At 44.0% G+C, this 144,179-nt stretch overlaps 1 protein-coding gene across 1 annotated transcript; it reads left to right on the top strand.

Moving 5' to 3' along the window:
* The first annotated feature begins 35,376 nt into the window (after nt 1–35,376).
* On the top strand, nt 35,377–138,274 carry LOC132384962 (alpha-2,8-sialyltransferase 8F-like). The gene is made up of 8 exons (XM_059956654.1): nt 35,377–35,474; nt 68,283–68,414; nt 74,230–74,319; nt 101,939–102,025; nt 114,901–115,045; nt 120,251–120,363; nt 121,310–121,402; nt 128,024–138,274. The coding sequence occupies exons 1-8, from the start codon at nt 35,377–35,379 to the stop codon at nt 128,493–128,495; spliced, it is 1,230 nt and encodes a 409-aa protein (XP_059812637.1). The 3' UTR covers nt 128,496–138,274.
* Nucleotides 138,275–144,179: the final 5,905 nt, after the last annotated feature.

Genomic DNA, 144,179 nt, shown 5'->3' with positions numbered 1-144,179 from the left:
CGCTCACACCGTGAGAGTCCGAAAGTCCTTATGAGCAAGGCTTTGAATTCTGTGTATTTGCCGTCCTCTGGGGGCGACTGTATGAACTCCTCAACCTTGGCGGCCGTCTCCTGGTCGAGGGAGCTCACCGCGTAGTAGTAACGTGTGGCTTCCGAGGTTATCTGCTGAATGTGGAATTGGGCTTCTGCTTGCTGGAACCTTAGGTGAGGTCGCAGCGTCCAGAAACTTGGCAGTTTTAACAAAACCGCATGAACAGATACGGAGTCGTTCATCTTCGGTCCAAATATCGTTTGGGCCATCGGGGTCACTAATTGTAGCGGTGTGCTACATACAGCGCTGGAATAATGACACGCAGTCAGTGAGTTGTAGTTGCGTAAAAGATTTATTCAAACCGCGGCCTCGCTTTTAAGCCTTCCCATTTCCACCCTCCCCGGGCGGGAATGCTATAGGGGCCGCATATTCACAGTCCCTTCCCGCGCGCGGGCTTTTCCCCTTGCTGGTGAAGAAGGCCTGGCGCCCTTTTTGGGACCAGCCTCCCTGCTGGCGCGCGCCATTTTGTGAGCCGGTTCAAGTCCGCTGAAAAGTGGGTCACCACATAACTACCTTTCTTTATGTCCTATCTATCACCCCTTCAGCCTCCTGAATAATCCATTTCCAGTTCCAACTCCTTAACGTGGCTTGTTAGAACCTGCAGCTGGATGCACTTCTCACAGTTGTAGTCATCAGGGATGTTGGAGGTCTCCCTGCCTTCCCACATCCTGCAAGATGAGGATTGCATTATCCTGCCATCTCTATCATCTCTAGCTAGCTGAGCAGATATAAAGAAGTGAATGAAAAAAATGAGCTTTTCTTTGGTTTGCTTTCTCTGAGTGAAGCCTCTCTTTACTGAAGCCTCGAAGATGTTAATGATGTCAGTGACACAAGGGATTCTGCAGATGCTGAAGATCTTGAATAATACACACAAAATGCTGGAAGAACTCAGCAAATCAGGCAGCATCTAAGGAGGGAAATAAGCAGTTGACTATTTGGGCCAAGACCTTCAACAGGACTGGAAAGGAAGGGGGCAGAAGCCAGAAAAAGAAGGGAGGACTGCAAGTTGGCAGGTGATAGGTAAGACCAGCAGAGGGGAAGGTGTGTGGGTGGGGGAGGGTGGATGAAGTAAGAAGCTGGGTGGTGATAGGTGGAAGACATAAAAGACTGAAGAAGAGGAATCTGATAGGATAAGACAGTGGAATAAAGGAAAATGAGCAGGTCATGAGGGTGGGGAAGGAGAAGAAGAGGAGTGAGAGGGCCACCAGAATGGAGGAGAAACAAAAAAAGGGGAAACAGAGGGGAGTAGTTTCTGGCAGTTAGCGAAATTGATGTTCCTGCCATCAGATTGGAGGCTATCCAAACAGAATATGAGGTGTTACTTCTCCAACCTGTATTTGGCTTCATTGTGGCAGTAGAGGAGGCCATGGACAGACATAGTGGTGTGGGAATGGGAAGTTGAATTGAAATGGTAGGCCACAGGGAGATCCTGCCTTTTTTGGAAGAGGGAAGGTGTTCAATGAAGTGGTCCCCAATCTGTGTTGGCTCTCACTGATTATAAAGGAGGCCACACTGGGAGCATTGGATGCAACAAATAACCTGATAGACTCCCAGGTGAACCTCCTCACCTAATCTCACCTATCACCTCCCAGTTTTTTATTCCTCAACCTTTCCCCCACCTTTTTATTCTGGCTTCTGCCCCCTTCCTGTCCCCTGTACTGTCCTGAGTCAAGCAAACAAAACTTGAAAATGTTTGAAAATGTTGAAAACTTGAAAATGATGTACAGATGCTGGAAATCTGAAGCCAGTTCAGGAACTGCTGGAAACACTCAGCAGAACAGGTGCCATCTGAAGAAAGAGAAGAATCAACATTTCAGGACAAAGACCTTCATCAGAACACAGAAGGTACTAGGTACTCGTATACTGTACATAAAAAATTGAAAGTTAACATCAATTAGGAAGGCAAGTAGTGTATTGGCTTTTATTGCAAGAGGATTTAAATGCGATAGTCTTGCTTCAATTTTTCTAAAACATGATCTGATCTTTTATCCAATTGTTGTTTGTGGGACTTTTCTCTGAATAACTTAGTCTTTGCATTTCCTACATTATAGTTGTAAGATCCTGTGAAGTTATGAAAATGCAATTACAAATACAGGATGACAAATTGAAAGGGAAGAACAGCTAAAGGAGGAAGAGTATTCTCAGGGGGAGTCTAGCACAGTTGGCACAACACTATTACAACACCAACTGTAAGATCAAGGTTCAATTCCCATGACTGTCTCTAAGGAGATTGTACATTCTTCTCATGATCATATGGGTTTCCTCTGGGTGCTCCAATTTCCTCCCACATTCTAAAGATGTACATATTAGGGTTAGTGGGTTGTGGGCATGCTATGTTGGCGTCAGAAGTGTGACAACTCTTGCCGGATGCCCCCAGCACAATCCTTGTTGATTTGATTTGATGCAAATGATGCGTTTCACTGCATGATTTGATGTACATGTTTTGTCTAATCTTTAATCTTTTAGATTAAGAACTTGTTCAAGTTGTCCCTGAGATTTTCAGGGGATATGGACAGGCTAATTGGTAGAAGAAATAGAAAGGCAGAGTACTTTTTAACTGGTAAGTGATTGAAAGCAGTTAATGCTCAGAGGGACCAGGATATGCATGTACATGAATCATTGAAAGTTCTTGCAGGGTTAACAAGCAATTAAGAAGGCAGATGGTGGTTTAGTCTTCACTTGCAAGAAGATATGCGCACAAGAGCCTTGCTCCAATTATAAAGTCCCCAGTGACTCTGCATCTGGAGTATAACATACGGTCTCATCTCCAAGCCCGTGCAGGATTACTTGCAATAGAAGGTCAACCAGATTGATTCCTGGGATGACAGATTTGCAACATGAGGAGATCGCTGGGAGGCCAGAATCAAAGTCCAGACAATCTAAGTAAAGAGTTCAGTCATTCAGGACTGAATTTGTCGATCGCCACAATAGGTCAATGGCAGATGCAATCTCAATGGCTCTTCACATGGCTTCAGATCACTCGGACAACACAAGCACCTATGTCAGGATGCTGTTCATCGACTATAGCTCAGCATTTAATATCATCATTCCCACAATCCTAATTGAAGTTACAGAACCTGGGCCTCTGTACCTCCCTCTGAAGGTGTATCCTCAACTTCCTAACCGGAAGACACAATCTATGCAGATTGATGATAATATATCCTCGCTGACAATCAACACTGGTGCACCTCAGGGGTGTGTGCTTAGCCCACTGCTCTACTCTCTATATACCCATGACTGTGTGGCTAGGCATAACTCAAATGCCATCTATAAATTTGCTGATACAACCATTGTTGGTAGAATCTCAGGTGGTGATGAGAGGGCATACAGAAGTAAGATATGCCAACTAGTGGAGTGGTGTCGCAGCAACAACCTGGCACTCAACGTCAGTAAGCAAAAGAGCTGATTGTGGACTTCAGGAAGGGTAGGACGAAGGAACACGTATCAATCCTCATAGACTGATCAGAAGTGGAGAGAGTGAGCAGCTTCAAGTTCCTGGGTGTCAAGATCTCTGAGGATCTAACCTGGTCCCAACATATCAATGCAGTTATAAAGAAGGCAAAACAGCGGCTATACTTCATTAGGAGTTTGAAAAGATTAGATATGTCAACAAATACACTCAAAAACTTCTAACAGAGAGCATTCTGACAGGCTGCATCACTGTCTGGTATGGAGGAGCTACTGCACAGGACCGAAAGAAGCTGCAGAGAGTTGTAAATCTAGTCAGCTCTTTCTTGGGTACTAGCCTACAAAGTACCCAGGCCATCTTCAAGGAGCAGTGTCTCAGAAAGGCAGCGTCCATTATTAAGGACCCCCAGCACCCAGGGCATGCCCTTTTCTCACTGTTACCATCAGGTAGGAGATACAGAAGCCTGAAGGCACACACTCAGTGATTCAGGAACAGCTTCTTCCCCTCTGCCATCCAATTCCTAAATGGACCTTGAACCTTGGACACTTCCTCACTTTTTTAATATACAGTATTTCTGTTTTTTGCAAGTTTTTAATCTATTCAATATATGTATATTGTGATTGATTTATTTATTATTATTTTATTTTGTTTTCTTTTCTTCTATATTATGTATTGCATTGAACTGCTGCTGCTAAGTTAACAAATTTCACATCACATGCTGGTGATAGTAAACCTGATTCTGATTCAGAATGAGAAGAGGTTTCTATGCCCAGATAATGGTGAATCTATGGAAGTCCCAACTAAGATGACATGGACACACAGCTACTGAGTATATTGATACATATCTGGATATGAAGGAAATTGAGGGACATGGGATTTGTGGAGAAAGGTGAGTCCGAGGTAATGATGAGGCAACAACTTATTGGATGGAAGAGCAGGCAAAAGATGCTGGGAAACTCACTTCTGCATTGATTTCATAGTTGCTCAGGAGGCTCAAAATTGGCTACTTGGGGATCAGGTTTATTATTACTGTCTTGTATGATGTGAATTTTGCAGCAGTATTATGGTGCAAAGACATCAAATTACTATAAAATGCAAAATAAACAAGTAGTATAAGAAGATAATATTGAGGTAGTGTTCATGGACTATTCAGAAATGTGATAATGGAGGGGAAGAAGCTGTTCAAGAATCAATGGTTATAGGTCTTTAGGCTCCTGTAACTCCACCCTGAGGGCAGCAATGAGGAGGGCATGTTCCAGATGATGGCAAGGATTCTTAATGATGGACACTGCCTTCTGAGACACTGCCTTTTGAAGATGTTCTTGATAGTGGGGAGGGTTGCTTCCATGATGGAGCTTGTGATAAACTAGTGGATCCAACTAACAGTCTTTTGCCTCATATTCCAGCATCTGCAATCTTTTGTACAGAGTTCTCTGAATGCACTATTCAGAGCATGGATAATGAGGGTGAAGAGAAATAGAGAATATCAAAGTGAAAAAACCATGCAAGGGGTAGCAAAATGGGGAATGATAACTAGATTCTGTCAGGGAGGGAGAGCATCTGATATATGTCCAATCAGAGTAATGAAAAATGATACAAGGGCAAAACTGAAAGCTCTTTATTTGAATGCATGCAACAGTTATTAACAGAGTAGGAAATTAATAGTTCAGATAGAAATACATGAAAACATTCCACTAGCCATTACAGAGATGGGGCTGCAGAATTAAATCTTGCTGGTGACTTACATTTTTGAAGAAATGGGAAAGTAGAAAGAGAGACAAGATGCCTGTTATTAGAGAATGGGGTAAAAGCAGCTGAGAGGAAGAACTTCAAAACCTGAGATTGCACTGAACTGCCTGGAATTGAAAGCTATTGAATTCATTGCCACAGATGGCTATGGAGGCCTAGTCATGGGTATATTTAAAACAGAGGTTCATGGATTCTTGATTAGTAAGGGCGTCAAAGATTATGTGGAAAATGGGGTTGAGAGAGAAAATAAATCAGCCATGATGGGAGCAGAATAGATGGGCTAATTCTGTTCCTGTATCTTATGGTCAAAGTAGAATCCGCTTGTGTAGATCAAGAAGCAAAAAGCAATGACGAACGTTGCATATAGGCCCTCGAACACAAGTGACAGCTATCACGGGGGACTTTAATCGATACATTGACTGAAAAAATAACGTGATTGGTACTGAGGTGTTGTGGTAACATAGCAGTTAGCATGTCGCTATAACAGCTGAGGGCATTGGAATTTGGAGTTTGATCCCAGTCTCCTCCCCGTGGAAAGTGTGGGTTTTCTCTGAGTGCTCCAGTTCTTTTCCACAGTCCAAAGATGTAACGGTTATGTTAATTGGTCATTAATTGGTTTTAAATTGTTCCGTGATTAGGTTAGGGTTGTTGGGTGTTACTAGATGGCGCAGCTCAAAGCTCCAGAAGGACCTATTCCATACTGTATGTCAAAATCAATAAAAAAAATATGGAGGAGTGTATAATAGATGGTTTTCTAGATCAGTGTGCTCAGAAACAACAAGGGAAGCCTATTTTAGATCTTGTAACATATAATGAGTAAAGTTAATTGATCTGGTCAAAAATGTCCTTTAGGGAATGGTGCTAAAGAGAAATTTTCTATAAATATCATTGAGTTCAAATTGAAACCTGCATCTCAATTCTGAATAAAGTAAATCACAAGCCACAAGGCATGGGTTGGCTTTGGTAGAAATGGAGCCTGCATTTAAAGAAAAAGACTTGCAAAGCATTAATAAATAATTTACAAATAAAATACAAACCATTAAGATAAAAGAAGCAGGAAAAGTGGTTCAGCAATGACTATCAAGATAAGTTAATGATACCTCTTGATAAAATGTAAAAGCTTTTTATATTCCCAGGCAGAATAAGACTAATGATATTGATAGATTAAATGAATGTGCAAGGACATGGCTGATGGAATATAATGTGAGGTGTCTTTAGTAAAAATAAAAAGAGTAGACACATAGTGGCTCTCCTGTATCTAATAAAGTAACCATTGTGTGTATGTTCATGGTCTGCTTCCACTTCAAGGTTTGATGTTTTGTGTATTCAGAGATGCTCTTCTGCAAAAACACTGTTGTAACACATGATTATCTGAGTTACTGTTGCCTTCCTGTCAGCTTGAACCAATCTGGCCATTCTCCTCTGACCTCTCTCATTAACAAAGCACTTTTGCCCACAGATCTGCCACTCATTGTTTTTTTTTGTTTCTCACACCATTTTCTGTAAACGCTAGAGACTGTTGTGTGTGAAAATCCCAGGAGATCAGCATTTTCTGAGATACTCAAACCACCCCATCTGGCACCAACAATAATTCCATGATCAAAGTCACTTAGATTACATTTTTGCCCCATTCTGATGTTTGGTCTGAACAATTGAACCTCTTGTCCATGTTGTTGTGACGTGAACAAAGTCACCAGAGAGACACTGAAGCTAGTGGATACAGAAGTGTATTATTCAGCAAGAACAAGCAACAGGCTTCATATTGAGTCAGTCTTGTAAGAAGAGGCCTGCTTGACCCAATATTTCATCACATTACATATAGTTTTCAAATATATCCTTCGTGCCCACAGTCCAGACACCAAAATTGAATGTTAATTCCTGCTGACTCTCTCTAGAGTCATGCATATGCAAATGTCAAGTGAATAGGTGTTTTCTGGTCTGTAATCGACCCCAATCTGCAGCTTCAGGGAGACTTTTGTTCAGAGCTGCATTTTAAATTCAATCTGAAATCCATATTCAAATCTGAAGATTGGTTGCCGGTGAAACTGATGATGATGGCATCCATTAGTCTTGCGAGACCATGGATCTGCACCTGAAAAGTCTTCTCTTGCAGGCCTGGGCAGGGTTGGATGGAAGACCGGCAGTTGCCTAAGCTGCAAGTTTCCCCTCTCCACGCCACCAATGTTGTCCAATGGAAGGGCAAGGGCTGATACAGCTTGGTACCAGTAACATCGCAGGAGTTGCCAGAGTGAGGTTGAACCGGTGAAATTAATATTTGCTATATACCCTAACTCCAGAATACACCTAATAATGTTACATGCTTTTATGCATTGTGTTGCTGCCACATGATTGGCTGATTAGTTATTAACAAGCAGGTGTACAGGTGTATCTAATAAATTTGGCCACTGAGTATATTTTAAACTGTAAGAGGTTTGATAGTAATTGGTGTTCAGAGGGACCTTGGTATCTTTGACACAAACCTAACAGATAGAGCAAGGAACTAGAAAGACAAAAAAATATGATTTTTTTTAATTGCAGCAGGATTTTGTATAAAAGTAAAGAAATCTGGGTCTAATTATTTAGGATTCTAATGGGAACAAATCTGAAATATTGTGAACAAGGCTGGTCCCCTACTTCAGAATCAGATTTAATATCAATTGAATACTGTATGCTGTGAAACTTGTTGTTTTCCAGAAGCAGTGCAGTGCAATACATAGTAATAACAATTATAAATTACAATAAGCATATATTAAAAAATAAATTAAATGAAGAGTGCAAAAAGAGATAAAAATACTAAGATCGTGTTCATGGATTTATTGTCCATTGAGAAATCAGATGGCAGAGGGGAAGAAGCTGTTTCTAAAATTTTCAATGTGTGTCTCATGCTCCTCTATCACTTCCTCGATGGTTGCAATGAGTAAAGGGCATGTTTTGGGTGATGGGGACCCTTAATGATGCCTTTTTGGGGTATCGCCCTTTGAAGATATCCTATGGAGGCTAGTGCTCACGATGGAGCTGGCTGAGTTTGCAAATTCTGCGGCTTTTTCCAATCCTGTGCAATGGCTTCACCATACCAGATATTGATGTAACGGTACCAGTTAGAATGTTCTCTACGGTACATCTGTAGAAATTTGGAAGAGTCTTTGGTGACATATCAAATCTACTCAAACTTCTAATAGCCACTAGGATAGATCTTCAAAGATGTTGACACCCAGGAGCTTGACCCTTCCTAAAGTCCTCAATCAATTCTTTGGATTTACCTGTACATAATTTCACTCCTCTCAGGCAGGGCCCTTTCATGGGCCACGGCTTTATGGTAGAAGGACTCTCCCATGTATTCTCATATAAAATTATTTCTAAGTATGATGAATTGGGTATTCTTTCATCCTGCCAGGGCCTGAGAGGCAAGCCAGCAAACTCCACCAGCTTTTTCAGGCATTGTGATCTATGGCCAACTATTCCATTGATTTCTCAGCAGAGACAAGGTGGAACAAGAAGGTTTTGGTTGCTCTGTTTAGTCGGGGTTTAAATGATCATTGTACATGGCCTATCAGCTGCATCAACAGAGCTCTACGAAGAGGTGATTTTTGTAGGTCGGTGGCGATTATTTAAAAAGAGAGCTTCGTGGGCATTTGTCCATTGTACAGGGCCTATCAACAGCATTAACAGAGCTCTACGAACCAAATAAAAGTACAGAAGGGATAAGCAGAGCAGCCATTGGTGGGAGTAGACCAGTGGCAAGAGTAGAAGCGACAGCCTTTGGCTCAAAAGAGGCTTCAACTCTGTGAAAAGTGCCTGTTACCGTTCCCTTCTTGTTTTTTTCTTACTGTACCATTTAAATGGCTGTGATGTGTTCTTAATGCCAGATGTTGGAGAACTGGGAGACACAGAGTCTCCCAGTGTTGTGATGGAAAATATGAAAAATTTCTGTCCACCATGTGTATGCCCATACCCGGTAAGATAATGAAGAGGCAACGTTTAACACTGCTGTGGACCAGGCTGCCCAAATATCATCTGCCACCACTTCCACAGACCCCAGTGCACTAGCTGCGTGGGCACACCACAAAGGTGGCTCGGTCTCTCTTACAGACCACCTCATTGAAGGTAAGTGCATTGATTTATGTTTGGGAAGGTCTATCGTTTGTCCTGGTAAGGGAGCCGCAGCTATCCAAGGTCAAGGGGGATAGCTGTTGTAGTGCTTTTCCCTTGTTCTTTGTTTGTGTAACCGTACCCTGTCCCAACACCTCTTCCTGTGTATTGTAGTTGCTTGTGTTGACCCGACTTCCCCTTGTAAATAAATTCCTTATAATTAAAACTGTGTGTGTCCAGGCCTCTACTGTTGAGACTCAAAGAACCAGGTATTTTCCATCACAACATTTGGCGCTGCGAGCAGGATTTATGGGAATGACCTACGATGCCTTTGATAAGGGTGACAATGTCAGGTACAGCGGTGAGGGGGGGTGCAGCCTTGTTCAATGCCTATAATCAACAGTCATCCGCCAGGAGCCGTTCCTCTTACGGACAGGCCAAATGGGGCTATTGAAAGGCGAGGCAGCGGTTCTAATAATTCCCTCCCATAACAGGGCTTGAATGGAGTCTGCTATTTCTTGGCGCCCCCCCCCCCCCACCGGCACTTTGTACTGACTGTTACAGATGATCTTGGGTGGGGGGGGGGAATAACAATTGGCTCCCACTTAGCCGCCCCGACGACAATAGTGGCTCGCACGATGCCGAAGGTGAACTTGCCCCTGTTTGTTTCAAGTGATTGTCCCTTTAAAACATTGATCCCAAGGATACATTCTGGGAAGGAGGCAATAAGGAATTGTACACATCTGGGGGAATGGTTGCCTACGGCTAGGCAAAGTGTGACCTCCCTGGTGGGTAAAAGGGAGCCCCCCAATCCCTCTATCTGCATGTCCATACCCCTCCATAAGGCAGGATTGCCTGGGATAATGGTGTGCTGGGCGCCTGTGTCGACAAGCGCCATCCGCCTCTGTGTGTTTCCCTTTCCCCAATGTATTGTGACGGGTATATGTGGCCTCAGGTCCCCCGGGCGGGAGATGGCGAGAGAGCAAATGTACCGGGGGCCCTGGCCTTCATCCTATGGGAGGGGGGAAGAGGGCTGCCACACCGGGGGTGAGGCACTTTGCTGGTGGAGGTGGGACATTTCCTGCCTGAGTCCTGCTTTGTGGGCCTTCGAGACAGTTTCGGGCAGAAGAGGCACGGAGGGTGGCTCGGTGTGGGCATGGTCTGGCCTGGTGGTCTTTTTGTAACTGGTCTTTCCCCTGCAATGCTCCTTCCACAGGGCATATAGGTTGGGGGTGGGGATGCCATCTATCTGGTTACGATCCACCCTTGCAAGCAGCAGGTCTGTGTACAGCTGCCTGCGTGTATATCTGAGACGGATAGTGTCTGGGGCCCTTGTCTCGGTCTTCCGGACCTGCGTAGATGCCCCCCCTCTGCATATATTCTAAGCCCTCCAGGAGGGTGATGGCATCCCGTATGGTCCTACCGCTGGCTGGTGCCATGAGGGGCAGGATTACAGACTTCAGATCGGGGCGTGCGGTAGTGACCAAGTATCCCGCTAGGGCACCGGTCACGCGTGTGTTTTCAAGGAAGTTGCGGTCGCAGGCACCTTGATCGATGCCGTTGACCAGTGCCCATTCCTTGATAACCCGGGTGCCCTCACTGACCGTACCCCATTGCGGGCGCCCGTGTAGATCCCACTCCAGAAGTGTGGGATAGCGAGCTCGTACCACGGTCACTACCCGATCCCACAGGGTTGTGCCGTCGCGGATTTCAGCTTGTGGCGCCCGCAGCGCATTGTTTATGCTCTGCTGGTCAGAGAGGCTTCCCAGGGCGTTTGCCTCCTGATGGGAGAGGCTGAGGTTGGGCCCCCCCTCGTCCCACAGCTGAAGCAGCCAAGCCACAAGGTGCTCACCTGGTCGTTGGCGGTACCGATCCACCAGTTGGGTCAGCTCCTTGGGGGAGAAGTCCCAGGTCTCTGAGGTCTCGGAGTGACTAGGGGAAGGTCCGAGCGTCTCCCCCTCGTTCCCTTCCTCCCTGCGGTGAACCTGGGACCGAGTGGTGATGGGTCGGGCATGTTGGTGAGAAGGGGGAAGGGTGGTTGTGGGACCTTGGTTCTTCGGGCACCCCCATGTCATCACTATCCAGCCAGATGTCCCCATTCCCCAGCCATGCGTCCAGCTTGTCGCCACACTGGACTAAGGCTCGAATCTTTAATGGGTCCGGCTGCCAGCCAGACCGACGGGCTGCACTGGCCTGCTGAAGTTTTATGGGGCGACAGGCAAGTTCAGTTCCCCTAACTTCAAGGTCATTGGCTCGGGCCTGGGCAGCCTGTGCTGCTTCCTTCAGCATGCAACAACGCTGACTGAGGTCTTCAATTTCCCTGTCCTTCTGACCACACAAGTGCTGCAGGTGATCAGTAATTCTAACCTGGCGTCTCAGCAGGGACGCAAACAACCAGAAGGCACCCCTTTGACTCCCCTTGGCTTTGGGGAACCCTGATTCCTTCAGGAGGGAGACCACATGATGGCCCAGCTTCTCTCCACGGGGCTCTAACTGCTCAGACCAGTCACTGGTTTTCCCTGGTCTGCCAGCTTGCTGGCCAGACTCTCAAATCCCTCCCTTTCATCAGCCCACCCGGGGATCTTATCCTGGGAGCCTGCACTGGCTTTCTTCCCCTTATTCCAGAACATTATCCCCTGTGCTTGTGTCCAGCCAAAACCTATGAGACCCTGCTCGCAGCGCCAAATGTTGTGATGGAAAATAACTGGTTCTTTGGGTCCCAACAGTAGAGGCCTGGACACACACAGATTTAATAATAAGGAATTTATTTACAAAGGGAAGTCGGGTCAACACAAGCAACTACAATACACAGGAAGCGGTGTGGGGACAGGGTACGGTTACACAAACAAAGAACAAGGGAAAAGCACTACGACAGCTATCCCCCTTGACCTTGGATAGCTGCAGCTCCCTTACCAGGACAAACGATAGACCTTCCCAAACATAAATCAATGCACTTACCTCCAATGAGATGGTCTGTAAGTGAGACTGAGCCAGGCACAAGTCTCACCTTTTAAAGCATGGGGCTGGGCAAGATAATCCAATTAAGGTGACCAATAATTTAGGTGTACATTGATTAGTTGGGAGGGACCAAATGTTGATTGGCGTGTGGTGTGCTCCGACCAGCCAGGTGGTAGTGTGTCTGTCACGTGGTCGGTATCTCTGGATACACCTGGGAACTACATCTGCGTGATGTGCATTTGGCTGTAGCTCCTTGAAGACCATGTTAGGGATCTGGAGCAGCAACTGGATGACCTTCGGCTTGTAAGGAAGAGTGAGGAGGTAATTAATCAAAGTTACGGGGACATAGTCATCCTGAAGTTGCAGGAGGTGAGTAGCTGGATGACTATCAGGAGAAATGGAAATAGGCAGTTAAAGCAGAGCCCCCCCTGTGGCCATTCCCCTCAAAAACAATTATACCACTTTAGATACTTTTGTGGGGGATGACCTCCCGGGAGAATGCCACGGCGACCAGGTTACAGGCACTGAGCATGGGTCCATGGTGCAGAAGGGAGTGGTTGCGAAAGGGGTCTTGATAATGGGGAGAACAGACAGGAGATTCTGTGGAGTTGAACTGAATACCAGGATAGTATGTTGCCTCCCAAGTGCCAGGGTTATGGATGTCTCAGATTGTGTCCACGACATCTTGGAGAGGGAGGAAGAGCAGCCAGAAGTCTTGGTATATATTGGTACTGATGACATAGGAAGGAAAAGCAAAGAGGTCCTGAAGAGAGAATTTAGAGAGCTCGGAAGAAAGCTGAGAACCAGGACCTCCCGGGTAGTAATTTCTGGATTGCTGCCTGTGCCATGTGCCAGTGAGGATAGAAACAGGATGACTTGGCAGATAAATGCGTGGCCAAGAAGCTGGTGCAGGGGCAGGGCTTCAGGTTCTTGGATAATTGAGATCTCTTCTGGGGGAGGTATGACCTGTTCAAAAGTGACGGGCTGCACCTGAACCTGAGGGGGCCCAATATTCTTGTGGGCAGGTTTGTTAGAGCTGTTGGGGAGGGTTTAGACTAATTTGGCAGGGAGGTGGGAGCCGGAATGAAGGGGACTCAGGATAGGATGGATAGTAAAAAAAGTAAAGATAGCGTGCAGTCAGATTGTCAGGAAGGGCAGGCAGGTGATGGGACTTAGTTGCAGCCAACAGGCTGAGTATCAAAACATAGGGATGCAGAATCAGAAAGGACAGCAAATACTGTATTCAAGGTGTTGTATCTAAATCCAAGTAGTATAAGAAATAAGGTGGATGATCTTGTTGTAATATTACAGATTGCCAGGTACGATGCTGTGGCCATCACTGAATTGTGGCTGAATGATGGCTGCAGTTGGGAGCTGAATGTCCAATATTACACATTATATCGGAGGAATAGGAAGGTAGGCAGAGGGGGGGGGGGTGTGGCTCTACTGGTAAAGAATGGCATCAAATCAGTAAAAAGATGTAACGTAGGATCAAAAGATGTTGAATCCTTGTGGCTTGAGTTAAGAAACTGCAAGGATAAAAGGACTTTGATGGCAGTTATATACAGGCCAACAGTGACTGGGAGGTGGACCACAGATTACAATGGGAAATAGAAAAGGCGAATCAAAATGGCAATGTTATGGTAGTCATGGGAGATGTTAACATGCAGGTCAATTGGGAAAATCAGCTTGGTAATGGATCTCAAGAGAGTGAGTTTGTTGAATGCCTAGGAGTTAGCTTTTTAGAGCAGTTTGTCATTGAGCCTACTATGGGATCAGATATACTGGATTGGGTGTTACGTAATGAACCAAAGGCAATTAGGGAACTTAAGGTAAAAGAATCCTTAGGAACCAGCGATCACAATATGATTGAGTTCAACTTGAAATTTGATAGGGAGAAAGTAAAGTTTGATATAGCAGTATTTCAGTGGAGTAAGGGAAATTACAGTGGTGTGAGAGAGGAGTTGGCCAAATAAATTGGAAGAAGCTGCTGGCAGGGATGTCAGCAGAGCAGCAATGGTGTGCGTTTCTGGGAAAAATGAGGAAGGTGCAGGACATGTGTATTCCAAAAATGAAGAAATACTGAAATGGTAAAATAGTACAACCGTGGCTGACAAGTGGAGTAAAAACTATCATAAAAGCAAAAGAACGGGCATAAAACAAAGCAAAAATTAGTGGGAATATAGAGGGTTGAAAAGTTTTAAAAACCTACAGAGAGCAACTAAAAGAATTATTAGAAGGGAAAAGATGAAATATGAAAGCAAGCTAGCAAATAATAATCAAAATGGATAGTAAAAGCTTTTTCAAGAATGTTAAAATTAAAAGAGAAATGAGAGTGGAGATAGGACCACTAGAAAAATAATAACTGAGGACAAGGAGATGACATGAACTAAATGGGTATTTTGCATCAGTCTTCACTGTGGAAGACACTGGCAGTGTGCCTGATGTTGTAGTGTGTGAAGTAAGAGAAATGGGTACAGTTACTATTACAAGGGAGTAGGTGCTCACAAAGCTGAAAGACCTAAGAGTGCATAAGTCACCCGGACCAGATGAACTGCACCCTAGGGTGCTGAAAGAGCTAGTGTTAGAGATTGTGATGGCATTAGAAATGATCTTTCAAAAATCATTGGACTCTGGCATAGTGCCAGAAGACTGGAAAACTGTAAATGTCACACCACTCTTTAAGAAAGGAAGAAGGTAGCAGAAAGGAAATTATAGACCAGTTAGCCTGACCTCAGTGGTTGGGAAGATGTTAGAGTCAATTGTTAAGGATGAGGTGATGGAGTACTTGGTGACTGTTAAGTACCCTGTAACGGGTTAAAAGAACCAGCAGAAATGGAACACACCTGGAGTCTGGTTTTGCTATAAACAAAACACTATTTATTAGTATCTACGTAATATAGTAATAAAACCAGATAAATCAAACAGGTTAGCAGAGTTTATGCACATATAAGTGTGTAAATATAAAACCCCAAACCGCTTCAAGCTTAGGTGGTAAATGATACAGTCTTACGATGATATAGGAATGAAGTCAGTTCAGTTCGTGATATTGAGTTGAGTAGAATTAAGGAGAGAGAGGTGATTTGTTTTCCCAGTAAGCAGATGCCGTTGATTCTTCCCACGTTGTCCTCCGAAGTCCTGTTAAAGTAATCGACTGTGACCACACAAAAGGGTACCGTCTGCACGCGGTAAAGCTATCAACCCAGGCAAGGGTTAAACACAATGATAACCTTCCATCGGTCGCCCCTTTTCCACACTGTGAGCAAAACCCACCTTTCGTGGGCACTCAAAGTTCATCCAGTGTCTATTTCTTCTGTGTGTCTGCGTGTCTTGTGTTTGTCTGAAAAGCCAGCTGACCTTGTATATGTCCCAAACATGCTGAACACCAGCTGTCTATTATAAAGCTCTGCCCTTCCATAACCATGGCAACTCACGTGCTGTTCAGTGCTCTCTCTCTCTCTCTCTTCCTCCGAATCACTGTACACACACTCTCTCTCTTTTAAGAAGGCACAGTCCATATTGAATAAACCTTAGGATCTTGTCACAGTGACGCAGGGCAAGATAAGACAAAGTCAGCATGGTTTCCTTCAGGGAAAATCCTGCCTGATGAACTTGTTGGAATTCTTTGAGGAGATTACAAGTAGGATAGGAAAAGAGATGCAGTGGATGTTGTATATTTGGACTTTCAGAAGGTCTTTGATAAGGTGCCACACATGAGGCTGCTTACCAAGTTGAGAGCCCATGATATTACAGGAAAGGTACTAACATGGTCAGAGCCTTGCCTGATTGGTAGGAGGCAGTGAGTGGGAATAAAAAGATCCTTTTCTGGTTGGTTGCCAGTGACTAGTGGTATTCCGCAGTTCGGAGTTGAGAATGCTTCTTTTTATGCTGTATATAAATGATTTAGGTGATGACTTTGTGCCAAGTTTGCAGATGAAACAAAGATTGGTGGTGGGGCAGGTAGTGTTGAGGAAACAGGTAGGATGCAGAAGTACTTAGACAGATTAGGAGAATGGTCAAGAAAGTGGCAAATGAAATACAATGTTGAAAAATGCATGGTCATGCACTTTGATAGTAGAAATAAATGTGCAGACTATTTTTTAAATGGGGTGAATATCCAAAAATCTGAGATGCAAAGGGACTTGGGAGTCTTTGTGCAGGACACCCTAAAGGTTAACTTGCAGGTTGAGTCGGTGATGAGAAAGGAAAATTCAATGTTAACATTAATTTCAAGAGGTCTAGAATACAAGACCAAGGATGTGATGCTGAGGCTTTATAAGGCACTGGTGAGGCCTCACCTTGAGTATTGTGAGTAGTTTTGGGCCCTTCATCTTACAGGAGATGTGCTGGCGTTGGAGAGGGTCCAGAGGAGGTTCATAAGGATGATTCCAGGAATGAAAGGGTTATCATAGGAGGAACGTTTGATGGCTCTGGGTCTGTACTCACTGGAATTCAGAAGGATGAAGGGGGATCTCATTGAAATGTTTTGAATGTTGAAAGGCCTAGTCAGAGTAGATGCGGAAAGAATGTTTCCCATGGTGGGAGAGTCTAGGACAAGAGGGTGAAGACTCAGGATAGAGGGTGCCCATTCAAAACAGAGATGTAGAGAAATTTCTTTAGCCAGAGGGTGGTGAATTTGTGGAACTTGTTGCTACATGCAGCTGTGGAGGCCAGGTCTTTGAGTGTATTTAAGGCAGAGGTTGATAGGTTCTTGATTGGACATGGCATCAAAGGTTACGGGAAGAAGGCCGAGAACTGGGGTTGAGGAGGAGAAGAAAAAGGATCAGCCATGATTGGTGGAGCAGACTCGATGGGCCAGATGGCCTAATTCTGTTCCTATGTCTTACGGTTTTAATGATCATCTTACGACTAGACACCAAACTGAGGTTTAGAAAGAACTTAGGACATGGCCATAAGAATCGACAATCTTATTTCTGAAAGAAGGAGGGAGAGATGTGGCAAGTTCACTTGGAGGTCCAATTCACTTAACTACCCATAGCCCAACCCAGTTGCTCAATTCAATGATTGCAGGTTCCTGAAATCATCTCAGGAAGAACCTGGGTCTCCTCAGAAGAGTGAGAGAGACGTATGATGCAGAGGTGTTGCTTATACTGTGGTAAGGCTGGCCACTTCCAAGTCACCTGTACTGAGTTGTCAGGAAACACCCAGGTCTGTCCACTGAGGTGAGAACTGTAACAGCTTCAAGTTCTTCTCCTGTTTTGTCGAATCTCAGAGTTGCTTTACCATTCCTATTATCTTGAGGAAGACATCAACATTCTGTGACAGCCTTGGTAGACTCTGGTTTGGCAGGGAATTGTTTAGACATCAGACTGGCAGTATCAGATCAAATTCCAAGGAGTCACCTCAACCAGTCTATTTCTGCTATAGCCTTGGATGGAACCTGGACAGATCTCTTATCTTTCCATTGCTCACAAATTGACTATTGGAGGCCCAAGGAAATCATTCATTTCCATTTTATTTATTCTCCAGACATTTCCTATTCCTTGGTTATCTGTGGTTACATCTTCATAATTCTTTGATTAATTGGTCGTCTGGGACCATTCAGGCTTGCTTGATCCAATGCCAGAATAAGTGCCTTCCCGAGATCAGACTTGAACTCAATGGAGTCATCATGACTGTCTTCAGCATATTTGAATTTGTTGGAGGTGTTCAGCAAGAGAACAGTCACTACACTGCCTCCACATAGGGACTATGATTGTGCCATCAATTTACTACCTGGTACATGTCCTCCCGGGGAAGGCTTTACGCCTTGTCCACCCCTGAGAGGCAAGCTATAGAGGATTACATTACAGAAGCTTTGACATCTGGGTTTATCCAGCCATCCACTTTGACTGCTGTAACGGGGTTCTTAATCATATCCAAGAAGGATAGCAGACTGAGACCATATATTAATTACAGAGGTCTAAATAGAGTTACTATTTGGAACCAGTACCCACTTCCTCTAATGAACATGACTGTTGAATTATTGAAAGGAGCCATGGTTTTCACTAAACTAGACCTAATGAATGCCTACAACCTGATCTGGACCTGGGAGGGAGATGAATTGAAGATGGCCTTCAGCACTCCCACCAGACATTATGAGTATAACCATATCTGCTGGTCAAGATAGCTCCAGCATACAACACTCCATCAGTTGACATCTTCCAGAATCTCTATATTATTTTTTTATGTTTATGTCAGTTTTTCATTTAAAATATGTTTCTGGGAATGTTAGAGCCAGATCATTTGAGTGATTCAGCGCTTTGCTGTCTCAGAGAAGATTCTAGGAAGCTAACGCATACTCAGACATCCTCGATGTGAAGAAACTGCAAAACAGGGCACGAGCCAATGGTCAACTCCATTTCACCAATTAAACCATCCATTAATCGTTGATTAAAGCATTGAGGCAGATTGAATCATCAAGGCGAATGCAGAAGGTGAGAATTCATTGCCAACTGTCTGCCTTTTGATCACTGCTGAGGAGTTTGTGAGCGGCCTATTGCTGCATGGCTTGCTGTAGCAGGCAGGTAGGCCTCTGTGCTCATGTGGTGTCCCTCTGTTTTAATGAATGTCAGTGACATTGGAGGATGGTATCACGGTTTTGTGTTTATAGATTTATGGACTGGACTTTTTTAGACTTATGGTTTTTATATTCTGTGGCTTTTATCATCTGTTCCTTTTCCTTTCTGTTGTGTGAGGGGAGGGGGTTTAGGGGTTTGCTGTTCTGTAAGTATTTTTGTGCGGGGAAGGGTTGTTTTAGGGGTCAATGTTCTTGTTCTATTATGTGCAGGGGAAGGGGGGTTTGGGGGTTGATGATCGGGATGCCTTTTTTTGTACAGGAGGGGTGGGTTTGATGTTTCTCGCTGAATGACTTTCATGTTCTTTCTTTGTTTTGTGGCTATTTGGAGAAGATGAACTTCAAAGTTGTACATGGTTTGATAATAAATTAACCTTTGAACTGTTTTTTGTTTGAGTACCTGGTGATGACATTTAGTTTAGTTAATGCTCCAGCAATCTTTCAGAACTTCATTAATGCCACACTCTGGGAGATGCTTAACCACTTTGTCTTTGTTTATTTGGATGATATTCTTATGTTTTGCTTAGTTGCTTCAGGAACACGTCCATGATGAACAGAGTTTTGTTAAATGCCTACTAGAGAACCAACTTAGATGGAGTTTAAGGCTGAGAAGTGTGAGGTTCTACATTTTGGCAGGAATAATCCAAATAGAACATACAGGGTAAATGGTAGGGCATTGAGGAATGCAGTGGAACAAAGAGATCTAGGAATAACAGTGCATAGTTTTCTGAAGGTGGAGTCTCATGTAGATAGGGTGGTGAAGAAGGCTTTTGGAACGCTGGCCTTTATAAATCAGAGCATTGAGTACAGAAGTTGGGATGTAATGTTAAAATTGTACAAGGCATTGGTAAGGCCAAACTTGGAATATTGTGTACAGTTCTGGTCACCGAATTATAGGAAAGATATCAATAAATTAGAGAGAGAGCAGAGACGATTTACTAGGATGTTACCTGGGTTTCAGCACTTAAGTTACAGAGAAAGGTTGAACAAGTTAGGTCTCTATTCATTGGAGCGTAGAAGGTTGAGGGGGGATTTGATTGAGGTATTTAAAATTTTGAGAGGGATAGATAGAGTTGACATAAATAGGCTGTTTCCATTGAGAGTAGGGGCGATTCAAACGAGAGGACATAATTTGAGAGTTAGGGGGCAAAAGTTTAAGGGAAACATGAGGGGGTATTTCTTTACTCAGAGAGTGATAGCTGTGTGGAATGAGCTTCCTGTAGAAGTAGTAGAGGCCAGTTCAGTTGTGTCATTTAAGGTAAAATTGGATAGGTATATGGACAGGAAAGGAGTGGAGGGTTATGGGCTGAGTGCCGGTAGGTGGGACTAGGTGAGAGTAAGCGTTAGGCACGGACTAGGAGGGCCGAGATGGCCTGTTTCCGTGCTGTCATTGTTATATGGTTAAACTTGAAAAGAGTGAATGTCATGACTCCAAAGTTTTTTTTCTGAGTTTTGTCATTTCTAATGGGAATTTACAGATGGACCCTGAGAAGACCCAAGTATTGCATTGAACTGCTGCTGCTAAGTTAACAAATTTCATGTCACATGCCAGTGATAATAAACCTGATTCTGTTTCTGATTCTGGTATGAAACTGGCCATAACCTACATCAGTCAGACAGCTCCAACGCTTTTTAGGTTCGCCAATTTCTATTGGCGCTTCATTTGCAATTTCAGCAGCTCCACTTACCAACCTTACTCAAAGGTCTGCAGGGCCCTTCCGTTGTACTCCAGAGGCATTGATTCCATGGTGCAGAGGGCCCAAGAACAAGGAGGGCAATCCCAGCAATGGGCTGCCTGGGCCATCTATGTCTCTGAGGTGGTCTGCGTGAAGGTATTGAATTGAAAACATTCCCCCAACATCGTGGGTCACCTGAGAGTTTCACATACTCTAGAGTTTATAAAGAAGCGGTTCTGGTGGCCAAGAATAACCAAAGATGTTGAAGATTATGTTGCGGCATGCAATGCGTGTGTGCAGAATAAAGAACCCAGAGCACTGCTCCAAGGGCTTTTACAGCCTCTACCTATTCCCACTTATTCCCCGTTGCATATTTTAGTGGATTTTATCACTGGTCTTCCTTTGTCCTGAGAGAATACTGTCATTCTGGTTGTGGTGGACCATTTCTCAAAGGTTTGTCACTTTGTTCCTCTCCCCAACCTACCCAAGTCTGCAGAAGCAGCTGAACTGATGATGCAAAGTATTTTCTGGATTCAATAGCTTCCCCCGAGATATCGTCTCGGACTATGGCCTACAATTCAATTCCAGGCCATGTTCCCTTTCAAATATCAGTTTGGCTACAGTCCACAGTTTGGCAGAATTCTGAGGTGGGTGTCCCTACTGTTGATTAATTGGTTAAGAGATACTGGCAGACATAGACTAAGGCAAGATTGACTAGTGGCCAACTGCAACTCCAGCTGCAACAAGCTAATTGTTGAAGGTGATCAGGTTCTTCATTCTGTTCAGACCAATGGATTTGGTTTTCCACTCAGAACCCTCCCGTGCAGGTGGAATCTTGAAAATAGGCTCCCAAATATCAGCCTTTTTAAGGCTGTCTGAACAACCAATCCAGTGACATATTGCATACCCAGAGCCTTGTGTATCCATCCCACCTTTCATGTCTCTCAGCTTGAGATTGTACTTTCCAGTCCCTTGGCCCCTACTCCCAAGGCTCCTGCCCCTACTCATTTTGCCAACAGACAACAAACAGGCAACTACTGGACTCTTGAATTTGTGGCAAGATAAAATATCTTACAGACTGGGAAGGCTATAGTCCGGAGGAAAAATGCTGGGTTCCCTCTTGACATTCTGGACATTCAATTAATCATAACAGGTATCCTGATTGCCCTGGGCCATGTGGTGCTGGCCATGGGGAGAAGGGGCAATTCCGTCATGAACACTTCAGACCAGAGAGGGGTGCTGGGTAGCGACAGGTCTTGACACACCTGAACATCATTTGTTTGAGTTTATTAGAGTTGTTTAATGACTAATTTTACTGTATCATTAAGCTGTCACTGTGTTTTTCATTATGCTTATTATGTCAATACGGTTTCCTTATGCTTCTCATTCTTAAGTGATTAATTTTTTGATTTTGACTGGCACAGGTTTCCTGTGTTTGATATTCTATTTGAGGTTATTCTGGACCAGCACTCATCATTGAGTCCTGGATTCGAGTTCTGTATGAAATATCGTTTTGTGTGCTCAAGTCCCAAATAAGTAAGTTCTTAGTTTGATTATTCCTCATATTATTCTCCAAATAAAAATAAAATAAAATAAAATTTAATTATCATTCAAACAACACATAGATACATGAATCAGACAGCGTTCCTCTGGGGCCAAGGTGTAAAACATTCAAAATAGCAAGCAAACATTCAAAAATAGTGAGCAGCTTAATTCAAAGTATTGAGCATAGAAGCATATTCACTAAAAATAAACACATATAGTCACACCCTGAGTGGCAATGTCCAGCAATCAGCAGTCTCCTGGCAGTGTACAATCCAGCCTGTCATTCCACTGCTCAAACACATAAGGACAGCACTGATGGGCAAGTCCAGGACCCAGCTGAGTTTGGCTCAAAACGTCAACTGTACTTTTTTCCATAGATGCTGCCTGGCCTGCTGAAACACAAAAATACAATTGCAGATGCTGTGGATCAAAGAATATGTACACAACACTGGAAGAACTCAGCAGGTCAGGCTGCATCTGTGAGAAAAGAGTAGCCAAGGTTTTGGGCCGATGAAGGGTCTTGGCCTGAAACGTTGGCTACTCTTTTCTCACAGATGCTGCCTGACCTGCTGAGTTCTTCCAGCATTGTGTACGTATTCTCTGGCCTGCTGAGTTCCTTCCAGTATTTTGTGTGTTGCTTGGATTTCCAGCATCTGCAGATTTCCTTGTGTTTGTGATTTGATTTCAACCATGCTGTAGTGCTTATGCATCTCTCACCTGGTCTGCAGCAGCAGGCAATCCCAAGGCTTGAGGCCTATTTCTCACTACAATTGAGGCTACACAGCTCCCATGTTGACTGTCCCTCCACCAAACAAGGATAAATCTTCATCATTAGTTTCTACTGTTGAGTCCTGAGTTTACTCCTCACCTGGTTTCACTCGCCTGAAGATTGTTACAGGGACGGTTAAATAAAACAAATAAGAGAGGGAGAGAGAGACAGATAAGTCTAGTTAACTTTTCTGGAATGTGTTTGTGCTTCAAAATGGTGACTATGTTATGAAGTATGGAGCTGTATGATGAAATGACAGAGCAATAGAGCTCATATACTGAAAGAGTTGAATATTTTGCACTGGTGAATCAAATTTCAGATGATCTTGTTTCAACTTTTCTGACTGTGATGGTTGAAAAAATGCTTAATTTATTACGCAGTCTCATGCAACCTCTAAATCTGCCATAGAAGTCTTAAGAGATTACTATTCAGCTAAACCTTTGATTATTGCTGAGAGGTATGGAACTTCACAAAAGGAATCAAGTCAATTTCACATCTTGTGGCAGTGCTGAAGCAATTGTCAGAACACTGATTTTGGGAGTTGCTGATAGATTTGTACGGGGTCTGTATACTGAGGCAATTTAGAAATGTTTGCTTACAGAGACAAACTAACATTACAGAAGTCAATTGAGATTAGTACATCTATCTGAGATGGCAGCTAAAGAAGCACTGCTATTTCCCAAGTTCTTCCCAAGTTCATAAAATTTCTACTGGCTTTAAGAACAAGACACTTATTGGCAATCAACGTCACTATTGTGGCAAAACTGGGAATTCAGCAAAAGAGTGCTGATACAAGGATTTAGTTTGCCAAACCTGTGACATAAAGTGACATATTGAGCAAGCCTGTAAAAGTAATAAGATACTGTCAACCATAAACACTTTAATAAAGAAAAATAACTTTTGGAAAAACAAAAAAGAAATGTGAACAAGATTGAAGATACTGAGAATACTGAAGATACTGAGAACCACAGTGACTCTCTGTGGTTGAAGAAGCTTTGCATATTTTGTAGGGTAATGTAATTGATGGAAGCGTACATAATTCACAACCACCAATATTGAGTTGGAGTTCACTTTAAGAGGCTGGTCTGATGTGATGTAACTATGTGGTTTGGTTACCATGCTTTGTGTTCTGTGTCTCGAGTACAGTGAAAGAGTTGTTACAGTTTTTCTTAAACATAAAATCCCTCTGCCATTTTTAATTGTGATAACCTACATTGGTCACCCTGATGCTCTAGGATGATTCTAGAGTTATTGAACATGTCGGCCAATGCAGTCGCTTTGAAACTGCTGGAGTTTTGGGAGCCAAATGACGTTGCTTGGTTTGTACAAGCTGAGGCCCAATTCACACTGTGAGAAATCTCTGGCAATGACCCCAAAAATTTCTATGTGGTAGAATCACTCAGTAACTCCATGGCTGCAAGAGTGGTGAGTCTACTAGAACACCTGTCTGAACATGATAAATACCGATCACTGAAAACTCTCCTTTTACAGACTTTTGGACTATCAGAGTCTGAGCACACCAAACATTTGCTCTCCTTGCCCAGCTTTGGTGATACTAAGCCAAATTTGGCGAGCTAATGGACCACATGCTGTCTCTCCTGCGAAATGACCATCCTTGTTTTATTTTTAAAGAACTCTTCATGCAGCAAATGCCTGATCAAGTTTGCATAGCTCTAACTAAAGTACCAGAGAAAGACTATACGGAGCTTGCTAAAATGGCTGATAGTCTACACTCAGCCAGGCAGAGGTGCATCATTCCTCTTCCAATCTCTACCTCAATAAGCCCAGTCAGCAAGGCCTCCAGACAGGCAACACTGGGTCTGTGTTTTCACCACACTCTCTTTGGTACGACCACTAGGAAGTGCCGACCACCTTGCATCTTCGACAGTGCCAGTGCATCTGTGAACAATGTGGATTCCAGTCACCAAGGCTGTTCACTGTTTATTATGGACACAATTTCAGGGTGATGTTTCCTGTGTGACACGGGTGCTCAGGTAAGTGTGCTGCCAGCATCGCCTATTGATGAGAAGGCAAAGAGCAGCAGAACCTTGCTGGAGGCCACCAATGGCAAGAGGATCTAGACTTGCAGGACATGACAGATGACACTCTGCTTCAGGGGGTGACATTACACGTGGACTTTGTCCTAGCTAAAGTGGCTAGATCTTTGCTTGGTGCAGATTTTCTGTGTGCCCAAGGACTGTTAGTTGATCTTAAGAACTGCTGGCTAGTGGATGTCAAGGACTTTGGCTCATTACTGTGCTCCTCCAGTAAGTTCCCCACAAGGACTCTGTCAAGCGCATGCACCGCCGCATGTGAGATTACTCAACTGTAGAGCTAATTCCTAAACTTCTCTAAGCCCACATACAGTCACAAAACATGGAGTCGAGCACCACATTTCCACAACTGACCCATCACTTGCATAGACTGGACCCAAAAAGGATGGCAAATGCAAAAGCTGAGTTTGCCATTATGTGGCAATTACTGACGCCTGAACAAGATCACTAATGCCAATCACTACCTGGTCCCACACATCCAAGACCTTTTGGCATATTGAGCTGGAAAGTTAATTTTTTACAAAGTCATCTTGGTTAGGGTGCCTGTGTGCTTGGAGGACTTTTCCAAAACACCTGTGATAACCCCATTTGGCCTCTTTGAGTTTGGGTGTAGAGAGATTAGAGCTTTGGGCTAAGCACACATCCCTGTGCTGCGCACAGCGAGGTGGAGATGTTATTACCAATCCACACACACTGTGGTCTTCTGGTTAAGAAGTCAAGGATCCAGTTGAGTCAAGGCTCAGGTTCTGCAGCTTCTCAATCAGGACTGTAGGAATGATGGTGTTGAGCTATAGTTAATGATCAGCATTCTAACATGGGTGTTTGTATTGTCCAGGTGATCTAAGACCGTGTGATGAGCCATTCAGGTTGTGTCTGCCATAGACCTATTGTGACGATAGGCAAATTGTACTGGGTCCAGGTCCTTGCTGAGATAGGAATTGATTTTAGCCATGACCAACCTCTCAGGTACTGAAGGTAACATTTCAACTCCCGCACTTTTTCCCTGAGCAATGGACCAGATCCTGAGCAGGCTGATAGTGGTGCAATACTAATTGAATGCCTTACTCATTACAGGGAAAAATGAGCATGAGCACCAACAAAATTTGAATGCTACACTACAAAGATTCAAGGAATATGAGCTAAGGGTACGAAAGCACAAGTGTGAATTCTTTCGATCTTCAATCGAATGCTTGGGCCATGTGATTGACAACTCAGTGCTTCACAAGGCACTATCAAAGGTGAAGGCAATTGTGGAGGATCCATTACCTCAGAATGTAAGTCAATTAAGGTCTTTCTTAGAATTACTAACATATTATGCAAAGTTTGTTCCTAATCATGCTAAAACCACTTCAGAAAGCCATATGCCTAGATTGAACAGGAAGCACACACAATTGCATTTTGAGTCAAGAAATTCCATCAATTTCTCTTTGGTCGACGATTTACGTTAGTACTGACAAATCATCATTCCTTGATACCAGTTTTGGTCTCCATGAAAACATTCCACCACTACCTGCAAGTCGAATGCAACATTGGGCTTTGTTACTATCTGCACATCAGTATGATATAAAGTACAGGAGGTCCGAGCACCATTGAAATGCTGATGGACTATCCAGACTTCCCTTAGTTATTACAGCTCCAGAGCCATTGCTTGAAAGAGATCTTTTACTTCATGGAAGCACCTAAAGCTCCGATAACTGCGACACAAATCCTGAAGCATGTACTGACCCTGTTCTATCTAAAGTGGTGGTTCGATGGAAGAAGCTCACAGTCCAAACTGGATGTTTACTATGGGGTAGGGCTACTGTGTTGTCATTCCTCCACCATTAAGAAAGCAAGTGCTTGATTGCGCAGGATACTGTGATATAGTGCATATGAAAGAACTCATACGCAGCTATTTCTGGTGGTCAGGACTAGATGTAACCATTGAAGAGAAGGCCAAAGCATGCTGACATTGTCAGCAAGTGAGAAATGTTTCTCAGCCTGTTTCTGTGCGTCCATGGGAATGGCCTGAAGAACAATGGCAGAGGATTCACATAGATTTTGCAGAACCTACAGAAGGCCACATGTTCTTGGTCGTAGTGGATGCACACAACAAATTGCCTGAGGATACCATTATGAAGAACACTACATCTAAAAAATGCATTGAGAAGCTATGTTCCATCTCTTAAGCTTCCTCAACAGCTTGTCAGAGACAATGGCCCACAACTCCTGTCTGAAGAGTCAAGGCATTTATGGAAGCAAATGTTATTCAGTACATCAAGTCAGCACCATATTATCCAGCCACTAATGGCCTTGCTGAACGATTCGTACAAACAATGAAACAAACTCTCAAGACTTCAGTGGGAAGTGGATCCCTCAACCAGTGTCTTAGCACTTTCTTGCTTACATACCACAACACACTTTACAACACCACCAAAATGCCACTGCACTGATGAAAAATCCCCCAGCTAAGATCTATCCATCAAGGAATAAAATGATGTCGGCATCATCCCAGGTCATTGGTACCCTCACAGGAACAGGTGACCTCCAGATATTGAATCTCTAGTTAGTGACTAACCCTCAGCCCACGGGGCAGAATAATCTTGAGAATTATGTCTGAGAATAGAGGCAGTCTACCATCTTTCCTTAGTTTAGGAAAAAAAAGTTTTTTGTTGTGTTTTGAATTTGATGATTACACCATGGAACGTCAATAGTTTGGCAGCTGGTCTGTGTATGAGAAGGGGGAGAAATCTTTAATATAAGGGGGAGGTATTGTATATCTGTTGTGTCCTTATATATTTTGACCCTTATGGGTTACTGAATGTAATGTGAGAGGGCATCCTGGGTAGATGACTTACAAGTGAAATAAACATCTGTATGTTTGTTCCTTCCTCTCCATCTCTTGTGTGTTATTCACAGCCACTCAGCTTGCCAGTACCACAAACATAACTGTAGCACCTGCACCAACATTCCTTTCCCTCCCCTGTTGGCGCAACGATTATTCTCCATGTTGGAACTTTGAGATTAGTAGGGAAGTAGGGAAGTACCAGCCCTTAAAATACTGACTTTACTGGGGTTACTCAGACTCAAGTTGTTTAAGGCTACTCCCATACTATGGGGTGAGGTTGGCTGGAATGGATTGGCTTCCTCCAGAACAGAATGCCAAAACCATAGAAGCTGGACAATTCCTCTTCTTCTTTGTTAAAGAGGATCAGTACCAGCAACATCCTTCTGTGGCATGAGATGGCGACCTCATGCAGACCCAACAGTCATGTGTTGGTGTGGGTCACATATTCATATGTCATCTGTAGGAACGTGTTGAAGTTCTCACACTGACCACCATCATTGCCACTGTCATCAGCATCCACAACTTTGCTATTCTGTAATGTAAGGAGACACAAACTCCCTCCCTCCAAGATAGTTGCTGGATATTTAGACAGACTATCTGCTTGTCCCCTGGTAATGCCACCCATTGTGTATTCCCCAGTCCATGAGCTACAATTTTTCCATGCCCTAGTGACCTCTGTGGGCACTCCATCCAAAACATCCCCGATTTTTCCTCCAACTACTTCTTCCATCTTTGGAGGATGTGACACTAACAAATGCCAGGACGTCAGGAATCCTCCTGGGCCCCCTGGCCGGGTGTTCGGGTTGTCCACCACCGGCTGAAGCTCATTCAGCCACCCCTGAAAGATGTGAGTGGGTGGGTGGATCAATAATTTAATCTGTTGTTTTGACAGTCCATATGTGCGCTCAATTAGCCCTGCCACCTGTGGGTAGTAGGAAATGTGGAACACCCACAGATTTCTGGACTCCACAGCCCACCCCTGGACTTTGGCCCTTGTGAAATATGAGCCTTATGATGATTGTTTGCCAGAAAAAGTGTGATTAACAGAGTATTCCTTGTTTTGTTAGCCACCAGCCAGAAGTTGTTGAGTTAGCTGGAAGATTTAAGATGATGATGAACCAATGAGGCCTAATTTGGAGTATTGTGTGCAGTGCTAGTCATCTACCCACAAGAAAGATGTAAATAAGATTGAAAGAGTGCAGATAAAATTTACAAGGATTTTGTCAGGACTTGAGGACCTGAGTTATAGGGAAAGGTTGAATATATGTTAGGACTTCATTCCCTGGAGAGTCAGAGAATGAGGGGAGATTTGATAGAGGTATACAAAATTATGGAGAATGTAGATAGGGTAAATGCAAGCAGGTTTTTTCCACTGCGGTTGGATGAGTCTAGAACCAGAGGTCATGAGTTGGATTCAAGATTCAAATACATTCATTATCAAAGAACGTATAAACTATACAACCTTGAGATTTGCTTGCTTACAGGTAGCCAGAAAGCAAGAAACCCAAAAGAAACCAATTAAAAAAAAAGAATGAGAACAAAAAAGACCATCAAGAGAAAGAAAAAAATACTAAACATATGCAAGCACTCAGAATAGCAGCATTCTGAACCAAAATTGAGATCTCAGATTTGAACCCTGGAGCAGCCTGGAGTAGCCCCAAAGCCTTGTTTATCAGTTCATCATATTTGCAGGCATGGAACACAGCAGCCGGGGCAGTCTTCATAGCGGCATTGCCATGGAGATGACCATTGCGGAGAGCAAGCAAAATTGGCTCGCCTCCAATCCTGACACCCTGTCTTTTCAAGCTATCTGGGCTGGCATTTAGATTGACCCAACAAAGGAACACCAAAAGGCTCCGGTGCCCTGGAGAGAGAAGTGAAGATCATGGAGAGCAAGTGAAATTGGCTCTTTCCTCCAATCTGGGCCGGCCTTTAAATTGTCTAAACAGCAGATATTACTCTGCACTACGACCCAGGTACCACTGCTATTAAGGGCTCCAGGCCCAGACCCAGACCTCACTCGCTCCTGGACCAGATTTTGCTGCCTAACCTGAAGCTGCTCTCAAGCTCTTCATATCAGCTCGGTGCCAAGAGCATCCAGATTCATTGAACGAGCATTGGAACTTTGTGCTGACTTCTTTCGCTGCCCAGAGCGATCCAACCTCACATCCGGGTCAGTTGAATGAGCACTGGAACTTCTCTGCCCAGGATTCTGCAACACACCATGTCGACTCATCCCCTGAGCTTGCCTTGCTATCGTTCACCCCTTCTGAACAATAATTTAACACAATTTCCACAGAAAAGGTATTTTTAGTGATGTTTTTAGTCGGATTTCTCATCTTTTGACTGTGAGAAACTGTTGCACACGTTCGGTAGTGCCATCTTAACTGGAAGTCAAGGGTGAAAGGCGAAATGTTTAAGAGGAACAAGAGTGGGAACTTCTTTCCTTAGATAGTGGTGAGAGTGTAGAATGAGCTGCCAGTGGAAGTGAAGTGGTGGATGCAGGTTCAATTTCAACATCTAAGCAAAATTTGGATAGGTACTTGATAGGAGGGGTATGAAGGACTGTGGTCTGGGTGCAGGTTGATGGGATGAGGCAGATTAATAGCTTCGCATGAACTAGGATAGGCTGAAGGACTTTTGTCTGTGTTGTGGTGCTCTATGGCACTATGACTACGACACTAATACTTGGATAGAAGCTAATTAAAATGTATGTGACAGTAATTCAGAGATGAGAAAATACATTTCTTGTATGAACAAGACAGAGCAAGAGTGGCAGAGCACACTCACAGAGGAAGTAATAAACAAGACAATACCAGGAGGAGCAAGACAGATTAATTTTTGCAATACACACAAAATGCTGGTGGAACAGGCAGCATCTATAAGGAGAAGCACTGTCGACGTTTCGGGCCGAGACTCTTCGTCAGGACTAACTGAAAGGAAAGATAGTAAGAGATTTGAAAGTAGTGGGGGGAGGGGGAAATGCAAAATGATAGGAGAAAACCAGAGGGGGTGGATTGAAGCTGAGAGCTGGAAAGGTGATTGGCGAAAGTGATACAGAGCTGGAGAAGGGAAAGGATCATGGGACAGGAGGCCTAGGGAGAAAGGTAGGGTGAGGGGAGCACCAGAGGGAGATGGAGAACAGGCAGAGAGAGAAAAAAAAGAGGAGAGGGGAAAGAAACTAAATATATCAGGGATGGGGTAAGAAGGGGAGGAGAGGCATTAACGGAAGTTAGAGAAGTCAATGATCATGCCATCAGGTTGGAAGCTACCCAGCCGGTATACAAGGTATTGTTTTTCCAACCTGAGTGTGACTTCATCTTGACAGTAGAGGAGGCATATAGACATATCAGAATGGGAATGGGACGTGGAATTAAAATGTGTGGCCGCTGGGAGATCCTGCTTTGCCATTAATTTATATATTTTTTAATAGGACAGGAGTTAAGTAATATTATATAATGCAAAGATGGTCTGCCAATTATTATAAAACAATGACTTCCTGTCCGTAATTACAGGGGAAACTGACAATTGACCTAAATCATTCAGGCTTCCTTGTAATTGCTTAATAACCCCAACAGAGCTCATTTGTGTAGTTGCATCAGCAAAAATAAATCACTTGTGCAATTGGAGCTGCAGCACAGTTTTCAATAGAAGCAGGTGACCGAAAGAGGAAGGTACCTGGCAAGTAGTGGAACCAGTGACTTCTTTATCATTTCTGGAAGCATCACATTTTTGTTTTAGAATGTAGAACATTACAGCACAGTACACGCCCTACGGCCCAGGACGTTTTTTATTTATTAGAGACACAGTACAGAATATGCCCTTCTAGCCCAATGAGCTGCACCACCCAGCAACTCACCCATTTAACCCTAGTCTAATCACAAGACAGTCTACAATGACCAATTAACCTACTAAGCAGTACATCTTTGGTCTGTGGGAGGAAACCAGAGCACCTGGAGGAATACCAGCAGTCACAGGGAGAATGTACAAGCTCCTTATAGATGGCAGCAGAGTTCAACTCCGAGTTCCAACGCCATGAGCTGGAGTCGCATAGTGCTAACCATTATGCTATTGTGGTGCCCATGTTGTTTGTAGATTTGAATGGCTTTCCTTTACACTGCAACAATTTCAGATGCCTCTGTTAAATATATTGTGCAAATTGCTCCAATTGTATCTCTAAAGGGATAGAAAAGTAGTGTCATTTCCAGGATACTGTCTGGATTAGAGAGCATGTCTTGTGAGGAAAGGTTGAACAAAATAGACCTTTTCTCTTTTGAATGAAGAAGGATGAGAGATGACTTGATAGAGGTGTACAAGGTGATAAGAGGCGCAGATCAAGAGGACAACCAGAGACTTTTTCATAGGGTGGAAATAGCTAATATGAAGAGGCATCATTTTAAAGTTATTGTCAGAAAGTATAGAGGGGATGTCAGAGGTAAGATTTTAACACAGGTTAAATAGAAAGCATTGCTGGTACACAATGCTGCCATAAAGTACCACACACAAAGTGCTGGAGAAACTCAGTAAGTCGGGCAGTATCTATGGAGAGGAATAAACTGTTGTCACTTTGAACCGAGGTCCTTCATCAGAACTGGAAAGGAAGAAGGAAAGAAGCCAGAATAAGAAGGTGGGAGGAGGGGAAAGAGTAGAAACTGGCAGGTAATATGTGAGGGAGATGGTAGGTAGGTGGTGGGGGGAATAAAGTGAGAAGCTGGGAGGTGATAGGTGGGAAAGATAAAAGGCTGGAGAAGAAGAAATCTGATAGGAGAGGAGAGTGGAGAGAGTGTAAAGAGTGGAACCAGAATGGGGAATGGAAAAGGAAAGAAGCTAGCAGGGGGAGTAATTACCAGAAATTGATAATCAGGTAGTCATGTTGGAGGCTTCCCAAAGCCAGAGAGTGCCATCAGTGGGCAGGGTGGAGGTGTTGAGAGTTTTTCAGACTGTTGAGAATTTTTTTCTGAAACATTGAGAAATAATTTCAACAAAAGAGCAATATCAAAATTATTTATCTTTTGGAGAATATTGGCCTTCAGAAATGTTCAACTCCAGAACTGTCTCAACAATGAAATTTGCATCTTTCATCATCAAAATACTTGGGGATTGGTATTGATGTTGGTTTATTATTGTCACATATACCAAGATACAGTGAAAAGCTTGTCTTGCATAATGTTTCTACAAATCAAACTATTTCACAGTGCATTGAGACAGAATGAGGTAAAATAATAAAGATGCAGTGCAAAAACTACCAAAAAAGTACAGTGCAGGCAAATAATAAAATTTTAAGACCATAACAAGGTAGATTGTGAGGCCAAGAGTCCATCTTATTGTACAGGGGTCCATTCAAGAGTCTGATAACTGTGGGATAGAAGTTGTCATTAAGCCTGGTGCTTCAAGGTTGAACACTTCTTAAGGTCAATGGGGAAGTTGCACCTTTGTGTTCACAGCTTTCTGCAGTCATGTGCATACAAAGCCGTTATGCATCCAGACAGAATGCTTTCTATAAACAAACAGGAAACAGATGGTTTCGTGCAGAAAGATTTGCAGATGCAGGGATAATTTAATGTACTCCATGCAAATTGTAGCTATTATTAACACAAAGGCTCACATGAGCTCCCAGATTGGTTGAAGTGAAGGCAGGCTGTGTAGTCAGAGGAAATTTATGGCTGTTAATATGTGAGACTCAACTCAAAACATAGACAAGGAGAGAAGAAGGGAGAAGAGATGGGGGAGGCAGGGTGAAGAAGAGATTAAGAGGTAGAGAAAGGTGCGGGAGAGGTAGTGTTATGGAGAGAGGGGTTAGAGAAGGACGAGGAAGGGATGGGGAAAGAGAGAGGGAGGAGGGGAGGAAGAGAGGTGAAGGGAGGTAGGGAGAGAGAGAACAAAAGGGTAAAAGAGAGAGCGGAAGGGTGAGGGGGGAGGGATTGGGAGAGAGAAAGAGGGGGGGATCAGAGTGCTAGTTAAGATTATTGAAATATAATGTGGCAACTTGAAATACATGTATGCATATCAGCAAATAATAAATAATCTACTCATTATCAATGCTTTTATATTTATAATATCAACAGCCTACACAACAGTAATAAAATTATCATTACCTCAGTAGCAGACTACCATTTTTCAGTTTGTATTTTGCAAGTCACCTGCTCATAACTACTGGAAGTGTTTTGATGAGGAAAGATGTGAATTTCACTCAGATGACAGTTTTGAGGTTGAACAGTTCTGAAGTTTCAATGGGGAAGTTGCAAATTTGTGAATCTAGGATTTCTGCTTCTGTGGGCAACCGGAAAGGAACTTCTTCACTCAGAGGATGGTGAGAATGTGGAATGAGCTGCCAGCAGAAGTGTGGGATGTGGATTTGATTGCAACATTTTACTGGAAATTTTGATAAGTACATGGAAGGGAGGAGTATGGAGGGCTCTGTTCCTGATGCAGGTCAATGGGAATAGGCACAGATTAGATGGGCCTGTTTCTGTCCTGTGGTGTTTTGTGACTATGACTCTATGTAACTTGATAAAAGCTTTTATATTTATAAAATGATTCAAAAGCATAAAGAATATGTTGCTGCTTGATGGAAAGAAAATTATGGGTAACGTGGTTTGCTTAGCCCTTCAGTAAAAGCATGGCTGATCTGTTACCTATGTGGGACTCTTCTTCTTCAGGAGGCTAAAGAAATTTGTTATGTCTCTGTTAAACCTCACCAATTTTTAACCAATGCACCAAAGAAAGCATCCTATCTCGATGCACCAGATGCATGTCAATCCTTCACAGAAAACAGGATTGATGAAGGGTCTTGCCCTGAAATGTCAATTCTTTATTTCTTTCCATAGAGGCTGTCTGGCCTGCTGAGTTACCCAATGATTTGGTCTCCACAGCCATCTCTAGCAATGAATTACACAGATTCACCAACCTCTGGCTAAAGAAATTCCTCCTAATCTCTGTTCTAGAGGGACGTCCTTCTAATTTAACATGATACATGATAATTCAACCTGATGGTCAGGAACGGTGGACTGAGCATGGTAAATAAGATCACAGCCTCTAGGCTTGGAATAGAAAATTCCGTTTGGATTTACAGTGGGGATAGGAAGTCCCGCCTTCAACAACGCCATTGGCTCAAGCGCTCGAGGAGATCCAGAAACCATGCCAATGATTGGCTTTCGGTACATGTCTGTTACTGAACCTGACCTTGGCAAATAATTCAAGTGGAAACAGATAACTGAGAATGAATGTACTCTAGGAGATATTCATTAGTTGCAAGAGAAGGAAAATCCAAGAATTCTCCTCTGTATCACTCCTGAAATTTATAGATTGACTTTTAGAACCCTAAAAGCCCTAGGCAACGATGATAAGGGGCAGGGGTGGAGTGGAGTGGAGGGGATGGTGCGAGTGAGTGGCAGGTCATTTGGTAGGTTTTAACTGAGGCATGGCAGGGTCGGTGGCAAGGTGCCGAGATGCGGTAGGAATGGAAAGACGATCTGCCCGCCCCTTGCTGCCGGCGCTTTCAACACATCAGGTTCACGTATTGGAACGTGCCCGAGGAATTGCATTTGCAATATCTGACCAGCTTTACGGGAAACAAGTTACTTCCAAATGAATAGGGAATCGGTTTAAGTCTGACCGTAGCTTCGTGGCTGATATGGCCGTAATGTGTTCCTTCAGGACCCTGTTATTAAGCTGTGCGATTTGCATTTTTCTGCTTGGGATAATACATTTTGAATACTCATTCGATTACAGGTACGTAGCAAAAAAAAGCATAAAGGTCTTTTTTCACAGAATTGGAGTTAGCTGGTTGTGATCGGAATCACACCGCGTCTACTGCAATGTGTGGTCTTAGTTGTGGGCTTTGTCATTTCTAAGCGGACGGCGCAGGTAGCCTGTTTGAGCGAAGTTTTGGTTTGAATGTCCTCCGCACCAGAGTTATTATAGTGCAGAGGGGAGATCCAGCTGTCGAGTCTGTGCTGGCTATGTGCGAGAGAAATCCAGCCAGCCGCACTACCCCTCCTCTCCTTATTTCCTGCCAACTGTTTCTCTCTTCAACTCTATTTTGAATGCGACAATTCAAGCCACCTCGACTTGTAGAGTCATAGAGTATTACAGCAAAAAAAAAACAGGCCTTTCGACCCATCTAGTCCATAACCGAACTATTAATTTGCCTAGTCCCATCGAGCTGCATGTGGACCAGAGCCCTGCATATCTCTCTCGTCTACGGACCTATCCAAATTTCTCTTAAATGTTGCAGTCGTACCCGCATCCACCTCTTCTGCTGGCAGTTCGTTCAACGTTCATCACCCTCTTGAATGAAGATGTTCTTCGGACTTTTTATAGTGGTTGCTATAGATCCCTCTGTTCCCCTTAAACATTCACCTTTCACTCTTAACCCATGATCTCTAGGTCTAGTTTCAATCTGCTTACATTTACTCGATTTATACACCTCATAATTTTGTATACCTATACATACTCTCAAAAATACATTCCAGATCTGAGCACTCAAAAGTTTCCCCCCTTGTCCTTCTGCATAAATAATCTGAAAAGTTGGTTTATTTCATGCATCTAAGTTCTGGAATTTCTCTGCAAGTCGTTTTGATTTGGGGTAAGGTTGTAGGAATTGGTTTCTCAAAGAGAACTAACAGACTCTGAATTGTCTAGGGCGAGGATCTAAACCTTGCCTCCATTATTGGGATAGGCCTATTAGAACAGAAAGTTCCTGCCAGGGTTAAGAGACGGCAAAATGTCTTCTGGGATTTTTACTGTGCAATCTACCAAAGTAAGGAGCAGCATTGATGTAGGCACTGGGAATAAGTCAGCTAGGTCATATTACTAACATTTAAAAGGCATAAAAGTGAGATGAATCATTGTGTACTTTGAACAGATATAAAGTAAGTTACTCAGTGCAAATAACCAGTAGATACCAAAATGAGACAAGAGTCTAAATGCAGAGACCCTGTTGACAGAATGGTTGCTAATTAATGCAAGTATACATTTTCATGATAGCAAGTTGTCAGATTATAATGCCATTCAACTGTTTTTCCATTGGGGTAGGCAGAGAACATTCAGAGGTCACTCATTACATTGTGAAATGTGTAAAAGATTTCTGTCTATAAGTTAAGAATGACAGAAACTGTCATCACCAGGGCATATACAGTGCATGTGATTTTTAGTAACAGACGTACTGACTGCAGAATGATGCAGCACCCAGGGAAGCTCTTGGCTCATTGTAGTCAGACCTGCACTGGCACTTTGAAGGAGCTGACCAACTAATCCTACACTCTTGATTTCTCTCCAGAGCATACAGTATTTACTTTCTGTCTAGCGTAATTCCTTTGGCTCGGAACAATTTCAGATAGGTGTCTTCCTCAGGTTTGGCTCAAATGGGGACAAGTCTGTCAATGCTTAACACTTCAGTACAGTCACAGTGGAGATGAGACTGTCACTATGTAACACTGGAGTGGAGGTTGGGTCTGTCACTGTATAACATTGGCGAACAATACTGGTGGTGATGGTTCTGTCACTGTTTAACATTGGCGAACAATACTGGTGGTGATGGTTCTGTCACTGTTTAACACTAGGGTACAGTACTGGTGAAGACAGGTCTGTCACTGTATAACACTGGGGTACAGTACTGGTGACGGCAGGTCTGTCACTGTATAAAACGGGGGTACAGTACTGGTGACGACAGGTCTGCCACTGTATAACACTGGGGTACTGTACCGGTGACGACAGGTCTGTCACTGTATAAAACGGGGGTACAGTACTGGTGACGACAGGTCTGCCACTGTATAACACTGGGGTACTGTACTGGTGACGGCAGGTCAGTCACTGTATAACACGGGGGTACTGTACTGGTGATGGCAGGTCTGTCACTGTATAACACGGGGGGACAGTACTGGTGACGGCAGGTCTGTCACTGTATAAAACGGGGGTACAGTACTGGTGACGACAGGTCTGCCACTGTATAACACTGGGGTACAGTACTGGTGACGACAGGTCTGTCACTGTATAACACTGGGGTACAGTACTGGTGACGACAGGTCTGTCACTGTATAAAACGGGGGTACAGTACTGGTGACGGCAGGTCTGTCACTGTATAACACTGGGGTACTGTACTGGTGACAGCAGGTCTGTCACTGTATAACACTGGGGTACTGTACTGGTGACGGCAGGTCTGTCACTGTATAACACGGGTGTACAGTACTGGTGATGACAGGTCTGTCACTGTATAACACGGGGGTACTGTACTGGTGACGACAGGTCTGTCACTGTATAACACTGGGGTACAGTACTGGTGACGACAGGTCTGTCACTGTATAACACTGGGGTACAGTACTGGTGACGACAGGTCTGCCACTGTATAACACTGGGGTACTGTACTGGTGACGGCAGGTCTGTCACTGTATAACACTGGGGTACTGTACTGGTGACGGCAGGTCTGTCACTGTATAACACGGGGGTACTGTACTGGTGACGGCAGGTCTGTCACTGTATAACACGGGGGGACAGTACTGGTGACGACAGGTGTGTCACTGTATAACACTGCGGTAGAGTACTGGTGAAGACAGGTCTGTCACTGTATAAAACGGGGGTACTGTACTGGTGACGGCAGGGCTGTCACTGTATAATACGGTGGTACTGTACTGGTGACGACAGGTCTGTAACTGTATTGCACGGGGGTACAGTACTGGTGACGGCAGGTCTGTCACTGTATTACAAGGGGGTACTGGACTGGTGACGGCAGGTCAGTCACTGTATAACACAGGGGAACTGTACTGGTGATGACAGGTCTGTCACTGTATAACACTGGGGTACTGTACTGGTGAGACAGGTCTGTCACTGTATAACACTGGGGTACAGTACTGGTGACGACAGGGCTGTCACTGTATAACACGGGGGTATTGTACTGGTGACGACAGGTCTGTCACTGTATAACACGGGTACTGTACTGGTGACGACAAGTCTGCCATTGCATGACACGGGGGTGCAGTACTGGTGATGACAGGAATGCCACTGTATAACATGGGGGTACTGTACTGGTGACGACAGGTCTGTAACTGTATAACATGGGGGTACTGTACTGGTGACGACAGGTCTGTCACTGTATAACACAGGGTTACTGTACTGGTGACGACAGGTCTGTCACTTTAAAACACTGGGGTAAAGTAATGGTGACGACAGGTCTGTCACTGTATAACACTGGGGTACTGTACTGGTGATGACAGGTCTGTCACTTTATAACACGGGGGTACAGTACTGGTGACGACAGGTCTGTAACTGTATAACATGGGGGTACTGTACTGGTGACGACAGGTCTGTCACTTTAAAACACTGGGGTAAAGTAATGGTGACGACAGGTCTGTCACTGTATAACACAGGGTTACTGTACTGGTGACGACAGGTCTGTCACTTTAAAACACTGGGGTAAAGTAATGGTGACGACAGGTCTGTCACTGTATAACACTGGGGTACTGTACTGGTGATGACAGGTCTGTCACTTTATAACACGGGGGTACAGTACTGGTGACGACAGGTCTGTCACTGTATAACACTGGGGTACTGTACTGGTGACGGCAGGTCTGTCACTGTATAACACGGGGGTACAGTACTGGTGACGACAGGTCTGTCACTGTATAACACTGGGGTACTGTACTGGTGACGGCAGGTCTGTCACTGTATAACACGGGGGGACAGTACTGGTGACGACAGGTGTGTCACTGTATAACACTGCGGTAGAGTACTGGTGAAGACAGGTCTGTCACTGTATAAAACGGGGGTACTGTACTGGTGACGGCAGGGCTGTCACTGTATAATACGGTGGTACTGTACTGGTGACGACAGGTCTGTAACTGTATTGCACGGGGGTACAGTACTGGTGACGGCAGGTCTGTCACTGTATTACAAGGGGGTACTGGACTGGTGACGGCAGGTCAGTCACTGTATAACACAGGGGAACTGTACTGGTGATGACAGGTCTGTCACTGTATAACACTGGGGTACTGTACTGGTGAGACAGGTCTGTCACTGTATAACACTGGGGTACAGTACTGGTGACGACAGGGCTGTCACTGTATAACACGGGGGTATTGTACTGGTGACGACAGGTCTGTCACTGTATAACACGGGTACTGTACTGGTGACGGCAGGTCTGTCACTGTATAACACGGGTACTGTACTGGTGACGACAAGTCTGCCATTGCATGACACGGGGGTGCAGTACTGGTGATGACAGGAATGCCACTGTATAACATGGGGGTACTGTACTGGTGACGACAGGTCTGTCACTGTATAACATGGGGGTACAGTACAGGTGACGGCAGGACTGTCACTGTATAACACGGGGGTACTGTACTGGTGACGACAGGTCTGTAACTGTATAACATGGGGGTACTGTACTGGTGACGACAGGTCTGTCACTTTAAAACACTGGGGTAAAGTAATGGTGACGACAGGTCTGTCACTGTATAACACAGGGTTACTGTACTGGTGACGACAGGTCTGTCACTTTAAAACACTGGGGTAAAGTAATGGTGACGACAGGTCTGTCACTGTATAACACTGGGGTACTGTACTGGTGACGACAGGTCTGTCACTGTATAACACTGGGGTACTGTACTGGTGACGACAGGTCTGTCACTGTATAACACTGGGGTACTGTACTGGTGATGACAGGTCTGTCACTTTATAACATGGGGGTACAGTACTGGTGACGACAGGTCTGTCACTGTATAACACTGGGGTACTGTACTGGTGACGACAGGTCTGTCACTTTAAAACACTGGGGTAAAGTAATGGTGACGACAGGTCTGTCACTGTATAACACAGGGTTACTGTACTGGTGACGACAGGTCTGTCACTTTAAAACACTGGGGTAAAGTAATGGTGACGACAGGTCTGTCACTGTATAACACTGGGGTACAGTACTGATGATGGCAGTTCTGTCACTGTATAACACGGGTACAGTACGGGTGACAGCAGGTCTGTCACTGTATAAAACGGGGGTACAGTACTGGTGACGACAGGTCTGTCACTGTATAACACTGGGGTACTGTACTGGTGACGACAGGTCTGTAACTGTATAGCACGGGGGTACAGTACTGGTGACGGCAGGTCTGTCACTGTATTACAAGGGGGTACTGGACTGGTGACGGCATGTCTGTCACTGTATAACACAGGGGAACTGTACTGGTGATGACAGGTCTGTCACTGTATAACACTGGGGTACTGTACTGGTGAGACAGGTCTGTCACTGTATAACACTGGGGTACAGTACTGGTGACGACAGGGCTGTCACTGTATAACACGGGGGTATTGTACTGGTGACGACAGGTCTGTCACTGTATAACACGGGTACTGTACTGGTGACGACAAGTCTGCCATTGCATGACACGGGGGTGCAGTACTGGTGATGACAGGAATGCCACTGTATAACATGGGGGTACTGTACTGGTGACGACAGGTCTGTAACTGTATAACATGGGGGTACTGTACTGGTGACGACAGGTCTGTCACTTTAAAACACTGGGGTAAAGTAATGGTGACGACAGGTCTGTCACTGTATAACACAGGGTTACTGTACTGGTGATGACAGGTCTGTCACTGTATAACACTGGGGTACTGTACTGGTGACGACAGGTCTGTCACTGTATAACATGGGGGTACTGTACTGGTGACGACAGGTCTGTCACTTTAAAACACTGGGGTAAAGTAATGGTGACGACAGGTCTGTCACTGTATAACACTGGGGTACTGTACTGGTGATGACAGGTCTGTCACTTTATAACACGGGGGTACAGTACTGGTGTCGACAGGTCTGTCACTTTATAACACGGGGGTACAGTACTGGTGATGACAGGTCTGTCACTGGATAACACGGGGGTACAGTACTGGAGACAACAGGTCTGTCACTGTATAACACGGTGGTATTGTACTGGTGACGACAGGTCTGTAACTTTATAACACTGGGGTACTGTACTGGTGACGATAGGTCTGTCAGTGTATTACACTGGGGCACAGTACTGGTGACGACAGGTCTGTCACTGTATAACACGGGGTTATTGTACTGGTGACGACAGGTCTGTCACTGTATAACACTGGGTTATTGTACTGGTGACGACAGGTCTGTCACTGTACAACACTGCGGTACTGTACTGGACCAGTGGGGCTAGGTCTGTCACTGTATAACACGGTGGTACTGTACTGGTGACGACAGTTCTGTCACTGTATAACCCTAGGGTACTGTACTGGTGATGGCAGGTCTGTCACTGTATAACACTGGGGTACTGTACTGGTAACAACAGGTCAGTCACTGTAGAACACTGGGGTACAGTACTGGATACGACAGGTCTGTCACGGTATAACACTGGGGTACTGTACTGGTCACGACAGGTCTGTCACTGTATAACACGGTGGTATTGTACTGGTGACGACAGGTCTGTCACCGTATAACACTGGGTTACTGTACTTCTGACAACAGGTCTGTCAATGTATAACACGTGTGAATTGTGCTCATGATGACAGATCTGTCACTGTATAACACTGGTGTACTGTACTGGTGACGGCATGTCTGTTACTGTATAACACTGGGGTACTGTACTGGTGACGACATGTCTGTCACTGTATAACACTGGGGTACTGTACTGGTGAAGACAGGTCTGTCACTGTATAACACTGGGGTACTGTACTGGACTAGTGGGTCTAGGTCTGTCACTGTATAACACTGTGGTACTGTACTGGACTAGTGGGTCTAGGTCTGTCACTGTATAACACTTGGGTACTGTACTGGTGAAGACAGGTCTGTCACTGTATAACACTGGGGTACTGTACTGGTGATGACAGGTCTGTCACTTTATAACACGGGGGTACAGTACTGGTGACGACAGGTCTGTCACTGTATAACACTGGGGTACTGTACTGGTGACGACAGGTCTGTCACTTTAAAACACTGGGGTAAAGTAATGGTGACGACAGGTCTGTCACTGTATAACACAGGGTTACTGTACTGGTGACGACAGGTCTGTCACTTTAAAACACTGGGGTAAAGTAATGGTGACGACAGGTCTGTCACTGTATAACACTGGGGTACAGTACTGATGATGGCAGTTCTGTCACTGTATAACACGGGTACAGTACGGGTGACAGCAGGTCTGTCACTGTATAAAACGGGGGTACAGTACTGGTGACGACAGGTCTGTCACTGTATAACACTGGGGTACTGTACTGGTGACGGCAGGTCTGTCACTGTATAACACGGGGGGGACAGTACTGGTGACGACAGGTGTGTCACTGTATAACACTGCGGTAGAGTACTGGTGAAGACAGGTCTGTCACTGTATAAAACGGGGGTACTGTACTGGTGACGGCAGGGCTGTCACTGTATAATACGGTGGTACTGTACTGGTGACGACAGGTCTGTAACTGTATAGCACGGGGGTACAGTACTGGTGACGGCAGGTCTGTCACTGTATTACAAGGGGGTACTGGACTGGTGACGGCATGTCTGTCACTGTATAACACAGGGGAACTGTACTGGTGATGACAGGTCTGTCACTGTATAACACTGGGGTACTGTACTGGTGAGACAGGTCTGTCACTGTATAACACTGGGGTACAGTACTGGTGACGACAGGGCTGTCACTGTATAACACGGGGGTATTGTACTGGTGACGACAGGTCTGTCACTGTATAACACGGGGGTACTGTACTGGTGACGACAAGTCTGCCATTGCATGACACGGGGGTGCAGTACTGGTGATGACAGGAATGCCACTGTATAACATGGGGGTACTGTACTGGTGACGACAGGTCTGTAACTGTATAACATGGGGGTACTGTACTGGTGACGACAGGTCTGTCACTTTAAAACACTGGGGTAAAGTAATGGTGACGACAGGTCTGTCACTGTATAACACAGGGTTACTGTACTGGTGATGACAGGTCTGTCACTGTATAACACTGGGGTACTGTACTGGTGACGACAGGTCTGTGACTGTATAACATGGGGGTACTGTACTGGTGACGACAGGTCTGTCACTTTAAAACACTGGGGTAAAGTAATGGTGACGACAGGTCTGTCACTGTATAACACTGGGGTACTGTACTGGTGATGACAGGTCTGTCACTTTATAACACGGGGGTACAGTACTGGTGTCGACAGGTCTGTCACTTTATAACACGGGGGTACAGTACTGGTGATGACAGGTCTGTCACTGTATAACACGGGGGTACTGTACTGGTGAGGACAGGTCTGCCACTTTAAAACACTGGGGTAAAGTACTGGTAACGGCAGGTCTGTCACTGTATAACACTGGGGTACAGTACTGATGACGACAGGTCTGTCACTGGATAACACGGGCGTACAGTACTGGAGACAACAGGTCTGTCACTGTATAACACGGTGGTATTGTACTGGTGACGACAGGTCTGTAACTTTATAACACTGGGGTACTGTACTGGTGACGATAGGTCTGTCAGTGTATTACACTGGGGCACAGTACTGGTGACGACAGGTCTGTCACTGTATAACACGGGGTTATTGTACTGGTGACGACAGGTCTGTCACTGTATAACACTGGGTTATTGTACTGGTGACGACAGGTCTGTCACTGTACAACACTGCGGTACTGTACTGGACCAGTGGGGCTAGGTCTGTCACTGTATAACACGGTGGTACTGTACTGGTGACGACAGTTCTGTCACTGTATAACCCTAGGGTACTGTACTGGTGATGGCAGGTCTGTCACTGTATAACACTGGGGTACTGTACTGGTAACAACAGGTCAGTCACTGTAGAACACTGGGGTACAGTACTGGATACGACAGGTCTGTCACGGTATAACACTGGGGTACTGTACTGGTCACGACAGGTCTGTCACTGTATAACACGGTGGTATTGTACTGGTGACGACAGGTCTGTCACCGTATAACACTGGGTTACTGTACTTCTGACAACAGGTCTGTCAATGTATAACACGTGTGAATTGTGCTCATGATGACAGATCTGTCACTGTATAACACTGGTGTACTGTACTGGTGACGGCATGTCTGTTACTGTATAACACTGGGGTACTGTACTGGTGACGACATGTCTGTCACTGTATAACACTGGGGTACTGTACTGGTGAAGACAGGTCTGTCACTGTATAACACTGGGGTACTGTACTGGACTAGTGGGTCTAGGTCTGTCACTGTATAACACTGTGGTACTGTACTGGACTAGTGGGTCTAGGTCTGTCACTGTATAACACTTGGGTACTGTACTGGTGAAGACAGGTCTGTCACTGTATAACACTGTGGTACTGTACTGGACTAGTGGGTCTAGGTCTGTCACTGTATAACACTTGGGTACAGTACTGGTGATTGCAGTTCTGTCACTGTATAACATTGGTACAGTACGGGTGACAGCAGCTCTGTCACTGTATAACACTGGGGTACTGTACTGGACCAGTGGGGCTAGGTCTGTCACTTTATAACTCTTGGGTAGAGTACTGGTGATGGCAGTTCTGTCACTGTATAACACTGGGGTGCAGTACTGGTGTCGACAGGTCTGTCACAGTATAACACGGTGGTATTGTACTGGTGACGACAGGTCTGTCACCGTATAACACTGGGTTACTGTACTTCTGACAACAGGTCTGTCAATGTATAACATGTGTGAATTGTGCTCGTGATGACAGATCTGTCACTGTATAACACTGGGTTACTGTACTGGTGACGGCATGTCTGTCACTGTATTACACTGGTGTACTGTACTGGTGACGGCATGTCTGTTACTGTATAACACTGGTGAACTGTACTGGAGACAACAGGTCTGTCATTGTAAAACACTGGGGTGCAGTACTGGTGATGACAGGTCTGTCACTGCATAACACTGGGGAACAGTACTGGTAACGACAGGTCTGTCACTATATAACACTGGGGTACAGTACTGGTGACGACAGGTCTGTCACTGTATAACACTGGTGAACTGTACTGGAGACAACAGGTCTGTCATTGTAAAACACTGGGTTACAGTACTGGTGAAGACAGGTCTGTCACTGTATAACACTGGGGTACAGTACTGGTGACGGCAGGTCTGTCACTGTATAACACGGGGGTACAGTACTGGTGACGACAGGTCTGTTACCGTAGAACTCGAGGGTACTGTACTGGTGACGGCAGGTCTGTCACTGTATAACACTGGTGCACTGTACTGGTGACGGCATGTCTGTTACTGTATAACACTGGGGTACTGCACTGGTGATGACATGTCTGTCACTGTATAACACTGGGGTACTGTACTGGTGAAGGCAGGTCTGTCACTGTATAACACTGGGGTACTGTACTGGACTAGTAGGGCTAGGTCTGTCACTGTATAACACTTGGGTACAGTACTGGTGATGGCAGTTCTGTCACTGTATAACACGGGTACAGTACGGGTGACAGCAGGTCTGTCACTGTATAACACTGGGGTACTCTACTGGACCAGTGGGGCTAGGTCTGTCACTGTATAGCACTGGGATACAGTACAGGTGATGGCAGGACTGTCACTGTATAACACGGGGGTACTGTACAGGTGACGACAGGTCTGTCACTGTATAACACGGGTGTACTGTACTGGTGATGACAGGTCTCTCACTGTATAGCACTGGGATACAGTACAGGTGACGGCAGGACTGTCACTGTATAACACGGGGGTACTGTACTGGTGATGACAGGTCTCTCACTGTATAGCACTGGGATACTGTACTGGTGACGACAGGTCTGTCACTTTAAAACACTGGGGTAAAGTAATGGTGACGACAGGTCTGTCACTGTATAACACAGGGTTACTGTACTGGTGACGACAGGTCTGTCACTTTAAAACACTGGGGTAAAGTAATGGTGACGACAGGTCTGTCACTGTATAACACTGGGGTACTGTACTGGTGATGACAGGTCTGTCACTTTATAACACGGGGGTACAGTACTGGTGACGACAGGTCTGTAACTGCATAACACTGGGGTACAGTACTGGTGATTACAGGTCTGTCACTGTATAACACTGGGGTACTGTACTGGTGTCGACAGGTCTGTCACTTTATAACACGGGGGTACAGTACTGGTGATGACAGGTCTGTCACTGTATAACACGGGGGTACTGTACTGGTGAGGACAGGTCTGCCACTTTAAAACACTGGGGTAAAGTACTGGTGACGACAGGTCTGTCACTGTATAACACGGGGGTACAGTACTGGTAACGGCAGGTCTGTCACTGTATAACACTGGGGTACTGTACTGGTGACGACAGGTCTGTCACTGTATAACACTGGGGTACAGTACTGATGACGACAGGTCTGTCACTGGATAACACGGGCGTACAGTACTGGAGACAACAGGTCTGTCACTGTATAACACGGTGGTATTGTACTGGTGACGACAGGTCTGTAACTTTATAACACTGGGGTACTGTACTGGTGACGATAGGTCTGTCAGTGTATTACACTGGGGCACAGTACTGGTGACGACAGGTCTGTCACTGTATAACACGGGGTTATTGTACTGGTGACGACAGGTCTGTCACTGTACAACACTGCGGTACTGTACTGGACCAGTGGGGCTAGGTCTGTCACTGTATAACACGGTGGTACTGTACTGGTGACGACAGTTCTGTCACTGTATAACCCTAGGGTACTGTACTGGTGATGGCAGGTCTGTCACTGTATAACACTGGGGTACTGTACTGGTAACAACAGGTCAGTCACTGTAGAACACTGGGGTACAGTACTGGATACGACAGGTCTGTCACGGTATAACACTGGGGTACTGTACTGGTCACGACAGGTCTGTCACTGTATAACACGGTGGTATTGTACTGGTGACGACAGGTCTGTCACCGTATAACACTGGGTTACTGTACTTCTGACAACAGGTCTGTCAATGTATAACACGTGTGAATTGTGCTCATGATGACAGATCTGTCACTGTATAACACTGGTGTACTGTACTGGTGACGGCATGTCTGTTACTGTATAACACTGGGGTACTGTACTGGTGACGACATGTCTGTCACTGTATAACACTGGGGTACTGTACTGGTGAAGACAGGTCTGTCACTGTATAACACTGGGGTACTGTACTGGACTAGTGGGTCTAGGTCTGTCACTGTATAACACTGTGGTACTGTACTGGACTAGTGGGTCTAGGTCTGTCACTGTATAACACTTGGGTACTGTACTGGTGAAGACAGGTCTGTCACTGTATAACACTGGGGTACTGTACTGGACTAGTGGGTCTAGGTCTGTCACTGTATAACACTGTGGTACTGTACTGGACTAGTGGGTCTAGGTCTGTCACTGTATAACACTTGGGTACAGTACTGGTGATTGCAGTTCTGTCACTGTATAACATTGGTACAGTACGGGTGACAGCAGCTCTGTCACTGTATAACACTGGGGTACTGTACTGGACCAGTGGGGCTAGGTCTGTCACTTTATAACTCTTGGGTAGAGTACTGGTGATGGCAGTTCTGTCACTGTATAACACTGGGGTGCAGTACTGGTGTCGACAGGTCTGTCACAGTATAACACGGTGGTATTGTACTGGTGACGACAGGTCTGTCACCGTATAACACTGGGTTACTGTACTTCTGACAACAGGTCTGTCAATGTATAACATGTGTGAATTGTGCTCGTGATGACAGATCTGTCACTGTATAACACTGGGTTACTGTACTGGTGACGGCATGTCTGTCACTGTATTACACTGGTGTACTGTACTGGTGACGGCATGTCTGTTACTGTATAACACTGGTGAACTGTACTGGAGACAACAGGTCTGTCATTGTAAAACACTGGGGTGCAGTACTGGTGATGACAGGTCTGTCACTGCATAACACTGGGGAACAGTACTGGTAACGACAGGTCAGTCACTGTATAACCCTAGGGTACAGTACTGGTGATTACAGGTCTGTCACTGTATAACACTGGGGTACTGTACTGGTGTCGACAGGTCTGTCACTTTATAACACGGGGGTACAGTACTGGTGATGACAGGTCTGTCACTGTATAACACGGGGGTACTGTACTGGTGAGGACAGGTCTGCCACTTTAAAACACTGGGGTAAAGTACTGGTGACGACAGGTCTGTCACTGTATAACACTGGGGTACAGTACTGATGACGACAGGTCTGTCACTGGATAACACGGGCGTACAGTACTGGAGACAACAGGTCTGTCACTGTATAACACGGTGGTATTGTACTGGTGACGACAGGTCTGTAACTTTATAACACTGGGGTACTGTACTGGTGACGATAGGTCTGTCAGTGTATTACACTGGGGCACAGTACTGGTGACGACAGGTCTGTCACTGTATAACACGGGGTTATTGTACTGGTGACGACAGGTCTGTCACTGTACAACACTGCGGTACTGTACTGGACCAGTGGGGCTAGGTCTGTCACTGTATAACACGGTGGTACTGTACTGGTGACGACAGTTCTGTCACTGTATAACCCTAGGGTACTGTACTGGTGATGGCAGGTCTGTCACTGTATAACACTGGGGTACTGTACTGGTAACAACAGGTCAGTCACTGTAGAACACTGGGGTACAGTACTGGATACGACAGGTCTGTCACGGTATAACACTGGGGTACTGTACTGGTCACGACAGGTCTGTCACTGTATAACACGGTGGTATTGTACTGGTGACGACAGGTCTGTCACCGTATAACACTGGGTTACTGTACTTCTGACAACAGGTCTGTCAATGTATAACACGTGTGAATTGTGCTCATGATGACAGATCTGTCACTGTATAACACTGGTGTACTGTACTGGTGACGGCATGTCTGTTACTGTATAACACTGGGGTACTGTACTGGTGACGACATGTCTGTCACTGTATAACACTGGGGTACTGTACTGGTGAAGACAGGTCTGTCACTGTATAACACTGGGGTACTGTACTGGACTAGTGGGTCTAGGTCTGTCACTGTATAACACTGTGGTACTGTACTGGACTAGTGGGTCTAGGTCTGTCACTGTATAACACTTGGGTACTGTACTGGTGAAGACAGGTCTGTCACTGTATAACACTGGGGTACTGTACTGGACTAGTGGGTCTAGGTCTGTCACTGTATAACACTGTGGTACTGTACTGGACTAGTGGGTCTAGGTCTGTCACTGTATAACACTTGGGTACAGTACTGGTGATTGCAGTTCTGTCACTGTATAACATTGGTACAGTACGGGTGACAGCAGCTCTGTCACTGTATAACACTGGGGTACTGTACTGGACCAGTGGGGCTAGGTCTGTCACTTTATAACTCTTGGGTAGAGTACTGGTGATGGCAGTTCTGTCACTGTATAACACTGGGGTGCAGTACTGGTGTCGACAGGTCTGTCACAGTATAACACGGTGGTATTGTACTGGTGACGACAGGTCTGTCACCGTATAACACTGGGTTACTGTACTTCTGACAACAGGTCTGTCAATGTATAACATGTGTGAATTGTGCTCGTGATGACAGATCTGTCACTGTATAACACTGGGTTACTGTACTGGTGACGGCATGTCTGTCACTGTATTACACTGGTGTACTGTACTGGTGACGGCATGTCTGTTACTGTATAACACTGGTGAACTGTACTGGAGACAACAGGTCTGTCATTGTAAAACACTGGGGTGCAGTACTGGTGATGACAGGTCTGTCACTGCATAACACTGGGGAACAGTACTGGTAACGACAGGTCTGTCACTATATAACACTGGGGTACAGTACTGGTGACGACAGGTCTGTCACTGTATAACACTGGTGAACTGTACTGGAGACAACAGGTCTGTCATTGTAAAACACTGGGTTACAGTACTGGTGAAGACAGGTCTGTCACTGTATAACACTGGGGTACAGTACTGGTGACGGCAGGTCTGTCACTGTATAACACGGGGGTACAGTACTGGTGACGACAGGTCTGTTACCGTAGAACTCGAGGGTACTGTACTGGTGACGGCAGGTCTGTCACTGTATAACACTGGTGCACTGTACTGGTGACGGCATGTCTGTTACTGTATAACACTGGGGTACTGCACTGGTGATGACATGTCTGTCACTGTATAACACTGGGGTACTGTACTGGTGAAGGCAGGTCTGTCACTGTATAACACTGGGGTACTGTACTGGACTAGTAGGGCTAGGTCTGTCACTGTATAACACTTGGGTACAGTACTGGTGATGGCAGTTCTGTCACTGTATAACACGGGTACAGTACGGGTGACAGCAGGTCTGTCACTGTATAACACTGGGGTACTGTACTGGACCAGTGGGGCTAGGTCTGTCACTGTATAGCACTGGGATACAGTACAGGTGATGGCAGGACTGTCACTGTATAACACGGGGGTACTGTACTGGTGATGACAGGTCTCTCACTGTATAGCACTGGGATACAGTACAGGTGACGGCAGGACTGTCACTGTATAACACGCGGGTACTGTACTGGACCAGTGGGGCTAGGTCTGTCACTGTATAACACTGGGGTACTGTACTGGTGATGGCATGTCGGTCACTGTATAACACTGGGGTACTGTACAGTTGACAACAGGTCTGTCACTGTGTAAATCTGGGGTAATGTTCTGGTCACGACAGGTCTGTCACTGTATAACACGGGGGTATTGTACTGGTGACGGCATGTCTGTCACTGTATAACACGGGGGTACTGTACAGGTGACGACAGGTCTGTCACTGTATAACACGGGTGTACTGTACTGGTGATGACAGGTCTCTCACTGTATAGCACTGGGATACAGTACAGGTGACGGCAGGACTGTCACTGTATAACACGGGGGTACTGTACTGGTGATGACAGGTCTCTCACTGTATAGCACTGGGATACAGTACAGGTGACGGCAGGACTGTCACTGTATAACACGCGGGTACTGTACTGGACCAGTGGGGCTAGGTCTGTCACTGTATAACACTGGGGTACTGTACTGGTGATGGCATGTCGGTCACTGTATAACACTGGGGTACTGTACAGTTGACAACAGGTCTGTCACTGTGTAAATCTGGGGTAATGTTCTGGTCACGACAGGTCTGTCACTGTATAACACGGGGGTATTGTACTGGTGACGGCAGGTCTGTCACTGTATAACACGGGTGTACTGTACTGGTGATGACAGGTCTGTCACTGTATAACACTGGGGTACAGTACTGGTGACGGCAGGTCTGTTACCGTAGAACTCGAGGGTACTGTACTGGTGATGGCAGGTCTGTCACTGTATAACACTGGTGCACTGTACTGGTGACGGCATGTCTGTTACTGTATAACACTGGGGTACTGCATTGGTGACGTCATGTCTGTCACTGTATAACACTGGGGTACTGTACTGGTGAAGGCTGGTCTGTCACTGTATAACACTGGGGTACAGCACTGGTGACGGCATGTCTGTCACTGTATAACACTGGGGTACTGTACTGGACTAGTAGGGCTAGGTCTGTCACTGTATAACACTTGGGTACAGTACTGATGATGGCAGTTCTGTCACTGTATAACACGGGTACAGTACGGGTGACAGCAGGTCTGTCACTGTATAACACTGGGGTACTGTACTGGACCAGTGGGGCTAGGTCTGTCACTGTATAACACTGGGGTACAGTACTGGTGATGGCAGTTCTGTCACTGTATAACACGGGTACAGTACGGGTGACAGCAGGTCTGTCACTGTATAACACAGGGGTACTGTACTGGACCAGTGGGGCTAGGTCTGTCACTGTATAACACTGGGGTACAGTACTGGTGACGGCAGGTCTGTCACTGTATAACACTGGGGTACAGTACTGGTGATGGCATGTCGGTCACTGTATAACACTGGGGTACTGTACAGTTGACAACAGGTCTGTCACTGTGTAAATCTGGGGTAATGTTCTGGTCACGACAGGTCTGTCACTGTATAACACGGGGGTATTGTACTGGTGACAGCAGGTCTGTCACTGTATAACACTGGGGTACAGCACTGGTGACGGCATGTCTGTCACTGTATAACACTGGGGTACTGTACTGGACTAGTAGGGCTAGGTCTGTCACTGTATAACACTTGGGTACAGTACTGATGATGGCAGTTCTGTCACTGTATAACACGGGTACAGTACAGGTGACAGCAGGTCTGTCACTGTATAACACTGGGGTACTGTACTGGACCAGTGGGGCTAGGTCTGTCACTGTATAACACTGGGGTACAGTACTGGTGATGGCAGTTCTGTCACTGTATAACACGGGTACAGTACGGGTGACAGCAGGTCTGTCACTGTATAACACAGGGGTACTGTACTGGACCAGTGGGGCTAGGTCTGTCACTGTATAACACTGGGGTACAGTACTGGTGACGGCAGGTCTGTCACTGTATAACACTGGGGTACAGTACTGGTGATGGCATGTCGGTCACTGTATAACACGGGGGTACTGTACTGGTGACAACAGGTCTGTCACTGTGTAAATCTGGGGTAATGTTCTGGTCACGACAGGTCTGTCACTGTATAACACGGGGGTATTGTACTGGTGACAGCAGGTCTGTCACTGTATAACACTGGGGTACAGTACTGGTGACGGCAGGTCTGTCACTGTATAACACGGGTGTACTGTACTGGTGATGACATGTCTGTCACTGTATAACACTGGGGTACAGTACTGGTGATGACAGGTCTGTCACTGTATAACACTGGGGTACTGTACTGGTGTCGACAGGTCTGTCACTTTATAACACGGGGGTACAGTACTGGTGACGACAGGTCTGTCACTGTATAACACTGGGGTACTGTACTGGTGACGGCAGGTCTGTCACTGTATAACACGGGGGGACAGTACTGGTGACGACAGGTGTGTCACTGTATAACACTGCGGTAGAGTACTGGTGAAGACAGGTCTGTCACTGTATAAAACGGGGGTACTGTACTGGTGACGGCAGGGCTGTCACTGTATAATACGGTGGTACTGTACTGGTGACGACAGGTCTGTCACTGTATTACAAGGGGGTACTGGACTGGTGACGGCAGGTCAGTCACTGTATAACACAGGGGAACTGTACTGGTGATGACAGGTCTGTCACTGTATAACACTGGGGTACTGTACTGGTGAGACAGGTCTGTCACTGTATAACACTGGGGTACAGTACTGGTGACGACAGGGCTGTCACTGTATAACACGGGGGTATTGTACTGGTGATGACAGGTCTGTCACTGTATAACACTGGGGTACTGTACTGGTGAGACAGGTCTGTCACTGTATAACACTGGGGTACAGTACTGGTGACGACAGGTCTGTCACTGTATAACACGGGGGTATTGTACTGGTGACGACAGGTCTGTCACTGTATAACACGGGTACTGTACTGGTGACGACAAGTCTGCCATTGCATGACACGGGGGTGCAGTACTGGTGATGACAGGAATGCCACTGTATAACATGGGGGTACTGTACTGGTGACGACAGGTCTGTAACTGTATAACATGGGGGTACTGTACTGGTGACGACAGGTCTGTCACTTTAAAACACTGGGGTAAAGTAATGGTGACGACAGGTCTGTCACTGTATAACACAGGGTTACTGTACTGGTGACGACAGGTCTGTCACTTTAAAACACTGGGGTAAAGTAATGGTGACGACAGGTCTGTCACTGTATAACACTGGGGTACTGTACTGGTGATGACAGGTCTGTCACTTTATAACACGGGGGTACAGTACTGGTGACGACAGGTCTGTAACTGCATAACACTGGGGTACAGTACTGGTGATGACAGGTCTGTCACTGGATAACACGGGCGTACAGTACTGGAGACAACAGGTCTGTCACTGTATAACACGGTGGTATTGTACTGGTGACGGCAGGTCTGTCACCGTATAACACTGGGGTACTGTACTGGTGACGATAGGTCTGTCAGTGTATTACACTGGGGCACAGTACTGGTGACGACAGGTCTGTCACTGTATAACACGGGGTTATTGTACTGGTGACGACAGGTCTGTCACTGTACAACACTGCGGTACTGTACTGGACCAGTGGGGCTAGGTCTGTCACTGTATAACACGGTGGTACTGTACTGGTGACGACAGTTCTGTCACTGTATAACCCTAGGGTACTGTACTGGTGATGGCAGGTCTGTCACTGTATAACACTGGGGTACTGTACTGGTAACAACAGGTCAGTCACTGTAGAACACTGGGGTACAGTACTGGATACGACAGGTCTGTCACGGTATAACACTGGGGTACTGTACTGGTCACGACAGGTCTGTCACTGTATAACACGGTGGTATTGTACTGGTGACGACAGGTCTGTCACCGTATAACACTGGGTTACTGTACTTCTGACAACAGGTCTGTCAATGTATAACACGTGTGAATTGTGCTCATGATGACAGATCTGTCACTGTATAACACTGGTGTACTGTACTGGTGACGGCATGTCTGTTACTGTATAACACTGGGGTACTGTACTGGTGACGACATGTCTGTCACTGTATAACACTGGGGTACTGTACTGGTGAAGACAGGTCTGTCACTGTATAACACTGGGGTACTGTACTGGACTAGTGGGTCTAGGTCTGTCACTGTATAACACTGTGGTACTGTACTGGACTAGTGGGTCTAGGTCTGTCACTGTATAACACTTGGGTACAGTACTGGTGATTGCAGTTCTGTCACTGTATAACATTGGTACAGTACGGGTGACAGCAGCTCTGTCACTGTATAACACTGGGGTACTGTACTGGACCAGTGGGGCTAGGTCTGTCACTTTATAACTCTTGGGTAGAGTACTGGTGATGGCAGTTCTGTCACTGTATAACACTGGGGTGCAGTACTGGTGTCGACAGGTCTGTCACAGTATAACACGGTGGTATTGTACTGGTGACGACAGGTCTGTCACCGTATAACACTGGGTTACTGTACTTCTGACAACAGGTCTGTCAATGTATAACATGTGTGAATTGTGCTCGTGATGACAGATCTGTCACTGTATAACACTGGGTTACTGTACTGGTGACGGCATGTCTGTCACTGTATTACACTGGTGTACTGTACTGGTGACGGCATGTCTGTTACTGTATAACACTGGTGAACTGTACTGGAGACAACAGGTCTGTCATTGTAAAACACTGGGGTGCAGTACTGGTGATGACAGGTCTGTCACTGCATAACACTGGGGAACAGTACTGGTAACGACAGGTCTGTCACTATATAACACTGGGGTACAGTACTGGTGACGACAGGTCTGTCACTGTATAACACTGGTGAACTGTACTGGAGACAACAGGTCTGTCATTGTAAAACACTGGGTTACAGTACTGGTGAAGACAGGTCTGTCACTGTATAACACTGGGGTACAGTACTGGTGACGGCAGGTCTGTCACTGTATAACACGGGGGTACAGTACTGGTGACGACAGGTCTGTTACCGTAGAACTCGAGGGTACTGTACTGGTGACGGCAGGTCTGTCACTGTATAACACTGGTGCACTGTACTGGTGACGGCATGTCTGTTACTGTATAACACTGGGGTACTGCACTGGTGATGACATGTCTGTCACTGTATAACACTGGGGTACTGTACTGGTGAAGGCAGGTCTGTCACTGTATAACACTGGGGTACTGTACTGGACTAGTAGGGCTAGGTCTGTCACTGTATAACACTTGGGTACAGTACTGGTGATGGCAGTTCTGTCACTGTATAACACGGGTACAGTACGGGTGACAGCAGGTCTGTCACTGTATAACACTGGGGTACTGTACTGGACCAGTGGGGCTAGGTCTGTCACTGTATAGCACTGGGATACAGTACAGGTGATGGCAGGACTGTCACTGTATAACACGGGGGTACTGTACAGGTGACGACAGGTCTGTCACTGTATAACACGGGTGTACTGTACTGGTGATGACAGGTCTCTCACTGTATAGCACTGGGATACAGTACAGGTGACGGCAGGACTGTCACTGTATAACACGGGGGTACTGTACTGGTGACGACAGGTCTGTCACTGTATAACACGGGTGTACTGTACTGGTGATGACAGGTCTCTCACTGTATAGCACTGGGATACAGTACAGGTGACGGCAGGACTGTCACTGTATAACACGCGGGTACTGTACTGGACCAGTGGGGCTAGGTCTGTCACTGTATAACACTGGGGTACTGTACTTGTGATGGCATGTCGGTCACTGTATAACACTGGGGTACTGTACAGTTGACAACAGGTCTGTCACTGTGTAAATCTGGGGTAATGTTCTGGTCACGACAGGTCTGTCACTGTATAACACGGGGGTATTGTACTGGTGACGGCAGGTCTGTCACTGTATAACACGGGTGGACTGTACTGGTGATGACAGGTCTGTCACTGTATAACACTGGGGTACAGTACTGGTGACGGCAGGTCTGTTACCGTAGAACTCGAGGGTACTGTACTGGTGATGGCAGGTCTGTCACTGTATAACACTGGTGCACTGTACTGGTGACGGCATGTCTGTTACTGTATAACACTGGGGTACTGCATTGGTGACGTCATGTCTGTCACTGTATAACACTGGGGTACTGTACTGGTGAAGGCTGGTCTGTCACTGTATAACACTGGGGTACAGCACTGGTGACGGCATGTCTGTCACTGTATAACACTGGGGTACTGTACTGGACTAGTAGGGCTAGGTCTGTCACTGTATAACACTTGGGTACAGTACTGATGATGGCAGTTCTGTCACTGTATAACACGGGTACAGTACGGGTGACAGCAGGTCTGTCACTGTATAACACTGGGGTACTGTACTGGACCAGTGGGGCTAGGTCTGTCACTGTATAACACTGGGGTACAGTACTGGTGATGGCAGTTCTGTCACTGTATAACACGGGTACAGTACGGGTGACAGCAGGTCTGTCACTGTATAACACAGGGGTACTGTACTGGACCAGTGGGGCTAGGTCTGTCACTGTATAACACTGGGGTACAGTACTGGTGACGGCAGGTCTGTCACTGTATAACACTGGGGTACAGTACTGGTGATGGCATGTCGGTCACTGTATAACACTGGGGTACTGTACAGTTGACAACAGGTCTGTCACTGTGTAAATCTGGGGTAATGTTCTGGTCACGACAGGTCTGTCACTGTATAACACGGGGGTATTGTACTGGTGACAGCAGGTCTGTCACTGTATAACACTGGGGTACAGCACTGGTGACGGCATGTCTGTCACTGTATAACACTGGGGTACTGTACTGGACTAGTAGGGCTAGGTCTGTCACTGTATAACACTTGGGTACAGTACTGATGATGGCAGTTCTGTCACTGTATAACACGGGTACAGTACAGGTGACAGCAGGTCTGTCACTGTATAACACTGGGGTACTGTACTGGACCAGTGGGGCTAGGTCTGTCACTGTATAACACTGGGGTACAGTACTGGTGATGGCAGTTCTGTCACTGTATAACACGGGTACAGTACGGGTGACAGCAGGTCTGTCACTGTATAACACAGGGGTACTGTACTGGACCAGTGGGGCTAGGTCTGTCACTGTATAACACTGGGGTACAGTACTGGTGACGGCAGGTCTGTCACTGTATAACACTGGGGTACAGTACTGGTGATGGCATGTCGGTCACTGTATAACACGGGGGTACTGTACTGGTGACAACAGGTCTGTCACTGTGTAAATCTGGGGTAATGTTCTGGTCACGACAGGTCTGTCACTGTATAACACGGGGGTATTGTACTGGTGACAGCAGGTCTGTCACTGTATAACACTGGGGTACAGTACTGGTGACGGCAGGTCTGTCACTGTATAACACGGGTGTACTGTACTGGTGATGACATGTCTGTCACTGTATAACACTGGGGTACAGTACTGGTGACGGCAGGTCTGTCACTGTATAACACTGGGGTACTGTACTGGTGACAACAGGTCTGTCACTGTGTAAATCTGGGGTAATGTTCTGGTCAACGACAGGTCTGTCACTGTATAACACGGGGGTATTGTACTGGTGACAGCAGGTCTGTCACTGTATAACACTGGGGTACAGTACTGGTGACGGCAGGTCTGTCACTGTATAACACGGGTGTACTGTACTGGTGATGACATGTCTGTCACTGTATAACACGGGGGTACTGTACTGGTGATGACAGGTCTGTCACTGTATAACACGGGGGTATTGTACTGGTGACAGCAGGTCTGTCACTGTATAACACTGGGGTACAGCACTGGTGACGGCATGTCTGTCACTGTATAACACTGGGGTACTGTACTGGACTAGTAGGGCTAGGTCTGTCACTGTATAACACTTGGGTACAGTACTGATGATGGCAGTTCTGTCACTGTATAACACGGGTACAGTACAGGTGACAGCAGGTCTGTCACTGTATAACACTGGGGTACTGTACTGGACCAGTGGGGCTAGGTCTGTCACTGTATAACACTGGGGTACTGTACTGTGTGATGACAGGTCTGTCACTGTATAACACTGGGGTACAGTACTGGTGATGGCATGTCGGTCACTGTATAACACTGGGGTACTGTACAGTTGACAACAGGTCTGTCACTGTGTAAATCTGGGGTAATGTTCTGGTCACGACAGGTCTGTCACTGTATAACACGGGGGTATTGTACTGGTGACGGCAGGTCTGTCACTGTATAACACGGGTGTACTGTACTGGTGATGACAGGTCTGTCACTGTATAACACTGGGGTACAGTACTGGTGACGGCAGGTCTGTCACTGTATAACACGGGGGTACAGTACTGGTGACGACAGGTCTGTTACCGTAGAACTCGAGGGTACTGTACTGGTGATGGCAGGTCTGTCACTGTATAACACTGGTGCACTGTACTGGTGACGGCATGTCTGTTACTGTATAACACTGGGGTACTGCATTGGTGACGTCATGTCTGTCACTGTATAACACTGGGGTACAGCACTGGTGACGGCATGTCTGTCACTGTATAACACTGGGGTACTGTACTGGACTAGTAGGGCTAGGTCTGTCACTGTACAACACTTAGGTACAGTACTGGTGATGGCAGTTCTGTCACTGTATAACACGGGTACAGTACGGGTGACAGCAGGTCTGTCACTGTATAACACTGGGGTACTGTACTGGACCAGTGGGGCTAGGTCTGTCACTGTATAACACTGGGGTACAGTACTGGTGATGGCAGTTCTGTCACTGTATAACACGGGTACAGTACGGGTGACAGCAGGTCTGTCACTGTATAACACTGGGGTACTGTACTGGACCAGTGGGGCTAGGTCTGTCACTGTATAACACTGGGGTACAGTACTGGTGACGACAGGTCTGTCACTGTATAACACGGGTGTACTGTACTAGTGATGACAGGTCTCTCACTGTATAGCACTGGGATACAGTACAGGTGACGGCAGGACTGTCACTGTATAGCACGGGGGTACTGTACTGGACCAGTGGGGCTAGGTCTGTCACTGTATAACACTGGGGTACTGTACTGTGTGATGACAGGTCTGTCACTGTATAACACTGGGGTACAGTACTGGTGATGGCATGTCGGTCACTGTATAACACTGGGGTACTGTACAGTTGACAACAGGTCTGTCACTGTGTAAATCTGCGGTAATGTTCTGATCACGACAGGTCTGTCACTGTATAACACGGGGGTATTGTACTGGTGACGGCAGGTCTGTCACTGTATAACTGGGGTACAGTACTGGTGACGGCATGTCTGTCACTGTATAACACTGGTGTACTGTACTGGTGACGGCATGTCTGTCACTGTATAACACGGGGGTACTGTACTGGACCAGTGGGGCTAGGTCTGTCACTGTATAACACTGGGGTACTGTACTGGTGATGACAGGTCTGTCACTGTGTAAAACTGGGGTACAGTACTGGTGATGGCATGTCGGTCACTGTATAACACTGGGGTACTGTACAGTTGATGACAGGTCTGTCACTTTAAAACACTGGGGTAAAGTAATGGTGACGACAGGTCTGTCACTGTATAACACTGGGGTACTGTACTGGTGATGACAGGTCTGTCACTTTATAACACGGGGGTACAGTACTGGTGACGACAGGTCTGTAACTGCATAACACTGGGGTACAGTACTGGTGATGACAGGTCTGTCACTGGATAACACGGGCGTACAGTACTGGAGACAACAGGTCTGTCACTGTATAACACGGTGGTATTGTACTGGTGACGACAGGTCTGTAACTTTATAACACTGGGGTACTGTACTGGTGACGATAGGTCTGTCAGTGTATTACACTGGGGCACAGTACTGGTGACGACAGGTCTGTCACTGTATAACACGGGGTTATTGTACTGGTGACGACAGGTCTGTCACTGTACAACACTGCGGTACTGTACTGGACCAGTGGGGCTAGGTCTGTCACTGTATAACACGGTGGTACTGTACTGGTGACGACAGTTCTGTCACTGTATAACCCTAGGGTACTGTACTGGTGATGGCAGGTCTGTCACTGTATAACACTGGGGTACTGTACTGGTAACAACAGGTCAGTCACTGTAGAACACTGGGGTACAGTACTGGATACGACAGGTCTGTCACGGTATAACACTGGGGTACTGTACTGGTCACGACAGGTCTGTCACTGTATAACACGGTGGTATTGTACTGGTGACGACAGGTCTGTCACCGTATAACACTGGGTTACTGTACTTCTGACAACAGGTCTGTCAATGTATAACACGTGTGAATTGTGCTCATGATGACAGATCTGTCACTGTATAACACTGGTGTACTGTACTGGTGACGGCATGTCTGTTACTGTATAACACTGGGGTACTGTACTGGTGACGACATGTCTGTCACTGTATAACACTGGGGTACTGTACTGGTGAAGACAGGTCTGTCACTGTATAACACTGGGGTACTGTACTGGACTAGTGGGTCTAGGTCTGTCACTGTATAACACTGTGGTACTGTACTGGACTAGTGGGTCTAGGTCTGTCACTGTATAACACTTGGGTACAGTACTGGTGATTGCAGTTCTGTCACTGTATAACATTGGTACAGTACGGGTGACAGCAGCTCTGTCACTGTATAACACTGGGGTACTGTACTGGACCAGTGGGGCTAGGTCTGTCACTTTATAACTCTTGGGTAGAGTACTGGTGATGGCAGTTCTGTCACTGTATAACACTGGGGTGCAGTACTGGTGTCGACAGGTCTGTCACAGTATAACACGGTGGTATTGTACTGGTGACGACAGGTCTGTCACCGTATAACACTGGGTTACTGTACTTCTGACAACAGGTCTGTCAATGTATAACATGTGTGAATTGTGCTCGTGATGACAGATCTGTCACTGTATAACACTGGGTTACTGTACTGGTGACGGCATGTCTGTCACTGTATTACACTGGTGTACTGTACTGGTGACGGCATGTCTGTTACTGTATAACACTGGTGAACTGTACTGGAGACAACAGGTCTGTCATTGTAAAACACTGGGGTGCAGTACTGGTGATGACAGGTCTGTCACTGCATAACACTGGGGAACAGTACTGGTAACGACAGGTCTGTCACTATATAACACTGGGGTACAGTACTGGTGACGACAGGTCTGTCACTGTATAACACTGGTGAACTGTACTGGAGACAACAGGTCTGTCATTGTAAAACACTGGGTTACAGTACTGGTGAAGACAGGTCTGTCACTGTATAACACTGGGGTACAGTACTGGTGACGGCAGGTCTGTCACTGTATAACACGGGGGTACAGTACTGGTGACGACAGGTCTGTTACCGTAGAACTCGAGGGTACTGTACTGGTGACGGCAGGTCTGTCACTGTATAACACTGGTGCACTGTACTGGTGACGGCATGTCTGTTACTGTATAACACTGGGGTACTGCACTGGTGATGACATGTCTGTCACTGTATAACACTGGGGTACTGTACTGGTGAAGGCAGGTCTGTCACTGTATAACACTGGGGTACTGTACTGGACTAGTAGGGCTAGGTCTGTCACTGTATAACACTTGGGTACAGTACTGGTGATGGCAGTTCTGTCACTGTATAACACGGGTACAGTACGGGTGACAGCAGGTCTGTCACTGTATAACACTGGGGTACTGTACTGGACCAGTGGGGCTAGGTCTGTCACTGTATAGCACTGGGATACAGTACAGGTGATGGCAGGACTGTCACTGTATAACACGGGGGTACTGTACAGGTGACGACAGGTCTGTCACTGTATAACACGGGTGTACTGTACTGGTGATGACAGGTCTCTCACTGTATAGCACTGGGATACAGTACAGGTGACGGCAGGACTGTCACTGTATAACACGGGGGTACTGTACTGGTGACGACAGGTCTGTCACTGTATAACACGGGTGTACTGTACTGGTGATGACAGGTCTCTCACTGTATAGCACTGGGATACAGTACAGGTGACGGCAGGACTGTCACTGTATAACACGCGGGTACTGTACTGGACCAGTGGGGCTAGGTCTGTCACTGTATAACACTGGGGTACTGTACTGGTGATGGCATGTCGGTCACTGTATAACACTGGGGTACTGTACAGTTGACAACAGGTCTGTCACTGTGTAAATCTGGGGTAATGTTCTGGTCACGACAGGTCTGTCACTGTATAACACTGGGATATTGTACTGGTGACGACAGGTATGTCACTGTATAACACTGGGGTGCAGTACTGGTGACGGCAGGTCTGTCACTGTATAACACGGGGTTACTGTACTGGTGACAGCATGTCTGTCACTGTATAACACTGGGGTACTGTACTGTGTGATGACAGGTCTGTCACTGTATAACACTGGGGTACAGTACTGGTGATGGCATGTCGGTCACTGTATAACACTGGGGTACTGTACAGTTGACAACAGGTCTGTCACTGTGTAAATCTGGGGTAATGTTCTGGTCACGACAGGTCTGTCACTGTATAACACGGGGGTATTGTACTGGTGACGGCAGGTCTGTCACTGTATAACACGGGTGTACTGTACTGGTGATGACAGGTCTGTCACTGTATAACACTGGGGTACAGTACTGGTGACGGCAGGTCTGTCACTGTATAACACGGGGGTACAGTACTGGTGACGACAGGTCTGTTACCGTAGAACTCGAGGGTACTGTACTGGTGATGGCAGGTCTGTCACTGTATAACACTGGTGCACTGTACTGGTGACGGCATGTCTGTTACTGTATAACACTGGGGTACTGCATTGGTGACGTCATGTCTGTCACTGTATAACACTGGGGCACAGCACTGGTGACGGCATGTCTGTCACTGTATAACACTGGGGTACTGTACTGGACTAGTAGGGCTAGGTCTGTCACTGTACAACACTTAGGTACAGTACTGGTGATGGCAGTTCTGTCACTGTATAACACGGGTACAGTACGGGTGACAGCAGGTCTGTCACTGTATAACACTGGGGTACTGTACTGGACCAGTGGGGCTAGGTCTGTCACTGTATAACACTGGGGTACAGTACTGGTGATGGCAGTTCTGTCACTGTATAACACGGGTACAGTACGGGTGACAGCAGGTCTGTCACTGTATAACACTGGGGTACTGTACTGGACCAGTGGGGCTAGGTCTGTCACTGTATAACACTGGGGTACAGTACTGGTGACGGCAGGTCTGTCATTGTATAACACGGGGGTACAGTACTGGTGACGACAGGACTGTCACTGTATAACAAGGGGGTACTGTACTGGTGATGACAGGTCTCTCACTGTATAGCACTGGGATACAGTACAGGTGACGGCAGGTCTGTCACTGTATAACACGGGTGTACTGTACTGGTGATGACAGGTCTCTCACTGTATAGCACTGGGATACAGTACAGGTGACGGCAGGACTGTCACTGTATAGCACGGGGGTACTGTACTGGACCAGTGGGGCTAGGTCTGTCACTGTATAACACTGGGGTACTGTACTGTGTGATGACAGGTCTGTCACTGTATAACACTGGGGTACTGTACAGTTGACAACAGGTCTGTCACTGTGTAAATCTGGGGTAATGTTCTGGTCACGACAGGTCTGTCACTGTATAACTGGGGTACAGTACTGGTGACGGCAGGTCTCTCACTGTATAACACTGGGTTACTGTACTGGTGACGACATGTCTGTCACTGTATAACACTGGTGTACTGTACTGGTGACGGCATGTCTGTTACAGTATAACACTGGGGTACTGTACTGGTGATGACATGTCTGTCACTGTATAACACTGGGGTACTGTACTGGTGATGACAGGTCTGTCACTGTATAACACTGGGGTAGAGTACACGTGGCGGCAGGACTGTCACTGTATAACACTGGGGTAATGTACAGGACCAGTGGGGCTAGGTCTGTCTCTTTATGACTCTTGGGTACAGTACTGGTGACGACAGGAGTGTCGCTGTATAACATGGGGATACTGTACCGGTGACGACAGGTCTGTCACTGTACAACACTGCGGTACTGTACTGGACCAGTGGGGCTAGGTCTGTCACTGTATAACACGGGGGTACTGTACTGGTGACGACAGTTCTGTCACTGTATAACCCTAGGGTACTGTTCTGGTGATGGCAGGTCTGTCACTGTAGAACACTGCGGTACAGTACTGGTTACGACAGGTCTGTCACGGTATAACACCGGGGTACTGTACTGGTCACGACAGGTCTGTCACTGTATAACACGGTGGTATTGTACTGGTGACGACAGGTCTGTCACTGTATAACACTGGGTTACTGTTCTTCTGACGACAGGTCTGTCAATGTATAACACTGGTGTACTGTACTGGTGACGGCATGTCTGTTACTGTATAACACCGGTGTACTGTACTGGTGACGGCAGGTCTGTCACTGTATAACACGGGGGTACTGCACTGGTGATATGTCTGTCACTGTATAACACTGAGGTACTGTACTGGTGAAGGCAGGTCTGTCACTGTACAACACTGAGGTACAGTACTGGTGATGACCTGTCTGTCACTGTATAACACTGGGTACAGTACTGGTGACGACAGGAGTGTCGCTGTATAACATGGGGATACTGTACCGGTGACGACAGGTCTGTCACTGTACAACACTGCGGTACTGTACTGGAACAGTGGGGCTAGGTCTGTCACTGTATAACACGGGGGTACTGTACTGGTGACGACAGTTCTGTCACTGTATAACCCTAGGGTTCTGTACTGGTGATGGCAGGTCTGTCACTGTATAACACTGGGGTACAGTACTGGTTACGACAGGTCTGTCACCGTATAACTCTGGGTTACTGTACTGGTGACGACATGTCTGTCACTGTATAACACTGGTGTACTGTACTGGTGACGGCATGTCTGTTACTGTATAACACTGGGGTACTGTACTGGTGACGACATGTCTGTCACTGTATAACACTTGGGTAGAGTACTGGTGACGACAGGTGTGTCGCTGTATAACATGGGGATACTGTACCGGTGATGACAGGTCTGTCACTGTACAACACTGGGGTACTGTACTGGACCAGTGGGGCTAGGTCTGTCACTGTATAACACGGTGGTACTGTACTGGTGACGACAGTTCTGTCACTGTATAACCCTAGGGTACTGTACTGGTGATGACAGGTCTGTCACTGTACAACACTGCGGTACTGTACTGGACCAGTGGGGCTAGGTCTGTCACTGTATAACACGGGGGTACTGTACTGGTGACGACAATTCTGTCACTGTATAACCCTAGGGTACTGTACTGGTGATGGCAGGTCTGTCACTGTATAACACTGGGGTACTGTACTGGTCACGACCGGTCTGTCACTGTATAACACGGTGGTATTGTACTGGTGACGACAGGTCTGTCACCGTATAACTCTGGGTTACTGTTCTTCTGACGACAGGTCTGTCAATGTATAACACGTCTGAATTGTGCTGGTGAAGACAGGTCTGTCACCATATAACACTGGTATACTGTACTGGTGACGGCAGGTCTGTCACTGTATAACACGGGGGTACAGTACTGGTGACGACAGGTCTGTCACGGTATAACACGATGGTACTGTACTGGTGACGGCAGGTCTGTCACTGTATAACACGGGGGTACTGTACTGGACCAGTGGGGCTAGGTCTGTCACTGTATAACACTGGGGTACTGTACTGGTGATGACAGGTCTGTCACTGTATAACACTGGGGTACAGTACTGGTGATGGCATGTCTGTCACTGTATAACACTGGGGTACTGTACTGGTGACAACAGGTCAGACACTGTAGAACACTGGGGTACAGTACTGGTTACGACAGGTCTGTCACGGTATAACACCGGGGTACTGTACTGGTCACGACAGGTCTGTCACTGTATAACACGGTGGTATTGTACTGGTGACGACAGGTCTGTCACCGTATAACACTGGGTTACTGTACTTCTGACGACAGGTCTGTCAATGGATAACACGTGTGTATTGTGCTCATGATGACAGATCTGTCACTGTATAACACGGGGTTACTGTACTGGTGACAGCATGTCTGTCACTGTATAACACTGGGGTACTGTACTGGACCAGTGGGGCTAGGTCTGTCACTGTATGACACTTGGGTAGAGTACTGGTGATGGCAGTTCTGTCACTGTATAACACTGGGGTGCAGTACTGGTGACGACAGGTCTGTCACTGCATAATACTGGGGTACAGTACTTGTAACGAGAGGTCTGTCACTGTATAACACTGGGGTACAGTACTGGTGACGACAGGTCTGTCAGTGTATAACACTGGTGAACTGTACTGGTGACAACAGGTCTGTCATTGTAAAACACTGGGTTACAGTACTGGTGACGACAGGTCTGTCACTGTATAACACTGGGGTACAGTACTGGTGACGGCAGGTCTGTCACTGTATAACACGGGGGTACAGTACTCGTGACGACAGGTCTGTCACTGTATAACACGGGGGTACTGTACTGGTGATGACAGGTCTGTCACTGTATAACACGGGGTTACTGTACTGGTGACGGCATGTCTGTCACTGTATAACACATGGGTACTGTACTGGTGACGGCAGGTCTGTCACTGTATAACACGGGGGTACAGTACTCGTGACGACAGGTCTGTCACTGTATAGCACGGGGGTACTGTACTGGTCACGACATGTCTGTCACTGTATAACACGGGGGTACAGTACTGGTGACGTCCGGTGTGTCACTGTATAACACGGGGGTACTGTACTGGTGACGGCAGGTCTGTCACTGTATAACACTGGGTTACTGTACTTCTGACGACAGGTCTGTCACTGTATAACACTGGGTTACTGTACTGGTGACGGCATGTCTGTCACTGTATAACACTGGGGTACTGTACTGTTTTATGACCTTAGTGTCGTTGTCAGTCCATTTTTATGACTTATTTTGTTGAGCTCTAATCTGTTCCCAATCAGACCTATTGTTTTTTTTTCTGTTAGTTTTATGTAATGCTCTGTTTCATATTTTTACTGTTATGCTGTGTGTATTTCTTTGAATTTATTCTTTGATTAAATTCTTTGAATTTAACACTCTCTTTAGTTTCTTTCTTGTGCACTGTCACTGAAATAGATTACTTCTGTTGCCCTTTCAGCTGTTCAGTTCTTTTTTTTCTTGCAGCTATTTGGGCCGGCTGTCTAAACTGAAACTTAGCAATGTGTACAGTCCAATTTTACAAGTCAATGACAGTGAAGAGAGGAGTCAAAATGAGAGTGACAGAGATGACGGAGTGTGTGAAATGTGTACTTCCAGGTAAGGATCTAGGGGCTTGAATTTCCACAGAGGGGGGAGTGGGGTGGGGATTTCCCTCTGTTATTCATCATGACCTGGGAATTTACTCTAGAGAATTTCCATAAATGACATCAACTCATTGTGGCAGAGTGGCGAGACTGTTGGTATCATTTAATCGCAGGTGAAATTCTCCAATACTGAAATGGGCCACACATAATATTAATGAGAACATATTTTTGAACACTTTTTATGTAGATGATGCAGTTCACACTGCTTTACAATGGGATAAGGTGCAAACATGAAAATAAAATAAAAAAATAAATATAAACATGAAAATAAAAGACATAAAATTGTTTGTTAAAAGCAAGGTTAAATAGTTTTTGAACTGGCGCTTATTAGTGTCAACTGAGTCTGAATCCCTTATAGCTTTAGGTATTGAACTCCACAGTTTAGGAGTGTAGTTCAAAAAAGCTGATCTGATGATTTGAGAGGGATTGTTTTAATTCGAGAGACTGCCAGAAGAAGACCTGAGAGTTCGAGCAGGATTATGAAATGAAAACGAATCTGTGATGTACTTTGGTCCCAGACCAGTGAGAGCTTTAAAAACAAGTAAGGAAACTTTAAAATCAATTCTGAAAGATATAGGAAGTCAATGCAGAGTAGCTATGATGAGAGTAATATGTTCCCTCATCCTGAGATTGATACCAAAACTGTGCAAAGCTTGATCTGGTCTATTATTGTCACATGCATTGGACTGCAGTGAAAAACGTCATGTATACTGTTTTTATAGATCAAATCATTACACAGTGCATTGAGATAGAACAATGTAAAACAATAACAATACAAAATAAGGTGTACCAGTTACAAAGAAGAGAGTATAAAAATTAAAGATTAGCTTTATTTGTCACATGCACAATGAAACATTGAAACATACAGTGATATGTGTCATTTTGCTCAATGATTAACAATTGTTTTTGGGGTAGCCCGCCTGTGTTGCCACACTTCCTGTTATTAACATAGAATGCCCACAACTCACTAACCCTAGTCCATACATCTTTGGAATGTGGCAGGAAACCTGAACATCTGGAGGAAACCCACATGGTCACGGGGAGAACGTACAAACTTATTACAGACAGCAGGGAGAATTGAACCCTACACTAAAGTTGCAAATCATAACAAGGCAGTTTGTGAGATTAAGAATCCATCTTATCATACAAGAGGTCTATTCAAAAGTCTGATAACAGTAGGATAGAAGCTCTCCTTGAAACTGGTGGTTTGTACTTTCTGACTTTTGTATCTTCTACCCATGGGTGCGGGGAGAAGAAAGAATATCTTTGATTATGTTGGCTTTACTGAGGCAATGAGAAGGGTAGACAGAGCATCATCTTTGTATGCATGCACTATCCTTGGGTAGGTGCTGGCAGGGTGTAATGGGAAGGGAATAGAAGCCCAAATGATGGAAGATTTGGAGGCAAGTGAAATGCTTGGTTGGCTAGTGTGGTACAAGATGTGGAATTAATAGTATTGGAGGGCCAGAGGGCAGGGATCCAGCTGTCCAGGACAGGCGTTTTGGGAAGGTGGGTGTATGCTGAGTGCAGAAAAGATGAAACATGGATTTGGTTGGTGGAAAAATTGAGATTTGGGAAGTTTGGGTTTGGAAACTGGTCCATTAAAGAATTAGGGCTCAGAGGCTGGGGGTGGATGAGGGCTCTCAGAAAATAGTGGGCATAGGATTGGAAGAAGGGAAAATTCTGATGCCATATCTGTTGATCAGAAGCCTTCCACAGCAAATGTAAAGTGTACCATTGAGTGGCACTTACTAATAAACTGCATTGATACCTAGTTATGGTTTCACTAGGCTCCTGAACTGATCTCAGGCCTTGATCTGAAATGGGCCAAAGAGCTGAATTGTAAGATGATGTGAGAATGACTGACCTTGATGTCATTGCAGTATTTGACCAACTGTGGGATCAAAGGGTCCTGGTAAAATCATAGCTAATAGACATAAAATGGAAAATACTTCCAGTGGTTAGAGTCATATATTACAAGAAGAAAGATACCTGTAATGTCAGAGATCCATCATCCCTGGAGATTACTGCATGAGTTCCTTGGGGCAGTGCCCTAGGCTCAACAATCTTCGTTTGCTTCATCAAAGACTTTCCTTCCACCAGAAAATTAGAAGTAGCAATGTTCACCGATGGTTGCACTATGCTCAATCCCATTTGCAATTCCTTAGCAAATTAGAGATGATGTGATTAGAAACCTTGATGGGTTTGGTTAGGATCTACTACTGGAGTATCTGAGGCTGGAATCGAGACATGGTATAAACCTGGAATGAGAACTGAGCAAAAACAAAACGCTAGATGATATCTCTAGTTAGGCTTATGATTAAGCACCAAACCTCAGATCAGGTGCTCTTTAAATACTCAATTCTTGGTGTCCAAAACATGATTGCCAATAGGTGGGATGGACCTGAACCCTTAAAGAGGCCATGCCAGATAGCCATATTCCAAAGAGTTAGAGCGTTTAAACCCCAGAAGTTGGTGCGGTTGGGTGCGTGTTGTAACAAGACACCATGTCTTTTGGTTGAGCAAACTAGGGTTTTTCTCTTTGGAATGAAGGAGGATGAAGGGTGACTTGATAGAGATGATAACCAGATGATAACAGACATAGATAGAGTGGACAGCAAGAGGGCATAATTTTAAGGTGATTTTAAAGTGAACACTGGCATACCTTAGGGGTGTGTGCTTAGCCCACTGCTCTACTCTTTCTATACCCACAACTGTGTGGCTAGACACAGCTCAAAGACCATCTATAAATTTGCTGATGATACAACCACTGTTGGTAGAATCTCAAAAGGAGTGAGATGCACCAGCTAGTTAAGTGGTGTCACAGAAACAACCTTGAACTCAATGTCAATAAGACCAAAGAGCTGATTCTGGACTTCAGGAAGGGTAAGATGAGGGAGCGTGAACCAATCCTCATAGAGGGATCAGGAATGGAGAGAGTGAGCAATTTGAAGTTCCTGGGTATCAAGATCTCTGAGGATCTAACCTGGTCCCAACATATTGATGCACCTATGAAGAAGGTAAGACAGCAGCTACTGTATAGTTCATTAGGAATTTGAAGATATTTAGTTTGTCACCTAAACCACTTGAAAACTTCTATAGATGTACCGTGGACAGCATTCTGAAAGGCTGCATCACTGGTTGGTATAGTGGGGCTACTGCACAGGACCGAAAGAAGCTACAGAAAATTGTAAAATTAGTCAGCTCCATCTTGGGTACTAGCCTCTGTAGTATCCAAAACATCTTCAAGGAGTGATGCCGTAGAAAGGCGACATCCATTATTAAGAACCCCAACACCCCCCCATCACCCAGGACATGCCCTTTTTTCATTGTAACTGTCAGGAAGGAGATACAGAAGCCTGAAGACACACACTCAATGATTCAGAAACAGCTTCTTCCCCTTTGCCACCCGATTCCTAAATGGACATTGAACCCACGAACACTGCCTCACTTTTAAAAGAAAACAGTATTAATTCCGCTTTTGCACTTTTAATTTATTCAATATATATCTAAGTACTTAGTGGAATTGATTTACTTTATATTATTTTTTCTTTCTATACTATCATGTATTGCATTGAACTGCTGCTGCTAAGTTAACAAATTTCATGACACATGCCGGTGATAATAAACCTGATTCTGATTGGATGGAAGTATGAGGGAGATATTAGAGATAGTTTTTTTACACAGAGAATGTTGGGTGCATGGAATGCCCTGCCAAGGGTGGTGGTAGAGGCAAATACATTAGGAACATTAAAGAGACTCTTATATATTCAGATGGATAAATGGAAAATAGAGGGCTAAGTGGCATGGAAGGGTTTGATTTATCTTAGAGTAGGTTAAATGGTTGGCACACCATTGTGAGCTGAAGGGCCTGTACTGTGCTGTACTGTACTATGCTCTATGTAAACGAAGCAGTTCAAGACTGCAAGCACCGAGATCTGGACAACATTAGGCTAGGGATGATAAATAGCAATATCAGCTGTTCAGTAGAAGTACAAGGCATTGACTACTTCCAGGGGGGATATTGTGTGTGTAGGCCTCCGTTAGTCTCAATAGACCATGGATATGTGCCTTGGAAAGTTTCCAGGGCATAAGCCTGGGCAAGGTTTTTTTTTAATTGAAGACCGCCAGTTGCCCAAGCTGCAAGTCTCCCCTCTCCATGCCTCCGATATTGTCCAAGGGAAGGGTACTAGGACCCATACAGCTTGGTACCGGTGTCGTCGCAGAGCAATATGTGGTTAAGTGCATTGCTCAAGGACACACAGCCAAGGCTCGAACTAGTGACCTTCAGATCACTAGACAAACGCCTTAACCATTTGGCCAAGTGCCAACGCGGATATTACCATCTCATCATTGAATCTCCATCATTATATTGACCAGAAGCTCATCTCACCAGCCAGATAAATATTTGTCTTTGCAGAGAAGGTCAGAGGGTGGATATTGTGCAGTCAGTTACTCAGTGCCTCATACGCCGAGGTCTTCCCAGCCAATAAAATGCACAAGTCAGAAATTCAGTGGGACTTGGCAAAAAAAAAAGACTCTGCAATCAATATCTGTGGCCCTCAAGTCCTGAGATCTGTAAAATCTTACAGTGCAATTCTCTGGCAATTTAGAGTCATGGAGTGAAGTAGTTACCCTTCAGGTTCCCCTTAAATATTTTACCTTACACCCTTAATCTATGGCCTCTAGTTCTAGTCTCACCCACCCTTGGTGGAAAAGGCCAGTTTGCATTAATCCTCTCCATACCCCTCATAATTTTGTGTATCTCTATTAAATCTCTCCTCATCCTCCTTTGCTCCTGGGAATAAAATACTAACCTATTCAACCTTTCCCTAAAATTCAGATCCTCAAGTCCCAGCAATATCCTTATACATTTTCTCTGTACGATTTCATTCTTATTGATAGGTGGCCACAATACTCCAAATTAGGCCCCACCAATGTCTTATACAACTTCAGCATAATATCCAATTTACAGGTGATGCCACATTCAAGGAATTATGGATCTGTATTCCTAGATCACTGTTTTATCACACTCCTCAGTGCCCTGTTGTTCACTGTGTAAGTCACACCATGGTTTGTGCTCACAAGCTACAAAACCTCAAACTTGTCTGCTCAGAGGAATTCTCCTCACCCAAGTACTAAATGCCTGATTCATCGTGAGATTCTTCACTTGGCACAGTGGCACACTGGTAGGGCTGCTGTAGTGACCTGGGTTCACTCCTGACCTCAGGTTCTTGCTGATCTGTCTATCCTTGGTCATTTCCATTGCTGTGGAAGAGGCAAAACAGAAATTGGAAGGACATCACATATTCTGCTTGGGTAGTTTACATCCCAAAAATATGAGTTGAATTTTCCAAATTTCAGGCAACCTACACCTCCTGTGTTCTCCTTCCATGTATAGTCATCTCTCCACATAGGTTTTGTTCACCGTTCCTGAACTCTCCCCCACCTTGTTCCAATGGTCCATCAGCCCCTATATCCATCTATTTCCTCCTATTACCTTCCATCCCCCATTCTCCCAGAAACCCCCACCCAGTCCATTTGGCCATCATTCCTTTGGTACACCTAAGCCTCTATTCCCCCCTCTCCTCATCCCCAGCCCATCATCCCCTTTTTCATCTTTCCTGTTTCTCCATCAGCCTTGATCCAACACATCATCAGCTGTGCTACTGTGCTGCCTACAAAAGATTGATCCAGGGACCTCTTGATCTGCAGTCAAAATCTCTACTGCTGAGCAACACCCCCATTAATACAGCATTTTTGTCTAGTCAGCAGCTGAACTTCTGGTCTGCTCAGGAATGGAATTCTACAGACTGTGAGAAGATTTACAAGTGGATTGCAACCTCTCCCATTCAATGGTAAGCTTTCTTTTCTTCCTTTCTTACCAGAAACCTTTTTGCTATCGTTACCAGAGTTAAAGAGACAGCTTTTATGGCCCATCCATGGTTTCCTGGAGAAGGCGATGGTGAGCTGTTTGTTTGAACAAGCTTGTCCTTCTGATGAAGGTGCTTCAAAAATGGTGCTAGACCCAGGCATGGTGAAGAAACCATAATATATTCCCAATCAGATTGGAGCGGAAACCAATTAGTGTTGTTCTTATTGTCTATAGCCCTGGCCTTTCTTGGGGGTGGTGATTGTGAGTTTGGGAGGTTCTCTCAAAGATACTTGGAAAAATTCTTTAATAATCCAGGACCTTATTAGACTAACAATGCGAAATACAAGGTTTTCTTTTTTTTTCTCTCCACTGCTACTTTCCTAATTTTCAACAGTGATAGCCTCTTTTTTCCATCCGATGACAGCCTCCAGCTGAAACTTAAGTTTCTGATGCCTACAAAATGCTGGAGAATCTCTGCAGGTTAGGCAGCATCTGTGGAAAGTAATTTACTGTCGACATTTCAGGCCAAGACTTTTCCTCAGTACGTTGGGGGATTGAGTTCACGAAGGAAAGGAAGCCTTGAGTCCTACTGAAGGATCTCAGTCCAAAATATCAAATGTCAATTCATTTCCATAGATGCTATCTGACCTGCTGAGTTCCTCCAGCATTTTGTGTGTGTTACTTTGGATTTCCAGTAATTACAGAATTTCTTGTGTTGGACTACATCCATTTTGTGATTACTAACTGAGGACATCCCAGAGAAGCATGGGAAGTAAGTATAGACTGCATGTGTTAACCACTTTTCTTTGGACCTGCAGTTATGGTGCTGTGGCTAAGACATAGTCATACAGCATATAAACATATCCTTCAGCCCAACTGGTACATACAGACCAAGATCCCCATCCAAGATAGTCCCATTTGCCTGTATTTGACCCATATTCCTCTCAATCTTCTTTTCCATTGTTGAAGAAAGTCAACTTTAGAGACCAGACTTCAAGTAGTGACAGTTTTATTCAGCATGATATCATGGAGAGCTTGCAGAAATGTGCAAAGCTTTAAGTTACAGAAAAATATCGATATATATTTATACTTCTAAAGAGGTGAACATATGTGACTACTGGCATCCAAGTTAAATAAGGAGATAAGTAAGTCAGTATATCTGTAGCACAAGCTATTTTTAATCATAGAACAGACAAGTGACTAAATCATGTGCATGTTCCTCTTTTCGGCTACCTACACTCAGTGCTGCATCTTGATTATGAAAGATTGTCAGCTGTGTACAGGTCTTGACTTAGGATATTGGGTTACAAAGTTCAAACAAAAAAATGCAAGTTAGCTACTTAGTTCATTAACCCTTTTGCTGACCCACAATTCCCTTCTTTTTGATCGTAAGATCAACCTTAAAGATCAGTGTCAGCAAAAAGGGCTTCATACCCCAGGGGTAAAGATCTCATAGCTAAATGATCCTCCTTGTTTCCGTCATCCACTGGAGCTCTCCTTTCTCTATAATATACAGGAATAAGAGTTGATTCCTTCCCTGGATGAGTATTGTTCTACATGTACAATGCAGTAGGAATACAACTATAATTATTGCACCCAGTATTATACATAGTGAACCAATGTAACTCACCACCCACTCAAGCTTCCAAATGGCCCCCGTCCTTCCGCAGGATTGTAATTATGAAACTAATCCTCTACTTTCTTGATTTTTTTTTCCCAGCAGCCTGTTTAGTGTGATCAGTTAGATGAGTTCTATTTTTTAATTAAGTGCAACATTCTTGTCCTATTACAGCACAAGTGCCTCCTTGTTCAGACAACACAAAGTCTAGGGCCATTCTGTTTTGTAATGCTACAATTTTTTCTGCTACTAACTCGATAGATATTTCTGAAGAGGTTTCTCTAGTTTGACCAAAAGCTCATGACGTTTCATTTGCTAATTTCTCTAATGCGTAAGCCATAATAATCAATTCCCTCTTTATTTGTCCCACCCCGGACATTGGCTATTATCTGAAGTGTCTCGTTTTCTGTAATTGCCCGTTTCCTTTCACAATAAGGCTCATGATTCAATTGTAAGTATGATGCATAAATGGTATGATGTACCCCAATCCCCAGTCCAATCTTTTGGCAACCACCAGTAGGCCCAGTTCCCGCAAATCCAGTAAGTGCCATTGAGGGTGGTTTTATTTATTCATTTATCCCATCTTGAAGTTAACATCTGCTCACAGATGCTCTGTCCTCTTTTCCATCAATTCTTATTCTTCCCCAACAATCAGGACTCTACCTAATTGCCCTATAACTTCTAATTCGGGACTAATTGAGTTGTAATTGTTGTAATTGGGAAATACCATCCAGTAAAAGATTTACTTCTTACCACTATTTCATTTGTAACTGACCCAAGGTGTGTAAGGTATCTCCAGCAGGTAAATTTGTATGGTCCTTAAAGGGAATCCTGCTTTTTCATGATGGAGAATGCCTAAGCATATCCAGCAACTAGACACATTAGTGTGATTAGCATACTCATAAGCCATTTTCAAGAAGGTATTTGTTTGTTTCACTTCACTCCCTAAGGTGAGGATAAGGATTAGTCCCATCACAACAGTCACTAAATTCTTTGCCCTGCAGCTTTTTTTTTCTTTTTGCTTTCCAGGCCTTCAGGGAGAGTGGTATTTCCAGTCTGTACAGAGTTATGTGAACCCAATCAGATTTACCAGCCACCTTCAGCACCATTCTGGTGGTAAGCAGCACTTGGTAAGGACCTTTCCACCTAGGAGAAAGTCCTTTTTCTAGTGATTTAACACATAATCTCCTGGTTTAAAGGGGTAATTATTACTTCCCCCTGGCCTGGGCAGCACCTATACTGCCATCCCATGACTTGCCTGTAGTGTCTCATAAAGAGCTTGGGTATTCTCCAACAGTCCAGATGAGACCACTTTGAGTGGGTGCCAACACAGGCTGTATTCCTGTTGGCATAGGTCTTCCCATTAATATTTCAAAAGGAGTCAGCTTAGTTGTACGTCTAACTTGATTTCACAGGGTATAGACAATGCCGCAGACCATCTCCTAGCAGACTTTGTAAGTGTATTTTTCATGTGTTCCTCCAACCCAGAAGACTGAGGTTGGTATGGGATATGTAATTGCCAGTTAAATGCCTGACTAAGTGCTTTAATGACTTGGGCTGAAGTGTGTTCCCCTATCACTGTTGGTATTAGTGGGGACTCCAACTCCACGGATATCTCGTATAACACATTTTAGTACAGTGCTGGTATCGTCCTTTCTCGCAGTAAGTGCCTCAACCCATTTGGAAAACATGTCTACAATTACCAGCATACCCACTTCATTGCAGGCATGTGCACATAATCAATTTGAAAACTAGTAAAAGGCCCCTCAGGCATGGGTAAGTGGTCAGAATTCACTGGTGTCGACCTCTATTGTTCTGCAAACTGATCCTACAAGTTTCACACACCTGGGCAGCTGCTGATGTTCCCGGGACAAACCATTGTTGTGCAATGGCATGAGTGATGCCATTTTTTACCTGCATGGCCATGCCCATGTGCCAACTTAGCGAGGGCATACAGGAACTCCATATACTATACTTCCATCTGGGGTGTCCATAACTCAGACTTCCTTTGTTCGTAGCCATGAGAAATCCAATGGCTGCGTTCCATGGCATCTGCCCGGGCCTAGGCTGCACAGATATCAACAAATGGAGGGGCAAGTGACTGCTGCTTCTGTTGGGTCATAATTTTAACTACTGCCACCTGAGCCAATTTTGCTTGTTTAGCAGCAGCGTCTGTCACTGCATTGCCACAGGAGATTTCATCCTTTTCTCCTGTGTGTGCTTTGCATTTGACAATAGCAAGGTGAGAAGGCAGGAGAATAGCCTGTAACAGGTTAATCATCAATTGGGAGTGCTGAATAGGTTTTCTGGAAGAGATAATAAAACCTCTGTTTCCAAGGGGTACCAAACTCATGGGTTGCCCCAAATGCATAAACAGTGACCGATTTCCCAGTACCTAAAATACAAGCCCGTGTAAGTGTAAAAAGCTTTGTGGCCTTTGCAGATGCCCCAGGAGGGAGCACATAAACTTTCAAAGTTTCAAATGAAGATACAATAGCATAACCAGAAGGGAGTTGAGCATCTGACAGACAGAAGGAGGACTGATCAGTAAATAGCATAAAGTTAGGGCTATCTAAAGGGATATCCTGAAGATATAGGCGGATATCCTCTATTACAGAGGTCTCTATTACAGCTACACAATCAGAAATACCATCATGGTCTGTAAAGAGCTTAAAGAAGGCAGGATTTAAGTCAGGGGTTCTCTGGAAAGAAAGACTGGGTTTAGGTTGTAACATGATCTCATATCCTGTTCTTCTAGCAGCCATAAAATGCTGTGTGGCAGCTGATTTTAGGAGCCAAAATGGTACAAGAGTGATCTAACACACTGGGATTTGATTTTTCTACCATAATTACAGTGGTGGCAACAGATCCTAGTCATCCAGGCCTACCCTTTACAGTTGATGGTAATTGTACAGAATATTAGACAATAGGTCTCCTGAGGTCCCCATGTTTTTGAGTTAAGGTGCTGCTTGCACAGCCCTGTTTTTCATTTACAAAAAACTGAAAAGGTATTGAATAGTTTGGCATGCCCAATGCAGAAGCAGTAGATAGAGCTGTTTCCAGATCAGTAAAAGTGGTCTGCATTTTTCATTTGCATTGTATTTCATTAGGCATTCTCAGCAATGAGGCTTAGCCACCATTTGATATTCAGGGACCCAATGTCTGCAATAATTAACCATGCACAAAAAGGATAACATTTCAATTCGCGTTCATGGTGCCCACAATCATGTCCTGGCCTAATTTCCAACTCCCTTGTGAAAGTATGTGCCCCAAATACTGCACTATAGATTGGCAAAGCTGCAACTTGCTTAAGGACACTTTATGTCTTTTCTTGGCCAGGTGTGCCAATAGTGTCTTTTTCATATCAATAACTGTGGGAGATGCAATGAACAAATCATCTGCACATTGCTGCTTCCTGGTAGTAGCTGGAGTGTACTCAAATGTTGTCTCACTGCGGTGGCATAAACTGAGGGGCTCGCAGTGTAGCCTTGGGGTAGCCTGGTCTGGGTATACTATCTGCCACTGTACATAAATGCAGACAAATACTGACTCTCTTCATATAAGGGAATAGAGAAAAACGCAGAACAGATGTCCATTACAGAATAGCATTGAGAGAGGGCACAAGCTGGAGAGGATAACATTGGTATCCAGAACCACAGGGGAAAGAGGAACCACTATCTTATTAATAGCTTGGAGATCCTGCACAAATCTCCATTCATTATTCATTCCTGGTTTAGGGATCAGTAATCTAGGGGTGTTACAGAGACTACTGGTAGTGACCAGAACTCCTTGTCATAAGAGGCCTTCTATAACTGGCCGACTGCCTTCCACAGCCTTAAGTGACCATTATGTTGCCTTATGAATGGTAATACCACATTATTTTTCAGATTAACTTTATGCAGTGGGGTGGAGTAAACAAGGCCAACGTGATTCCTATGCGATGCCCAGAGGGAAGAAGGTACCATAGTTAATGAAAGGAGAATTAAGTATTCTGGGGAAGGAGGAGGAATATAAATACAGAATAATAATTAAGTTGGGCTAGAAAATGGGCTCCAAACAAGCATCCTGTCGGGTCAGAAAAGAGTTGTAAATCATATTACCATTACATAGGGGAATGTGCTGTGTATTGTTTTTTTTTGCTTGCCGAGCCTTTACTATAGGTCCAAGCAATTTGGGGGTAGTAAGTGGCTTTGCTGCAATATGAGGTGCTGATTTTGGCTGAGGTGCCGAGGGCTGGGTTGGCACTTTTCCAAAATTCTTCTGTTGGGGTGGGGGGTGGGGTGGGGTTGATACCCAGCCACCTCCAGCCATTTATTAAAATATGGTATCATATAACTGTAATCTCATGTTGGATTTCCTCCCCCACTTTGAGTTTCTTTCCAAAACTCTATTTTTATCAAATCAAACAATCCTCCATAGGGCCATTGCCCTTGCAACCACCTTTCACTAGTAAAAGGAATCACATACCCGCTATCTCCTGTTTCCAATCATACCTTATCAGCTGGAGAGTGTGGTGAACTAAAGTCTTTTCCAGCATCTTTTCATGCACACATGTTGTTCCTGCCTCTTTCTTTCTTGTCAGCTTGATAAGGAATTCCTTCCCTTCTTTGCTGCTTCCGCTTCCCATTCTCTGCTTCCCCTTGTCCTGCAATTTAACGTTTTAGTTAATGAATACTATTGAACAGAGACCTGCTCTCTTCATCCCTTGAAGTCTCAATCTATGTTATTTTTTACTTATTCAGTTGGCAGCTTCTTGGGTTTTGTAGTTTTTCCTGCTTGGTCTTGCCCATCCCATCTCTCCCACTCCTAAAGAGCAGGATCGTGGTGGTGGCTCAAAGTGAATCACACAAAATTTTTCAGACCCTCAGCTAGCCAATTTAGTTCAATCCCGTTAACTAGGAATCCCACTGACTATACCAATCTATGGAATAAAAATGACTTTAGAGACCAGACTTCAAGCGGTGACAGCTTTATTCAGCATGATATCATGGTGAACTTGCAGAAATGTGCAAGGCTCTAAGTTACAGAACAATATTGATATATATTTATACTTCTAAGCAGGGGAACATGCGTGACTACTGGCATCCAAGTTACATAAGCAGATAAATAAGTCAGTATATCTGTAGCACAAGGTATTTTTAATCAAAGAACAAACAAGTGAATAAATCATGTGCATGTGCATATTCCTCTTTTTGTCCATCTGTGCTCAGTGTTGCATCCTGATTTTGAAAGGCCTGCAGGTCTTGGCTTAGGATGTTGGGTTACTAAGTTCAAATAGAAAAATGCAAGTTAGTGACTTAGCAAGTTAGTTCATAACCCTTTTTCTGATCCTTCTTCTACATCATATACCTGTCCAAGTATCCTTTAAATATTGTTCACACCCACGTCAGTTGACTTGTAATCCAGAGAACAGAGTTCAAACCCCACCACATAAATTATTTGTCAATTGACACAAAGGTTGGTAGTGTTGTGGATAATATAGAAGGTTGTCATAGGTTACAATGGAACATTAACAGGATGCAGAGCTGGGCTAAGAGGTGGCAGATGGAGTTCAATCTGGAAAAGTGCAAAGTGATTTACTTTGGAAGATTGAACTCAAAGATAAAATACAGGATTAACGGCAGGATTCTTAACAGTTTGGAGGAACAGAGGGATCTTAGGTTCCACATCCATAGATTCCTCAAGTTGCAGTCCAAGTTGATAGGGTGATTTAGTAAGGCAGATGGCACTGACGATACACACAATGTTCTGCAGGCAGCTCACAAAACTTCTAAATATACTTTTTCTGAACTACTATTGCAGCCTGTAATTTCCCTTTAAGAACTGTACTTTTGAACCATCTAAACGAACTAGTAATTTGTGATCACAAACCCAGAGAAAATCTGCAGATGCTGGAAATCCGAACAACACACACAAAATGCTGGAGGAACTCAGCAGACCAGGTAGCATCTATGGAAAAAAGCACAGTCAACGTTTCAGGCCAAGACCCTTTGGCAGGACTGGAGAAAAAAAGCTGAGGAGTAGATTTGAAAGGTGGGGGGTGGGGAAGGGGGGAGAGAAACGCCAGAGATAGGTGAAACTTGGAGGGAGAGGGATGAAGCAAAGAGCCAGGAAGTTGATTGGTGAAAGAGACAGAAGGCTATGGAAGAAAGAAAAAAGGAGGGGGGTATGGAGGAGCACCAGAGGGAGGCGATGGGTGGGCAAGGAAATAACATGAGAGGGAAAAGGGGATGGGAAATGGTAATGGGGGGTTGGTAAGAGGCATTACTGGAAGTTTGAGAAATCAATGTTCATGCCATCAGGTTGGAGGCTACCCAAATGGAATATAAGGTGTTGTCCTCCAACCTGAATCTTGTCACGCCAGAGTTGGAGGACATGGATGGACATATTGGAATGGGAATGGGAAGTGGAATTAAAATGGATGGTCACTGGGAGATCCTGCTTGTTCTGGCAGATGGAGTGGTGAAGTGGTCTCCCAATCTATGTTGGGTCTCGCTGATATACGGGAGGGCACATTGGGAGCACTGAACACAGTATATGACCCCAGCAGACTCACAGGTGAAGTGTCACCTCACCTGGAAGGACAGTCTGTGGCCCTGAATGGTGGTGAGGGAGGAGGTGTAGATGCAGGTGTAGCACATGTTTCACTTGCAAGGATAAGTGCCAGGAGGGAGATCAGTGGGGAGGAACAAATGAAAAGGGAGTCATGTAGGGAGCGACCTCTGCAGAAAGCAGAAAGTGGGGTGGGGGGTGGGGGAGAGGGAAAGATGTGTTGGTGGTGGTATCCAGTTGAAGGGGTGGAAGTTTTGGAGAATTATGTGCTGGATATGGTGGCTTCCCTTCCTCCATCATCAACGCTGCCCTCAACTGCATCATTTCACGCATGCCTGCTCTTAACCCATCCTCCCGCCACCTTACTAGGGATAGGGTTCCTCTTGTCCTCAAGTACCACCACACTCGCCTCCACGTCCAGCTCTTGTTCATACTCTTGTTCTCCCGACGTGGAACATCTGATAATTAAGTGCCATTCATTCTACTTACCAAGAGAGTTAATCTGCTGTGATCCTGGCTGCGCTTTATGTACCACCAAAGGCCACTGTTAAGCAAGCACTCGATATATTGAGTGCCCAGATTAGCAAACAGGAAATAGCCTGACACCTTTCAAATCATTGCTGGGGCCTCAGTCAAGCTTGCTTGAAGAAACCTCTGCCCAATCATCATCAACATATCATCTGCAGCACCCAGGGGTCCCAATTCACTTGACCTTTGTTACACTATGCTTAGAAATGCCTACCGTTCCATCCCTAGACCGCATTTCAGGATATCTGATCACCTGGCTGTCTTCCTCCTTCCAGCATGCAGGCAGAGGCGAAAGAGCAAGGTACCAGAGGTCTGGACAACAAAGAAGTAGTCACAGGAGGCAGTGGAGCATCTGTGGGACTGGCCCAGTTTCAAGGTCTCATCAGTGGATGTGAATGAATACACCACGATTGTCATGGGCTTTATAAAGACGCTCGTGGAAAAGTGTGTCCTCACAAAATCATTCAGAGTCTTCCCCAACCATAAGCCCTGGATGAGCTATGAAATATGCGATCTGCTGAGGACCAGATCAGTAGCATTCAGGTATAGTGATCAAGGGAAGTGCAAGACGTCCAGGAATAATCTCCAGAAAGCCATCTCACATGCAATGTGGCAATTCCAGACCTAACTTGAATCACTGAAGAATGTTCGATAGCTGTAGCAGGGCTTGAATGCTATCACCTCCTTCAAAATAAAGCCAAGTGACATAGAAGAATTTCTTCAGCCAAAGTGGTGAATCAGTGGAATTCTTTGCCACAGGTGGCTGTGGAGGCCAAGCCATTGGGTATATTTAAGGCAGCAATTGATAGATTCTTAATTCATCAGGGCATGAAGGGATATGGGGAGAAGGCAGAAGATTGGGGCTGAGAGGAAAATTGGATCAGTCATGAAATGGCAGAGCAGACTTGATAGGTCCAATGGCCTAATTCTGCTCCTATATCTTATGGTCTTACGTGCAACAAGGTTTCGCTCCCCAGAGAGCTCAATGCCTTTCATGTTCGCTTTGACCCACAGAACATGGAGGTATCTTCACAAACTCCCACAACCACTGATGATCCTGTGATTTCATTCTCTGGGGTCAACATATGAGCAGCCTTTAGGAGGGTGAACCCACAGAAAGCATCTGTCCCAGATGTTGTACCTCGTCAAGGGCTGAAGACGTCTGCTAATTATCTGGTTGGAGTGCTTACAAGTATTGTTAACCTCTTGCTTTGGCAATCTGAAGTACCCACCTGCTTCAAGCAGGCTTCAATTATACCAGTGTCCAAGAACATGATAACCTGCCTGAGTGACTATTGTTCAGTAGCACTTACATTCTCTGTTGGTGATGAGACATATCAACTTCTGCATAGCAACTTGAGTCTGCTCCAATTTGCCTACTGGAGCAACAGGTCCAGAGCAGATGCCATTTCATTGGCTCTCCACTCAACCCTGGAACATCTGGGACACTGAAGATGCTATTTATTGGCTACAGCTCTGTATTCAACACCATCATCCACACAAAATTAATCAGTAAGCTTCAAGACCTTGGTCTCAATACCTCCTTGTGCAATTGGATCCTCGATTTCCTCAACCATCAGCACAGGTGCACCATAAGGCCATGTACTCAGCCTACTGTTCTACTCGCTTTATGGTAGTGGCATCTGTTGGTCTTGAGAGACCATGGATCTGCGCCTGGAGTTTCCAGGGCGCAGGCCTGGGCAGGGTTGTATGGGAGACCGGCAGTTGCCCAAGTTGCAGGCCTTCCCCTCTCTATGCCACCGATGTTGTCCAAGGGAAGGGCACTAGGACCCAAGCAGCTTGGCACCGGTGACATCGCAGAGCAATGTGTTGTTAAGTGCCTTGCTCAAGGACACAAACACGTTGCCTCAGCTGAGGCTCAAACCAGTGACCTTCAGGTTACTAGTCTGATGCCTTGCCCACTAGGCCACGCGCCAACACACTCGCTTTATACTGTGAGGCTAAATATAGCTCCAATACCATATTTAAGTTTGCTGACAACACCGCTGTGATAGTCTGAATTAAGTGTGGTGAGGAATCAGCATATAGGAGGAAGATTGAAAATCTGGCTGAGTGGTGCCACAACAGCAATCTCTCACTCAATGTCAGCAAAACCAAAGAGCTGATTATTGATTACAGGAAGAGGAAATTGGAGGTGTATGCGCTAGTCCTCATCAAGGGATCAGAGAGGTGCATTTCAATGGATCTGCCATGGGTCCAGCATGTACCGTAATTGCCATCACCAGGTAGTAAGAGTGGGCTCCCTCACCTCTGCCTCTGACCCTTAACACAAGTGCCCCTCAGGGCTGGGTACTCTCAGTTAGTCTTGATAGACCATGGATTTGCACCTTGGAAAGTTTCCGGGGCGTAAGCCTGGGAAAGGTTTTTTTTATGGGAGACTGGCAGTTGCCCAAGCTGCAACTCTCCCCTCTCCACGCCACCAATGTTGTCCAAGGGAAGGGCATTAGGACCCATACAGCTTAGCACTGGTGTATACCCATGACTGTATCACCACCCACAGCTCCAATCTGCTAGTTAAATTTGCTGATGACACTACACTGATTGGCCTCATCTCAAATAACAATGAGGAGAGAAGTCATACAGAGAAGAAGTCCTCACCCTGACACAGTGGTGTCAAGAAAACAACTTCTCCCTCAACATCACAAAGACAAAGGAGCTGGTTGTGGACTACAGGAGGAATGGAGATGGGCTAACCCCAATTGACATCAGTGGATCTGGGGTTGAGAGGGTGAACAGCTTTAAGTCCTTCGGCATAAACATCGCCGAGGATCTCACATGGTCTGTACACATCAGCTGTGTGGTGAAAAAGGTACAACAGCGCCTCTTTCACCTCAGATGGTTGAAGAAGTTTGGTATGGGTCCCAAAATCCCAAGAATTTTCTACAGGGTCACAATTGAGAGCATCCTGACTGGCTGCATCACTGCCTGGTATGGGAACTGTACTTCCCTCAATCACAGGACTCTGCAGAGTGTGGTGCGGACAGCCCAGCGCATCTGTAGATGTGAACTTCCCACTATTCAGGACATTTACACAGGTATGTTAAAAGGGCCCGAAGGATCATTGGGGATCAGAGTCACCCCAACCACAAACTGTTTCAGCTGCTACCATCCAGGAAATGGTAGCGCAGCATAAAAGCCAGGATCAACAGGCTCCAGGACAGCTTCTTCCACCAGGCCATCAGACTGATTGATTCATGCGACACTAATGTATTTCTATGTTATATTGATCATCCTGCTGTACATAATATTTATTATAAATTACTATAATTACACATTACACATTTGAATGGAGACGTAACGTTAAGCTTTTTACTTCTCATGTATTTGAAAGTTATAAGTAAAAAAGTCAATTCAATTCAAAGAAAGCAGGGCAGCACCTCTACTTTCTTAAGAGTTTGCGAAGATTCAGCATGTCAGTTAAAACTTTGACAAACTTACGTAGATGTGCAATGGAGAGTTTCCTGACTGGTTGCATCATGGCCTGATATAGAAACACCAATGTCTTTTGAATGGAAAAGCCTATAATAGATAGTGGACATAGCCCAGTCCATCACAGGTAAAGCCCTCCCCACCTTTGAACACATCTTCAAGGAGCACTGTCATAGGAAAGTAGCATCCATCATCAAGGACACTACCATCTGGGCCATGCTCTCTTCTCGCTGCTGCAATCAGGAAGGAGGTACAGGAACCTTAGGTCCAACACCATTACGTTCAACAAAAGTTATTACTCCTTAACCATCAGGATCCTGATCCAGAGTGGAAAGCTTCACTTAACTCAAATGATTCCACAACCTGTGGACTCACTTTCAAGGACTCTACAATTCCTGTTCTCAATATTATTTCTTTCTGAATTAAGAATTGAAAATACACATGGACTAAGATGTTAACTGTCCTGTGCTATCATCAGTGGGGTCAGCAGTTGATCTGCCACCTGTCTTCAGGAGTTTCAGCCCGCTTATGATCAAGACTCCCTCGAGGTGGTGGGTCAGCAGTGCTAAAGCACCACCTCCCACTGGTGAGCTTAACAACTTGGCATCTGCCTCTATCAGAGTTGGTCACTTCCATCCAACAGATAGTCTACTCTTCAGGTATCTATGCAGCTACTGAAGGGTTTACAAAAGGTGGATACATTGTCTGACTATCTGCCCCTCTGGACCTACTTAGTCCACACCCACGATGATCCTGCCTCTGCTGCCTCAGCTACAGCCCTGCTGGTTAACCTGATCTCTCTTCTAGTGAAGCCAAGGTCACGCAGCCACTTCTGGAAAGTGAATGCAATAAAGCCACGGCAACCTACTTCGAATGGATAGCATGAGACCTTCCACCCTCTGTCTCTGCATTCTGATCTTAATTCTGATGTTGTCTTCCCAGGGGACTGTGAGTTCACCAATAACCACTTCTCTACTGGTGTCTGACCAGGTGATTATATCTACAAGCAACGTGCTGAAAACTATTTGCTCTGGGAAACTGCCTTTCCCATCCAGGTCGGCCTTGACACACCAATCATTGGCTGAAGAAAGTATGCTTGATCGTGGGCTTGCGCTGTACACCCTTGACTTGGAGCCTTCTTTCACAAATGATATGCAATGTTCTGTGCAGCATAGGGCATGAGATAAGTTGTGCTGCAGTACTCTCTGCTCAACCGCTTCTGTTACAACTTTGAGAACGTTGTTATGTCTCCAAGTGTACATGCCGCTGGAAAGATTGACTCTGCACGCACTCAAAATATGCTGTAGTGTTCCCTTCTCACCACAAGCAACACACCTGTCTGTCTCATCTTCATACCAGGTGCTGAGGTTGGCAGGTGTTGGGAGCAGGTCATACACTGCTCTATATAGAAAAGAAATGCGGAGCGGTTCCATCTGCCAGGACATTCCAAGATAGATGTCGTTGTTCAACACTTTCCCACCAGGTCCAAGCCCCTTGTTTGGCCAGGCCAACTGCTTTAGCTAACCTCTTCTCCTCTTCTACCTCTTGTATTTCATGCGTTACAAGCTCACGATGCTCCTTACCTGTAGAAGATGACCACCACTTGTGGGTTGTCCATCCAAGTCCCTGTCGGCCTAGCTGGGTAGCCCCAACTGTCTCCTTGTGCATCAATCTAGACTCCGCCTCATCAACTGCTGCTCGGGCTGACCACTTCCTGTCTGATCTTACATCCAGCTGGGTGTTCTTGATGACAGGGTCTTTTGAGTCTCAAAGGATCAAGAATGATCCTACCTTGGCTACCTTAACCTCTTCAATCAGGGATTGCACTGAGATGGTAAGCTTTGTCCGGCTACTGTGAATTGCAATATTAGTGAGGCTGCTCGGTACTCCAAGCCACTTCTTCACATACTTGTTGATCTTCCATTCCATTGCCTCAACATGGGACATTGCCACTCTATAGACAGTTAGTGGCCACATTATCCGTGGCATCAGTCCATACTGCAAGCACCACAACTTCAACTTGCCAGGCAAGCCACACTTGTCGACAGACATCAGACCTCTGCTGATCTGTTCTCCTGACTCTTGAACCCCCTTGGTGTCTCTCAGCTCCTCTGTGTACCATCGCCCGAGGCTCTTAACTGGTTGGTCCTGAATGGATGTAATCTCCTCTCCACAAAGGGTGAAATGAAAGTCAACTAGCTTTCCTCTCCTAAGAACAAGGCTCCTTGACTTCTTGGTCTTGAACTTCATTTTTCCCCAACGCATTAGCTCCTCGAGTCTAGATAGTACACTTTCCACTGCCTCAATGCTAGGACCCAAAAGGATGAGATCGTCCATGAATGCTCATATTGGTGGCAACTACCCTCCGCTTTCAAGTGTGACACCTGGTCCCACTGATTCTGCAGCCCTCACAATGACCCCCATGGCTAACACAAAAAGGATGGGTGAAATCGCACATCCCATCAGGATACCAATGTCCGAGCTCTGCCACCTAGTTGTAAACTGCTGAGTGGAAAACCTAATCCGGAAATCATTGTAGTACTACATAACGAAGTTCCTCACCTTAGCAGGAATCCATAGGAATTCCATCGCAAACTCAATCAAGACACAGGAGACAGAACCATACGCATTTGCAAGATCAAGCCAAACTACAGCCAGATTTCTTCTCAAACTTTTTGACTCCATACTAGTATGTTCAAGGCATCCCAGGAAGCCTGGTATTCCTGCCTTCTGCACAGATGTATTTACCAATCCATTCTCTATCACAAATGAAGATATTCTTTCTGCTAGAATGCCAAACATAATCTTCCCCTCTACATTCAGGAGTGAAATAGGTCGGAACTGATTCAATGTAATAGAAATCTCTTCCTTCGGGATGTATACTCCTTCAGCCTCACTCCATGACAAAGGAACAACACCTTGTCTCCACACCACCTTTAACAATCTCCACAAGTATTTCCTCAGCTCTTCACACTTCTTGAACACCTTATACGGCACTCCATTAGGTCCTGGCACTGAACCTGACCTTGCCTTTTTGATGAACCGCTCGACTTCTGCCAGTTTGGGTTCTGACAGATTGAACTTCACTCCTGGCTCGGTAGGCTTCACAAGCCCAGAAATGTCAAGCAAAGGAGCCTCCCGCTGTTCGTTAGAGTAAGTGCTTGTCAGGTAATCCTCAAGTTCTTGTTGAGAGATGTTAAGCTGCCCACTCTTATTTTGTTCATACAATCTCTTTGTGAACTGGTGAGGGTTCTCAAAGAACGCCTTTCTTGCCTTCCCTCTCTTCTTTCTCTTTTTACGCTGTGACTATGCACGACGGAGTGATGCTAACTTTATTTGAAGCTGCTGTTGGAGATCAGCAAGCCCTGGATTGTCACCCTCACTTGCTACCTTCCACCTCTGACTCAACGATCTAAGCTCTCTCCTCAACCTACTAATCTCCTTCTGGCACCTGCTTGGTTGCTGTGTAGCCTTTGCTTTCTTCAACTCAACTAAACCAAACCTGTACTTTCCAACATTATAAATCATATCACCCATCACTTCCAACTTTCTCTCCTGATAGTGTTCTCCAACATCACACTGATATCCTCAGCAAACACACGCCAAGCCTTCTCATCTGCAATTGCTGGCCATTTGACCTTCCACTTCTTCTCTACCACCTCACCACCACCAGCATGTGAAGGATCTACCAGGTACTGTGGTCTGCAACCTGACCTGGGTTATCTCTCGCCTGACCTGACAAGATTTATTTATTTATTTATCTATTGTTAATTTATTGTCTTTTGCACACTGGTTATTTGTCTTTGTGTGTATTTTTCTTTGAATATATAGTGTTTCTTTCTATTTATTGCGATTGTCCACAAGGAAATGAATCTGGGTAGTAAATGGTGACATATATTGTATGTACTTTATTAATAAATTTACTTTGAACTTTGGATGGTGTGTTAGTTTTCATCAGTCATGGGATTAAGTTCTGAGCTGTGAAGTAATGTTGTAGATTTATAAAACACTGGTTAGACCACACTTGGAGAATTTTATTCAGTTCAGGTTCCTTCATTATAGGAAGGACATGTAAGCTTTGGAGAGGGTGCAGATGAGATTTATCAGGATGCTGTCTGGATTAAAGACCATTTCTTGTGAGGATCGGATGAGTAAGTAATGGCTTTTCTCTTTGAAGTGAACAAGGATGAGAAGTGACTTGATAGAGGTGTGTAAGATGATAAGAGGCATAGATGGAGTAGCTAGCCAGAGACTTTTTCTCAGGGCTGAAATAGCTAATACAAGGAGGTATAATTTTTTTTAAACTTTGACTTCACATTAAAACACATTTGACTTCATACATTAAAACAAAATGGGAAAAGGAAGGAGGGATAATTATATCTGAGGAAGAATGGACAATAATATGGAGGTATCAATGGAAGTGTACCAGTTCACAGAAATGGAGGGAGTTTGGATGGAAAAACTTGATAAGATATTTTATTACATCCTCTCAGAAATCCCATAGTGATAGTAACCACCCTGTTTGCTGGAGAAATTGTGGAAATCAAAATGCAAATCATTATCATATTTTTTGGGACTACCCTGTTATCAAAAACTATAGGAGGGGGATACACAATGCCCTACAAGACATCTTTAACTGTGAAATACCCTTAGAGAGTAAGACCATATATTTTGGATATATACCTCAAGGATGGTTGAAAAGAGATAAATATTCAATGAATATACTGTTGGTGGCTGGTAAAAAGACTCTGACTAGGAAATGGTTATCACAGGAGAGCCCAACTTTAAATGCATGGATGGAAACTACAATGGACATTTACAAAATGGAAAACAGCATCTGTTAATCATAAGCTGGAACAATTTGATTCATACTGGGAAAAATGGTTTAACTACATAATAGGCCTGATTTTATTCTCACAGATCAATGAATATGTTGTAAAAAAAAAGAGCACTCCCTACTTGTACATAGTTCTTTCCTTTTGCTTGTTTTTTTCTTTCCACTCTTTTCTATAAGTGTATACCTCAGATAAGTACTTTGTGGAGATTTGTGATATATATGATTATGTAATATATATGTACAATGTCTGAAATACATCTTATGGAAATGTTTATTTGATGAACATCAATAAAAAAATAAATTACAAAAAAAAAGATCCGTGACCTTAAAGTCCATTCTAAAGCCCAAAAGTCCCTCATAGGAAGAAATGAAGCAAAGTTCTTCAAACCAAAGAAATGTACAGTGAAGAAGTCATTTCAGGTTCAAATAAAATGTCCAGTTTTCCCAGCATCTTTCAAATTTTTTTGTGGCATGTCTCAGAGAGAAAGTCAATCATTCCATAACATAAATTTCTTGAACTATTTCTATCCATTCCAGGACTGTAGGAGACTCTTTGCTTAGCCATTCCCTGGTAATCGCTTTCTTACTAGATGCTAGTAGTATTTGTAACAAATATCTTTCATGCTTTTTGAGCCCATTTGGTACATTTCCCAAATAAATAATGTTAAAGTCAATAATGTTAAAGGCTGATTATTGACCTTATCTCTGTTAATGCATCTAACCAATAAGACAAAATCTTTGGATATTCCCAGAAAATATGAAAGTGATCAGCCAACATATTATCACACATTCTCCAATATTGACCTTGTTCAGGTCTGTTACTTTGTAACCTCTTTATTTTTGGTGTTATGAAAAATCTTAAGATATTCTTCCAGCTGAATTCCCTCCACAGACCTGAGCTTGAAGTAGTCAAATGTGTTCTGCATATGTTTAACCAATCATCTTCTGTCAATTTTATGTTGGATTCTTTCTCCCATTTTGATTTTACATACATTGTGGAGAGACCCCTGTTCGATTGTAAAATCGAGTAAAACCTGGTTATCAGTTTCTTTATACACACCAATGAATATATTAATCAGACTTAAACCTTTCTCTCCAATAGTTTTAATATTATTATTAAAATATTGTCTTAGTTGAAGATATCAAAGAAGTGTTGTTTCTCTAAGTGATATGTTTGTGTGAGTTGTTGAAAGGACTCTGAACCCTTAATGGAGGATATTGTACAGTATGAGGTGATTCCCTTATTTGTCCAATGTGTAAATCTACCATCCAATTGTGCTGGAAGGAATTCTGTGTCATGTGCCATCCAAAGTAGTATTCTTACATTTCATTCATATTTTGGGTCTTTAACTTCTTTATACCAGATGTTTAGAGGGACTGTTGTCCACCTAGTCAGTTTATTTAAATGCTTCTTCGGGAGTGTTTTATCCCCCAGTAAAGATTGGAGAGGGATATTTATTAGACTTTGTTCTAAATCCTTCGACTTTGCCTCACAATTAGGGTCACACCAACAGACCAGACCGCGCACTGTGCTGCTCTATAACAGTCTTCAGAGCAAATCCTCCTTTATCCTTAGGCAGCTGCAATGTCTGAAATCTAATTCTTGGTTTCTGTTTTCTCCAAATAAATGTTGAAATCATTCTTTTCCATTCATTAAATTGCTTAAAGGGTACTTCAACAGGCAATGATTGAAAAAGAAAGAGCAGTCTAGGTAATACATTCATCTTTATGGCTTCTATTTGATTATACATATTCATTGGCAGCAATGACCATCTATTTAAGTCTGCCTTAATATCAGCTGTTATGGGAAAATAATTAAGTTCGTAGATAGTAGACAAGTCTTCAGGTATTTGCACTTCTAGGTATTTAATAATATTACCTTTCCGTTTGAATTTACTTATTCTGTAAATGTTTTTTTGTGGTTCATAACTAAAATTTAAAGTTTGGGTTTTATGTTAATTTAATGTATAGCCAGAGTAGGAACCAAATTCTTTCAGCAGGGATAATAATTTAGGCAAACCTGCATTGGGATTGGTAAGAGTCACGAGAATGTCATCCGCATATAAACAAATCTTATTCTGCATCTCTGATCAGTACACCTGTTGAAATCTTGTCTTCTCTGATTGCCTGGGCCAATGGCGCGATAAAAAGAGCGAGAAGCATGGGAACACCCTTGTCGACATCCCTTTCAAGAAATACAGTTTCAGATAAATTCCCATTTATTTTAATTCTGGCTGTAGGGGAAGAATATAAAGATTGCAGACATCCAATTACCTGATTACTAAAGCCAAACCACTTTAAGTACCAAGTAGAGATATTCCCATTGTACCGAGTCAAAGGCCTTTTCAGCATCAAGGCTAATAACTACAGATTCCAGGTTATTTTTGCTCATATGGTCAATGAGATGAAGGGCCCATCTCACATTGTCCTGGATTTGCCTACTTTTTGCAAAACCTGTTTGATCTGTGCCAATTAGATCTGGAATTATATTTTCCAATCTTTTTACTAATATTAGTAATATTAGTAAAGGTAATGAGGGCAAACTCCTTTAATTAATTTAATTAGCTTAGGATTAGGTAATGGAGGCAGCAGTTAAGGCAGTTGAGTGCTCCGTTTGCAGTATGTGGGAAGTCAATTGTCAATTGTCCCTGCAAAAGGTTCATCCAGCTGCAGCTCCTGACAAACCGAGTTAGGGAGCTAGAGCTGAATAAACTTCGGATTATTTGGGAGGCAGAGGCAGAAATAAACAGGTGTTACAAGAAGATAGTCACCCCTAAGATTCAGGAGACAGGTAGCTGAGTGACTGTCAGGAGAGGGAAGGGGAATAGACAAGAAGAGCAGAGCACCCCTGTGGCCGTTCCCATCAACAATAAGTATACCGTTTTGGATACTGTTGGTGGGGACGACTTACCAGGGACAAGATGCAGTGGTTGTGTCTCTGGCACCGAGACTGGACCCTCAGCTCAGAAGGGAAGGAGGGAAAAGAGAGCAGTAGTGATAGGGATTCGATAGTTAAGGGGACAAAGAGGAGGATCTGTGGGAGAGATTGAGAATCCCGGATGGTCAGTTGCCTCCCTGGTGCCAGGGTCCGCAATATCTCGGATCCAATTCTCAGTATTCTCAAGAGGGAGGGTGAGCAGCCGGATGTCATGGTCCATGTAGGGACCAATGACGTGGGTAGGAAGAGTGAGGAGGTCCTGAAAGGTGAGTTTAGGGAGTTAGGTGCCAAGTTAAAGGACAGGACCTCCAGGATAGCAATCTCAGGAATGCTACCAGTGCCACGTGCAGGTGGGTTTAGAAATAGCAAGATAGTGCAGATCAACACGTGGCTGAGGACATGGTGCAGGAGGGAGGGCTTCAGATTTATAGATAATTGGGCAGTTTTTGAGGGAAGGTGGGACTTGTTCTGGTGGGACGGTTTACATCTGAAATGGAGGGGGACAAATATTCTTGCAGGTAGGTTTGCTGGAGAGGCTCTGGTGGATTTAAACTAGATATGAGGGGGGAGAGGAACCAGAATGTAGGAACAGATGTATGGGAGAAGGAAGAAAAAGAAGACAGTAAAGTTGTTTGCACTGTCAGAGATAAACAGAGAGGAAGAGGTGGGGAATTTCTTAAATGCATTTATTTTAATGCTAGGAGCATTGTAAGAAAGGTGGATGAGCTTAGAGCATGGATTAATACCTGGAAATATGATGTTGTAGCTATTAGTGAAACATGGTTGCAGGAGGGGTGTAACTGGCAACTAAATATTCCTGGATTTCATTGCTTCAGGTGTGATAGAATCCGAGGGACAAGAGGGGGAGGTAACACACACAAAATGCTGGTGGAACACAGTAGGCCAGGCAGCATCTATAGGGAGAAGCACTGTCGATGTTTCGGGCCGAGACTCTTCGTCAAGACTGAAAGAAAGAAAGGGGGAGGGGAGCACCAGAGGGAGATGGAGAACAGGCCCACGTCCCATTCCCATTCTGATATGTCTATCCATGGCCTCCTCTACTGTCAAGACGAAGCCACACTCGGGTTGGAGGAACAACACCTTATATTCCGTCTGGGTAGCCTCCAACCTGATGGCATGAACATTGACTTCTCTAACTTCTGTTAATGCCCCTCCTCCCCTTCTTACCCCATCCCTGATTTATTTATTTTTCCCCCTCTTCTTTTTGTCCTCTCACTGCTGTTCACTCTGCCTGTTGTCCATCTCCCTCTGGTGCTCCCCTCCCCCTTTCTTTCTCCCTAGGCCTCCCGTCCCACGATCCTCTCCCTTCTCCAGCTCTGTATTCCTTTTACCAATCACCTTTCCAGCTCTTGGCTTCACCCCACCCACTCTGGTCTTCTCCTATCATTTCCCATTTCCCCCTCCCCCTCCTACTTTCAAATCTCTTAGTATCTTTTCTTTCAGTTAGTCCTGACGAAGGGTCTCGGCCCAAAACGTTGATAGTGCTTCTTCCTATAGATGCTGCCTGGCCTGCTGTGTTCCATCAGCATTTTGTGTGTGTTGTCTGCTAACTCTGCAGCTTTGGGTTGAGCGTATAACAGTGTGTAGTACGTTTCAAAAGATTTTTGTATGTCTTCCAATTTGTGAAGCATCTTATTAGTCTGGGGTCTTTTACCCTATGTATAGATCTCTCAGCCTGTTGTTTATGTATTCTCCATGCAAGTAATTTCTTAGATTTGGGACCATTCTCATAGAAATTTTGTTTAACAAACTTAGCTCTCTTCTTAGCTTCACTTTTATAAATATTATTTAGAGTTCGTTTTGTATCGAAAGTTTGATTCAAGACATTACTGTCATTATACTCCATACGCTTACTCTCCAAAAACTGTAGTTTTTCAATAAGATCCTTGCTTTGTTTCTCTTTTTCCTTCTTCTTCTGAGCTGACCACTTTATGAGTTTACCCTTAATAACAGCTTTTGCAGCATCCCAGAGTGCTGGGGATACCGTTACATTATCATTAAATATCATATAATCTTCAAACTCTTTCTTTAGATATTTTAAACATAGGGGATCATTCAAAAGACTGGTATTAAGTCTCCACAAGTTATCTTTGGGTTTGTTGTCTAAATGTAATGTTAAGTAAACGCCTGCGTGGTCAGAGATGTCTCTTACCCCTATATCGCATTTTATAATCCTGTGTCTCTCTGAATTAAACATAAAAAAAATAATCTATTCTCGAGTGGGGGTGAGAAAAAAGGGTGAACCGTCTATCAAGTGAGTGTAACTCTCCATGTATCTATCATGCCTATTTCTTTGAGCAATTTCTTGACATGTAATGTTTCCAGGTTTATCTTTTTTGTTCTATTTGAGGAGTCCAGGGAAGGATGTAATGAATATTCCAGTCCCCCCACATATTACCATATCAGATGTTTCCATAGATATCATATTAAAAACCTTCTTAATCAGCTGTTTATCATTTCCTGGTGGTCTGTAAACATTCAGTAGTGTAACTTCTTTATGATCAATAAAACCCTTCACCAGTAAATAACGCCCTTCTTTGTCTGTAATCTGCGAGGAAAACCAGAAATTTATTTTATTTGAGATTAATATTGCAACTCCCCTTGTGTTTCCCCTCTCAAAAGAAAAATAATAACAATTTTTAAATTCCATTTTGCATAACTTCTCATGTTCAATCTTTGAAAGGTGAATTTCTTTCCAAAAAATTGTATCTTGCTTTTCTCTCTTTATTTTAGCTTTACTCCTTTTGATTGGGTTCTGTAACCCATTCACATTAAGGGTCATTACTCTGTATTCTTGATACGGCATTCCACACCAATAAAAAAGGGTTTATATAAATCGTTAAATCTCCTTAGATGACCTAAACAAATGAACTTCTGTCTGTACAACAAACTAACATTTAACATATAAACAACACATATAACATCTGTGACTTACATCTTTGAAGCCCTTAAACCCGAAGAGGCCCCTCCTTGTGCAGGTTGATGCCTCTGAATAATTGAAATCAGGACAGTGCACACAAAAAAAAACAAAATCAAACATCAGCTCCCGGGTTTGTGGTCAGTTATAGTAATACGAGTTTACAGAGGAAAATTAGTTTATGTTCTATTTTTAAGTTCTTAATACAAAGTCAATTATAGTTTGGTGATAGGGTACATGTGATTTTACTGACCTAACTGAAGGATATTTTATCACTATACTTTTGAGAGCTCTCATGCAGTATCTTTGTTGCGTCGAAATTCCTTAATTCCTTTAGCTTGCCCTGGATGTGTTTCAGACATATTTCTTGGTCCTGGCGGATTTTTGCACCAGCTGTCTCCCAGGAAAGTTGTCTCAGTTTTGCCGTGGCTGTGCCTTCTGCGGGAGTCACGATTCTGGGACAGTCCGGGAAAAATCCCCTTTTCTTCAGGTCTTCTATCACCTCCGATGTGTTATTGTAGATGACTTGTCCAGTGTCAAAAAACACTCAAAGTTTAGCTGGGTAAAGAGTCTGGAACCAGAGCCCCTTTTCTTTAAGTGTTTTTCTGATGGTGGAGTAAGCCTTTCTTTTCATAAGTATTTTGGTCGGGTAGTCTTGATCAAAAAATACTCTTTTTTCCATCGTAGTAAATTTCTCATTTTTTCCAAGCAGAGTGAAGCACCAACTCTTTAATTTTATACTCTAGAAAGTAGATAACCACGGACCTTGGGTTTGGATCCAAGAGATCGATGGTAGCGTTGTATGCTGAGGGTGGCACCGGGAAGAGACAACTTTGTTTTAATAAATTTTTTCCAGAAATTCCTGCAGGTTGTCTCATTCTGTCCCCTCGGAAATTCCATGGATACGTATGTTATTCCTGTGTGAATGTGCCTCCAGGTCTGTTAGCCGAGCTTGAATAATCTGAAGTTCCAGTGTGCGGGAAAGAACCGCCCTGGCCTCGGCCTTCCATTCCTCCAGTTCTGTCACCCTTTGCTCCATATCCTCAACTCTGCCTGTTATTTCTTTTAAATCACCAACAATAGCATTCAACTTCTGGTTAATTTCTTCTCTGAAATCCACCAGTTCCTTCTTTAGAAAACCCATGGAATCACTCAGTTCTTTTTTCATATCCGAGCGAAGCGTCTGTATTTCGCCACGATGTTGGCATGAACAGCCTCCATATCCTCGTGTTCAGTTTGGTTGCTAGCACCGACGTCAGTGTCCTCACCGTCAGTCGGTATTTTACTGCTCGTCTTCGGGTTTTGTTGTGGTTTACCTCTTGTCTTTCTTTTGTTTCCCCCTTTTATGCTACTAGACCCACTTTTCTATTTAAATAACCGTTTCTTATTTAGGGGGAAATAAGACCATCTGGGAGCCCTTACTGATTATGCTGCTGGCTGTATCTGTGCCATACTGGAAGTCCCCCACAAGGAGGTATAATTTTATAATTATAAAAATGGGGCGACATGGTACTATAGTGGTGAGCACAATGCTTTACAGTACAGGTGATGTAGGTCCAATTCCCGCCACTACTTGTAAGGAGTTTGTACATTCTCCCCATGACCACATGGGTTTCCTCTGGGTGCTCCAGTTTCCTCCCACAGTCCAAAGACAAACCGGTTGGTAGGTCATTGTAAATTGTCCTGTGATTAGGGTAGGATTAAAGCAGGGTGTTGTTGGGCAGTGCGGCTCGAAGGACCTATTCCGCGCTGTATCTTGATAAATAAAAAATAAACTGTGCGAAGCATTGGTTAGGTCACAGCTGGAACACTGATCAACACACAACACACACAAAATGCTGTAGGAACTCAGCAGGCCAGGCAGCATCTGTGGAAGAGTAAATAGTCGACGTTTCAGGCTGAGACTGTTCAGCAGGACCTGAGTTCCAGCATCTGCAGATTTTCTCTGATTTGTGATTGGAATACTGAGTGCAGTTCTGGTCACCATACTTAGGAAGGTTATGGTTGTACTGGTGAGCGTATGGGGTAGATTCACCAGGGTGTTGCCTGTGATGCGATGCTTCATTTATAAGGAGAAATGGGAGGGGTTGGTCATACACTGGACACAGAACATTCCAGTCCCTTTTTGTTAGATACAAGTGACCTATATTATGGCTATTTGGGTCAAGGAAATTCACAGTTCACCCTTACTGAATTCATAAATCTGAGATGTGGAATAAAATTCACCTTCTTAGAATTTATATGAAATGAAAAATAAATAACGTAATTTTTTGTTTCAACTTGACATTTCTTGACGCATACATAGATTACACAGTCTCATGTTACAGAATATTGTGAAATGGACCGTTTTTTTAGGAATGCAGCATCCCTTGCAACATAGAGGTCACCTGTAAGATACTGTGACGTGTCAGGGTTGGGTAATAAATGCTGGCTGATGCTCAGATCCTGTTGTTCCAAACTTTCATTTGTCCTTTTCACATACATCTCATATCCCCCTCATTTAATCCAATTCTTTTTTTTAATTAAGGCACGGTGACCTTTGAGTCTTTATCCTGTTTCCCATGTGTGCTCATAGCTCAGGGACTGCAGTGGTTCAAGAAGGCAGCTCACTGTCACCTTCTCAAGGACAGCTAGAGTTGGGCAATTAAATGCTGGCTCGGCTTGTGAAGTCAACATTGACAATGTACACCTATTAGCATATCGTACATTTTTAAACATTTATTCCTTACAGATGCGGCTGTCACTGACAAAACCAGTATTTATAGCTCCTGACTGAGGAAGCTGTTGAAGTTTAGTTCATTGTCATCTGCACAAGTACACGTGTGCACAGGTGCATTGATAAACTTACTTGCAGCAGCATCACAGGCTCAGAACATCAGATACACAATGTTAGTGTAGATTAGATTAAATTAGATTTATCCCATGTACACCAAAACATACAGTGAGAGTATGTGCTAGGGACAGCCAGGAAGTATCGCCACATATTCTGGCACCAATGTAACATGCCCATAGTATTCAGCAGAACAAAATACAGCCATCATGTAACATATAATAAACAAAACAACACCAACAAAAAACAAACCCCTTTCCCACACTCACAGTCAGTCCTCCAACCTCAGGATAGGCCACGTCCAGGCCTCCAGCCTCTACTTCTGGCCCAGGCCCTAGCCTTGACATCCACAAGAAAAACATAAGCTAAACATAAATAAATCATTTTTTTAACTGGAAAGAACATAATTAGGACAAAAGAAAATGTCCACTTTAGTGCAAAGTGGTTATGATTAGGTTTGTGCCAGTGGTTCAAGAACTGAGTGGTTGAAGGGAAGCAGCTGTTCCTGAACCAGGTGGTGTGGGACTTCAGGCTTCTGTACCTCCTGCTGGATGGTTAACTACTTTGCTGGGCCTGGAGTCACATGCAGCAGGCTGGTTAAGGGTGGCAGGTTCCTCCCTGTAGATCGGATCTTATGACAACCTGGCTTTTTTATGGTTACCACCACTGAGACTTGCATTAGCACTGACCCTTTATTTATCCCCAGCTTTCCACATATTCTGGTTTATGAATGCCCATCACCACTGTGTATACAAATGAGTGTTTGGGAGACTGGCAGGAAGAATGGGCTGCAGGTATCTTCTACCAGTTAGGATCTGGGCATTTCCATGTGCCATCTCTCTCCGTCAAAGAGCAACAACATTTGGGAGCTGGACTGAGCTGACAAGAGCTGGGAGTACGGAGCAGATGCACTCACTAAGTCAGAGTTAGCAAGGCCGCTCATCTCATGCCTGCTTCATCTGCTGTTACCGCTATAATTATGAACCTCTCCCACACCTTGTTGTTTTTCATATATCCAACTTACGAACTGTTTGAGTTATAAACAGTTCTCAGGAATGAAATCCTATCATACACAAGAGATCCTGTGGATGCTGGAAATCCAAAGCAACACACACAAACTGCTGGAAGAACTCAGCAGGTCAGACAGCATCTATGGAGATATAAACAGTTGAAGTTTCAGGCTGAGAACTATTGAAAGGTCTCAGCTCAAAATGTTCCCCTCCATAGATGTTGTCTGTCTTGCTGAGTTCTTCCAGCAGCTTGGGTGTTGTATTAAATCAGAAAGCTTTCTTTTTTTACTGTAGGCATGTCCATCTCAATGGCATTGGCAGGGAGTTTATTCATTATATACCGAAGGAAAATAAAAGGAAGAAGTTGTTCTGATTTTGATGTTGATGGGGACATATACACTTAGACTCATGTTTCTCATTCAGTGCTGAGGTTCTAAATCAGTTGACCTGCCTGTGTCTGACACTGTCACTGTGCATTTTAATTGCCTAGACAGGGTGGACGTGGAGAGGATGTTTCATGTAGTGAAGGAGTCCAGGACTAGAAGGTACAACCTCAAAATAGAGGGATGTACCTTTAGAACAGAAATGAAGAGGGATTTACTTAGCCAGAGGGTAGTGATTCTGTGGAAATCTTTGCTGTGTTTGGCATGGAAGCCAAATCATCGGGTATATTTAAAGCAGAGGTTAATAGGATCTTAATTAGTAAGGGCATCAGGGTGTCAAAAGTTATGAGCAGAAGGCAGGAGAATAGGGATGAGATAGATAATAAATCAGCCATGATGGAGTGGCAGGGAAGACTCAATGGGCCAAATAGCCTAAATCTACATTTATATCTAATGGTCTTCATAAAACAATATTTGTTTTCTCCTTCTTTGACCTTTTCTTCTGGATTTGGCTGCAGGCAGACGGAAGATGATATTATCAAAATGACGTCACAGATTCAGCACTGTCCATGGCACCACCAGGGAGCAGTGGCCACAGATTTCAGGTACAGCTTGAAAGGTGGGAGTGTAATTTTCTGCAGAACTTTCACAAACAAAAATTGGCTTACAGAAAGAAAGCAGAGGGTAGTAGTGGAAGGAAAATATTCTGCCTGGAGGTCGGTGACTAGTGGAGTGCCGCAAGGATCTGTCCTGGGACCCCTACTCTTTGTGATTTTTATAAATGACCTGGATGAAGAGGCAGAAGTTTGCGAATGACACGAAGATTGGAGGAGTTGTGGATGGAGCTGTAGGTTGTCAAAAGTTACAAGAGGATATAGACAGCATGCAGAGTTGGGCAGAAAAGTGGAAAAGTTGGGCAGATGGAGTTCAATCTGGACAAGTGTGAGGTGATGCATTTTGGAAGGTCAAACCAGAAGACTGAGTACAGGATTAATGGTCAGTTACTTAAGAGTGTGGATGAACAGAGGGACCTTGGGGTTCAAATCCATACATCCCTCAAGGTCGCTGTGCAGGTTGATAGGGTAGTTAAGAAGGCCTATGGGATGTTAGGCTTCATTAACAGGGGACTGTGTTCTAGAGTAGAGAGGTCATGTTGCAACTCTACAAATCTCTGGTGAGACTGCACAGAGTATTGTGTTCAATTCTGGTCACCTCATTATAGGAAGGATGTGGAAGCTATGGAGAGGGTGCAGAGGAGATTTACTAGGATGTGCCTGGATTGGAAAACAAGTCATATGAGGCAAGGTAAGCAGAGCTGGGACATTTCTCTTTGGAGCGTAGAAGGATGAGAGAGGACTTGATAGAGGTCTACAAGATTATGAGAAGCATAGATAGGGTGGATAGTCAGTACCTGTTTCCCAGGGCACCAATAGCAAACACCAGAGGGCATATGTACAAAATTAAGGGAGGAAGTTTAGGGGAGACATCAGGGGTAAGTTTTTTACACAGGGGGTTGTGAGTGCCTGGAATGACTTGCCAGGGATGGTGGTGGAGGCTAAAACATTAGGGGTATTTAAGAGCCTCTTGGACAGGTACATGGATGAAAGAAAAATAGAGGGTTACAGGGTAGTGTGGGTTTAGTACTTTTGTTTTAAGGAATATATGGGTCAGCACAACATCAAGGGCCGAAGGGCCTGTAGTGTGCTGTAGTGTTCTAGTGTCTAGAATCTAATTCAGAGAAGAAAAACCCAAATTCTACCTCAGAGTATAAATGCCTCAACTTGCCTCAACACCTGCTCATTCACTTCCATTCAGGGCCCCAAACAGTCCTTCCAGTGAGGCAACACTTCACCTGCAGTTGTATATCGTGTCCAGTGCTCCTGACATTGGTGAGACCTGTCATACGTTGGGGGACTGCTTGGTCGAGCACCTCTGCTCCATCTGCCAAAAGTGGAACTTCCTGGTGGTCAAACATTTTAATTCCCATTCTCATTCCCATTATGACATGTCAGTCCATGGCTTCCTCTTGTGCCATGCTGAGGCCACCCTCAAGGCGGAGGAGTGACACCTGGTATTCCATCTCCAACCTGATGTCATGAACATCGATTTCAACTTCCAGTTGAAAAAATTTCCCTCCCCCCCTCTTCTATTCTTCATTCTGGCCTCTCACCTGCCTGTCACCTCCTCCTGGACCCCACCCTCCTTCCCTTTCTCCTGTGGTTCACTCTCCTCTCCTATGTCAGATTCCTTCCCTTCCATCCCTTTACTTTTCCTACCCACCTGGCTTCACTTATCACCTTCTAGCTGTCCTCCTTCCCCTCCCCTCACCTTTTTATTCTGGTGTCTTTCCCTGTCCTTTCCAGTCCTGAAGAAGGGTCTCAGCCCAAAATGTCAACTGTTTAATCATTTCCATAGATGCTGCCTGACCTGCTGAGTTCCTCCAGTATTTTATATGTTTCTCTAGATTTCCAGTATCTGCAGAATTTCTCATGTTTATTGTATAAGTAATGTTAATTTAAGTTTACATAATTTATGCTTGTTTTGTTTGTAACATACTGTACCGCTGCTGCAAAAAGCAAATTTTCATGGCCTTTATACTCTGGGTATGTATGCCTATGACAATAATTTGAACTTAACATCCAAGTCAGGATGTTAATCTTTATGCTTCACATAAACCCCCTTCCACTTCTGCCAATTTTAATTTTTCACTTGCATGCATCTATTCCAATTGCTCCAGTCATGGCCCTGGAGCTTGAGGTGATTGGTGGGAAGTATAGGGGGACGTCTTTTTACATAGAGTGTGTTAAGTGCCTGGAATGGGCTTCTGGGTGTGTTGGTAGGGTCAGATACTTAGGGACACTTAAGAGACTCTTAGATAAGCACATGGAAGATAGAATAATGGAGGGTTATGTGGGGAGATGATCTGTGAGAAGGTTAAAAGGTCAGCACAACATCGTGAGCCTGTACTGTGCTGTAATATTCTGTGTTCTGTGTTCAGTAGTTGAAAGTAAACCCCCAAGTACAATGTAATTGAGCAGTAATAGACCAAATGTCATGGAGTTGTATCGCAGAAACAAGCACTTCAGCCCTCCAAGTAGACTGGTATGTTGGCTTCAGTGAACAGTATCAAAAAATGTTGCAGAGATTGCAGACACAGCCAGCTCCATCACAGGCACAACCCTCCCCACCACTGAGGACATCTTCAAGTAGTGTCATCTGTCATTAAGGACCCTCACCATCCAAGACATGCCATCTTCTCATTACTATCATTAGGGAGGAGGTACAGAGCCAGAAGACCCACATTCAATGTTTTGGAAACAACTTCTTCCACAAGGACTTCAGACTTCTGAATGGTCCACACACCCATGAAAACTATTTCATTTTACATCTTTAGCATTATTTATTTATTTGTTGTAACCTCTAGTAAATTTTACACATTGCACTGTACTGCTGCTGCAAAACAACAATTCCAAGACATATATCAGTGATAATCAGTGTCGGAGCAGTGCTGCCAGGATAATCAAGGACATGACCCACCCAGCCAACACATTTTTTGTCCCACTTCCCTCCGGGAGAAAGTTCAGGAGCTTGAAGATTTGTACGGCCAGATTTGGGAGCAGCTTCTTTCCAACTGTGATAAGACTGCTGAACGGATCCTGACCCAAATCTGGGCCGTACCTTACAAATATCTGGACTAGACTTGCACTACCTTACTTTCCATTTTCTAATTAAGATCTATAATTTAAATTTTTTCTTATATTTACTTTGATTTGTACTCCAGGGAGCACGAAGTGCAGAATCAAATATCGCTGTGATGATTTATGCTCTAGTATCAATTGTTTGGTGACAATAAAGTAAAGTAAAGTAAGTAATAAACCCAATTTTGATTCCAAAGTAACATCTATCCAAATCACTCACTTGGTCTGTTGTTGTCTGTCCCTTGATGACACAATATCTCTTCGATATTGTGAGAGTCTCTGCCTCACCCACCCTCTTAGGCAGTGCGATCCTGATTCCAGCCACCCTCTTGATGAAAATAAATCTTCCTTTGATCTCCTGTAAAAGTCTTACCCCTTACTTTCTAGTGTTAACCCCACCTGCTATAGGGAAATGTTTCTATCTATCTGTTGTTACAGTATTCGCCGAGCTTGGTAATTAGCTGGCAGATGTTTCAAGATAAGTCAAGGTGCCATCCTCAGTGCACACTAGTAGGTGTTTCTCTCTGGGGGTGCTCACATTCATATAGGCCCTTGTTTGCTTGCCTCAGTCCTGATTGGTTACCCCTTCAATTGACCTCTGAATTCGATTGGCTCGCGTTTCTTTAGCCCTTAGGGTTCGTAAACGGCATCTACTTTGATATGTTTGTTTACAGAGTTATCAGAAGAAAACCACACTTCTTTTTCTTTTCTTTTTGCAATATTTTAATTAAGAAGAAAAAAACAAGATTTACAGAGTGCAACACAGATACATCTCAACATAACTTGTGTACATTCATATATTGTAATAAAATTGATCAAAATGTTGTAGCATAACACATAAAGGTATACCACTCTGTAATCAAAAATTTAAAGATAGGTCATACATCATAAAAAAAAATTTTTATATAAAAAAATTCAACCCCCTACCAACTACCAAAGAAAAAAGCTGATGGATGATAATGGATAATTAGAAAAAAAACCATATTCACTCAAGAAGAGAAGATAAAAATATACATAAAAGTCTGTGCACTGTTAAACTTTATAAATTGGAAAAGCCCCCAGATATCATAAAAAGATTGTTTTGAATTTAATGAGCAGCGGATCTTTTCTAAATTTAAATAAGACATAATATCACGTAGCTATTGAAGTAGACTCCTTCCAGTTAAGCAAGATTGCTCTTCTTGCTAAAAGAGAGGTAAAAACTAAAACCTGTAGGTTAGGAGTATTTAAAGTTATATCTTCATTTGCAATAATACCAAACAAGGCAGTAAGGGGATTTGGGTCAAATTGGACCCTAAAACGTTGTGAGAAGGAATGGAATACTTCCCGCCAAAACTTTTCAATTTTAGGGCAAAACCAAAACATATGAATTAAAGAGGCATCAGCAGAGTTGCATTTATTACAAAGTGGAGAAACATTCGGATAAAAACCAGACAGCTTCTGTTTAGAAATGTAAGCTCTATGAACCACTTTAAATTGTAGAAGAGAATGATGAGCGCAGAAAGATGATTTATTAACCCGTTTAAAAATTTTATTCCATCTATCATCAGAAATCTGACAATTTAGGTCATCCTCCAAAGTTTTTTTTATTTTATCTAAAAATTCTTGTTTAGAATCAATCAACAAGTTATAGATACCGGTAATAGAACCATTAACAAAAGGTTTTAAATGTAAAAGATCATCCAGTAAATTTTTATCAGGACCTATCAGAAAAGTAGTTAATTGGAAACATAAGAAATCTCTAATTTGAAGGTATCTGTAAAAATGTGTTTTTGGGAGTGCAAATTTAGTTGACAATTGGTCAAATGAAGCAAGAGATCCTGAGATAAACAGGTCCCAAAAACACTTAATACCTAGTTCATCCCAATTGTTAAAGACTTTGTCTGTCATGGAAGGGATAAAAAAAAATTAAGGAAAATGGGAGATGATAATGCAATATTCGCTAAACCAAAAAATTTCCTAAATTGAGACCAAATCCTTAAAGTTTGCTTAACAATTATGTTATCTGTTATTTTATTTGCTGAAAAAGAAGAGTATGATCCAAGAAGAGAGACAATAGAGGAATTTTTTTACAGAATTAACTTCTAAGGAGACCCATGATGGGCAATCTTTATGATAAATATAATAGGACCAGAAAGTAATATTGGCAGCACAATAGTAAAACCTAAAATTAGGTAGGGCTAATCCACCCATCTCTTTATTTCTTTGTGGGTAAACTTTACTTAAATGAGCTTGTTTATTATTCCAAATATAAGATGTTAAAATTGAATCTAAAGAATCAAAGTAGATCTTAAGAATAAAAATAGGTAAGGCCTGAAAAAGATACAAAAATTTAGGAAGAATCTTCATTTTAATCGAATTAATTCGGCCAATTAGTGATAAAGAAAAAGGAGACCATTTAGAAAGCGTCTTTTAGAATTAGAACGTTAGAATTAGTCTTTAGCCTCCCTTGGCTGATTTCTCTCTTTAGGGGGAGGGAGGGGGGAAATGGGTTCTTCCAGAAAGCTGATTGGATATTTTTACTGTTTTATTTATTCGCTATCTACATGTCTGTGATGATCCTTTAGTATACATTACTAAAGGATACTTGATGGATTCTTTTATTAATATTCTCAGTTTTAATGTGAAAGGTCTAAATAACCCTGTTAAACGAAATAAGATTTTCTCTTATATCTGGAAACTTAAAACTCGTATAATCTTTCTCCAAGAAACCTATATTCGTAAAGATGATATTTCAAAGGATGGAAGGGTACACATTTTCACTCATCCTCTCAATCTAGATTGCGAGGCGTCTCTATCCTGTTTGATCAGAATGTATCCTTTATTCAACATAACGTAATTTCTGATACAAATGGGCGCTTTGTTATTGTTTCAGGTAGTCTTGAGAATAAACTAATCGTATTTGCGAATATATACCCTCCAAATACAGATGACTCCTTGTTCTTTGAACATCTTTTCTCTATTCTGCCTGATTTGAATCAGTATTCCTTAGTGATGGGTGGAGATTTTAATTTTTGGCTTGACCCTATATTAGATCGCTCTTCAAGTAAAACCCCTGTCACTAATAAATCAGTCCTACTTTTCAAATCTTTTCTATTTCAATGTGGTATTCTTGACGTGTGGCGTTTTTTACACCCCCAAGAAAAGGAATATTCATATTTCTCTCAGGTTCATCATATGTACTCTCAGATTGATTACCTTTTTTAGAGATAGAAACTTGCTTCCACTGGTACAATCCTGTGATTATAAGGAGATTGCTTTGTCTGATCATGCACCTGTGCTTCTGGCTTTAAGATTACCTGTTTACTCTGTACCAAATAAAAGTTGGCGTTTTAACTTATCATTGTTACCTGATAAAAATTTTCTAAAGTTCTTGGAAAACCATATTACTTTTTTCTTTAAAGAAAATTTTAAAGGAGATACTGCTGGTACTATAGTCTGGGATACTTTTAAAGCATATATTCGTGGAGAAATTATCTTTTACTCTACCTATATAAAGAAAAAAGCTGACAAAGAAAGGTCTGACCTAGCAGCAATATTAAAAGATCTTGATCGAAAGTATGCCCTATCTCCAGATCCAAGTATATATAATAAGCATATTGAAATCCAATTCAAGTATAATCTTCTGCTGACTTACCCAATTGAACGACAGCTGTTGAGAGATAAAACTCAATTTTACATTCACGGGGACAGAATAGGTAGTTTATTAGCTAATTGCTTAAAATCTCTTACAGTTAATCATCAAACCACAGAAATTTTTAAAGATAATGGTACTAAGATATCTGACCATTCTGAAATGAACAACGTATTTAAAGACTTTTACCTTAAGTTGTATCAGTCTGACTCTTCTTCAGATGATACCTATATGAATGCTTTTTTCAGTAATATCAACATTCCTACATTGTCTGCTGATAGCCTAACACAGTTTGATCAGCCTATTTCCAATGATGAAGTGGCTGAGGCTATACGTGCTTTACATTCTGGTAAGACCTCAGGACCTGATGGCTTTCCGGGGGAGTTTTATAAAACTTTCACTACGTTAGTTACACCTTATTTATCCTCTGTTTTTTCAGAGTCCTTTAAATCAGGTAAACTCCCTCAATCTTTTTATGAAGCTTTTATTTCTCTAATTCTTAAAACAAATAAAAATCCAGCTGAATGTTCTTCATACAGACCGATTACTTTATTAAATGTTGATGCAAAAATTTTATCCAAAATCTTAGCTTGAAGACTTGAAAATATTTTACCATCTATCATATCACATGAACAGACAGGATTTATTTAAAATCGTTACTCACATTTTAATATACATCGGTTATTGAATGTGATATATTCACCATCCAAAAAATATCAGAGTGTATATTATCCTTAGATGCAGAAAAAGCCTTCGATAGGATTGAGTGGAATTATCTTTTTAAGACCTTAGAAAAGTATAATTTTGGGCCTAATTTTATTCGTTGGGTTAAATTAATTTACTTGTCTCCCACCGCTCAGGTTATTACTAACTTTCAAATTTCTAAGCCCTTTAAGTTACAGCGGGGAACTAGACAAGGTTGCCCTCTTAGTCCTTTACTTTTTGCTTTAGCTATAGAACCCTTAGCAATAGCATTTCAAGAATCTAAGGACATTTCTGGTATACTAAGGGAAGGTATGACTCATAAAATTTCATTATACGCTGATGATATTTTACTTTTTATCTCTAACACTGAAACTTCCTTACCTTCGGTTCTTTCTTTAATTTCCCAGTTTAGTTCTTTTTCAGGATATAAGCTGAACTTACATAAAAGTGAGCTATTTCCTTTAAATGACCTAATGTCATCAAATGCCAAATTTCTGTTCCAAGTTGTTACAAGTCAATTTACATATCTAGGTGTAACAATAACTAAAAAGTTCAAGAATTTATTTAAAGAAAACTTAAACCCCTTATTGAATTATGTGAAAAAGACCACACTTCTAAAAATTCTTGTGCCTGCTTCATGTTTGCCTGCACTAGAGCCTCTGTGGTGTCCCAGTTAAAGTGACATCCTTTTTGGTCTTCATATACTGAGATCAGCGACAGTGGATCATGGCTCCGTACTGTCAGTTTGTGTTGCCGTAAACAAGTTGAGAGTTTACATTCTGTCTGATTGGTGTAGTTCTTGTTGCAGTCTCCACATGTGACCCTGTACACCACATTGCTTTTGTCAGTTGCCTTTACTGGTTCCTTGGTTCTTGAGACAAGCTTCCTTAAAGTTACCATTGTTTATGAGCAACTGTGATGCCGTGAGGTTCAAGCTATTGAGCTGTTATTTCTGAGATATTCCTGATATCTCAGAAATCTGTAGGGCAAGGTCATGAGTTTGAATGCATGTTGAGCAGGGACAGAATTCTGTGGGTAACCATTGCTCTGGGGCACTTTGAATAAGTGCTTCTGTTCCCTGACCTTAAGTTCAGGTGCTACTATGTGTTTGTCCACTCTTAAATAAGGTGCAAATGCAGTTTTTGGTGTGGCAGCTGGGTGGTTGCTGTGGTAGTTCAATACTTGGTCCATGTGTGTACACTTCCAGTAGACAGATGTCTCTAATGTACTGTCTGTCCTTCTCACGACAAGGACATCCAGGAATGCAAGTTGGTTCTTTCTTTCTCATTCCATTGTAAACTTGATGTTGCTGAGTATGGTAAACCTTCTATTTCATTTTGTTTGAGTATGAAAAACATGAATAGTCAGAGGCTTTTTCCTAGGGCTGAAATGGTTGCCACAAGAGGACACAGGTTTAAGGTGCTGGGGTGCAGGTACAGAGGAGATGTCAGGGGTAAGTTTTTTACTCAGAGAGTGGTGAGTGCGTGGAATGGGCTGCCGGCAACGGTGGTGGAGATGGATACGATATGGTCTTTTAAGAGACTTTTTGATAGGTACATGGAGCTTAGAATAATAGAGGGCTATAGGTAAGCCTAATAATTTCTAAGGTAGGGACATGTTTCGGCACAACATTGTGGCCGAAGGGCCTGTTTGTGCTGTAGGTTTTCTATGTTTCTATCTATGTATAGCACCCAGAGTTTGGGTTTAAGGACTGGAAGTGCTATCTTTTCTAGTCTTTCTATAACGGCCTTGGCAATGAAGCTGGATATCAGTGATCCCATTGGCATTACTGTGGTTTGTTCATAAATCTACCTTTCAAAATTCAAATATGTTGACGGACAAAAGTTTAGTTCCCCTATGTTGCTGGATTTCAGTGTCTATGCTGTATGCTTGGTCTTTTATAGTAGTTCTTTCACAGTTTCTCTTGCCGGATCTTACAGGATCACCTGTGGAGACCAACAAGCCAGCAAGCGCTCCCAGAGAGAAACACCAACAACTGTGCACTGAGAATGTCACCTTGAATGGTGATGAAATGTCTGCAAGCCAATTGCCAAGCTCAGCGAACATGCCAACATCAAACACCTCAATTCACCACCATCCTAAACCCTATCCATCTCCCTCAAAATGCCGCATGGTAGCAAAGCAGTTCGCATAATGCTATTAGAACTCCAGCAACCCAGGTTTTTTTCTGTTGCTGTCTGTAAGGAATTTGTATGCTTTCCTCTTGACAGTGTGAGTGTCCTCCGGGTGCTCTGGTTTCTCCCCACATTCCAAAGATGTATGGGTTAATGATGAGCTTTATTTGTCACATGTACATTGAAAAATACAGTGAATTGTATTGTTTGTGTCAAATCAAAGCAGTGAGGATGCACTGGGGGCACATGTGATGTGATGATCAGACTGCTGTGGGCTTGATTTTTTTCTTAACTGTTGGTACTGTGCTGTATCCATGGGTATTCATGTGACAATTAAATTTGAATTTGAATTGGGATGCTATGGGATTGTTGGGCTGGAAGGGCCTATTTCCATGCTGTATCTCTAAATAAATAAAACAAAAGTTGCACAGTAAACTGGATGTGGAATTTCGGAACACGACAAGTTATAGAAGTAAGGTTACTGATATTCATTAGTGACTTCTTCGGGAAACAATTCTAGATTTAATTAATTAGATAGGAATTTCAAACTCTGTGGTAGAATTTGAATTATATTATTATTACTGCAATGATTTAGAAAGAAAGATTAGCATTATTTGTCACATGTACATTGAAACATACAGTGAAATGTGTTGTTCACATCAAATCAAATCAGTGAGGATGTGCTGGGAAGCCCATAGCATGTCCATAACTGATTAACCTTAACCCATACATCTTTGGAATGTGGGAGGAAACTAGAGCACCTGGTTATGGAGAGAATGTACAAACTCCTTACAGACAGCTGTGGGAATTGAACCTACAGCTGGCTGCTGTATACTGTTACGCTAATTAGACAATAGACAATAGATAATAGGTGCAGAAGTAGACCATTCGGCCCCTCGAGTCTGCACCGCCATTCTGAGATCATGGCTGATCATTCACTATCAATACCCAGTCCCTGCCTTGTCCCCATATCCCTTGATTCCCCTATCCATCAGATATCTATCCAGCTCCTTCTTGAAAGCATCCAGAGAATTGGCCTCCACCGTCTTCCGAGGCAGTGCATTCCACACCTCCACAACTCTCTGGGAGAAGAAGCTCTTCCTCAACTCTGTTTTAAATAACTGACCTCTTATTCTCAATCCATGCCCTCTGGTACTGGACTCTCCCAACATCTGGAACATATTTCCTGCCTCAATCTTATCAAATCCTTTAATTATCTTAAACATTTCAATCAGATCCCCTCTCAATCTCCTCAATTCCAGTGTGTACAAGCCCAATCTCTCCAATCTCTCTGCGTAAGACAGCCCTGCCATCCCAGGAATCAACCTAGTGAATCTACGCTGCACTTCCTCAATTGCCAGAATGTCCTTTCTTAAACCTGGAGACCAAAACTGTACACAATATTCCAGGTGTGGTCTCACCAGGGCCCTGTACAAATGCAAAAGGATATCCTTGCTCTTGTACTCAATTCCCCTTGTAATAAAGGCCAACATTCCATTTGCCCTCTTCATTGCCTGTTGCACTTGCTCATTCACCTTCATTGACTGATGAACTAGGACTCCTAGGTCTCTTTGCATTTCTCCCTTACCTAACTCGACACCGTTCAGACAATACTCTGCCCTCTTGTTCCTGCTTCCAAAGTGGATAACTTCACATTTATTCACATTGAATGACATCTGCCAAGTATCTGCCCACTCACCCAGCCTATCCAAGTCTCCCTGTATTCTCCTAATGTCCTCTTCGCATGTCACACTGCCACCCAGTTTAGTATCGTCAGCAAACTTGCTGATATAGTTTTCAATGCCCTCATCTAAATCGTTGACATAAATCGTAAAGAGCTGTGGTCCCAATACAGAGCCCTGTGGTACCCCACTAGTCACCTCCAGCCAGTCCGAGAAACACCCATTCACTGCTACCCTTTCTTTCTATCTGCCAACCAGTTTTCTATCCATGTTGAAACCCTGCCCCCAATGCCATGAGCTCTGATTTTACTCACCAATGTGGCACCTTATCGAATGCCTTCTGAAAATCTAGGTACACAACATCCACTAGCTTACCCTTGTCTAACATCCTTGTTACACCCTCAAAAAACTCCAACAGATTAGTCAAGCATGATTTGCCTTTGGTAAATCCATGCTGGCTCGGCCTAATCCTATCTCTGCCATCAAGATGTGCCACTATTTCATCCTTAATAATGGACTCAAGCATCTTCCCCACGACTAACGTTAGGCTAACAGGGCAATAGTTCTCCGTTTTCTCCTTCCCTCCCTTCTTGAAAAGTGGGATAACATTAGCCACTCTCCAATCTTCAAGAACTGATCCTGAATCTAAGGAACATTGGAAAATGATTACCAATGCATCCGCAATTTCCTGAGCCACCTCTTTTAGAACCCTCGGATGCAGACCATTTGGACCCGGGGATTTATTAGCCTTCAGTCCTACCAGTCATCACAGTTTCTTTCCTAATGTCAATCTGTCTCAATTCCTCTGGTATCTTATGACCCTGGCCCATCCATACATCTGGGAGATTGCTTGTGTCCTCCCTGGTGAAGACAGATCTAAAGTACGCATTAAATTCTGTTGCCATTTCCCTGTTTCCCATAACAATTTCTCCCAATTCATTCTTCAAGGGGCCAACATTGTTCTTAACTATCTTCTTTCTCTTCACATAGCTAAAAAAGCTTTTGCTATCCCCTTTTATATTCCTGGCTAGACTGAGCTCATACCTGATTTTTTCTCTCCGTATTGCTTTTTTAGTTAAGATCTGCTGTTCCTTAAAACTTTTCCAATCATCTGTATTCCCACTTATCTTAGCCCTGTCATACTTCTTTTTCTTTAATGCTATACAATCTCTGACTTCCTTTGTCAACCACTGTGGCCCCTTCCCCCTCTTTGAATCCTTCCTTCTCATTGGAATGAACTGCTTTTGCATCTTTTGTATTATCCCCAAGAATATCTGCCACTGCTGATCCACTGTCTTTCCTGCCAGGGCATCCGCCCATTTAACTTTGGCCAGCTCTTTACGCTACCGATGCTCATCCGCTAACTAGACCTGGGAAAGTTAACCTGACATATTCAAAAGTCTAGAAGGATCAATCAACAGATAAGCTGCTGTTCCATGAGTATGGGGGTGCTCAAAGATCAGGTTGGGAAGGGGGTGGTGGATGGAGAACGAAGAGGCCACGTTCTCCTTTCAATTTTGTCTTGACTCAGATCTATCTTTTCACTCAAGTGTGCAAAGTTGATCTCAGCCACAGAGCTCCTTCAATGTTGCTGAATAAATGATTGAAAGTTACTTGTCCTTTCAGATTGGAGCTCAAGAGGTGCTGCCATGCTGCATACAATTGCCTAGTCACGCAGAAGAACACGCCTGTTGGAACAGAGTTAACTTATGAGGCAGAACCCAAGAAAAAGATTAAAATCCATCACCAGATCTTTGCTATTTTTCCTAAGGTGAGTGTGGCTCTTCAGTTGGGGATGTTAATCTTTTACAGTAAGCTCGATCATGCTCTTGGTACATCACACACTGTAATTCTGCAATGAAAAACTCTCAGCTTGGCTCTGGTGCAGCAGGTAAAACAACAGTGGTTGCAGTTTTCCCAGTTACGTAGGTTTTAAGGTCCATGTGCAAACATCTTAAGTTGTGTTCTACAGAGAGCTAAGGTCCCATAGCGCCAAGTTCAATACCAGCTACTGCCCTTCAACTATTTGGCTCATGAAGCAACCCTAATCACCATCTCCGTATAGCGACACTAACAACTTTCCAGTACAATGGACTGATTTTTTTGTTCTAATTTTGTTCCTTCTTATATAATTTTAAAGATTAGCTTTATTTGTCACATGTATATCGAAACATACAGAAAAATGCACCACTTACATCAAAAGACCAAGAGTCTGGTGATGTGCTGGGGACAGCCTACAAGTATCGCAATGCTTCTGTTGCCAACATAGCATGTCCATAACTTACTAACCCTAATCGATATGTCTTTGTATGTAATTTAGATTTAATTTGGTTTTCTTGTGTCTGTTATGCTATGTGCCTGTGATGCTGCTGCAAGTGAATTTCAGATTCAGATTTATTTATCACATGTACTTTGAAACATACAATGAATGCGTCACTTGCATTAACAACCCACACACCTAAAAATGGGCTGGGAGCAGCTTGCAAGTATTGGAACACATTCCAGTGCCAATGTAGCATACCCATAATGCTTGGCAGAACAACACAGAACATAACAAGCTACAAAACAACAACAAAACAAGCCTCTTGTTTTTCATAGCACCTTTGCATATATATATGCATATGACAATAAAGTTGACTTTGATTTGTGACCAGCTGACAAATACTCAACAAAGAAAGTTGCAGAGGTGGAGGGTGACCTCTTTCCTCCACTAATTTGGCACAGATTTCTATATGAGATAAAGCATGGAAAGATGCCATTAAGTGCATCAGGTCTGTGCCAACCACGCACCACTCATTTACTCCAATCCTATGTTAACCCCACCATAATTTCAGCAAATTCCCCCTAGATTCAATTTACAGTAGAAAATTTACTTACCTGTCTTTGAGATGTAGGAACGAACCAGAACACCTAGAGGAAGACCAAATGTTTGTGAGGAGAATGTGAAAACTCCTCACAGACAGCACCGAGACAGACGAATGAACCTAGACCTCTGGTGCTGTGAGACAGCAGCTCTACAAACTGTCTACAAAATGTTTAGCTTTAACCAATGACTAGACAATGAGGGGGCCCATTGGGGCACCCTTTGAGAGAAGGGTAGTGCAGTCTGATGTGACCAGAATGAACATTACATTTTCCTGAATGCTATTGGTATCACTTTGCTTTGGAAATTGAAGAAGGAAACCTCAGTTTATTAAAGAAGAAAGACATGTAGCAATGCAAATATAGCTCCTCCTTGTTTAACAAAGGACACTTTTGATGGCATCATTTCTGGTTGATCTGCCACCCTTGTGCCTCTCGTTGTCATTCTGGAGACGTGCAGTCGTTTCATCATCATCTCTTCATCTCTTCTGCTGTTTGCTCTTTGTCTCTGATTCTGAAGACATGCATTCCTCAGCTCCTTTGTCTCTTCCTCTCTCCTCCTCCTGTGCCTGTTTTTCTCATTCTGGAGACGTGCATGCCTCTCCTCCTCTGTCTCTTCTTCTCTCATCTTTTTTGTCCTGACTCTTTGATCCTGGAGTTGTGCGGCCCTGGCCTCATCCGATTCTTGTTCTCTCCCTCTCCTTGCCGCTTCCCAATGACGTTTGGTGTCATCTCTTGACCATAATGTCCCCCTTCTCTTTCCACGTGGCATAATTAGGCTGACCATTTTTTTTACCCTAATGCTGGATAGAAGATACGAAGCAGTAACACCAAAGCCTCCAGGATGCTGATAATTCTTGATGATGTGGTTGGCGCTCTCCTAAATGGATGTGATATAGTCACCGCTGTCCTTTGACTGCAGCAAAGGGATTTATGGGTGTCTCAAAGTACGTCATTACAACAAGATGTAATTATCTCTTATTGATGGGTGGCAGTTAGATCTGTCCCAATCCTGCACATGCTGATGGTGATTAGCAGAATGTGACCACGCAAAATAGAGCTGCCCTGCCCTTTTGCTCCGGTTGGTGTCGCTCCTGTGAGCGGCTTCTGAGGCTGGCCATGCGCATGCGTTGTGGTGTCGCGTCGCCGTTTCCAGCATGGCTGACATCGGCTCTTGGATGAAAGCTTGATTTTGGTGAGTTAGCAATTTTATACAAATATATAACCCTGAACTTTGCCTGCATTCTGTAAGTTAGTGCATTCTAAATCGATTTAGCCAAAAGTAGTGCCACTGTAATGCACCGTTTGTTCTAATTGGAGGTCACAGACAAACAGAGCACGAGAGTTTTAGTAGTATATAGATATTAGCTGGGATTATATAAACTAAAACGCAGAAATGATCTAACTTTATATGATCTCATTCCCTTTGGGAGATGTTACTTTCCATACCTTCATTCATTCATCTGCATTAGATTTAATTCTTTCTTTTTATTTTCTGTTTAAATTAGTAAATTCTCCGGGTTCAACCATTCCAATGTTCTCCTGAGCGGCCTTTCATTTCCTACTCTCTGTAAATCTGACCTTATCCAAACCTCTGCTGCCCAGGACACCACATTGCAAACACCCAGCTTCCCTTTGGATTACTGACCTGCACAGGCTCCTGGTTAAGAAATGATTCTGATTGAACAATCTCATAATTTTTTCTAGGTTTCTCCATAGCCATGCTCATCTCTGTAATCCCCAGCAACCCTACACTCCGTAGAGTTTAGGCATACAGCGTGGAAACATGTCCTTTGACACACCTCCCATTTTTACACTAATTCTCTAATCCCATTTATTTCCCTACCCCATTCCCATGAAGTCCCTCCAGACTCTACCACTCTCCTATACACTCAAGGCAATTTAACAAACCTACATGTTTTTGGGAAGATACCAGATGGTTACAGTGAGAATGAGCGGACTCCAGACAGCCAACACCTGAGGTCAGCATTGAACCTGGGCTCTTGAGGTAGCAGCTCTCCAGAATACGCCACTGACTAGTTCAAAGTTCAAAGCAAGTTTAATAATCCAAGTACGTATATATTACCATATACTACCTTAAAATTCATTTCTTTGCAGGCATTTACAGAAAAAAATACAAAAGAATTTTATGAAAAACTATACAGTACATAAACAAAGATTGACAAACACCAATGTGCAGAGAGAGACAAACTGCAAATAAAAATAATACTGAGAACATGAATGTGAAGGTTCCTTGAAAGTGAGCCTGTAGGTTGTGGAACTAGTTCAGAGTTGAAGTGAGTGCAGTTTTCCACGCTGGTTCAGGAGCCTGATGGTTGTAGGTTAAGTTCAAAGTAAAGTTTATTATCAAAGTACATATATGTCACTATTTACTACCCTGAGATTAATTTTGTTGTGGCCATTCACAGTAAATACAAAAAAATGGAATAAAATCAGTGAAAAGCTGCACAGAACAAAGACAGGAAAGATAACCAGTGTTCAAAAGAAGACAATCTGTGCAAATACAAAAAAGAAAAAGAACAAAATAATAATAACTAATACAATAAATAAATAATACTGAGAGCATGAGTTGTAGCGTCCTGGAAGGTGAGTCCATAGGTTGTTCAATCAGCTCAGTGTTGGGGTGAGTGAAGTTATGCAGGATAGCTCAGGAGCCTGCTGATTGAAGGGTAATAACTATTTCTGAACCTGATGGTGTGGTACATAAGGTTCCTGTACCTCCTTCGCAATAGTGAGAAGACAGCATGGTGACCTGGGTAGCAGAGGCTTAATAAGGTTAGAATGAAAATATATCTGCAACAACACACACTTTCTGACCCCATTATTTAAGTAAAGCAAACAATTCAACACCAAGTACAGGGTGAGAGGATATTACAGGTCAAGGAGGAAGAAGTGTTGTAAAAATGAAAAGGTTTATGAGAAAACTTAAGAACTGATGATCCTGACCAGTTTCCAGAGATGGAACAATTAATGCAGGTCAAATGTACATTTAACATTTAACGAATGTACTATTTGTTCACCCTGTAATTTGACATACCATATGCTCTCTTTCTCTCTCCCTAATAAGGGAAAAGAGGTGTCCCTGTTTCACAGCGAGAGGGGAGACATAACAAAACAATTTGCTGATTTATGGTGTTAAAAGCCTTTTGCATCACTTTTTCCGAGTTCAGTGTCTAAAGAACTCGGATCGCTGTGCACACAGCCAGCAGCCAGCTCGCTGCTTTCGATCTTCCGTGTATTCCCACCACACATCAGGCAGTGGTGGCACCGACCTCGGTCAGCCCGCCTCCGGAGGCACGAAAATCCAGCTGAAGGTGTGCTCGTCTTCCAGGCCGCATACTTAGCATATCGAAAAGTGGCCAGTCGTGAGACCCCGAGAATGGGTCCCATTTCCACAAAGTACTGAAGTCAGCGTGCAACTCCGGGTCAGGGTCTTCAAAAGAACCTTGAAAGGGAAGAAAAGAGATATCAAAGATTGAAATAGAGCTGTTTCTGAAGATGCAAGCAAAGGAGTTGCTGTTAGGCACCATTGTCTCCTAAGCTCCACCTGCCATGTCATCATACAACTCATGTCCAGTTTTTTTAAAATTTCTACAGTTTGTCTTCTAATGCAAATTGGTTGTTTGTCAGCCTTTGTCTGTTTATGTATAGTTTCTCCATAAAATTCAATTGTATTTCTTTATTTTCCTGTAAATGCCTGCAACAACATGAATCACAGGGTAGTACATGGTAACATACAGCAACACACACAAACTGCTGGAGGAACTCAGGAGGCCAGGCAGAATCTACGGAAAAGAATAAACAGTTGACGTTTCAGTCTGAGTCCCTTCATCAGGACTGAGAAGGAAAGTGGAAGATGCCAGAATTAAATGGTGGAGGGAGGGGAAAGATGCTAGCTCAAAAGTGATAGATGAAGCGGGTCAGGCATCATCTATGGAAAAGAGTAAACAGTTGACTTTTCGGATTGAGACCCTTCTTCAGGGCTGAGAAGAAAAGAGGAAGATGCCAAAATGGTAACATTAATATAATTTGATATAAATTTACTTTGAACTTTTGAACTTTTTTAAGCTGACGGCTTACCCTTGCTTTACAGGACTCGTCTCTCAGAAGTCAACAGTACAAGCGATGTGCAGTTGTCGGAAATAGTGGGATATTAACCAACAGCAGTTGTGGGGCTGAAATTAACAAGGCTGACTTTGTGTTCCGGTAGGTTTCACAGCAATAAAGGAAAATCTTTGACCACAGGGGTAACGGAAAGATTCCTTGAGCAGGAAACAAAACAACTCATGAATGAAAAGGGTAGAATTTGGATAAACACACGGAGAGTTCTGGTCCAGTTGTGGATTGATGGGCCAGAGGGCCTGGTTTTCTGTAGTGCTCTTTGACTCTGTGACCCCAAGTTGGGACAAGGGTCTGTCTGCTTAAATTGTACAAAGCAAAATTCAGCTCCGACTGAGAATAATCAGTCTCAGTATTAAAATCAAGGCCAACTCCCAAAACTCAGGGCCTGTTTGGGAGAGATTTTCTGTTTCTGGGTGGCAGAGGATGATGTGGAAGAATAAATAATTAATAATCAATAATTAATTAATTAAATAAAATGAGTGAATATTAAATAAATAATCATTGTAAATAAATAAATAATATGATTTTTAAAAATGAATAAATAATTATCAAGCACCTCCACCCCATTCTTCTAAAATCTAATGAGTACAGACCCAGAGCCATCAAACACAATATATTAGAGGAGATTATTCCAGAAACTCAGTGTTTTCTCCCTCATAGATGCTGCACGATCCACTTAGTTCCTCCAGCAGGTTGTTTGTTGCTGCAGATTCTAACACCTTCAGTCTCTTGTGTCTCTCTCTTATTTTCTTATCGTTGGTGTTGACCCCACTCTATATTCAAATTAAGTACTCAACTCCAAGATATCGCCAAACTAAGGTTCATCAATAGCATCAATGAAGGGCGAATAGTGGGCTGGCTTTTGTTTTTTATCCCTGGTTTTCTTGGCCAATAGTCCCTTGCTAAGTAACACTGCATCGTGTTGAGTAGTTTCTGACAGTAATCACTTATAGCAATGTAACTACTGTGTGCTTCAACAACATGAGGTAACTTTTGAGTTCTTGGATTGAATGCTGATGGTTTCTCTTAGGTGTAACCTCCCTCCCATGGGTGGAGTTTTCGCCCAAGATATCGGAACGAAAACCAATTTGGTGACGGCAAACCCAAGCATCATTACAGAGAGGTGAGAGACCATCTTCCAGGTTTCAGGTACCTTCTCTTTCTGGTGTAGGAGGAGAGGATTCCAGAGCTTGTACAACACATCAGGATATTCTAAGAGCAGGAGCCCATTTTTTCTCTCAGAAAACCAACTCAGGTGTTAGAAATAAATTTATTTTTGAAAAAGTGAGGGAGAAATAATGCCTGCTTTCCTAGAGAAGTCCTCATCAGTTCAAGTAACTACTATCTTATTGTGTTGGTTTACTTGGTTGTGGTGCTGCACATGAGGGTGCTTAACAGGATAAGAGCCCATGGTATTACAGGAAAGGTACGAGCATGGATAGAGGATTGGCTAACTGGCAGGAGGCAAAGAGTGGAAATAAAGGAAGCCTTTTCTGGTTGACTGTTGGTGATGAGTGGAATTCCATTGGACTCAGTATTAACATAGAAACATAGAAAATAGGTGCAGGAGTAGGCCATTCGGCCCTTCGAGCCTGCACCGCCATTCAGTATGATCATGGCTGATCATCCAACTCAGAACCCTGTACCAGCTTTCTCTCCATACCCCCTGATCCCTTTAGCCAAAAAGGCCATATCTAACTTCCTCTTAAATATAGACAATGAACTGGCCTCAATTGTTTCCTGTGGCAGAGAATTCCACAGATTCACCACTCTCTGTGTTAAGAAGTTTTTCCTCATCTCGGTCCTAAAAGGCTTCCCCTTTATCCTTAAACTGTGAGCCCTCGTTCTGGACTTCCCCAACATCGGAAACAATCTTCCTGCATCGAGCCTGTCCAATCCCTTTAGAATTTTATACGTTTCAATAAGATCCCCCCTCAATCTTCTAAATTCCAGTGAGTATAAGCCTAGTCGATCCAGTCTTTCTTCATATGAAAGTCCTGCCATCCCAGGAATCAATCTGGTGAACCTTCTTTGTACTCCCTCTATGGCAAGAATGTCTTTCCTCAGATTAGGGGACCAAAATTGCACACAATACTCTAGGTGCGGTCTCACCAAGGCCTTGTACAACTGCAGTAGAACCTCCCTCCTCCTGTACTCATATCCTTTTGCTATGAATGCCAACATACCATTTGCCTTTTTCACCGCCCGCTGGACCTGCATGCCCACCTACAATGACTGGTGTACAATGACACCCAGGTTTTGTTGCATCTCCCCTTTTCCTAATTGGCCACCATTCAGGTAATAATCTGTTTTCCTGTTCCTGCAACCAAAGTGGATAACCTCACATTTATCCACATTAAATTGCATCTGCCATGAATTTGCCCACTCACCTAACCTATCCAAGTCACCCTGCATCCTCTTAGCATCCTCCTCACAGCTAACACTGCCGCCCAGCTTCGTGTCATCCGCAAAATTGGAGATGCTGCATTTAATTCCCTCGTCTAAATCATTAATATATATTGTAAACAACTGCGGTCCCAGCACTGAGCCTTACGGTACCCCACTAGTCACAGCCTGCCATTCTGAAAAGGTCCCATTTACTCCCACTCTTTGCTTCCTGTCTGCCAATCAATTCTCTATCCACATCAATACCATACCCCCAATACATTGTGCTTTAAGTTTGCACACTAATCTCCTGTGTGGGACCTTGTCAAAAGCCTTTTGAAAATCTAAATATACCACATCCACTGGTTCTCCCTTATCCACTCTACTAGTTACATCTTCAAAGAATTCTATAAGATTCGTCAGACATGATTTTCCTTTCACAAATCCATGCTGACTTTGTCCGAAGATTTCACTGCTTTCCAAATGTGCTTCTGTTGGGACTGCTTCTTTTCATTTTATATGTCAGTGATTTGGATGAAAGAATTGATGGCTTTGTGGCCAAAATACAGATGTTATAAAGATTGGTGGAGGGGCAAGTTGTGTTGAGGAAGCAGGGTGTCTGCAGAAGGACTTAAACAGATCGGGGGAATGGGTAAAGAAGTAGCAGATGGAATATAGTGCAGGGAAGTGCATGGTCATGCACTTTGGCAGAATGAATAAAAGCATGAACTATTTTCTAAATGGGGAAAAAATTTAAAAAAATCTGAAGTGCAAAGGGACTTGGGAATCCTCGTGCAGGATTCCCTGATTATTAACTTGCAGGCTGAGTCAGTGGTAAGGAAGGCAAATGCAATGTTGATATTTGTTTTGAGAGGACTAGAACACAAAAACAATGACGTAGTGCTGAGGCTTTATAAGGCATTGGTCAGTCCGCACTTGGAGTACTGTGAACAGTTTTGGGTTCCTTACCTAAGAAAAGACGTGCTGGCATTGGAGAGGTTCATGAGAATGATCCCAGGAATGAAAGGGTTTACATATGAGGAGCATTTGATGGCTCTGGGTCTGTACTCACTGGAGTTTAGAAGAATCAGGTATTTCATTGACAACTCTCTCTTTCTCTATCTTGGAAGTCCATTGGGAATAATAGTGATGTCAGTGATGCCTCTGGTGAGAGTGAAGCCCGAACTGGGAAGTGCAGATGTGCCCACAGGTCAGGCATATTATGGCTATTGAAGGGTCGGGTTGTCTCTCCTTGCAATCCTGATCGAGGTCCTTCAGCCACTGCTTTTCGAATGTGTAGACTGCCAAGCGCCAGGATTTTCAGTCTTTGGGGGCCTCCCTGCTTTCTGGTGCCATGTGCCAGCTAGGAAAAGAATACCATCTTTGGAAGGTGGTTGTGTTCCTTCTGGATCACATGTCCAACCTATTGAAGTTGATCCTTCATGATCAGTGTCTCTGTACCAGAGCTCTCAGCCCTTTGTAGCATTTCTGTGGTGAGGACTCTGTCTTGCCACAATATGCCCATGATATTGTGAAGGCATTGCAGTTGGTCAAGCATCTTGATGTGCCTGTGGCATTAGTCCATGCTTCACAGCCAAACAGCAGAGAAGTCAGGATGACTGCTCTGTAGACTGCCATATTGGTCTTCAGCCGGATGCCACATTCTCCCCATACATGTGTCCATAGACTGCCAAAGGATACCCCAGCTTTTGCAAGTCTATTTGAGACCTCTTGATCTAGACTGTGCAGTTCTAGGCTACTGTGGGAGGCGAGGGAGGAGATTACTGAGCCTCTGGCGATGATCAATGGGGGCTGGAGAGGTTCCAGAGGATTGGAGGGTTGCAGATGTTGTTCCTTTATTCAAGAAAGGGAGTAGAGATAGCCCAAGAAATTATAGACCAGTGAGTCTTACCTCAGTGGTTGGTAAGTTGATGGAGAAGATCCTGAGAGGCAGGATTTATGAACATTTGGAGAGGTATAATATGATTAGGAGTAGTCAGCATGGTTTTGTCAAGGGTAGGTCGTGCCTTACGAGCCTGATTGAATTTCTTCAGGATGTGACTGAACACATTGATGAAGGAAGAGCAGTAGATGTAGTGTATATGGATTTCAGCAAGGCATTTGATAAGGTACCCCTTGCAAGGCTTATTGAGAAAGTAAGGAGGCATGGGGGACATTGCTTTGTGGATCAAGAACTGGCTTGCCCACAGAAGGATAAGGGTGGTTGTATTCTGCATGGAGGTCGGTCACCAGTGGAGTGCCTCAGGGACTCCTGATGAAGGGTTTCGGCCCGAAACGTCGTCACTACCTCCTCCCATAGATGCTGTCTGGCCTGCTGAGTTCTGCCAGCATTTTGTGTTTTTATTTATTTCCAGCATCAGCAGATTCACTCATGTTGCCTCAGGGATCTATTCTGGGACCCTTACTCTTTATGATTTTTATAAATGACCTGGATGAGGAAGTGGAGGGATGGGTTAGTAAGTTTGCTGATGACACAAAGGTTGGGGGTGTTGTGGATAGTGTGGAGGGCTGTCTGAGGTTACAGCGGGACACTGATAGGATGCAAAACTGGGCTGAGAAGTGGCAGATGGAGTTCAACCCAGATAAGTGTGAAGTGGTTCATTTTGGTAGGTCAAATATGATGGCAGAATAGAGTATTAATGGTAAGACAGTGTGGAGTGTGGCAGAGGGATGTGGAGGAGCAGAGGGATCTTGGGGTCCGAGTCCATAGGCCACTTAAAGCAGCTGCGCAGGTTGACTCTGTGGTTAAGAAGATGCATGGTGTATTGGCCTTCATCAATCGTGGAATTGAATTTAGGAGCCGAGAGATAATATTGCAGCTACACAGGACCCTAGTCAGACCCCACTTGGAGTACTGTGCTCAGTTTTGGTCACTTCACTATAGGAAGGATGTGGAAGCCATAGAAAAGGTGCAGAGGACATTTACAAGGATGTTGCCTGGATTGGGGAGCATGCCTTATGAGAATAGGTTGAGTGAACTCGGCCTTTTCTCCTTGGAGCGAAGGAGGATGAGAGGTGACCTGATAGAGGTGTACAAGATGATTGATCGTGTGGACAGTGAGAGGCTTTTCCCAGGGCTGAAATGGTTACCACAAGAGGACACAGGTTTAAGGTGCTAGGGAGTGGGTACAGAGGAGATGTCAGGGGTAAGTTTTTTACTCAGAGAGTGGTGAGTGTATGGAATGGACTGCCGGCAACAGTGGTGGAGGCAGATACAATAAGGTCTTTTAAGAGACTTTTCGATAGGTACATGGAGCTTAGTAAAATAGAGGGCAATAGGTAAGCCTAGTAATTTCTAAGGTAGAGACATGTTCGGCTCAACTTTGTGGGCCGAATGGCCTGTATTGTGCTGTAGGGTTTTTATGTTTCTATGTAGAATGCAGGAGGAGGTGAGGCAGCTTCCCAGGTAGGTGAAGGCATCAACATTGTTGAGCTGCGTGCTTTCAATCTCAATTTGTGGTTCCGCAGGGTTGGTATGGGGTGCAGGTTGAATTAGAACTTTTGTTTTCTGCAGGCTGATGTTTGGGCTGAATTTCTTTGCTGCCACAGTGAGGCAGTCAGCGAGCTCCTGCAGATCCCTTTCACCGTGCGCTGCAAGAACACAGTCATCTGCAAAGAGAAAGTCTTGTACTATTGCTTCCAGCACTTTGGTCTTGGCCTTGAGACATCACAGACCAAAGAAGCAAGCATCCGTCCTGTACTGAATTGCTATTCCCGCATCAGTCTGTGGGAGCAGAGAACAGCATCATGGCAAACAACAGGCTGAACAGAGTAGGCACGAAGACACAGCCCTGCTTGACACCATTAGTTATGAGGACGGGGTCAGAGGTGCAGCCTTTTTCAATGACCCTGGACATCATGCCATCATGGAAAGACCTGACAACGCTGACCAGCCTTGGGGGACAGACTAGAACACAAATGCAAGGATGTAATGATAAGGCTTTATAAGTCACTGGTCAGACTGTACTTGGAGTATTGTGAGCAGCTTTGGGCCCTTTATCTCAGAAAAGATGTGCTGGCTTTGAAGAAGGTTCAGAGACAGTTCATGAGAATGATTCTAGGAATGCAATCCTTAACATTTGAGGAGCATTTGATGGCTCTGGGTCTGTATTCACGAGTTTAGAAGAATCCGGGGTATCTCATTGAAAACTATTGAATATTGCAAGGCCTCAACAGAGTAGATGTGATGTTTCCTGTAGTAGGAGAGTTTAGGATCAGAGGATCAGAGAATTGAGGGACATCCATTTAGAACAGAGATGAGAAAAAATTTCTTCAGAGGGTGTGAATCTGTGGAATTCATTGTCATAGACAGTTGTGCAGGCCAGTTTACAGAATATATTTAAGGTGGAGATTGATTAATCGGTGTCAAGGTTACTATCTGAATGGTGTCAAGTTAGGAAAAGGGGAAGTACAACAAGATCTAGGTGTCCTTGTTCATCAGTCACTGAAAGTAAGCATGCAGGTACAGCAGGCAGTGAAAAATAATGTTGGCCTTAATAACAAGGGGAGCTGAGTATAGGAGCAAAGAGATCCTTCTGCAGTTGTACAGGACCCTGGTGAGACCACACCTGGAGTATTGTGTTCAGTTTTGGTCTCCAAATTTGAGGAAGGACATTCTTGCTATTGAGGGAGTGCAGCATAGGTTCACAAGGTTAATTCCCAGGATGGCAGGACTGTCATATGTTGAGAGATTGGAGCGACTGGGCTTGTATACACTGGAATTTAGAAGGATGAGAGGGGATCTGATTGAAACATATAAGATTATTAAGGGATTGGACACTCTAGAGGCAGGAAACATGTTCCTGATGTTGGGGGAGTCCAGAACCAGAGGCCACAGTTTAAGAATAAGGGGTAGGCCATTTAGAACAGAGATGCAGAAAAACTTTTTCACTCAGAGAGTTGTGGATCTATGGAATGCTCTGCCTCAGAAGGCAATGGAGGCCAATTCTCTGGATGCTTTCAAGAAAGAGTTAGATAGAGCTCTTAAAGATAGCGGAGTCAAGGGATATGGGGAGAAGGCAGGAACAGGGTACTGATTGTGGATGATCAGCCAAGATCAGTGAATGACGGTGCTGGCTCAAAGGGCTGAATGGCCTGCTCCTGCACCTATTGTCTATTGCTATGGGGAGAAAACAGGAGAATGGGGTTGAGATGGGTAATAAGTCAGCCATGATGGAATGCTGGACTTTTCTCATTCACTTCCCATCACCTTGTCAGTTGCAGTAATTGAGAACCTTGGGAATGTTGGCAAAACTATTGCTTTGAGTGAATTGCAACATGGTGTGGAGAAGGGTTTGGACTGGCAATGTGGCAATAATGAGTGTTTTCCTCTTGACAGGTATGGAGAACTACAAGACAGGAGGAGGCCGTTTTTCACCAACTTGACCATCTATAATGACGCTCTCCTTCTCTTGCCTGCTTTCTCCTACACCAAGAACACAATTCTCTCCTTCAGGGCTCTTTACACTCTCCAGGATTTTCAGGCCAAACAGGAAGTGGTATTCTTCAATCCTGTGTACCTAAAACATCTGAGTGAATTCTGGCATTCTAAGGGTGTAAGAGCAAACCGTCTCTCCACCGGCATAATGGTCACAAGCATGGCACTAGAACTTTGTGAACAAGTGCTGATTTATGGGTTTTGGCCCTTTAAGGAAAATGTAGATGGGCAGGCTGTCTCACATCACTACTTTGACAATCAGCTCCCCAAGCCTGATATTCACTCCATGCCATTAGAGTATCAACAGCTTCTGCAGATGCACAGTAAAGGAATTGTCAAACTTCAAATGGCTCCATGCCAGATAGATCCATAAGAAATAGACATTTAACTCTCAGTCTTTAGAACATTAGACTACTGGCCATAAAACTGGGCTTAAATAAGAACTAGCTTGACTTCCAATCAGTAGAACCTTCAGGATTTCAGTTTCTGATGGCTTGTATTTGATTGGTTGTGTAGTGTTTGTTGATCTTTCCCAGTTGGAGGAAGTCCTGATGATTGGACATTTTGGCTGTGCATAGCACATTAATGAGAAATTATCATAGGGTCATGAACAACTAACCAATCAATATGTAGGATCATTGCTGTGAGGCCACGTTTTCAAAGGAGATGAGGGTGGTCCAATGAACAGCTCAGGGCTGGTAGGCAATAGGAAGATCTCGAGTTAGGATAACACAAAGAACCTGATGTATAACCATGCTTTTTCTTTGCCCTTTTATGATTTTGAGAGCCTAAGTCATAGATATACTATTGTCATTCACTTTTAAAAACTTCAGACTAGTAAAGAACAGAAGTATTGCATTTTCTGGTAACTTCTTTCATAATATCTCAATGAACTATTTTTGGAGAGTTGTAACAGGAAGCCCAGCATCCCAACTTTCCATGGTAAACTCCCACAAATAGCAAAGTGACAATAGACTAATAGAGCATTACAGCTCCTTCAGCCCATCCAGTCCATGCTGAATTGTTATTCTGTCCAGTCCCATCAACCCACACCTGGATCATAGCATTCTGTACCCCTCCTATCCATGTATTCCAAACTTTTCTTAACTGTTGCAGTCAAACCCACATCCACCGCTTCCACTGGTGGCTTGTTCCACACTCTCATCACCCTCTGAATGAGGTAGTTCCCTCTCAGGTTCCCCTTAAATATTTTACCTCTCACCTTTAACCTATGAGCTCCAGTTCTAGTCTCACACAAACTAGTGGAAAAAGCTTGCTTGAAATTACCCTATCTATACCCCTCTATTAAATCTTCCCTCATTCTCCTACGCTGCAGTGAATAAAGTCCTAATCAGTTCTGCCTTTCCCTATAACTCAGATCGTCAAGTCTCAGCAACATCCTTATAAAATTTCTCTGTGCTCTTTCAATCTTATTGATATCTTTCCTGTAGGTAGGTGACCAAAACTGCACACAATACTCCAAATTTGGCCTCACCAATATCATACAACTTCAACACAATGACCAATTGTAGACACAAATGTTGTCAAGGACAAAGGGATAACACTCTTACTGTTCTTCAGAATACTGGCCATCCCTGTTTAACAAGCGGATTTCCTTTATACAGTCATCTGTAAGTCACTTCTGTCCATGTTTAAGATACTCAAAAAATCACATCCCTACAGTTTTGTAATGAATAGCATTAAAAGTAGTTAAGAAAAGAAAATCTGCAGTTTGGGCCGAGACCTGTCAACTGCATTTTTTCTCATAGATGCTTCCTGGCCTGCTGAGTTCCTCCAGTATTTTCTGCATCAAAAGCATTTAGAACTGATTTTAATGGAACAATTAGTAAAAGTGGAGCAAAAACGAAACTACTTTTGTCATTTGTTGGAGTGAACATGTGCATTTAAGTAAGACTTTTGAATCAAATTATATGTATTGTAGCAGCAGCTTGTCCATCTGGATCTATAAAATATGGGCAGTCGTAACAGACAAGTTAGAGAAGCGTTTAATTGGAGTCAGGGGAACTATGAGGCTATCAGGCAGGAAAATGGAGGCTTAAATTGGAAACGTTCTCAGAAAAGTACGGAAGAAATGTGGCAAATATTCAGGGGATATTTGTGTAGAGTTCTGCATAGGTACATTCCAATGAAACGGGGACATTATGGTAGGGTACAAAGGGTACAAAGGCTGTAATATATCTAGTCACGAAGAAAAGAAAAACTTACAAAAGGTTCAGAGAGCTAGGTAATGATAGAGATCTAGAAGATTATAAGGCTATGTATGATGAAGGAGCTGAAGAAGGAAATTAGGGAGAGCCAGAAGGGGCCATGAGAAGGCCTTGGCGGGCAGGATTAAGGAAAAGCAAGAGGATAAGACGTGAGAGAATAGGACCAATCAAGTGTGACAGTGGGAAAGTGTGTATGCAACTGGAGGAAATAGCAGAGGTACTTAATGAATACTTTACTTCAGTATTCACTATGGAGAAGGATCTTAGTGATTGTAGTGATGACATGCAGCAGACTGAAAAGCTTGAGCATGTAGATATTAAGAAAAGATGTGCTGGAGCTTTTGGAAAACATCAAGTTAGTTAAGTTGCCGGAACCGGACGAAATGTACCCCAGGCTACTGTGGGACATGAGGGAGGAGATTGATGAGCCTCTGGTGATGATCTTTGCACCATCAATGGGGACGGGAGAGGTTCCGGAGGAGAGTGCCCTCCACTCTCTCCGCACTAACCCCAACCGCACCACAAACCTGCAGACAAAGGTGGTGCCATAGTAGTCTGGCGGACTGACCTCTACCTCACTGAGGCCAAGCGGCAGCTCTCCGACACCTCCTCGTACTTGCCCCTGCCACAGCACCCCACGAGTAAACATCAATCCACTGTCTCCCACACCATCTCCAACCTCATCAACTCCTTCCTCCCTCAGCCAAAAAACTCATAATTCCCACACCCTGCACAGCTCGGTTTTACCTCCTCCCCAAGATCCACAAGCCTGACTGTCCGGCAGACCCATGGTTTCAGCCTGCTCCTTCCCCACCGAACTTGTGTCTGCCTACCTGGACTCCATTTTATCCCCCATAGTTCAGACTCTCCCCACCTACATCCTGGATACATCCCATGTCCTTCACCTCTTCAATAACTTCCACTTCCCCGGCCCCGACCACTTCATTTTTACCATGGATGTTCAATCCTTATACACCTCCATCCCCCATCAAGAAGGCCTCAAAGCCCTCCGCTACTTTTTGGATAACAGACCCCACCGGTTCCCCAGCACCACCACACTCCTCCGGTTGGCGGAGCTTGTTCTAACTCTCAATAACTTCTCCTTTGGTTCTTCCCACTTTCTCCAGATCAAGGGCATAGTCATGGGTACTCGCATGGGCCCCAGCTGTGCCTGCCTCTCTGTGGGTTATGTGGAACAGTCTATGCTCCAAATCTATACTGGCACCACTCCCCAACTTTTCCTCTGCTGCATTGACGACTACATTGGTGCTGTTTCCTGCACCCATGCTGAGCTCGTCAATTTCATCAACTTTGCCTCTAACTTTCACCCAGCCCTTAAATTCACTTGGTCCATCTTTCTCTCCCCTTTCTTGATCTCTCGGTCTCCATCTCTGGAGACAGACATCTTCTACAAATCCACTGACTCCCATAACTATCTTGACTATACCTCTTCCCACCCTGCCCAATGCAAAAATACCATTCCCTATTCCCAGTTCCTCCATCTCCGCCACATCTGCTCCCAGGATGAGGCTTTCCGTTCCAGGACTTCTCAAATGTCTCTTTCTTTCAGGATCTTGGTTTCCCTTCTGGCATCATCAAAGATGCCCTCACCCACATCTCCTCCACTTCCCGCACTTCAGCCCTTAACCCATCCTCCCGTCACCACAACAGGGACTGAGTTCCCCTTGTCCTCACCTACTACCCCACCAGCCTCCGGATCCAGCATATTATCCTCCGCAATTTCTGCCACCTTCAACAGGACCCCACCACCAAGCACATCTTTCACTCCCTACCCCTCTCTGCTTTTCGCAGGGATCATTCCCTCCGCGACTACCTGGTCCACACATCACTCCCCACAGAACTCCCACCCGGCACTTATCCCTGTAAGTGCAAATGCTACACCTGTCCCCACACCTCCCCCCTTACCACCATTCCGGGCCCCAGGCCCCAGACAGTCCTTCCAGGTGAGGCAACACCTGCGAGTCTGCTGGAGTCGTCTATTGCATCCAGTGCTCCCGGTGCAGCCTCCTCTACATTGGTGAGACCCGATGCAGATTGGGAGACCGCTTCATCGAGCACCTACACTCCATCCGTCACAATAGACAGGACCTCCCGGTTGCCACCCACTTCAACTCTGCCTCTCATTCCCATCTAGATATGTCCATACATGGCCTCCTCTACTGCCATGATGAGGCCAAACTCTGGTTGGAGGAGCAACACCTCATCTACCGTCTGGGTAGCCTCCAGCCTGGTGGTATGAACATTGAATTCTCCAATTTCTGGTAATTCCCTCCCCCTCCCCCTTCCCTTATCCCATGTCCTTCTCTGCCTCTCTCCCCTTTCAACTTTCTGCTTTTTTATCTCTACAGTTCTTTCATGCTTATCCCCTCCCCCTCCCCCCTTTATCTTTCCTCTGATTGGTTTTCCACCTGGCGCCTCTAGGCCCTACCCCCTCCCCTATCTCTATTACTGGGCTTCGGTCCTCTCTTTCCCCCCCATTCCTGATGAAGGGTCTCCGCCTGAAATGTTGGCTACTCTTTTCTCACGGATGCTGCCTGACCTGCTGAGTTCTTCCAGCATTGTGTACATATTCCGGAGGATTGGAAGGTTGCGGATGTTGTTCCTTTATTCAAGAAAGGAAGTAGAGATAGCCCAGGAAATTATAGACCAGTGAGTCTTAGCAGTAAGTTGATGGAGAAGATCCTGAGAGGAAGGATTTATATACATTTGGAGGGCTATAATATGATTTGGAGTAGTCAGCATGGTTTTGTCAAGGGCAGGTCATGCCTTATGAGCCTGATTGAATTTCTTGAGGATGTGACTAAACACATTGATGAAGGAAGAGCAGTAGATGTAGTGTATATGGATTTCAGCACGGCATTTGACAAGGTACCCCATGCAAGGCTTATTGAGAAAGTAAGGAGGCATGGGGGACATTGCTTTGTGGATCAAGAACTGGCTTGCCCACAGAAGGCAAAGAGTGGTTGTAGATGGGTCATATTCTGCATGGAGGTCGGTCACCAGTGGGGTGCCTCAGGGATCTGTTCTGGGACCCTTACTCTTCATGATTTTTATAAATGACCTGGATGAGGAAGTGGAGGGATGGGTTAGTAAGTTTGCTGATGACATAAAAGTAGGAGGTGTTGTGGATAGTGTAGAGGGCTGTCAGAGGTTACAGCGGGATATTGATAGGATGCAAAACTGGACTGAGAAGAGGCAGATGTTCAACCCAGATAAGTGTGAAGTGGTTCATTTTGGTAGGTCAAGTATGATGGCAGAATATAGTATTAATGGTAAGACTCTTGGCAATGTGGAGGATCAGAGGGATCTTGGGATCCGAGTCCATAGGACACTCAAAGCAGCTGCGCTGGTTGACTCTGTGGTTAAGAAGGTGTATGATGTACCAGCCTTCATCAATCATGGAATTGAATTTAGGAGCCGAGAGGTAATGTTACAGCTATATAGGACCCTGGTCAGACCACACTTGGAGTACTGGAGTACTCAGTTCTGGTCGCCTCACTACAGGAAGGATGTGGAAGCCATAGAGAGGGTGCAGAGAAGATTTACAAGGATGCTGCCTGGATTGGGGAGCATGCCTTATGAGAATAGGTTGAGTGAACTCGGCCTTTTCTCCTTGGAGTGAAGGAGGTTGAGAGGTGACCTGATAGAGGTGTATAAGATGATGAGAGGCATTGATCGTGTGGATAGTCAGAGGCTTTTTCCCATGGTTGAAATGGTTGCCACAAGACGACACAGGTTTAAGGTGCTGGGGAGTAGGTACAGAGGAGATATCGGGGTAAGTTTTTTTTACTCAGAGTGGTGAGTGCATGGAATGGGCTGCCGGCAACAGTGGTGGAGGTAGATATGACTGGGTCTTTTAAGAGGCATTTAGATAGGTACATGGAGCTCAGTAAAATAGAGGGCTATAGGTAAGCCTAGTAATTTCTGAGGTAGGGACATGTTCAGCACAACTTTGTGGGCCGAAGGGCCTGTATTGTGCTGTAGGTCTTCTATGTTTCTATGTAACTGTAATAGTATGTTGCCTGACTCTCTTGGTGACAATGATTCTAAACAAACAATCACTCAACAAAGTTTTGTTTCTAAATATTTTATTAAGCGTCACATATACTGATTACTTAACATACACTTGCACATACACTGTTTACTGCTAATTTGAGATCTTACCTGCCCCAGTCACAATAAGAGGTTAATCATATAACCATATAACAATCACAGCACGGAAACAGGCCATCTCGGCCCTCCTAGTCCATGCCGAACTCTTAATCTCACCTAGTCCCACCTACCCGCACTCAGCCCATAACTCTCCACTCCTTTCCTGTCCATATACCTATCCAATTTTACCTTAAATGACACAACTGAACTGGCCTCTACTACTTCTACAGGAAGCTCATTCCACACAGCTATCACTCTTTGAGTAAAGAAATACCCCCTCGTGTTTCCCTTAAACTTCTGCCCCCTAACTCTCAAATCATGTCCTCTCGTTTGAATCTCCCCTACTCTCAATGGAAACAGCCTATTCACATCAACTCTATCTATCCCTCTCAAAATTTTAAATACCTTGATCAAATCCCCCCTCAACCTTCTACGCTCCAATGAATAGAGACCTAACTTTCTCTGTAACTTAAGTGCTGAAACCCAGGTAACATCCTAGTAAATCGTCTCTGCACTCTCTCTAATTTATTGATATCTTTCCTATAATTCGGTGACCAGAACTGCATGCAGTATTCCAAATTTGGCCTTACCAATGCCTTGTACAATTTTAACATTACATCCCAACTTCTGTACTCAATGCTTTGATTTATAAAGGCCAGCGTTCCAAAAGCCTTCTTCACCACCCTATCTACATGAGACTCCACCTTCAGGGAACTATGCAATGTTATTCCTAGATCTCTCTGTTCCTCTGCATTCCTCAATGCCCTACCATTTACCCTGTATGTTCTATTTGGATTATTCCTGCCAAAATGTAGAACCTCACACTTCTCAGCATTAAACTCCATCTGCCAACGTTCAGCCCATTCTTCTAACCGGCATAAATCTCCCTGCAAGCTTTGAAAACCCACCTCATTATCCACAACACCTCCTACCTTAGTATCATCGGCATACTTACTAATCCAATTTACCACCCCATCATCCAGATCATTTATGTATATTACAACCAACATTGGGCCCAAAAACAGATCCCTGAGGCACCCCGCTAGTCACCGGCCTCCATCCCGATAAACAATTATCCACCACTACTCTCTGGCATCTCCCATCTAGCCACTGTTGAATCCATTTTATTACTCCAGCATTAATACCTAACGACTGAACCTTCTTAACTAACCTTCCATGTGGAACTTTGTCAAAGGCTTTGCTGAAGTCCATATAGACTACATCCACTGCCTTACCCTTGTCAACATTCCTCGTAACTTCTTCTGCTGACTCCCAACCCGTGAGTTTACATCTTTGTGATGATTGATCTCTGGGGTGGTTGTTTGCCTTATCTTTGATGACTCTTTTATACAGTTATTTTTCTGATGGCAACCTTTGTTCTTTTTGTCCAGTCCTATTATTGCACATTCCCTTTAGGGATTTGGTGGTCACTTTTACTTTGTGCACATCTGTTCCCTTCTTATGGCCTTTAATTCTTCGTCATCACATATAATTCTGCAGATTTGCTAATGATACTTTCACTCCCTTCTCCATGTCTTCATTCTGAGCTAGAACTTTTCTTTGAGCAATACTTTGATGGGCAGAGCTCTGTATACTAAGTCTGATGGGATACTTGACACCTTTATTCCCGCTACAGACATAGGAATTTTACTGTCTACCTGAGAGGGCTGACAATTTGAAGTCTCAGTACTTCATACCAGTGACATCTTTTGTCCTCAGGTCTCTGAGACTTCAACCCACAAAACTACCATTGCCAAGTATGTTACCAACTGAGCCAAAATATTGTGGAGGGCTGTCAGAGGTTACAGCGGGACATTAATAGGATGCAAAACTGGGCTGAGAAGTAGCAGATGGAGTTCAGCCCAGATAAGTGTGAAGTGGTTCATTTTGGTAGGTCAAATATGATGGCAGAATATAGTATTAATGGTATGACTCTTAGTAGTGTGGAGGATCAGAGGGATCTTGGGGTCCGAGTCCATAGGATGCTCAAAGCAGCTGCGCAGGTTGACTCTGTGGTTAAGAAGGCATATAGTGTATTGGCCTTCATCAATCATGGAATTGAATTTAGGAGCCTAGAGGTAATGTTGCAGCTATATAGGACCCTGGTCAGACCCCACTGGAGTACTGTGCTCAGTTCTGGTCGCCTCACTACAGGAAGGATGTGGAAACCATAGAAAGGGTGCAGAGGAGATTTACAAGGATGTTGCCTGGATTGAGGAGCATGCCTTATGAAAATAGGTTGAGTGAACTCGGCCTTTTCTACTTGGAGCGAAGGAGGATGAGAGGTGACCTGATAGAGGTGTATAAGATGATGAGAGGCATTGATCGTGTGGATAGTCAGAGGCTTTTTCCCAAGGCTGAAATGGTGGCCACAAGAAGACACGGGTTTAAAGTACTGGGGAGTAGGTACAGAGGAGATGTCAGGGGTAAGTTTTTTATTCAGGGAGTGGTGAGTGCATAGAATGGGCTGCCGGCAATGGTGGAGGCAGATACGATAGGGTCTTTTAAGAGACTTTTGGATAGGTACATGGAGCTTAGAAAAATAGAGGGCTATGAGTAAATCTAGTAATTTCTAAGGTAGGGACATGTTCAGCACAACTTTGTGGGTCGAAGAGCCTGTATTGTGCTGTAGGTTTTCTATGTTTCTTTAAGTTCTGAACTGGCACCTTAAGTTCAAGGAATCCTTTCTCCTGGTCAAATTAGCTTTTGTTTTGTGCTTGGGATACCTACCCTAGTTGAAGATGATTCAATAGGCAGGAAAAAAACCGACTACTGGAACAACTACTTAAATTGAACATTGGTGACACTGGTTGGCAGGTGCTGGGTATTGCAGTGGACATCTTGACATCTTGAAGGACAAATGGAGGATGTGCCTGCCCTGTTTTCTACTAACACCTCATACTAGTGCTACCTTCTGAACTTGTAACTGATGAGCTGTCTATGAAAAATATTGTCCACTGCTTCTCTGACTGGACGGTTGAGACAGCTTTTCTGTCTAGACACCAAGATCCGTGGTGTTGCTAAAGTATCTTCACACAGATGCAGACAGTAACAACCTGAACAAAGTTTACAGAATAAACAAAAGTAAAAATGCAATGGTCTAAGGAAAATTCATGTCAATGAAACCTGGGCTAAAATGATTTAATTATGAAAGGGGTTGTGTAGATTAAGCCCCCATGTCATAGATTAAAGGTTGATCTAATTCTGTTAAAGTTGAGCAAAGGATTTGAAAGTGGAAGCAGCGAGAATGTAATTCCTTTGTTTGGGGGAGAGAATCATACAAACTAATGATTTAGGAGCAGGAATAGGCCACTTGGCCCCTTTTGCCATACTACTCTATTTATTAAGTGTGCCACAAATAACCTTTCATCATCTTGCTTATTAAATGTCTGTCAAACTTGGATTAAAATATTAATTGCCCCTGTTACTGTAGCCTTTTGGGAAAGAGAAATTCTCTCTGTTGCAACTCCTCAGGACTTTTAAAGTTTCTGTTATCACCTCTCACTCTTCAGAACTCTAGTAGATACAAGCCGAGCTTATCCAGCCTTTCCTCAAAGGACAATCCACTCATCCTAGGTATCAGTAAAGTTTCTCTAAGCTGCTTCTAATTAATTAATATCTTTAAATAACAAGACTAAAACTACTCAGTACACAAGATGTGACTTCAGCAATGTAATGAAGTATAACACCCCTGCTGTGTATTCAGTTTTCCTAGCAATAAACTATAATATACTGTTGGCTTTCCTATTTAGCTGTACCTGCATTCCTCTCCTTTGTGAATCATGCACGAATACATCACATCCCAAACTCATGAAATTCTGCAGATTCTGGAAATCTTGAGTAACACACAGAAAGTGCTGGAAGAACTCTGCAGGTTAGGTGGGGAATAAACAGTTGATGTTTCAGGCTGAAATCCTTCATCAGAACTGGAAAGTAAGGGGGAAGAAGCCATAAGACCATAAGCCAGAATGGTTTCCCTTTCCACAGATGCTGCCTGACTGGCTGAGTTTAGCCAGCGTGTCTTTATTTCCCCTTCCAGCACCTGTAGATCTGTGTGTTTCCATATACAAAAAACAAATTTGATACCCTGCATGCACATCAGTTTAAACATGATTGACAAATGTTTACATCCTTGTACCTATTCAATTACTGCCATTGATTGCTCAATTTTCCATAATTAGAAAGATTAAATAGGATTATTTTGAAACAGTCCTTCCTCAGTGTTGGATAATATTACATTGAGAATTATTGTTGGTCAAATTTTCAAACCAAGTTAAACCAAAGCTGTTCATCAGGACTTGGCCCAAAATGTTGACTGTTCATTTCCCTCCACAGATGCTAACTGCTCTGCTGAGTTCCTCCATCACTTTGTGTGTATTATCAGATACCTCTACCTCAGAGCACTGCAATTTCTAAGCATTTAGATAAGATGTTTCTTTTTCTTATTTTTCCTGCAGAAAGAGACAATTTGACATGTAATGCTTCATTTGCCAGATCTTTTCCTGATCACTAAACCTATCCACATCCTGGAGCCTCACTGCTTAATTTCCAACCTTTCACTGAGGGGCCTCCAAGAGGACCACAACTTTGTTGTGGTTTGGAGGTTTGTGTGCCTCAGTGACCCAGAGAGCTATGTTGGCTGGAGTCAGGGCTTTATGCTTTGTTGCTTGGTAGACAGGTACCCATGCCAAACTGGTCAAAGGGTAGAGGACAGACAAAGAGTGGTCCAGTGGTCCTCCAGGTTTGGAGGCTCAGCTCAGGGCTTACAACCCTGACTGGTAAAACAAAATTGTTATGGAAACAGTAATTAAGAATCCTTCTACATCTGAGTCTCCTCTTGGGACCTTCATGACTGACATGATGAAGGAAGTTCTGAACACTGCCAGAGATGGAGCACCTTCAATGCTGCCCTAAACGCTAACAGCGTAACAGGAAGTAAGTAAGAACATATTGAGGGGATGTAGAATACAGAATAGGGGTCATTGTTGTTAGAGTTGGGTTGCTTAGTGGTGACATCAGAGTTAATCTCACAAAAAAGGGTGGGAAGTGTCTTTTCAACAAGAGGATCCGTTGCAAATTCTAAACCCAGAATGAAATGCCTAGAAAGCTATCCTTCGTCTCCCAACCCCCCCTTCTCTTTTTCCATTCCTCATTCTGGCTCCCCATCACCCCTTCTCTTCTCAGCTGCCCATCACCTTCCTCTGGTGCCTCTGCTCCTTCTCTTTCTCCCATTGTCCTCTCCTATCAAATTCCTGTTCTTCAGCCCTTTCACTCTTACATCTATCTCCTTCTAGCTTCTTACTTTGTCACCCCCACTCCTTCTCACCCACTTGCCCTCTCACCTAGCTTCACCTATCACTCCCTAGCTTCACTCCCCCCACCTTCATATTCTGGCTTCTGACCCCTTCTTTTCTTGTCCTGATGAAGGGTCTTGACCTGAAATGTTGACCCTCTCCATAGATACAGATGATCTCATGAGTTCCTCCAGCATTTTGTGTGTGTTCCTCAATATTTACAACATTTGCAGAATCTCTGCTTTATATGTTTGTGTTTCTGATATTCCAGATGTCAGAGTTGTCATCACCCTATGACACAGTCAAAAATCAGGAGACAAGTTCCCAGAGAAGATATTTTGTAGTTGGAACATTATGTAAGAAATGGGAGCAGAAGTTGACCACCCAGCCCTTTGAGGCATCTCCACCATTCACCAAGATCTTGGCTGATGTTATATCTAAACTCCATTTTCCTTCACTTTCCCCCTTGCTTTCCTCAATATCCCAAAACATATTGACCTCTGTTATGAATTAACTCAGGGACTTGGCCTCCACATCCTTTCAGGACAGAGCTTTGCCACCATCTGAGCAAAGAACTTTCTCATCTCATTCCTAGATGGCCTATCCTTTCTTCTTTAGGTTCTAGGGTCCTCAGCCAGGGGAAACATCTTTCCTAAATCTAATCTGTTGAACTATCTTTGCAAATTTTATTGAGATCTCTTCTTCTAACTCTGGAGAATACAGCAAACCCACCATTCCTTGAGCTGATGTGATGAAGACTACATGTACACCTCTGTAACAAATATATCTGATTTTAGGTTAGTAAACCACTGTACACAGATCAGGTGTGGACTCATCAAGGACCTATATAACTGCAGTAAAACATCTTCATGTCTGTATTCAAATGTTCTTGTCCTCACCTATCACCCCACCATCGTCCACATCCAGCACACAATTCTCCGAAACATCCACCATCTCCAAAGGGATCCTACCACCAAGCACATCTCCACACCCCCACCTCCACCCCCCCACCAACTTTCTGCTTTTGGCAGGAATTGCTCCCTATGTGACTCCCTTGTCCATTCGTCACTTATGTCCCTCCTGGTACTTACCTTTACAAGTGGAACAAGTGCTATACCTGCCCCTGCACATCCTCCCATTCAGTGCCCCAAACAGTCCTTCCAGGTGAGGTGACACTCCACCTGTGTGTCTGGTGGGGTCACATATACTGTGTCCAGTGGCCTCCTTTGTATTGGTGAGACCCAACGTAGATTGGGAGACTGCTTCACTGAGCACCAGAAAAAGCTGAAACTTCCAATGCCCACCCATTTTAATTCCACTTCCCATTCTCATTCTGATATGTTGATTTCTCAGATTTCCAGTAATGCCCCACCCCCCTCTCCTTCACCATTTCCCATCCGCTTTTCCCTCTCTCACCTTATCTCCGAGCCCGCCCATCACCTCTCTCTGATGCTCCTTCCCCCTTTTTTCTTTCTTGCATGGTCTTCTGTCTCTTTCACCAGTCAAATTCCCAGCACCTTACTTCATCCCTCCCCTTTTGGGTTTCACCATCACCTTGTGTTTCCCCTCCCCCCACTTTTAAATTTACTCCTCAGCTTTTCTTCTCCAGTCCTGCCAAAGGGTCTCGGCCCGAAACGTCAACTGTACTCTTTTCCATAGATGCTGCCTGACTTGCTGAGTTCATCCAGCATTTTGTGTGTGTTCCCATGGTACCTATAAGTCACACCCTGCCAACTTGACAAAGATTTGTTCTCATGTCAGTTATCCAGTCCTCAATGCATATTGATATATTAGCCCAAACTCTTTGCTGCAATACTTCTGACCAGCCTCCTCTAAAGAACTTTATCAAGAGGTTTTTGAAAATGCAGTGCACCTCCTCCATTGTTTCTGTTCTCAATTCTCATCACATCCTCAATGAACTTCAACAGTCAAATGTAATTTTCTTTCATAAATCCATATTGACTGAGTATTCCTATTCATTTCCAAGACTTCTGCTCAGTAATACTACCAGCAATTTTCATGATTTTTTTTTTCAGTCAGACACCTTTTAGTTCCCAAATTTGGTTATCCTGGAAGCTCATTTCTTCAATGGTAAATAAACTCAGTGGCCACTTCATTAGGTACCTCCTGTACCTCACATTGTTAGTTGAGTTACTGTCGCCTTCCTGTCAGCTTGAACCATTCTGGCCATTCTCCTCTGACCTCTTTCATTAACAAGGCATTTTCACTCACAGAACTACCACTCACTGGATGAAGACTGCTGAGAGTGAAAATCTCAGGACATCAGCAGTTTCTGAGATACTCAAACCACTCTGTCTGAAACCAACAATCATTCCACGGTCAAAGTCTCAGATCACATTTCATCCTCATTCTGGAACATAGAACAGTACAGCACAGGAACAGGGCCTTCAGCCCACAATGTTGTGTCAAAACAATTCAATTAGTAATCAAATGGCTAACTAATCTTTTCTGCCTACTCAATGCCCATATACAGTACTTCCACCTTCCTCACATTCATGTGCCTATCTAAACGTCTCAATTCACTGCCTCTATCACCAGCTCAGGCAGCGAATTACAGGCAACACCCATACCAGTGTAAAAAAAACTTGCCTGTCACATCTCCTTTGAAAATATCCTCTTACACCAGAAATTAATGCCCTCTGGTATTAGACATTCCTGGGACAAAGATGCTGTCTGTCTACTCTATCTATGCCTCTCATAATATTATAAACCTCTATCACATCTCCCCTCAGCCTTCAATGCTCCAGAGAAAACAACCCAAGTTTGTTCAACTGTTCATGCCATCTAATTTTTGGAGAACTGTGTGCAGTCAGTGTTTCAATTGATTGTATTAAAAATACAACTATCTGGAAGGTCCAACTGCTGGTGAGTCAATATAAAAACATAGAAGCATAGAAAACCTACAGCACAATACAGGCTGTTCAGCCCACAAAGCTGTGCCGAACATATCCCTACCTTAGAACTACCTAGACTTTACCCATAGCCCTCTATTTTTCTAAGCTCCATGTAGCCATCCAGGAGACTCTTAAAAGACCCTATTGTTTCCACCTCTATCGCTGCCACCAGCAGCCCATTCCACACACTCACCACTCTGTGTAAAAAAATGTACCCCTGACATCTCTGTACCTACTTCCAAGCACCTTAAAACTGCCCTCTCGTGCTAGCCATATCAGCCCTGGGAAAAAGCCTCTGACTATCCACACGATCAATGCCTCTCCTTATCTTGAACACCTCTGTTGGGTCACCTCTCATCGTCCTTTGCTCCAAGGAGAAAAGGCTGAGTTCACTCAACCTATTCTCATAAGGCATGCTCCCCAATCCAGGCAACATCCTTGTAAATCTCCTCTGCACCCTTTCTATGGTTTCCATGGCCTTCCTGTAGTGAGGCGACCAGTAGTCCAAGTGGGGTCTGACCAGGATCCTATATAGCTGCAACATTACCTCTCGGCTCTGAAACTCAATCCCACGATTGATGAAGGCCAATGCATCGTACGCCTTCTTAACCATAGAGTCAACCTGCGTAGCAGCTTTGAGTGTCCTATGGACTCGGACCCCAAGATCCTTCTGATCCTCCACACTGCCAAGAGTCTTACCATTAATACTATATTCTGCCATCATATTTGACCTACCAAAAAGAACCATCTCACACTTATCTGGGCTGAGCTCCATCTGCCACTTCTCAGCCCAGTTTTTGCATCCTATCAATGTCCTGTGGTAACCTCTGACAGCCCTCCACACTATCCACTACACCCCTAACATTTGTAACATCAGCAAATTTACTAAACCATCCCTCCACTTCCTCATCCAGGTCATTTATAAAAATCATGAAGTGTAGGGGTCCCAGAACAGATCCCTGAGGCACACCACTGGTGACCGACCTCCATGCAGAATATGACCCATCTACAACCACTCTTTGCCTTCTGTGGGCAAGCCAGTTCTGGATCCCTTTGGATTCCATGCCTCCTTACTTTCTGAATAAGCCTTGCATGGGGTACCTTATCAAATGCCTTGCTAAAATCCATATATGCAACATTTACGGCTCTACCTTCATCAATGTGTTTAGTCACATCCTCAAAAAATTCAATCAGGCTCGTAAAGCATGATCTGCCTTTGACAAAGCCATGCTGACTATTCCTAATCCTAATCATATTATGCCTTGCTGACTATTCCTAATCCTGGCAAGAACTACACCATGAAGTCAAAAGAACATGCCAAGCAACTCTGTGAAAAGGTTATTGAAAAGCACAAGTCAAGAAACGGATACAAGAAAATTTCCAAGTCACTGAATGTCTTTTGGAGTACAGTTAAGTCAATCATCAAGAAATGGAAAGGATATAGCAC

The sequence above is a fragment of the Hypanus sabinus genome, chromosome X1 (genome assembly GCF_030144855.1).
Source record: "Hypanus sabinus isolate sHypSab1 chromosome X1, sHypSab1.hap1, whole genome shotgun sequence".
Classification (NCBI taxonomy): Eukaryota; Metazoa; Chordata; class Chondrichthyes; order Myliobatiformes; family Dasyatidae; genus Hypanus; species Hypanus sabinus.
This window is presented reverse-complemented; position numbering and strand designations above follow the sequence as displayed.

Bases quoted from the DNA above. Each gene is read 5' to 3' on its own strand.
- LOC132384962 (XM_059956654.1), top strand. From the start codon at position 35,377: ATGGCCGTAATGTGTTCCTTCAGGACCCTGTTATTAAGCTGTGCGATT. The intron at 74,320-101,938 runs GTAAGCTTTCTT...ATTTGGCTGCAG, and splicing joins GCAACCTCTCCCATTCAATG to GCAGACGGAAGATGATATTA. The intron at 121,403-128,023 runs GTGAGAGACCAT...TCCTCTTGACAG, and splicing joins CCAAGCATCATTACAGAGAG to GTATGGAGAACTACAAGACA.